We start from the raw sequence: 144,179 nt of genomic DNA, 5'->3' as shown, positions 1-144,179 counted from the left end.
TCTGAGACAGATACTGCGCCATTTCCTTTCCCCAGCAACCAATTTCTTTAGAGAGTTTCACAACTGATATGATCAAAGTACTCTGTTGCAAACCTTTGGGACGAAACCCGCCTCGACACAGAGCTGACTTTCTACTAATAAGCAACGAAGACTTTGATGTCTACAATACCAGGCACAGAAGTTACACCCCTTTTGAAGAACTTTTTTTAGGTAGATATACGACCGATTTTTTTTTTACGCTGGCAGAGAGGGGCCGGAGTCAATTATTTCGAGGCAAAGACGCGCGACAGAGGAGTTTAAGGTGTCCTGTGTCAATGCACTGTTTTATCATGTTCTCAAATCCGCAACAACTATCCCTACTCCCACGGCTTTCAAGTACATTTTAAGGTTGTTGGATGGGAAAAAACTTGTTTACTAATGTTTACTTCTCTCTGTTTTGTCCCTGAAAACAAATTCTGATATGTAACGAACCCTTCCTGTCCAAAGACAGTAACGCCGCAGCGGCGGCTCAGTGGATATATGGCCCTCGGCTCCTGACCCGAAAGACGCGGCTTCGATCCCGCCGCGGCGGTCGAAGTTCGATGGAGGCAAAATTCTAGAGTCCCGTGTACTGTGCGATATCTGTGCACGTTAAAAAACCCCAGGTGGTCGAAATTTCCGGAGCCCTTCACTACGGCGTCCCTCAATGCGTGAGCCGCTTTGGGACGTTAAACCCCCATAAACCAAACCAAATACAGTAACGAAATTCAGAATACCGCACTCCTTTGTTCTATGCGCACTTATTAAGGGCGGGTGTCGTCGGCAGCTTAGTATTATGTCATGAACCCTCCCCTCCCCCTTTCACCGACACCGGAAGAAGTTGACTTGGAGAGAGACAAGACAATGAAATAACTTTTTATTTTGGTTACTGCTTAAAAATATTTATTTCGTTTTTATTTATTGTTTCTCGATTAGTGCATATCTACTCTCTCGAAGCAGCTGCGTATTTTTAGATGTTCTCAAAGCATGCTCAGATCACACAACTGACAGAAAAATCTTAGTAAACGAGGGTTGCGAAGTTGTGAATCGTGGAAAGCCGACATTATTTGTCATGTTTTACACAAATATTTAGCGTATTCAGGCTGCAGTGCTCCTGTATCTTATGCATTTAAATATGCATACATATATGTAAAGGGTTGGTCACAAGTTCCCAGGCCACAGGGCCTGATTTCCAGCGGCATATCCTGCCACTTATGATATAGCAAGTTTTTCAGAGGTGATAATGATACTTCTATCCTATAAAGAGATTTTGGGCTTCGGGGGTGTCGCAACTCCCCGACTACAGTGCTCGAAAACAGACCCTGTGGCCTAGGAACTTTTGACCGACCCTGTACATTAAATAAACAATTATGTACTTGCACAGAACTTTAAAAAAAAAACATACAAATATTTTCAAGAACGGTTGAGTGGGAAGGCTTACGCTTCGCGCAATGCACTTCTGCGCATTCATTCATGAGCACGTACAAGGGGAGATGTGCAAGACTTCTCAGCGTTAGCTGATGGCTCAAAAAGGCTTTTATTTGCGACAAGGTATTGAAAGAGCGCTTCCACGAATACAACACATAGCAAGCGAGACGGGATGTGCCTGTCCCGTCTCGCTTGCTATGTGTTCTTTTTCGGCGCTACAACCCTCTTCTGGAAACATGCACCAACTAGCGCCCCCAACAAGTATTACTCAGTTCCACGAAGCTGTTGACGCGCACGGGGGTACTGAGAATATAAAGTACCGGACCACTTATTCCAGCATTTCCCACACCTTGAACCCGGATGCCTGGGTTCGCGTTTCGATGGAGGCGATACGCAAAAGGTGCCCGTATGCTGTGCGGTGTCAGTGCATAGTGATCTCCAGGTGTTCAAAATTATTCCGGTGTCATCCACTACGGCAAGTCTTTCTCCCTTTCCCCCTTTCTCTCAGTCCCATCTTGCTCTCAGGCTTCCCTCACGGCGTGGTTGAGTTTCATTTCCTGACAACCAGTCTTTTTTTGACACTTTTCTCACTTTCGCGGCAGATTTTGCAAGATGATTTCGGGGTCGGCATCGACATGCTGTATGGCAAGAGCACAAGCCGTGCTGAGCACCTAGTCAGATGCAAATGTGGAGCGAGCGCGCTTAGAAGCTCGTTTAATTCATTTCCCGAGGGTTTCATAAAAATGCGGTCCTGCGGTCTGAAATCGCTTTTGGATCTCACCGGTAAAACAATTAAAAACGCAAAATAACAAGATTTTTTACGGTGTTTTTTCAGTCAAGCACGATAACTCCAGGGAATGCGCTGATATCGGACTGATCGCAAAGTATGTTCACGATATCGAGGGCGAGGAAAGAGGCCGCGACTCCTTAGCTAACTTAAGACCTGCAGAACGGAGAAAAAGGTGTGTGAAGGGGGGAGGGGGATCCTATTTGCGGAATGCACTTGTTAATTTGTCTCTGCCGGAAAAAGTGTGTGTGTGTGTGTGTGTGTGTGTGTCTGTGCGTGTGTGTGTGTGTGTGTGTGTGTGTGTGTGTGTGTGTGTGTGTGCGTGCGTGTGTGTGTGTGTGTGTGTGTGTGTGTGTGTGTGTGTGTGTGTGTGTGTGTGTTTGTGTGTGTGTGTGTGTGTGTGTGGAGAGAGAGAGAGAGAGATCGGCCACCCCTCCTCGCCCCTCCCCTCCCTGGAGTGTTTTTCCATCAACTAATTTGTCATAATTTCATAATTTTTTCAGAGAAATCATCCAATGGAAAAAAAACGAAAAGCAAACGCGTTTCATGTATGAGTTATAGTCAGTGTGGTTCCCCTTATGAGTGATAAAGCCTAAACGTGTTGAAATAAAAGCAAGCGTTGCTGTGGTGAAAGAAGAGATATTTATGAAATACATATGTTTAATGCTAGAGAAGTTTATTAACGAAGGAATGCTTTTGCAAAAGTGCAGGGAGAGAGAAAAAAACTAACTATAAATTAAGGTTGGGGAGAGGATCCTAGGGGGTGCAGTTTTTTGTTCAGGGCCCCATTTTCAGTAACTATGTCGGGCTGGCCCTTGACATCAGGTAACGTTGGTCGTTCTGGATCATGATAGGCAATGCGGCTTTTGCGCTGGGACGGGAAAGGTAGGGTAATGGGAGATACTGATGAAGGATTAACGCATTTCAATGTAAAATGTCTCAGGGGGAGATGGGCATCACAAAAAGGGATATTTTGCGGGGTAACTTGTGGGATGAAATGTGTACCTAGGCGCAAGGTAAGGAGTGGTCAGACTACGTTAGAAAATATTCGCACACAGCCTGTTTCAGGTATCTAATCCTGCTCGCGATGCGAGGTCTACCTTCAACCTTTTATTTTGTTTGTTCGGATGCAATTGCGCTAGATTATTAAGAGAACGTTTAAAACAGGCGAAGACGTCAATTATCACCATAAGCAGCAGAAGCAGCCTATACTATGGTCACTGCAGGACAAAGGCCTTTGCCAGCTGATAACGTCTTATCCCCGCAAATTTATCTAATCTCATCTGTCCACCTGAATTTCTCACATCCTATCCTATGCTTGCCCTCTCGTATAACCTACTCCGTTACCCTGAGGTGTCATCGGTTAATTTCCCTTCGCATTACATGATTACCCATGCTCATTACTATTTGATTTCAAATAGGATGTCATTAACTCGAGTTTGTTCCCTGAGCCAAGGTTGTAATCCCACGCTTTCGCGACCACTGGCCATTTTTGGCAATCTTTGCGCGTTGAAGGTGGCCCACTCGCTTAAGAAACACAAGTTTAAACACCGTACAAAAAGAAATGTATTCACTTTTCAGTGACAGGCGTTGCTAATAGCAATTATTTTCGATGCTAATCGAGTGAGAAAAAACTTTCAGCATAAAACTATAGCTTAGTTCGGCTTTTCAGCTTGGATGAAGTGTTTGTTTATCTACTGCAGCAAAAAGTGGGCTGCGTCTGAGGCGTTGAAATGAAATGTTCCGGTAAATAACGAGCGCTTTTTGGCTACAGCGAATAGTTATTTAGAATTAACGCTCTGAAGAAGTCCTAAAGGTACAAAAATAACGCATGCTACAGGCTCAATAGGTTCCGGTCTAACTGCCGATACGTAAGCTTATTTGGCACAGTTCTGGTCAGGCATATTTCTATAAGTGCGCAAAGAGTCTTTGAGCTGCACTTGGTATAGTTCTTTAGTTTTCGTTGTTAAAAATTACGCATCGTGACGAAAACGCGACCCACAGAGGCATGGGTCTAGGTGGTCAGGGCACCCAGAGCCAAAGACTCTGTGGGTCAGGTTTACGTGATGACGGGCAAGTTTTGCACTGTAAACTAAACTTCGAACTGCAACTGAAAATAAAAACAAATCGATGTAATCAAGATCCACAAATGTGCCGAACACGCTTGCGTTTGTCGGTTAAAATGAATTCTAATGAGCCTCTGATATGCGTAGTCTTAACGCGAGAGCGTTATTATTCCCATGTCGGAAAAAGTTGTCCGGCGTCAGCGACCGTTCGAAGCCTCGCAGCCGGAGCGGCCGGAGCACGCAGATGAAATTTGGCGCCGGCCATATAGGTCACGTGACCTTGTTTTAAAAAGGTGGCCTTGTTAAAAGGTCACGTGGCAGTTAAATGAATTATTGGTCGTAACCTGGGTCACACAAGCCCTACCTGTGGCTGCGCTTGAAACAGCCACCTGCCGGGGCAGTGGCGCATCCCCTAACAGCAGCACCACTGCGCCAAGAGCGGTATGACGTCTCCCCTATGAATGCAAAGTAGAGCATGACCAATTGCACATATGTGGGCATTAACTCATGACGCCATCGCGTCATACCCTTTATACAGAGCTTGAGTGTCCCCTCCAGTTTTTTTTTTTTTTGAGCGAAAGCTTCATTTCTCGCGTACAAACCTTCAAGGCCAAGTTACGGCACAAATATGACCTTGAAGCGGCCTCAGTTAATAAAAAAACGAAGAAAATTGCGAACCCGGGCCTCCGGCATGCGAGGCTGAACGCTACCACTCCGCTACTACTTTATTCTTTATTTATTGCATGGGAATCAAACCAGAGCTAAGCTACCAGACGCTTCACATACACGCATACTATTCCGCAATGCAGACACTTTCTCATGCCTTCGTACACTGCACTCCACCTAAACATCAAAATTACGGGAGACATACACATGCGTCAAGAATCGGCAACCATTAAGGCGGCCTGTCCTGCGCAGCATAAACCCCTTGCACCAAGGCGCACTGTTCACTGCACATAGACTTAGATGAACGAGGTGGCTCTGCGTGCCGATTCATCATGCGGCTCTTCCACAGGTTAAAAATTCCAATCAGAATAAACATATCGTACTTAATTACCCCGGAGTCTTTCAGGACAGGCAAGAACCTTACACTATGAGGCGAGATCTCAATGTTCTTTTTGATCGCTCGCTGTAGTATGTCCCAGAAAAATACTGCATCACGTCACCATGCAAAGCAATGATTGATCGTCTCTGGTTGGCCGCACAGGCGACAGTTCACCGACCACTCCACAAAAGTTTCCTTGACGCAAAGCCAGATCTTGACGGGTAAAGTTGAAGTGTGGAGTTTAAAAAAGTAGGATTTTGCAGCAGGTTGAATATACAGTCGCTGAAACCGCTTCAATACACCGAAGTCCATAAAAGCAATGTAAGGCTGCCTTTACAGGGGCGCAGGGAATAGAGATTTTATTACTTATTTTGTCATCTGCCTCCTTGACAGGCCAAATAAATATTGCAACGAGAAGCGAACAGTCAGGAAATCAAAGGTATCAGCAACCTCCTTCAGGAACCCCCCAAAGTCGTGGCAATTCCGCCAAGACTACTCGACTCTTGGAAATGAATGAAGGCGCGTTTTTTGAATTCGCAGGTGTCTTAGATACGTATGGTCCAGATATGAACTGAAGCGTGCATGAATAATTCATTTATGAGCATGTAAATTAGAGATATCCCAATTAAGCGAGTAGCGAAGTACGTTTCCGGCGAATTTCTTTCGTGTGTGGCGTGCACTTGTAGCGCTATCATGCGGCACCCACTGAAACTCTAACACGCAATGTACGGCGATGGTCCGGCAGATGGCGCGCGTCAAGTGAATGGGAAAATTGCAATAGAACAGAGGGCAGCAGAAAAGGGTGGAATTGGGGCATTCATTCATAAAAGTAAGAATTTTCAAAGGGTTGAACTGGGATGCAAGGAACATTTATGGCTAAAAAGAACAGTGGCAGGGGAGCAAACGCTCTTTGGCTTTTTATACGTGTGGACAGGAGCTAATGCCAAAGAGGAGAACAGGAAAATCTTAGAATGTATTGCAAACGACATTGATGACCTAGGAGGACAGGGAGAGATAATTATATTAGGCGACATGAACGCACATATAGAAGACCTGGATGGGTACATAGATTCGGCAGGAAGCATGCTGCAGGACATGTGTGACAGGCATGATTTAGTTTTATGCAACAGTACGGAGAAGTGTGAAGGGCTCATAACATGGGAGGCAGGGAGTCTGCACTCGGCGATAGATTATGCACTAATGTCACCGAAAATGTATAATAGATTAGGGGTAATGAGCATAGATGAACATGGTTCCAGAAGCCGAGGTAGTGACCGCAAGCGTAACAAGTTAAGTTTCAGAAGAGAAACCAATGCAGGACTGAAGCGAGATGAACAATGAGAGGGGAATTTTTACTCAGAAAAGCGAATGGAACCAGTAGCCAAATTGGGAAAGTAATTTTCGAGGACAGTGAAACAGAATGGACTTATACCAAAATTACTCGATTGCTGGAGCTAGAGCTAGCTAAGGTGCTTGTGAAGCTAAAAGGGAAAAGACGCAAACCCGAGATTTGGTGGGATGAGGAGGTCAAGAGGGCGCTAGAGAAACGTCAGGAACCATCCAGGGAACAGATATTCCAAGAAGAGAGAGGAACCAGAAGTTGAAGTAGACAGGAAATGAGATACTTTCATAAAGTGTAAAAGAGAAGCATCCAATTTGAATAATGAGAAAATTAGAAGAAAGGGTGCCCAATGGATGTAAAAAGTAAATAAAAAGGATATAAAAGGAACTCAAAAATTCTGGAAGCATCTAAATGCAATGAATAATGAGACTAGGCTAGAACAAAGGTTTATTGTTACAGATCAAGGTATTAGACTAGAAGGGGATGAAGCGATAAAACACATAGGAACAAGGATGACAGAAAAATTTAAAGAAAGAAATGTTGCACATAATTTATCTAAGGAGGATAGACCGGGTACTGCTATAGCTTCACTTGAGCAAAGCGAGTGGGAAAGGGCAGAGAAGGAGGTTCCTAGTGGTACGTCAACAGGACCAGATGGTATTCCGATTATGTTAATAAAGAAGCTAGGACCAAAATCCAAGCAAACAATAATGCAGGTAGTGAATAAAATGATAGTGGATGGGAAAGTTCCAGATGAATGACGATTAAGTAGAATGAACATGATATATAAGGGAAAGGACAAAGCTGACGTAAGTAACTACCGTCCCATAACAGTGACATCTGTGGTGTACAGGGTGGTGATGCAGACTATAAAGGACAGAATGCAGGCTTGGGTGGAGAACGAGGGGGTGCTAGGGGAGCTACAAAATGGGTTCCAGAAACCAAGGAGGCTGGAGGACAATATGTTTTCATTGACGCAGTATATAGAGATTGCTGAAAAGGAACACAGGCCCCTATGGCTAGCATTTCTGGATATTAAGGGAGCCTACGACAACGTTATTCAAGAGTATCTGTGGGACATACTGGGCATATTGGATGTAGAAGATGGAGTAATAATATTTTAAAAGACATATTTAAAGTTACCAGAGGGCTTATAAAATGGAAAAAAATGTATCAGAGCCTGTAGAGATACAGCGGGGGCTTAGGCAAGGATGTCCTCTTTCTCCTTTGTTGTTCATGTTCTACCTGCAAGGGTTGGAGACCAAGCTAGAGAGGAGCGGACTAGGCTTCAACCTTTCTTTTTCCAAGGAAGTTGAATGGATTAAACAGTCATTACCGGGGCTAATATACCCCGATGATATAGTGCTAATGGCTGACAACAAGGAAGATTTACAGAAGTTGATAGACATATGTGGTGCCGAGGGAGATAGATTAGGTTTCAAGTTTAGTAAGGAAAAATCTGCAGTCATATTTAATGATGAGGTCGGCGAGCATAGAGAACAGGAGTTCACACTAGAAGTAGTGGATGAGTCCGAGTATCTTGGGGTGTGGATAAATAACGGTGGTGAGTATCTGACAGAGCATGAAAATTAGGTAATGAATAAAGCTAGTAGGAATGCAGCTGTCATGAAAAATAGGGCACTGTGGAATTACACTAGGTATGAAGTGGTAAGAGGAATCTGGAAAGGGGTGATGGTTCCTAGCCTGACTTTCGGTAATGCGGTCCTGTGCATGAGACCAGATTTTCAAACAAGGTTAGAAATTAAACAACGTGGCATAAGGAGGCTAGCTTTCGGAGCACATGGCAATACACCAAATCAGGCGGTACAACGTGATATGGGATGGGCGTCGTTCGAGAGCAGAGAAGCTAGCAGTAAGATAGCATTTGAGGAGCGATTGAGAAAAATGGGGGAAAAGCAGTGGGCTAGGAAAGTTTTCAGATACCTGTATATAAGGAATGTTGATACGAAATGGAGAAAGCGAACTAGAAAATTGACAAGCAAATATTTGGACAGCAGTAGGGGGGCAAATCAGCAATTATCGGTTACGAAAACGGTTAAAGAAACAAAGAGGGCTCTGTGGAAGACAGGAATGCTGACGAAATCAGCCCTGGGAACATACAGGATTTTTAAGCAGGAAATATTCACTGAAAATATCTATGATAATTGTAGGGGAAGCTCTGTTGTTTGACGCCAGGAGAGGAGTTTTGTGCACTAAGACATATAGAGTCATGTACCACGATATAGATACGTGCGTTGCGTGCGGAGAGGACGAGGAAACGGCTGAACACTTGATAGTTTTCTGTAAAGGGCTTCACTCTACAGTGGAAAGCAGTGGGGCTGATTTATCTAAGGCATTGGGGTTTTAGGACAGTGAAGGGAAAGTAAATTTTCAGCGGGTAGAAGTAACCAATTGAAGGTTATCTGATTGGTGGCTAAAATCAAGAGAAGAGTAAAATTTCATAAGGCATGGCTAGGGGGCTTGAGCCACCGCCCGATTTAAAGGGTTCAGCTGCATCCAACGATCCATCCACCCATGCACCCATCCATCCATCCATCCACCCAAACCCACCCACCCACCAATCCATCCATCCATCCACCCGCCCACCCACCCACCCACCCATTTATCCATCCATCCATCCATCCATCCATCCATCCATCCATCCATCCATCCATCCATCCATCCATCCATCCATCCATCCATCCATCCATCCATCCATCCATCCATCCATCCATCCATCCATCCATCCACTAGGGTGCCTGGGTGGCCACTCGCCTCTGCTTTCAGGGTGGGGAACCTTTTGTACTGCGCCGCGTTGCCGTTTGCCCTCGCAGCGGCATGTTGGCACCAAAGCGTCAGTTGCGTGCAGTGCCCTAGGCGTCTGGCACGGTTTCTGTGCGGTCACGTGGCGACTGTAATAATTCAACTGATCTGGAAATAGACAGTACACACTTGTTTCACTCGTGGCAGTAGTGTTTTGGCAGTTTTAGCTTATTTTATTCATGATGCACTCGCTCCGACTACACCATAATCTAAATGTTATGACGGACTGTTTTTTTCCCAGTCAACGGCTGCACTTTAAAGGGGCAGCAGTTATTTGGTGTCCCTTGATAATGACAATATCGGCTATTTTAGGGTCGCCGAATTCAATAGAATTATGCTGCTTTTGTTGTTTTGAACATAAAGACTGTTCACAAGGCCCCAAGTTTGTCTTGTATACCAGCAGCGCGGAGCATGCATGACCTGCCAAATATAATATATTTGCGTAGTCAAAATCCACATTTCCAACATTCTCTGAAGTGTCTTTGTCTTTTTGCTGCACCGCATGTGAAAAATTCCACGTAATAACGTCAGATTTTTCTCCAAATTAATCTGTCGCCTCACTGCTCTGGAGCGAAAAACTGAGGACACGTCTGAAACCAAAGACTATGTTTTCTGAATTGCGTCCCTTAAATAGTAGCTTGTACCCCGACAAAATAATTCAGATGGCTGCGTTTCCTTTTGAATGGTGTTTACTGCACGTAGACTGATAATGCGATGCGACGACGTCTTTCTAATTCGTTACGACAAATTCGATTTATCCTAGGACAAATTGAACTTGCAATTTCTTTTTCCTTTCAAAACTGGACGAAAAATCATCAAAAGCGACTGAAACACAAAGAGACCTCAAAAAATCAACCCCCGATAACTGCTTATTTTCAATCCCATTGTCCCTGCCAGGGTAAAATAAGAAAGAGGATCCGGAGCAACACAGGAAAAAGTTTAAATTGGTTTTGAGGAAAGGAAATGGCGCAGTAATTGTCTTACATATCTCGGTGGACACCCGAACCGCACCATAAGTGAAGGGAGGAAGGTGGGAGTAAAAAAAAGGAAGGAAAGAGGTGCCGTAGTGAAGGGCTCCGGAATCATTTAATATTAATAATAATTGGTTTCTTCGGGAAAGGAAATGGCGCAGTAAACGCTAAGGCATCCGTGTGCTGTGCGATGTCAGTGCACGTTAAAGATCCCCAGGTGGTCGAAATTATTCCGGAGCCCTACACTACGGTACCTCTTTCTTTCTTTCTTCTCTCACTCCCTCCTTTATCCTTTCCCTTACGGCGCGGTTCAGGTGTCCAACGATATGAGACAGATACTGGGCCATTTCCTTTCCACAAAAGCCAATTAATAATTAATAGTCTGTCTCTTATATCGTTGCACACCTGAACCGCGCCGTAAGGGAATGGATAAAGAAGGGAGTGAAAGAATAATGGAAGAAAGAGGTGCCGTAGTGGACGACTCCGGAATAAGTTCGACCACCTGGGAATCTTTAACGTGCACTGACATGACACAGCACACGGGCGCCTTAGCGTTTTTCCTCCATAAAAACGCCGCCGCCAAGGTCGAGTTCGAACCCGGGAACTCCGGATCAGTAGCCGAGCGCCGTAACCACTTAGCCACCGCGGCGGGTAGGAATAATTTCGGCTGGGATGCATTCTAGGGTGTCTGGATGGGCCAGCACCGCTTTCAGGGTGAAGGCACCGCTCTCTCGGAGGGGTCATGTTGGGTCCCACTCTCCCGTTCTGTAGTGTTCCTGTATATGATCCTGCAGAGAGCAAAATTTTTTTCTTGTCGTCTGTTTTTCCTTGCCGCTCCGAACGCCATTCGCCGAGAGGCGATCACATGATTTTCGTGGCGTCAAGTGTTCAACTTTCCGCGGGGAAGTTGACTTCACAGGCATAGTGTTGCTGTATATGCTCCCACAGGAACACTACACAGGGGGACAGCCCCTCCTATCTTGAGCACAATATGCTTTGCTGTACGGGGGGGGGGGGGGGGGGGGGGATTGTGAAGGCCCCACTGCCACGGATCACCCCGGAGAACACTCGGACCGAAAGAATGAACTAGGCGACAGGTGTACCCACGCAAACGCACATTTAATACACCCTACGTGACACACACACTAGAACACAAAACTAACACAAAACACAGACTATAAATACACACGACCCTGCAACACTGCTACTAGCGTCTGTTACTAGCGTTCTACTGGTAGCGGTCGGCGTTCGTGCTCACTGTTGGTTGGGTGCAGCTGCGGCGTTGTACGGATCCAGTAGCCGACATCGAGGCGGCGTTCGACGTATTTGGGCTGGCGTCGCTGGCAGCGTCGCTGGCTGCGTCTTATAAGCTCCCGGTCCAAGGGCCCGTGGATATGATGCCGGTGTTGTTGTCGTTGGGGGACCACCCAGATGGGTGGCAACAGCGCTGGAGACACCCCTGGCCGTAGCAGGTTGTAGCGTCCTCCGTTGACTCCACGGAACGGGCTGAGGCATGGCAGGAAGTCCACGATGCGAAGCCGTAGAACGCGAGCTCACCGGAGCAGTAGTCAGCGTCACTCTCTTCCAGCCGATATGTCCCTGACCCGCCGGAGCCTCCGCTTCTCTGCTGTCCCCCCCCCCATGCCTCGTTTTCACTCGCCCTTTTATAGCCTTGGTGTCTTCTCTTCTCCGCCAATCATCTCTCTACACCTCACCGAATGCTTCTCCACCAATCAACTTTCTCCACCTCACCGAACGCTTCTTCTTCATCTTCTTTATTCATCGGTTAATCCACGTCGTCTTATTCACACCTCTCTCGTTTTAAATTTAATTTAGGCTCCTTAATATACGTGACAAGCGCCCCTCTCTGAAGAGTTTTTCCATGAAAAATCTCATGTCATACTCATCTTCAAGCCATCCATCAAACCGAATATCTTCTGTGGCGATTCTGGACCCAGCACACAGCACACCGCAGATGTCCAGCACACACCAAGAGCACACCACTCACATATAGCACACCCAACGGCGTTTTCAGAACACTAACACATCACTGCCGTTGTCCGTACAAAGTCATTAATAAAGATGTTGTTGTCCGCAACACACTCCCTTGTATAATCATATAACATTAACAACAGCAACCAGAACAAGATAAATCCCAGAGATATATTAACACAGCAACAGTGCCAAGATACATGTCAGAGATATCTAGAGCTGTTCAGTTGGCTCTACTCATGAAGTCCGCTCGAACGTTATCTCAGCCTTTAGTATATTCTACCCTAAATGAGTATTCCTGCATGGCCAAACTCCATCTCATGACTTTACTATTCTTCATTTTGGCCTTGGTTAAGTATTCAAGAGGCTGACGATCTGTTTGAATCCTGAAATGTCTCCCATAAAGATAAATGTGGAATTTCTTTACCGCCCACACCACCGCCAAACATTCCTTTTCAACAGTGGAGTAGTTGAGTTCTCTAGCCGATAATCTCTTGCTTGCAAAAAAATACCGGATGTAGCACGCGATTCTCTTGCAAGAGCACGGCTCCTAAAGCTCGGTGTGATGCATCAGTGCGAAGCACAAACTCTCTATCCAGATTTGGAGCAACCAGGACGGGCGGTTTTGCCGCATGCCCTTTTAACATCACGAATGCATTTTCGTGTTCAGAAGTCTAATTCAGGTTATTGCTTGCCCCCTTCTTAGTGAGTTCTATAAGCGTGTCGGGTATGTGGGCATAACCGGGAATAAAGTCCCTGTGGTATTCCGTTAACCCCAGGAACGACTGTACCTCTTTCTTGGTCGTCGGTGTCTGGGCCCCTGTATTTTGTCCAAGATGTCGTCTTTCGTCGCGATGCGGCCCATCCCCAGCTTGTGTCCGAGAAAAGAAATGGCTTCAAAGCCCACCTCACATTTTGCCGGTTTCATGGTCAACCTGGCTTGCTGAATTCTATCAAATAGTTTTTACAGCGTAATTACTTGCTCTTCCCACGTATCTGTTGCCACAAGGATGTCATCAATATAGTGTTCTACATTTTGGAGAACATCCAAAACCTTCCTTATCAACTTCGTGGATATTGCAGATGCTGTCTTCAAATCAAAAGGCATGAATTTAAATCTTCCTTTCGAAACTGCGCGCTGGCACACGTCACACGAGCGAACAAAACGCATAACGTCAACTTTAGAAAAAGCTTTTGTGAGCCATTTGAGCGAACACCACGTCCGCTCTTGGTATGGGTTGTGCATCGGGTACTATGATGTCATTTAGCCAACGAAAATCTATACACAGTCGGTTAGTATCATCGAGTTTTATGACTAGAGGCGCATTCTATGCTGACCACGACCTCTCAATGACACCAAGCTCCACCAAATCCCGCAACTCATTTTCAATTGATTCTTGAACTGCTAAAGGTAGTGGGTGTTGCTTTACACGCTGATTGGTCTATCTATAGATAGGTGTAGTCTGCAACATATGACATCCGTTTTGCCCGGCACTTCCGAAAACACATCTCCTTTGCTTAGGAGTAGGGCCTTTATCTGTGATCTTCGGTCTTCATTCAAATTGGGGTTTATTCGCACCTTTTCCCATCCTACAGTTTTCTTTTCAATACACGTGGGCACCTCGACATCATTGGCCTCCTCGGCTACTACCGAGCCTGCTACCTTGGGGGCGCACTGTACGGGAGCTCTTTCTTCGTACGTTTTAACATGTTTGCATGGAAAACCTTCTTGGTGTTATTTATCAGTAACTCATAACCCATGTCATTTTTCTTCTGCGTCACAAGGTAAGGGCCCTTCCACTGCATCAGTAACTTATTATGATCCGGGGGTAGCAAGATGAGAACCTTGTCTCCCGGATTCCGATTCGTGTGAGTGGCTTTCTTGTCATAGGAGCCCTCATAGCGTTGGCGCGCCCGTTCCAGGCCTTGATGTGCAAGCCTGCATGTTTCTACCAACTTGTCCCGCAACTCAAGAACGTATGTCTTTGTTGTCTTGAGATCTGATGCAATCTCCTTATTAGCCCACAGCTCCTTGAGTATTGTAAGTGGACCTCTAAAGGTTCTCCCATACAACATCTTGAAGGGCGAGAAACCAATACTCGTTTGCGGTACTTCGCGGTAAGCGAAGAAAAGAGCTGGGAGATATCTATCCCAATCAGTAGGTCTCTCCTAGCACATTTTCTTGATCACATTTTTGAGGGTGCCGTTGAACCGCTCTACAAGCCCATTACACTTGGGATGGTAAGGCGTCGTCAGTAACTGCCTTACTGCCAAAAGGCGGTTAACCTCCTTCATTAGTTCCGATGTGAAGTTAGAGCCCCGGTCACTCAGAACTTCCCTCGGGAACACATAACGCGAAAACATTTCCACGAGACCCTCCGCCACTTGAATACTGTCAATAGTTATCAGTGGAATACCGTCAGGATGACGAGTGGCCACGTCAACCAGAGTAGGCACATATCTATTGCCTTTGGCGGATACTGGGGAGATTGGCTCCACAATGTCAATAGCCACTTGCTGAAACGGTAGGTCGTTGGCTGGCATCTAGCCCAGAGGTACGGGACCAACTCTTCCTTTCGAAACTGTGCGCTGGCACACGTCACACGAGCGAACAAAACGCTTAACGTCACTCTGAACACCCGGCCAAAAGAACTCCTCGGTGATCCTAGATACCCTTTTTTGAACACCCTGGTGTCCGGCCATAATGGCGTCATGTCCTAAGCGTAGCACGGTCTGTCGCATATCTACCGGTAACATCAGCTGTGTGACCCGCCTTCCTGAACTAAATATGCATTCCCTGTGCAGCAGACCATTTACAAATTTATATTCGAATGACGTACGCCTCTTCTTTCTTTTCCCTTTTTCCCCGACTCTTTCAAAGCAGGCCTTCAAGCTCGGGTATTCTTTTTGGCTAATTGCAATTTCGCCCGGTGTTACGCTCAGGCACATCGTAACAGGAGTAGAGAGTGGACGCTGCGTTGCTCGGGCAGTCGCTTGAGCTCTATTCTCCACTGCCGACGAGAAACTGCCTGTACCCGTCTGAGCTGTCGCGGGCCTTTCCTCCTTTGGATGTTCTTCAACGTCGAGCATCCTCCACTCGGGATCGGGGTCTTCGACACTTCTCTCAACCGTAATGTTTCCCATGATGAGATCGTAGATGGGTTTGTCTACGCATTTTGCCACTATCTTCCCAGTATAATATGGCGTGGACAATAGGATCCTGGCTTCAGGAAGGTACCATACTGTGCTCTCTACAAGAGTGACGACCGACGATTCCCCTGTAAGATCCTCGTCCTTCGCCAGGCTTCTCCGAACCAAAACTGTACTGGCTCCGCCATCTCTAAGCACCAATATAGGACAGTCCCCTATTTGCCCAACCACCACCGGCATTGCTGCTTTCGACTTGGATGTTCCACACACTGCCCAATTTTCCAGCGTCGTTTGCTCTCCTTTCCACTGTAGAACTTCAGGTGGCGTGACAAGTTCTACGCTAGAGTTGACAACGCATGCAGCTCGGTCCTGCGTTCTGTATCGGCACTCATCCAGAGTAGGACCCCTCCTCTTACACCCTTGACACACAACCTGTGTTTTTTCGGCAGCGCTACTAGTCCGACAGTCAGCTGCACGGTGTCCCACCTTGCCCCAGAGAAAACACCATACTAGTGCCTTAGATGCACCGCCATATGCTCTTGGGTTTGCCGCATCTGTCTCTATGATCTTTTTGGGTCCCTCCTTTGCCTTACTCAAATTTCTAAGCCCTTGATCCTCAAGGAATTGGTCTGCAGTGTCGTCGAACTCTTCGAATGAACACAACTTTCTTTCAGGAATAGCGCTAGCTTTGAGCTGCAGCACGATAAAAATTGCTCTGTGACCAGCTTGTCACGCACCCCTTCAAAACTATTTTCTGTGTTTGACATATCAAGCCACCTATGAAGATAGTTGGTCAGCCTGCAGGAAAACTGCTTAGTGGTTTCCGAATAATCAGGTTTCTCGATGCGAAATCTTTCACGAAAACCCTCTGCCGTAAGCCTGAATCTTTGGAGCAGCGCGTTTTTGACTTTCTCTAGTCCATGGAATCCGCAGCAGCCATCCTTCTAAACACATTCAGCGCCTCTCCGACTAAACACATGCTCAATGCCGTGGCCCATTCACTGCGCTCCCAGCCTTGCCCCAAAGCTATCCGCTCGAATCGTTGCACATATGCGTCCAGATTATCTCTTTTGACATCAAAGGGAGCCATCGGCATCCTCGGACAAATTCTGGCCGGTCTAGGACAATCTCTACCCGCTAAGGAACGCTGATCACTGTCCGTGATCTCCTCATTTACTCCCGCGACATGCGCCTGTTTCCACAAAAGAAACTCCTTCTTACTTTCTATCCTTATAGCCTCTCACTCTTCTGCCTCGCGAGCGTCAGCGCGTGCTTGCGCCCCTTCCTCTCTCTGCCTATCTGCCTCCTCTTTCTGGCTCTTTCCCTCCTCGTCGTAGAGACGCATCGCCTCTTCCTTGCTTAAACCTAGCTTGAGCTCCAGTTCTAACGTTTTTGCCAAATCCGTACTTTCTGCCGTCGGGAGATCGGAAAGATCCCAGACAAAGCGAAAAAGAAAAAGGAAATGTATCCTGGCACAGGCTCGCCACTTATCATTGCCACGGATCTTCCCGTAGAACACTCGGACCGAAAGAATTGACTAGGCGACAGGTGTACCCGCACAAACGCACATTTAATACACCCTACGTGACACACACATTAGAACACAAAACTATCAAAACTAACACAAAACACAGAGACTATAAATACACACGACCCTGTAACGATGCTACTAGCGTCTACTACTAGCGTTCTACTGGTAGCGGTCGGCGTTCGTGCTCACGGTTGGTTCGGTGCGGCTGCGGCGTTGTATGGATCCAGTAGCCGGCGTCGAGGCGGTGTTCGACGTACTTAGGCTGGCGTCGCTGGTGGCGTCGCTGGCTTTGTCTTTTAAGCTCCCGGTCCAAGGGTTCGTGGATGTGACGCCGGTGTCTTTGGCATTGGGGGCACCACTCGGATGGGTGGCAACAGCGCTGGAGACACCCCTGGCCGTAGCAGGTGGTAGCGTCCTCCGTTGACTCACCGGAATGGGCTGAGGCACGGCAGGAAGTACACGACGCGAGCTCACCGGAGCAGTAGCCGGCGTCGCTCTCTTCCAGCCGATGTGTCCCTGACCCGCCGGAGCCTCCGCTTCTCTGCTGTTCCCCTCCGTGCCTCGCTCTCACTCGCCCTTTTATAGCCTTGGCGTTAGTCCACGTAAGCCTTGCCGTCGTCTTCTTCTCTTCTCTACCAATCATCTCTCTCCACCTCACCAAATGCTTCTCCACCATCTTTCTCCCCCTTAGCGAACGCTTCTTCTTCATCTTCTTTATTCTTCGGCTAATCCACGTCGTCTTCTTCACATCTTTCATTTAAAGTTTACTTTAGGCTCCTTAATATATGTGACACCCACCTTGACGACGATGGACAGGAGCTCCCCATCTTGAGTGCTGTCTGCTTTGTTATCTGACAGTGGGGGTATTGTGAAGCCCCCACAGGGACGAGGAGGGGTGCCTCTAAACAGCCTTCTCGTGAGGCTCCTGCTACACGAGAAGCAGCGTTCCCGCAGAGCTTGGAACAAAATGGCGCACCTCTGCTCTCTGCGGGAACATATACAGGAACGGCGCACATACAAGAATACTACCGTTCGGCTGCATTGAGCGCAATGCGGCGGAGCGCTGTTCCGAAGAGAAAACTGCGACTGCCGCGTGGAATTCAGGAAATTTTTGTTCTACCGAGACAGAGTGGTACCAGAAATTGCTTGAACAGTGAATCAGAGGTAGTTAGTCTAAAGTATACTATCTTTCGCAGCTAATCTGCCGACAAAGTCGGCGCCTTATGAACAGTAGGTGCCCTTATACGTGTTTGTTCTCTTCTTTAGAGTTCATTTTACGCTGTGTTATTTCATAATAGCATTTATACAACTTGCATAGCATATTCCAGTGCAATCTCTTGACCCGGATACTCTACATTTCAATTTATTTTCTAACAATCAGGATTACTTATTTCGAGCTGCAGTTGCTTATTTGCCGAAGACTGCGATTCTGGCAGCTTCTTGCTCGCAATGAAATCAATGAGAGAAGGTGCGTTTCATGCCTGCTAATTTAAATAATTGTGAGAATGCAAAGCTAATTTGTGCATTATTCCTGCATCTCCAGCAGAAATTGACCTGGAAAACAAGTGTTTTGCATGCCTTACCTCTCATACTTTGGGGTTAACTGTTGGTCTGGCCGCCTGGTTTGACCTAACACTCTTCTAACGAAGAATGTGCTTGCGCAAAGAACAAAGGACACAACAAAGTAACACAAACGACAAGTACTGAGCGCAACTTCCAACTAGTTTATTAAGAGCAGGCAACTTGAATATATACCAGTGTTGGGAAACAGAAATATTAAAAACCAAAAGATATGCCACGCGCGCAGTTCATACCAGCATACCGCCGCCAAGGGTACAACCAGATATCATTATGTCCAACTGATATGATACTCCAAGCATAACAAGCAAAACATAATACCAAAAAAGAAACTGAATATTCATGAGGTGAACAATGTAAGCGGGGGATATGACATATCTTAGCAAAGCAGTGTCAGAAATGCCATAACAAAAGCAGAGTCAAACATGATAGTGATACCTGTCAATGGGTAAACTGTCCTTGTTGCAAAAGCAGTGTCAATAAAGCGAGTGTGAAACGCTAAAGCACTAAGCCACAGAAATAACAGCACCGAGTTTTACCGACGTAAAGCAACCTAGAGGACATCGAATTTACACATGTCCATCTACGAATGTTATCTCTTTCTCGAGCACAACAACTGAAGCAGCTCTAACGCATTCGTCACCGGTGCTAGCAATATGAAAAGCCTCAATTATTCCTCTCCGAAGTTTATTCTTAGCATGGGCCAGAATCGTGTTATTGGTAAAGATGGGCTTGCATCCATGATCCACAGTATGCTCAGGTAGGCGGCGTCTTTCATTGTTTTTTATTGTCCTCTCGTGCTCCCGCAGTCTCTCATTGGCGCACTTTCCCGTTTGTCCCATATGTACGCAACCAGAGGTTAACGGAATTCAATACACGACGTTGGTGGCGCATTGGACGTAATGATCGTCGTGGTTCTTTTCACATGTCTCTCGCTTCGTGGATAGGACAGTGCATATACTAGAAAGCTTACTAGGGGCGGAAAAAAGAACCTTTACGTCATATCTATGGCCTATATTCTTCAAGTTGTGGGAAATTCTATGGATATATAGAATGACCTTCATGCTCTGTCTAGAGATTGGGGGCTCGAAGTCCTCTTGTTGCCTTCTTTTACCTTCTGTAGAAGACTGACTGTGACACTGCTGATAACGTCAGTGGGGTATCCTGCTTTCTCGAGAGGGCAATTTGGCTTCCAAAACTGTCTTCCATGAAGTGCGGGCAGCTTCTGTTGAGCGCTGCTTGAAGAAGTGTTCCTACAATCCCACGTTTTATCAATTTAGAATGGGCGCTTTCATAAGGAAGCAGACTTTTTCTCGTTCGTGGGTTGTACTTGTAACACAGATTGCAATCAGGTTGCACAAATTTGAAATGCAGATCTGAAAACTGGATACAGTTGCATTGAGAGAATTCCCAGGTGAACTTCAAGCCTCTAGACTCAGTAGTGAACAGCTTAACAATCTCTGGCACCATACCTTCAATACTGCCTTCTGACGGAGCGTTCGGTATGACCAGGTAATCGTCCACATATCTCATAATTTTGAGTACGGCCGTCCCTGTCATGCTTTTCTTGATACGGTTGTCCACGGCAGATAGGTATATGTCACAGAGCACCGGTGCGAATGCAGAGCCTACGCAAATGCCATCTTTCTGCACATCAAATTTATCTTCGGAGGATGTGGCTGTCGATTGCAGTAGAATTCCAGCAAGGTGATGAAGTTACCCGTACTGATTCCAGTGGAATTTTGAAAACTTATCTCATCTGTGCTGTAAACCTTCTCCCCAACCGTTTCTAGAAGGTTTTCATGTGTAACCGAGTAATATAGATCCTCGACGTCTATGGAAAACGCTGAGCTGGCAGAGTGAAGGTCTTGAAAAGCCATGAAATTTTTACTAGAAAAGGACCCTCGAGGGTAAGGCCCTTGAGTTGTTGCTGTAGATACTTGCTGACTGTAGCCTGCCAGGTCTCTCTTTCAGAAACAATGGTCCTTAGGGTGCAATCAGATTTATGGGTTGTACCCGGAAAAAATACTTCCAGGAAGTTTTTCTTTGAGTTTTCTACTTCTCTTTTCATCCTGTCGAGGGAGAGTGCCAGTAGCCTCTGCACCGCAGTGGATTTCTATTTTTTCGATTGAAACATTAGTTGCTTAAACTTCTTACTTAATGCTGCTTGCGCTTTGCCTTTGAAAAGCGATTCAGGCATCACGACAAATCCCCCTTCCTTGTCAGCCTGGAGTACGGTGGCACCGCTACGCTGAATCGCCTTTGCCGTCTTCAAAATGGGAGGCCTTCGTCTTGGACCAGCATCAGCATTCCGCACGAGGAAGTCGACGCTATCACCAATCACTCTCACTTTGTTGGTTACAGATGCCCCGGTGGCTACGTTCCTCACAAGTTCTAGAAGTTGTGGTCGGTTTGTATGCGGTCCATAGCTGAATTTGGGGCCTTTTTGCAGAGTTCTTACGCTGTCGGGTTGTGGCACGTCCCCCAGAAAGATGACTGTGCCTGCCGCTTCTCGCTGACTTTTTTCCCTACGAGGCAGGTTGAATACTATATGGCGCCACTGGAAATCTGTAGATTTAGCGGCTAACTTCTTGTACTCGGCGAGGCGACGAGCTTGCCCTGATGGTTCAGTGCTCTCCTTCACAAGTACCTTGAGACAATCTTCCAGCAACCTAGCCCGATTCCAGTATTCCGATTTCATAATCTTGCAGATGTGTCTCACATGACCCCATGACGGCTCCGTCAGTCCAAATCCGCGTCGCACCTCCGGGGGCGCCTGTTTCTTCTGGATGCAAAAGGTTAGATACTTTGCTTGGCAGATGGTGCTGGCGATTAAATTGACGCATGTGATTTCTGGCTCAAGAATCTTCGGAGCTGACAGAAAAGAGCCCAATGTAGGAGAAATATGTTGAATTAACACTCTTGTCTGGGCGAGTTGGTTCATTTCTAACGAAGAATGGGTTTGCGCAAAGAACACAGGACACAACAAAGTACCAAAGAGAATTTATTTGTACACCAGACAATATTTAGACACGAACAGTACATTAGGTAATCACGAAACCACAGGAGCACAAAAAATTGGTCAAAACAGTCACCAATTCGGACAGAAAAAAACAGGTACCGTACAGGCCAAAAATCTATGTACAGTAAATACCATGGCACGGCCCCTTTACAAATCCAAAATACATCTCAGTACGCGGTGGTCACAAAGAGAACATATTAGTACACCAGGTAATAATTAGACACGAATAGTACATAAGGTAATCTTGAAACAACCGGTGCAAAAAAAAAATGGGCGGAGCAGTCACCAATTTGAACAGAAAGAAATGGTACCGAACAGGCCAAAAATCTGTGTACAGTAAATACCATGGTACAGACTCTTCCGAAATCCAGCGTACATCTCATTACGCGGTGGTTAGGGAAAGGAGAAGGGTGGAGTGAGGGCCAAGGGCGTGGGAAAGTTACCATCTGCGTACTACACTTATTCCCATATATAGGCATAAATAGGTAAGGGGATGGTGTCCGTTACCACGACTAACTCAGGGCATACGCATCGAATATTATCTAGTACTGCATGGGTGGGAGCACGACTCTGTTCCCATGTACGGAAATAAACTGGGCTGACTAGCGCCGCAAGAACAGCGCTTCGCCGCCTACTGTCAGCTCTTCTAGGAATTCCCACACAGTGAGACGCATGCTCCTCAAGAGCGGAAACATGGCGCGTTGCCGTCTTCCGCGCACTTCGGCCAAGTTACGTCTCTTCCAAAGCACGCACATCACTACTGTGATCACAAGGCGCTCAAAGCTTGAGCGCCTTCGCGAGTTGCGCTGGCACGGGCGCACCCTAAACATCCTGTAGATCAGGAGCCACAAAGTACGTTCTACGACGCAGTCTTCTAGGGCGTGCCGCTCTGTCTCAAAGCGCCGCAATTGGCGCAGCGCGCATATGGTACGACGCCCCATCTTGCGAGACGCTCCCTCGTCGGCAGTATTTGCCAACGGCGACGCCATTCGAAGTCTTGTACTTCTTTTGGCAACGGGCTCGAAATGAAAGACTACCATTTTATAGATGTTTTTTCTACCTGGTCAGCACTGAGCTCTAAAACAGCAACCGCCGCACTAACACGTGCCACTGGTGTTTCGCATATATCCGCATCCGGAAACAGGCGGAGCCGGAAATGGAAAAAGTCAGTTGCCACTTTGTAAAAGGGCATAGGTTGCTCTGCCAGAGGTCCCGTGTGTCGCTGCGTTAGGAAGAGCCGACTCTCGGTACCCAACCAATACAGGACTAGTGATCGACCCCTGTACGCCTGGGCCGCCAGCAGGTCAAGAACTGCATTGGTGGCGAAAGCTCGCGCTGTTGCCTGCCAGAATGGTAGGTTCAAACCTCCTTTGTCTCGTTCCGCGGACAAAACTTGCCGTGATACTGGGTCCGGGTTTCCGTTCCACATTACTTGGTATGCGAGCGAGTTCAGCTTCCCTGCCACGTGACGCGGCATCGGAGCAATACGCGCAAAGAAACAAGCGTACGCAGCTGCGCAGGTTCGAAAGAACAGTGCTTTGGCACTCAAAGAAAGTTCGAGGTGTGCAATATCGAGTCTATGGCCCGTCGCGCTCGAGTGATGGCATGGTTTCACGATTTTGGCGACACACCTGCTGACTCAAAAACAATTCCTAGCACTCGCAAGCCATCGACGAACTGGACTCCCCCAGGCAACAATTCCTGAAACGTGCCAAAGCTTGGCTTTTCGCGATGTTCAACTGAGCCCCTGAAAGGGCCGCATATTCGTTGAAAACCTTCAAGAAGGCAAGGAAACTGTCCGCATCTCGCAAGAACAGCGAGATATCCGCGTAAGTGGACACAGAAACTCTTCCCTGCCCCGGAAGGGGGAAGCCTCGGATAGCTGGGTGGTCCTCAACTACACGGAGCAGGGGGTCCAGTGAGATCGCGAAGAGAGCGGGCGAGAGGAGACAACTTTGTCTAACTCCTCGCGTCACGCAAATCTTCCCGCTCAACGCCCCATTCAAAACCAGCTGACTCGACAGCCCCGAATATAGGGCACCTACTATGTTAGTAAATTTGTCCGGAAGGCCGAGACATGACAAGACTGTCAAAGGGTAGTCATCTTCCAACACATTCCTCTAACGAAGAATGTGCTTGCGCAATGAACAAAGGACACAAAGTAACACATATACGACAAGTACAGAGTGCAACGTCCAACTAGTTTATTAAGAGCAGGCAACTTTAACATATACCAGTGTTGGCCAACAGAAAGATATGCCACGTGCGCAGTTCATACCAGCATACCGCCGCCAAGGGTACAACCAGATATCATTCTGTCCAACTGATATGATACTCCAAACATACCAAGCAAAACATAATACCAAAAAAGAAACTGAAGATTCATGAGGTGAACAATGTAAGTGGGGGATATGACATATCTTAGCAAATCAGTGTCAGAAATGCCATAACAAAAGCAGAGTCAAACATGATAGTGATACCTGTCAACGGGTAAACCATCCCCGTTGCAAAAACAGTGTCAATAAAGCGAGTGTGAAACTCTAAAACACTAAGCCACAGAAATAACAGCACCGAGTTTTACCGACGTAAAGCAACCTAGAGGACATCGAATATACACATGCCCATCTAAGAATGTTATCTCTTTGTCGAGAAAAACAACTGAAGCAGTACTAACGCATTCGTCACCGGTGTTAGCAATATGAAAAGCCTCAATTATTTCTCTCCGAAGTTTAGTCTTAGCGTGGGCCCGAATCGTGGTATTGATAAAGATGGGCTTGCATCCATGATCCACAGTATACTCTGGTAGGCGGCGTCTTTCATTGTTTTACCTGCGATTTGCAATTCTTTCGGCGCGCGCTGTTACGAGCAAAGCCAAATAGCCTGTGCACTTTAAAACTGTGGGCAGAAAACACGGGAACACAACACTCCCTCATAACTTGGTTTCTGACTGCTGCATCACATACACTACGAGCTCACTTCAAGCAAAGAGGCGTGGCCCGTTTTCGCCTCGGTTTGGCAAGTTTTATGCGTTTTCCGCCACCTCGCGCTCGCCACAAACAAAACATGATCGGCGTCGAGCGCGAATGCGCATAAAAAGTGTATTTTTCATTTTGTGCGGGCTGAGGAGGACCTTCAGCGCCAGCCCGCATTGTGAACAATGAGCGCTCTTATCGACCCGACAACTTAAGCTAGGCTCTCTGCTAGCTTAAGTGACACTTTCCGCATTTCGACATGGCCGAGTCCTACCGCAGTTTTTCCGACTTCGTCAACTTCTGTGCTCGCGCCGCCGAAATCGCCGAGGACAGAGCGTACAGGTACCTACGCGCGCGCTCCGCAGCCAGTGCTCAGGGATCGGCAAAACCCCATGGACATATACAACGATGCCGAATTCTTGAGCAGGTACCGCTTCTCGAAGCAAGCGGTGCTGGAGCTGCTTGGGAGGCTTCCGTTGCGCGCCAACACCGACGAACGCGGTCTCCCGGTGCCGCCGCTGCTTCAGCTGCTCGTGGCCTTGCGGTTCTACGGCGCGGGGACCTTCCAGATCGTCACCGGTGATCTTGTGAACGTGTCTCAACCGACAGTGTCGCGGATCATCGCGCGCATATCGCACATGATAGCCGAGACATTGTTCGCGGAGCTCGTGAAGTTCCCGAGCGCCGCCGAAGCCCCGGGAGTTATCGAGGAATTTTACGCAGTGGCGAAGTTCCCTGGCGTGACCGGCTGCATCGACTGCACCCACATCCCCATAAAGAGTCCGGGAGGAAATGATGCAGAAGTCTTCCGCAACAGGAAAGGATACTTCTCCATCAATGTTCAGGTAAGTTCTGCGACAAAAAAAAATTATGTTCGGCGAACTGAGAAAAAAATAATGTTCAGTATTCGGCGGGAGGCACCATTTAATGCTTCGGAATGCCCTTCGCACTATAATCGGTTCCAAGGTATTGAAGTATTGAGCTAATGACTGCATGTCAGCCACCCTTCGATACCATACTTGGAGAAGCCAGCATTTCAGTTGCCCTGGCGCAAACAGGGGTCGAGGCTGCCTTACTACCGTAATTGTATTTTTAATTTTCTCTTCTCCTCGCGTTATATTAGTATTGATAACATAAATTCGTAATTTCACCATCGTTACGTTGTTGCTGCTGATAATCACAACAATAACAGCATAACAAAAGAATATGTTGCTACTAACAAACAGTTCTGTGAAAAATGTTTAAATCGGCGATTTTTCCTGGATTTGCAGCTGAGTACAGGCCGTAGGAATATTGTGTTGTATGCAAACTTAATTCTTATTTTTGAGTAGAGTAAGCTTTGACAATAATTACCTGGTCCTATTTCATCACAAATAAGCCTTCGTTTTAACTGTTTTCAATGCAGAGGTAACCTATTACAGTAGTGAGTTGTTTTGCATATGTAGCACATGCCTTCAGTAATGACAGGCATGAAAATAACATAACAGTACGAGACAAGTGTGCATTGTTGCTGCAACTTTTTTATGCAGTGTCCACGAATATAAATTGCTCAAAACAAGCAGTGTTGATGTTATATGCAAGTGGTTTACACAAGCACACATTTTTATTCAGCTGCCCTACACTATTTCCTTCCATATTCCAGAATAACATTCTCGCCGCAGTGCAGGTCAAGTCGATCTTACTCGTGCTAATTTATTTATTTTGCAGGCAATCACAGGTCCCAAACTTCAGTTTCTGGACCTCGTTGCCAGCTGGCCCGGTTCGGCTCATGACAGCCGCATTTTTGATAACAGTCGGGCCAGGGTGCAGTACGAACAGGGCGACATTCCCGGCATCCTTCTTGGTGACATGGGCTATGCATGCAGGCCATACCTGATGACTCCTTTGAGAGATGATGTTCTACCAGGAAGTCGACAGTACAAGTAAGTTCAAGCTGTAGTTTTAACAAAGGTAAAGGCAGCTCTCAATAAAGAAAACGTTTATTTTCTACAGGTATAACAAGTCACAAATAAGAACGCGATGCAGCATCGAGCGAACCTTCGGGGTGTGGAAGAGAAGGTTTCCATGCCTCGACATGACACTACAAATCAAGACGGCCACGGTGCCTATCGTGATTACGGCATGTGCGGCGCTGCACAACTTGGGCCAGCTGCTCAAGGACCCCGTCCCACCCGCTCTACTGTACGATGCCACTCGTGATTGTACTGCGCCTGTTCCTGTCTCTAGAGCAGCCCAGCCGCCAGCCACAGTGCCACTAGTGGATTCGGCAAGTGGTTTTAGAACTAGAGACAGGATCATTGCCCAGTACTTTCACTGAGGGGCATCATCATGCTGGACATACAACTTGCAGAAGTAATGTGTGAAGGACAACTATCTTTTTCCTTGCCTTGTTTCTACATAAAAATCTACATCTTAGCCTTCCCTTCAAGAGTTCACTATTACCCATGAAATATTGTTTCTTGTTGCATTGCACATGTTTCAAATATTTCTTAAAATTGGTATAAAAATTTTAAATTGTGGTGTTTAATGCCCTGATATGACATGAGTTATAAAAGAGGCTCTAATGGAAGGCTTGGGAATAATTTAGGACAACTGGAGTCGTTTAACATGCGCCGACATGGAATAGCACGACATACGCATTGTGCACTTCTCTGGTTCTTGCATTTTCGCCCTTATTACCTGCTAAAAAACTGTTTCTCTTGCACCTGTGTATTTCTGCTTTCACAATATTAGTAGTGTTGTACTGAGACTGTACTGTATCATTTTCTGTATCATAATGTATCATATTGTACTGTATCATATTTCACTGTTTTTTTCATGCACTGTTGCACTACACCAGTTTTTATTTCCTTATTTGTTGTTGTGTCCGCCAGGTAGTTACGTGCAGTGACCGAATGCTCAGCGAGTGCTACCTTGGCCGACTAACAGCTGGGCGCCCCCTGCAGCTGTAGTGAACATTGTGCTGTGCGCGTTTTTATTGCTTCACTATGAACTAATCACGTGCGCAACCTGTACATATTTATTATTGTGTAAATAGTTTTTGTGTACATTACCCCTCCCCCCCTATCCTCTCTTCCTGTCCCCTCACCTCTTTCATTTCATTTCTCCATTCTGCCTGCTATCGTTCATTTCTGCTGGCCCAACTCAGGTGCTTCAGTATCGATGGTAGGCTAGCAAAAATATTTTCCTGTCTTTTTTTTATTATTATTTTATTAAACCACTTAATTACTTACTTGCTTGTTGTACATTTGTAAATGATCCACCGAGCGTCTGGTTCAAGCCTTCAGACTTTTACAGCCTCGGCGGCATATGATTACGTATGCACCATAATTCTTCCCGCTTCTAATAAATGCTAATTTCATCCAAATTGCTTAGCGAAACCCTCTAAGGACATATAGATTTCAAGCAAGGCAGGAATCGCTGATTAGCATGCACCTACACCCTTCCACACAGCTACAAAAAATTATGGTCAGTGACTACATTCCTTCACTTCGATTGCAATACCTGACCACAGAAAGCTTTGTTGAACTCTTGAGTATGTAAATTGTTGAACAAAGCCCGGATAAGTTATGACGAAGATATAGCGAATCATGCAACTCACTGTGCACACAGCTGCCTCCAAGAAACCTTCAAGTTTCAATGTCACTTGGAAGAACGGGCAGCTGGAGCCTAGATTTTGTTGTTTAAAAACGCCTGTGCCAGCACTTAGAAAAACCTACTCACTGGGCACATCCATGAGTGGTGCCGGAAAATTAGGAGGTTAGACACAAGCGGTTTTTGCAAGCCACTAGCTCAAGCCCCTAATTTCAAGTGACCTCCCGGACATACAGCTTCTATGTTATGGATATGAGAAAATGCCAGTGCAAAGCTTTGTATCACACAAAATTGCATTCGTTGCGGCCAAAGGTACCAAAGTGTGAAAAGGACATTGTTCTATCTTTCTAACAGCCAACTGAAACATAAATTCATCCCGGTACAAGGACCAAGCCTATGACTACTGCCCGTTGGGGCAGTTGCTCTAGAAACCAAGCTAATCAGGATGGCTAGCAGATGCCAGTGCAAGACTGAACTGGTCAACTTGGAAATAAGAATGGGGAAATGACGCGATTGTCCTCGGTGAAGGCTGGCAATATGGGTCCAGTAATGTTGGCAATGGTAATCAAAGAACCTCTCAAGTGGCATATCAGTGAAGAAACAGCCCAGCAATGGTCTGTTTTCACTGATTCAAAAGCAGCCCTCCAAGCGCTACAATCTGCTCGTCATGGGTTCCATGAACAACTTGTTGCCGAAATCCGAGAGCTCCACCACACAGCCACCAACAAAGGGCACGATATTGTTTACCATTGGCTGCAAGGACACAGCGGCATCACAGGCAACCACCATGCGGACGAGACCGCGCGAACTGCTCACCACGAGGGTGATTGTGTGTCCATCCCCATCACGAGACCCGACGCAGCACTGTTGCGGGACATCACGCTTGCCGCGTGGAATTCAGGCTAATTCTCGCATTTGCCTTTAAAAACCTTAGACCCAGATCTAAAGATTTGGCATCCATCTGGCCTACCGCGATGTGAAGCAACTTTGTTGCGTCGCCTGTGGCTTGGTGTAGCTTTCACCAAGCACTACTCCTTCTTAATAGGTATGTGTGACAGCCCTGCTGTGCCATCTGCGGGTGTGATGAGGCTATAGCCCACATTCTTTGTGAATGCCCTGCCTACAGCGCCGAAAGACAGTCTCGCTGCCGTGCACTGGAGAATCTAGACCTGCACCCACTGACGGGTGCAGGTCTAGATTCTCCTCACTACTTTCCCCCCGTGCAGGGTAGCAAACCGATTATTCACTGGTTAACCTCCCTGCCTTTCCTCCTAATCCTCCTGAGAAAACCATCCCACCCATTTCTCTCATGTGTAGTTTGAGAGTTTATAGGTTCTCTTAAAATTTGTTCAGCATATGCCATGGTTTGGTGAACAGTGTTTTCCACAACTCAAGGAAGTTTTGTAAATTGCACTGTTACAAAATGAAGAAAAAACTCTGAGTGCACTTGGTGCTGCATTTTATTTGCTTATTTATGCAATGCCCACAGTGGCCAACACTGGGGCAGGAACATCACACACAAGCAAAAAACTTGACAGTGTTCCCCAGCAAAAGTGCCCATAAAGTGAGTTGGCCGTAATAATGAATTGTGAAGAAAAAGAAGCAAATATTCTTTAAATAAAGCTTTATGGCTGCAGCCTGCTATAGTGGCACATGGAAATTGGGAAACACGGGAGCGTTATTGTAATCGCGAGGAGCTTTAAAACAATCAATATCAATATACAAGGGGTACAACATCTGGTAGAGGCACTTGGGATTTGGTTGTCATCGCTGTCTATAATAACAAGACAAAAATACATATGTCCCAATAGGCTATATGCATTTTCACCCTGTCCATTGTCTCGACATAGACATTGGATTTGAATGAGGCATAAATACAATCCGAAAGTTTGGTCCCAGAAAACCTGCCCCTTTCAATAGGGGTAAAATTAACATGGCATGACTGTACATTAGATTCAGCAGATGATCATACATGGTACAAAGCTGTAAAGAAACCTATGCACTATGCAAAAGACATAATTAGAAAAAAACATTGCTGGAAAACAACTGTACCAAACAAAGGAAGAAAAGTAGATTTCAAAACAGCATTCACTTACATATGCAGGAAACCTGGGAATTAGCAAAAAATAGCACTACGTACACTTCAAAACATCAAACAGGAAATGTAGCAGAGGCGCTTTTTAAACCAGCTTTTAGTCTACTGCCGTGGTTCCGGGAAAGAAGTGGCTGGGCCACAAGAATGTCTAAAAAGTGCAGTCAACCAACCCCGTAGAAAGTGCCAAGTCGGCCTCAAAGTGGCAGTTACGTCCTCATGAAATAACTCACGGCAGGAGTGCCGCACTCTTTACCTCTACTGATTATAAAGAACGACAAAACATTTGGTTCAAACAGAACACATTACTAAAACCATACTGCACAACCATGTGTCAATGCGTCAACGACCGTATGAGGCAGCACCGCACTTCGCTGCAGCCAGGCAACACAGCAAATCTTCCAAGACATTGCAACCACTGCAAAGACTGCACCCCTCTGTTCCATAATGTCAACATCATCGGCCGCGGCAAAACACAGATAGAACGAGAAATCTTAGAAGCTTTTAAAATCAAGCAGTTAGGAACTGAATGCGTCAGCGACAGCTCTGTCAGGTTCACGGCAAAAGAATACACTTTCATGAATGGGACATAGGTTGCCACATGTTTCTTCGCTCGCTTAATCAGTTTGTGTTTGCTGTTTTGATAGCGTTTGTGGCGCTCACGCGCATGTGCGCCCTGTTCTGATGTTGGCGAAGTAAAGAATTTTCAGTTGTGTTTCCAGCGTTGTCCTGTGTACTTCTCCTTGTGATTGCGTCCTTTTTGCTGGTTTTCCTCATACCATGCACCAACTGGCCCAACAAGCTACGCTTCTTCAACGCCCGACAAGGGTGTTCGCCGGTTAAATTTCGCGGTTTTTCTCACCACGAATCGTGCGCATTTTTGTGTACATAATGCACCATCTCTTGAGGGTGAAGTAAGCTTTGTTTCTTGAAGTTTACTTTTTTTTGCACTAGGGCGCAGCACAATGTTCTCAATACTAGAGCCGCCAGAGCGTTCTCACTTGAGCACAGAACGCACGTTGGCGCGGTTCGTTGACAAGCATGGCAACGTTTTCACCGCGTGCGTTTTTCGGTGGTGCATTTAGCGAAAGCGAAGACGACTTCAGTGAGGAAGAGAATTACGTGCCTCCATCGGACAGTGATGACAGTTCTTCCACTGAAGCGAGTGACGATGACGATGGCGGCGGTGGAGACAGCACCTCTGTTGACACACAAAACAGTGCGCGACCACGTGCTGCGGACTGGAAGGTGTACGTGGATAATATGCCCGATTTCACACAATTTCCCTTCACTGTCACGAACCCAGGATCACAAGTAAGCACTTGTAATCTCAACTCTGAGCTGGAATATTTTCAGCTGTTTTTTACAGACGACCTGATGGACAATATTGTGCGCGAAACAAACCACTATGCGCGTGATAAGATTTCGAGTGCCGGTGAGCTTCCAAAGGACTCAATTTGGAAGGACTGGGAAGACGTGACCTTGACAGAATTCAAGGCTTTTCTTGGTGTAATCATAGACATGGCCTTGAATCCAAAACCAGAACTGAAGGAGTATTTTAGCCAAGATATTGTCAACAAGATGCCTTTCTTCCCGCACATTTTCTGCCGGAAAAGATTTCTGCAAATGTTTTGGATATTGCACGTTGCCCCGTGCCATGATGCCTCGTCAGGTCGGCCGGCAACACGTGGAAGCAAGATCAGGGACGTCGTGCATTACATCGACGCGAAATGCAGAGAGCATTTCAGAGCCGGCCCCAAAATTTGCATCGATGAGAGCACTGTTGGCTTCAAAGGCCGTGTCTCGTTCTAATGCTACAATCCACAGAAGCCAACCAAATGGGTCATGCGTGTTTACGCACTTGCTGACTGCCAAACGGGGTACATTTCGGCAATCGAGCCCTACTACGGCAGCACAACAACTGACAGTCTCGGCCGTCCCGAGCTGCCCTTCACCTGCAGGATTGTTCTTCACTTGCTCCAGAAAGTGCAGCAAGCTACGCCGGGGAGTGGCTACCACCTCTACACAGACAGATTTTACACTTCTCCAATGCTTGCCGAGGAGTTACTTCTACAGAGAGTACAATTGACTGGTACCGTGATGCCAAATCGCAAGCAAATGCCACAGCAGGTCAAGAAAAAACTGAAAAAGGGCGAAGTGGCAGCTTTCAGAAAAGGACGCTCCTACATGGTGCTTTAGTGGCGAGACAAGCGTCCAGTGACGATGCTCAGTTCTGCCCACAATGTATCTCTCAAAGAAATGACAAGGACACAAGCAGGTGGAAAGAAAGTGACGTTGAAGAAACCAGTGGTCATATGTGACTACACAGAACACATGGGTGCAGTTGACCGTGCGGACCATTACTGCGCCAGCTATGCATTTTGTCGAAAGACAATGAAATGGTGGCGAAAGCTTTTTTTTTGGCTTTTGGAAGTTTCCACCGTAAATAGCTTTATTTTGAGGCGCACACAGCTGCAGAATCGTGGTGAGAAAGAACAGCGACACCTGCAGTACCGCCGCAACCTCATCCAACAGCTGGTGGGTGACGTGAGGGCTAGAGCCAAAAAGCGCGGCCCGTCTGCGCGGAAGGAGTGCGAGGAAAGGCTAGATGGGAAGAGCCATTTCATATGCAAGCTGCCAGGCCGAAGCAGCAGGGACTGTGCAGTTTGTAGCGATAGAAAAACAAGCGGAGGCCGGAGGGAAACTGTGTGTTTTTCTGTAAAACCTGCAGTAACAACCCTGGCCTGCACCCAGGAGAATGTTTCGAGCGCTATCACACGCTTCCGAAATATCGGTAGAGAAGTTGCCAGCAAAATGCAATAGAAAATATAAATATCCTTTGAGTTTTTCTTCCACAGTTTGTGTTTTTCTTCGCGGCGCCACAAACTGGCAAAATAGTTTCAGACCAGGACAGCCGGAAAGTGGGTAAAAGATTCGGAAAGTGGGCAAAAGTTTCGGAGTGAGTTGGCCGTAATAATGAATTGTGAAGAAAAAGAAGCAAATATTCTTTAAATAAAGCTTTATGGCTGCAGCCTGCTATAGTGGCACGTGGAAATTGGGAAACACGGGAGCGTTATTGTAATCGCGAGGAGCTTTAAAACAATCAATATCAATATACAAGGGGTACAACATCTGGTAGAGGCACTTGGGATTTGGTTGTCATCGCTGTCCATAATAACAAGACAAAAATACATATGTCCCAATAGGCTATATGCATTTTCACCCTGTCCATTGTCTCGACATAGACATTGGATTTTAATGAGGCATAAATACAATCCGAAAGTTTGGTCCCAGAAAACCTGCCCCTTTCAATAGGGGTAAAATTAACATGGCATGACTGTACATTAGATTCAGCAGATGATCATACATGGTACAAAGCTGTAAAGAAACCTATGCGCTATGCAAAAGACATAATGAGAAAAAAAACATTGCTGGAAAACGACTGTACCAAACAAAGGAAGAAAAGTAGATTTCAAAACAGCATTCACTTACATATGCAGGAAACCTGGGAATTAGCAAAAAATAGCACTACGTACACTTCAAAACATCAAACAGGAAATATAGCAGAGGCGCTTTTTAAACCAGCTTTTAGACTACTGCCGTGGTTCCGGGAAAGAAGTGGCTGGACCACAAGAATGTCTAAAAAGTGCAGTCAACCAACCCCGTAGAAAGTGCCAAGTCGGCCTCAAAGTGGCAGTTACGTCCTCATGAAATAACTCACGGCAGGAGTGCCGCACTCTTTTCCTCTACTGATTAATAAGAACGACAAAACATTTGGTTCAAACAGAACACATTACTAAAACCATACTGCACAACCATGTGTCAATGCGTCAACGACCGTATGAGGCAGCACCGCACTTCGCTGCAGCCAGGCAACACAGCAAATCTTCCAAGACATTGCAACCACAGCAAAGACTGCACCCCTCTGTTCCATAATGTCAACATCATCGGCTGCGGCAAAACACAGATAGAACGAGAAATCTTAGAAGCTTTTAAAATCAAGCAGTTAGGAACTGAATGCGTCAGCGACAGCTCTGTCAGGTTCACGGCAAAAGAATACACTTTCATGAATGGGACATAGGTGTCCACATGTTTCTTCGCTCGCTTAATCAGTTTGTGTTTGCTGTTTTGATAGCGTTTGTAGTGCTCACGCGCATGTGCGCCCTGTTCTGATGTTGGCGAAGTAAAGAATTTTCAGTTGTGTTTCCAGCGTTGTCCTGTGTACTTCTCCTTGTGATTGCGTCCTTTTCGCTGGTTTTCCTCATACCATGCACCAACTGGCCCAACAAGCTACGCTTCTTCAACGCCCGACAAGGGTGTTCGCCGGTTAAATTTCGCGGTTTTTCTCACCACGAATAGTGCGCATTTTTGTGTACATAATGCACCATCTCTTGAGGGTGAAGTAAGCTTTGTTTCTTGAAGTTTACTTTTTTTTGCACTAGGGCGCAGCACAATGTTCTCAATACTAGAGCCGCCAGAGCGTTCTCACTTGAGCACAGAACGCACGTTGGCGCGGTTCGTTGACAAGCATGGCAACGTTTTCACCGCGTGCGTTTTTCGGTGGTGCATGTAGCGAAAGCGAAGACGACTTCAGTGAGGAAGAGAATTACGTGCCTCCATCGGACAGTGATGACAGTTCTTCCACTGAAGCGAGTGACGATGACGACGGCGGCGGTGGAGACAGCACCTCTGTTGACACACAAAACAGTGCGCGACCACGTGCTGCGGACTGGAAGGTGTACGCGGATAATATGCCCGATTTCACACAATTTCCCTTCACTGTCACGAACCCAGGATCTCAAGTAAGCACTTGTAATCTCATCTCTGAGCTGGAATATTTTCAGCTGTTTTTTACAGACGACCTGATGGACAATATTGTGCGCGAAACAAACCGCTATGCGCGTGAAAAGATTTCGAGTGCCGGTGAGCTTCCAAAGGACTCAATTTGGAAGGACTGGGAAGACGTGACCTTGACAGAATTCAAGGCTTTTCTTGGTGTAATCATAGACATGGCCTTGAATCCAAAACCAGAACTGAAGGAGTATTTTAGCCAAGATATTGTCAGCAAGATGCCTTTCTTCCCGCACGTTTTCTGCCGGAAAAGATTTCTGCAAATGTTTTGGATATTGCACGTTGCCCCGTGCCATGATGCCTCTTCAGGTCGGCCGGCAACACGTGGAAGCAAGATCAGGGACGTCGTGCATTACATCGACGCGAAATGCAGAGAGCATTTCAGAGCCGGCCCCAAAATTTGCATCGATGAGAGCACTGTTGGCTTCAAAGGCCGTGTCTCGTTCAAATGCTACAATCCACAGAAGCCAACCAAATGGGGCATGCGTGTTTACGCACTTGCTGACTGCCAAACGGGGTACATTTCGGCAATCGAGCCCTACTACGGCAGCACAACAACTGACAGTCTCGGCCGTCCCGAGCTGCCCTTCACCTGCAGGATTGTTCTTCACTTGCTCCAGAAAGGGCAGCAAGCTACGCCGGGGAGTGGCTACCACCTCTACACAGACAGATTTTACACTTCTCCAATGCTTGCCGAGGAGTTACTTCTACAGAGAGTACAATTGACTGGTACCGTGATGCCAAATCGCAAGCAAATGCCACAGCAGGTCAAGAAAAAACTGAAAAAGGGCGAAGTGGCAGCTTTCAGAAAAGGACGCTCTTACATGGTGCTTTAGTGGCGAGACAAGCGTCAAGTGACGATGCTCAGTTCTGCCCACAATGTATCTCTCAAAGAAATGACAAGGACACAAGCAGGTGGAAAGAAAGTGACGTTGAAGAAACCAGTGGTCATATGTGACTACACAGAACACATGGGTGCAGTTGACCGTGCAGACCATTACTGCGCCAGCTATGCATTTTGTCGAAAGACAATGAAATGGTGGCGAAAGCTTTTTTTTTGGCTTTTGGAAGTTTCCACTGTAAATAGCTTTATTTTGAGGCGCACACAGCTGCAGAATCGTGGTGAGAAAGAACAGCGACACCTGCAGTACCGCCGCAACCTCATCCAACAGCTGGTGGGTGACGTGAGGGCTAGAGCCAAAAAGCGCGGCCCGTCTGCGCGGAAGGAGTGCGAGGAAAGGCTAGATGGGAAGAGCCATTTCATATACAAGCTGCCAGGCCGAAGCAGCAGGGACTGTGCAGTTTGTAGCGATAGAAAAACAAGCGGAGGTCGGAGGGAAACTGTGTGTTTTTCTGTAAAACCTGCAGTAACAACCCTGGCCTGCACCCAGGAGAATGTTTCGAGCGCTATCACACGCTTCCGAAATATCGGTAGAGAAGTTGCCAGCAAAATGCAATAGAAAATATAAATATCCTTTGAGTTTTTCTTCCACAGTTTGTGTTTTTCTTCGCGGCGCCACAAACTGGCAAAATAGTTTCGGACCAGGACAGCCGGAAAGTGGGTAAAAGATTCGGAAAGTGGGTAAAAGTTTCGGTGTGAGTTGGCCGTAATAATGAATTGTGAAGAAAAAGAAGCAAATATTCTTTAAATAAAGCTTTATGGCTGCAGCCTGCTATAGTGGCACGTGGAAATGGGGAAACACGGGAGCGTTATTGTAATCGCGAGGAGCTTTAAAACAATCAATATCAATATACAAGGGGTACAACATCTGGTAGAGGCACTTGGGATTTGGTTGTCATCGCTGTCCATAATAACAAGACAAAAATACATATGTCCCAATAGGCTATATGCATTTTCACCCTGCCCATTGTCTCGACATAGACATTGGATTTGAATGAGGCATAAATACAATCCAAAAGCTTGGTCCCAGAAAAACTGCCCCTTTCAATAGGGGTAAAATTAACATGGCATGACTGTACATTAGATTCAACAGATGATCATACATGGTACAAAGCTGTTAAAAAACCTATGCGCTATGCAAAAGAAATAATGAGAAAAAAAAACATTGCTGGAAAACGACTGTACTAAACAAAGGAAGAAAAGTAGATTTCAAAACAGCATTCACTTACATATGCAGGAAACCTGGGAATTAGAAAAAAATAGCAATACGTACACTTCAAAACATCAAACAGGAAATGTAGCAGAGGCGCTTTTTAAACCAGCTTTTAGTCTACTGCCGTGGTTCCGGGAAAGAAGTGGCTGGGCCACAAGAATGTCTAAAAAGTGCAGTCAACCAACCCCGTAGAAAGTGCCAAGTCGGCCTCAAAGTGGCAGTTACGTCCACATGAAATAACTCATGGCAGGAGGTCCGCGCTCTTTTTCTCTACTGATTAATAAGAACGACAAAACATTTGGTTCAAACAGAACACATTACTAAAACCATACTGCACAACCATGTGGCAGCTAAAAACAGAATCTGCATGCTTTTACCCTGCACAAAACCATACTACAAACTGGATATAGCAACTGGCTATCTTTAAGGGGGTTTAATGTCCCAAACTGAGTCGGGTTATGAGGAATGCAGTAGTGAATGGCTCCGTAAATATAAACTCCTTGGGGTTCGTTAACGTGCACTGACATCACACGGTACACAAACCTCTAGAATTTCGCCTCCACCAAAATTCAACCGCAGCAGCTGGGATCGAACCTACGGCTTTTGCGTCAGCAGCCGAGCGCCATAACCACTGAGGCAATGCGGCAGCTTGACTATCCTAAACACTACAGACATTCTGTAGTAAAAAGCAACTAAGAGAAGCTGGATGAGGTTGAAATTCAAGCAAGACTTAAAGGCGCTGTGAAACACCTTCCGAGGAGAGCACATCAACTCTCTCAATCACTGCATTTGCTTGTCATGAACATCCGAGCCAAATAATACACCTCTACACCTGCAGAGAACCCACAATCACGCGCCAAAGTTGGCCAGCACTTCCCAGAGACTTACATGCTCGCGCCCTTCTCCATCGCTCACAAATGCGTATATAAGTTGAGAGATGGCTACTGGTTGCATTCTTTCAGACGTCGGGCAGCTACTATGGCCACGGCCAGTAAGCCGCGTAGCTCTGGTGGGTCAGGAAGCTTTGCACCCCGGAGGTGGGGCCGGGAGAGGAGCGCCGACCTTCCAGCGTGCAAAGTGTGATGAGAGGAGAGAATTCAAATTTTGACTGCAGAGAGCTCAGCCGCTACAAAGCGCATTAAAAAAATTCTTGCTACACAATATTCGTGAACTGGCATGCTTTAACGTCCCAGGCATATTGTAACTTTACTAGAGCCCCTTTCAGAGCTCCTATAAGAGGTTACAAATTTTTCACCTGCTGCGATGGCTCAGGGGCTATGGTACTAGCCTCTTGGCTGTGGCAGCTGCATTCGTTAGGGGGCAAATTGCAGACTCCTGTGTTCTATGCGATGTCAGTGCACATTAAAGAACACCGTCTGGCATTATATCGACTTCATCTGGCTCCTTATTTGTATACCCCCCACTTCATCCCTTCTCTCAGGCGACTTGGCCATAGTTGCAGTGCTTTCATTTTTCAGATTATGTCCCCCTGCCCCACCTCCAACATCACCCTCCTCACAGTTCCCCCTTTACTGCTTTTATCTGCAGCTCCAAAAAGATCTTTTTCGACCGTTTCAAGTCATTCTTAAGCATAAGATTTTCCATCTCGAGCTGATGGACTGCCGCTCGCTTTGCGAGCTTGTCGCGGTGGTCTGCTCGTAAGAGTCTCATCCGCAGCCGGTGCTCTTTACACTTTTGTGCCCTCTCGGTAGAAATATCGTTAAGGCGAGCTGCTAGCTCTTGCTCGACCAGCGACTGCCTATGCATGCCCGCAGTGCGGCTGGTACCTGCTGCGCTTTCTGCAGAGGCAGCAGGAAGCACTGAGGGTGAGGGTGCTGCGGCTGCCGGTGTTGCCGGAACAAAAAAACCGCTTGGCGCAGGTGGCACAGCAGGCGACTGCCTCTGTGAGCTCATGCGGCTGGTACCTGCTGCCCTTGCTGTAGAGGCAGCAGGAAGCACCGAGGGTGTTGCGGTTGCCGTTGTGGCTGATGTTAAGGAGGCTGCCATGGCCACTGGCTCCTCTTCCATTTGCTCATCTTGCTGCGGGCTACCCTCTTCATAGTGCCAGGACCACAGCGGGTCCTCTGCATCACCTAATGCGGAGGAAGTGCTTGCTATTAGACCTTGAAATGATGGCAAATCCAATGCAATGTCGCTTTAGATCAAGAAACACTTCAATCTTTGCTAGTACTGTAGGCTACCTTAGCCTTTGAATGGTTTACAATGAAGTGGGTACTTTAAACGCATTCTGCGCTATTTTGTACGCTTGTATTCGTTGCCTTCAATGTCCTTCAGGTGACATTTTACCATTTTTGGTCGTGCAGTAACTCAATCAATGCTTCCGTTAGAGTTCGTTTATGTAACAAAACAGAAGGCATAAAACATGCACTTAGCCTGCTTCGAAGGGAAACATTTCCGGAATACATTCGTCACATACACTGCCAATCATGCTCCTTGGATGACCACTTTGGAAAATATGTTCGGCCAGTGCATTCGCACCTCTTAGCTGTAGCTTTGATAACACTGGTCACACAGGCCAATATTTTTATGACAGGTCAAGACAACACAGATGCCACAGAAAATTGGACATGGCTACAGCTGTTATGCACACTTTTAATGACAGAAGAGCTCAAATGCTCAGAAAAAAAAACAAAATAATAAGCACAGAAGCAGCCTACAACAGCAAAAATGGTCAGACACAAGCGCCAGGCAGGGATGCTGCAATTCATTTTGCTGGAGTGTTTCATCTAATCCTCTAGGCATAAAAACAGAAAAGCAGTACATACACAGAATATGTATTCCAAGAAAAATAATCTCATATATATTTTTTGGAGCTTGCAGTACAATATATATATATATATATATATATATATATATATATATATATATATATATATATATATATACATATAAAATAAGTCATACCACTGGCTCCTGGAATAGAACCATCTTGAGTGCGCGAAAGCAGGGCGGCCACCGATGGTGTGGGTTGGGACTCGCCGCCAGGGTCTGCTTGGTGGCGATCACTGTCGAAGGGGTTCGCCAAGCGAACCCCCATGTGGGATGCGACACTGCCAACTCTTTGCAGGTCTTCAGTGAGCTGGCTGGGGGCCGCTGAGCCGCCGCCTAGGTATTCACAGAAAGCGCTGTTACAACCACTGGAAAAATCCCTTGATGAATATTCACAAACACTAAGCACATTCGACGTGAACGCCAAAGTATCTTTCAGAATTTAAGCGCTACGAAGCAACGAAAACATGCATGTTTATTCGCGCAAGCAGGAGCCTTTTTTTCTGACAGAAGCACGATATTTGCATTTATTTAGTAATACTCTCCGGGTGAAACAACCTTAAACATGCTGACTCCAAACTGCGGGTGAGTGAAAGCTAGATACTAACTGTGGCGGTGAAAACGCACAGCAAGAAAATTGGCAGCACAAGTTCCAGCACCTCACAGTTCACAATTGGTAGCGAGGTGCTGGAAGTGGCAGAGGAACAGGTCACTTAGGGCAACTAGTGACAGCTGATCCGAATCATCAACGGAAATAATAGAAGGATAAGAATGGAATGGAGTGCATATGGCAGGTTTTCTTAGATCATGAATGTCAGTGTACCACTGTTCCTCAAGAGAAAAGTGGAGGCTAACGAAAAGGGTTCAGCTTAAGTTAAGGACAACACAGCGAGCGACGGAAAGCAAAATGGTAGGTGTAACGTCAAAAGACCAGAAGCAGGCAGAGTGGCCAAATTCTTTTCAATTTTAGGGCATTATTAATGTAGAGCACAGTGGAGCTGGGCTCACTGGCTTCATAGACAGTCTTTAAAATGCTTAATTTAAGTAACCAAAATCCATCATGTCCCAACAGAAACTGTTAACTGAGCTTTGTTCATGACCATGATTACTAGCATTGAAATGGTATGGATAAACTTTTTTTTAATGCAGTCGATCACTCCTTATGTGCTGAGGTCAAATTATGAAAAAGGAAATTCGATCAATACCAACGAACGGGAATCGAACCCGCGGCTGCGCAAACAGATCTTTAACGGCTGTTGGGCGAGACGACTACGCTACCGTCGGAGCGAACGCACCTCTTGTTACACTGCTACACATTCTCGCGCCGTGAATTAGCGTCGTCTTCGACTTTTATTTGCTCCGTCCCGCGGCACTGCCTGCTCACCGTCGTCTTCTACGTAGCACGAATTCATGCTTTCGCTCAGATTCGAATGTCGTAAACATTCTCTGTATTTTTTTTTTTTAGGGGCGGAGGGGGAATCTAGTCATAAAATGCGGGCAGCAAGCTATCGGAACAGTTCTGTAATCTGGGAGAGAACCTCTGAATTCGTCAGCAAAAAAGAATCAAAGATGAAAGAAAACAGGACTTACCGGTCTTAAATATCTCCCGGTTGTCGTCCGCTTTCGCCTTTCGCCACTTATTTTTTCAGTTCTCCCAGCATTTCTTCAGCTGGAGCCATGTCCGTGGGCTCACGTTGTGACTGGAGTTGAACTGGGTTTCTATAAGCTCCCACTGTTTCCTGTTCCGTGCAACTGACACTGCATCAGTTCTCTTGTTCTCTAGTACGGCCTTGTGCTTGTCGACGAGGTGGAGGAGAAGAGCTCGCTCTACTCTGGAGCAGTTAATTTTGCCCTTCTCCGTTTTCTCCATCACGCGCGCGTCGCAACACAGCACCAAAGAATAACGCAGTACAGAAAACAAAACACACTACAAATGACTACACACTATCAGTAAATATAAGACCAAAATATATACGATACAAGCAGTGAATTTACAATTAAAATGCGCGATAACAATATAAAGCAGAGACAAAGAGCTGGCGATGATGCAACCGATGGACGCGCGCGAGCGGAAAGACTACGACGTCGACAGGAGCAGTACTACGCGCGCTACTATAGTGACGTCTTTGTTTGTGGCCAGACAAGTAATATTAGTTCTCCAAAGCTTGCCGAAAAAAACTTTTTGTTGTTGTTAAAACGTTAGTTGAGACTTGTACTATGTATTATCAGCGCTGTTTTGGCGCTTCTGTTCTTTATTTGTTCATGAATTTATTAGATATACAGAAATGTTTGCTTAGCCTCGTTCCCATGGCGCCTACTTACATCTAAAAGCACTACTTTCATAAGTGCTGCTTAAGGGCCGTTTTTGAAACTTCCTTCGCCACTCATACTTTACTCAGAACTTTAGTCACGAACTTAAGTCACACCTTAAGTGTCGTTCTTGAATACGGCGGACAGTGTGCAAAATGTGTGTCGGCCAGACGATGCGGTTGAATTCGCCCTGTGCAGAGTGCAACAGCAGCACCGCCGGTTTCACCCAGAACCTGCAGCTCCGTATCGTGCTGCAGTGCTACAAGAAGATTTGCCGATATTTGAGTGCTCCGAGCTTTCAGAAGAAGTGGGGGAGCCTAAATGGGGGCATGGACATCACGTTTAGGGACATTGTGGTCAAAGGGTCCCGCCTAGCCGATGACTATCGGCATGCGGAGCCCACGAGCACACCGTCGACCTCGTCGGCAGTGCCTTTCTTGGCAGCTTCGTCATCGTTTTCTTCCTCATTAGCCTCGGCAGGTGTTGCAGCATCATCAACAACGGTACCCCCTCAAGCAGCACGTGTTGTGAATCGGACTTCAGCCGTAAAGGCGGCCGCAGTGACAAAAAGTGTCAATGGTGACAGGACACGTCGCGTCGCGCTGCTCAACGGAGATGTGATGGCACTAGCGCACGACCATGCTTATGCTGCGCCGTACAAGTTGATAAAAGTACCTCCAGGTAGGTGTTTTCGTATCGAACCAGCCTGCTCGATCTGCCAGTGCTCGCAAATGCGCGTACGGAGAGCTTATGCGTTCATTCCGACGTGCAGTTTCGGAGCACGCATCGCTGTTCATTGGCAGTAACCTTGCACGCGTTCCTGTGTGCCGCCTTTGCTAACAACGCAGGGACACTTGTGCATGAACTGAGGTACAATTGTGGCCGTTAAACTGAGCTGTTGCCGCATTGTAAGTTTTGACTGGGGTTCAGCGACTCGTAGGCGTTCGCCGTTTCAAGTTGGCAGACTGACGAGCATCGCGTACCGGCGTTTCCCTGCATCTGCATGCTTCGGGAGCCACCACATTGTTTATTTTTGATCGCTTTGGAGTTCATGTACGTTTGCGCGTAGTTTGCGGTGGTGAGGGACAAATAGTTTGAATAGTACTGCCCCGCTGTTTCCAGGGCTGGCTGGTTTGAGTGCCTAAGCTTTCGCGACTTCTCGCATGGCGGCGCGGGTTACTGCCCCGGGCTACTGGCCTTGTCGACAGATGGCGATACCATCACATGCGGCGGGTTGTTTAAATCGCGCACTGTTGTTGCTGCGACATGGCTAGCACCACACTAAAGAGCGTAATCAAGTGCGATAATTTCGAATGGCGAGTACTTACGGACGCGCCTTGTTTGGATTACTGTCGTCGTGATGGTTACTTCACGTAATTAAATCAAGATGGCGTCTCCATTGACATGGCGCAAAAATGGTGCTTTGGCTTTGTTTTTTTGTGGACGTGCTGTAGTTTTTGACCAGCGCCGCATTTTTCTCATAAAACCGGCACCTCTGCCGAGGTTCGTTTCTGCGGTTACCCGACTCGGCGACGGCTTGAGTGTTGTTGGTGGCAAACAGCTCAACGACGCGGACAGAGTGGAAGAAAATACAGGACAAGCGCTGACCCACAACTGAAATTTATTTATGGAAAAAGTGGCCAACTTATCAGCTAGTACATAGACAAAACCCAAGTTTCTACGTGACATCGAGGAATGCAACCTCACTGTCATATAATGAAATAGATGGCTTACTGACACATAACCTTGTTTTTTTCTTCATGTGATATGCTTCCATAATCTCACGTGTTAATCGGGACGGGTGTTTGTAGAGGATATCACAGTAAGGCAATGAGGGAAAACAAAATTGGCAGTTTCGAACATGGTCAACTAGATGATTAGATTTGTTAGCTTCAAGATTATTTGCATGCTCTTTCAAACGTGTATTGATGCAACGCCCCGTCTGCCCGATATATATTTGTCCGCATGACATTGGGATTTTGTACACAACCTCTTCTGCGCATGGCACATACATTGTTTCGTGCTTAAGCCCACAAGTTGTTTCAGATTCTTTTCGTTGCTCAGCCTTTCTTTCCAAAACAGCACAAACCCTTTTAAGTTTCTTGGGTGCTGAAAAAACCACCCCTACGCCATACCTTTTTGCCACATTTTTAAGATTATGCGCGCGCAACTGCCAGGCACCTGGCGCCCTCAAGGCGATTTGCGCATGCGCACTGACGAAGCGCAGGCTCCCGATTATAGTGAACTACACTTCCGGTACTCCGGTAACGGTAACGCGGTACACGGTATGCTAAAGGTGTCTAATCTTCTCCAAGTCTGTTGCATGCGAGCAGTGAAGAATGGCCGGAAGTTGACCGTTAGCGCATGCATTCTGGGCTTCCCCTTCACGTCTCGTTGGTCGCTTCGAGCACGTTCCTAGCTGCGATTGCAATCGCTACGGAAGATTCTTCACCCGCTAAAAGCGAGGTGTCCGAGAACCTACGCTTTTTACTTTACTCATGTGCCTTGAATTTCTCCGGCCGTGGGGGGCCCTGATAGGCGCCTGATCGCCTTCTTGCTTGCAAAGGGCTCGTCTTTTTTATTTTTTTAATGGTTACCTATTCCTAAAGGTCATCCTCGACAAATTACCGCGTCCTACTGAAAAATAGGCGACGTTGACTGAAAACGGGTGCCTTTAGAGCTAGAAAAGGTAAAGGTGCGCTAGCACAATCAAACTTTCGTTGGCACGCTGCACTAGCTGCGTCCCACGCATAATGTGGCTTTCTATTGTCTACTGAAACCTGAACACGTGACCATGACTTGCATGACGTACATGGCCTCCTTCCCTCTTAGCGTGACGCAGGTTTCCTCCTTTCCACTGATTTCTAGCTATTGTGTAACCTTCTTTCACATTGATGCAGCTGGCGCAACACTTCGCAGCTGTTGCGGTTTTCCTCCTTTTCACTTCCCACCTGTCATGGTGGGCAGGTGGCAACCTGCCTGTTTCATTGTGTGCACCCTGCCGTCGGCAGGCTTCAAGGGCAGACAGGGCAACCTTCTAGCTTGCATGGCATCTAGAGCTAGCGCACTAACAGTGTATGGCGGCGTTGTGTTGTGTACGCTTACCAGCTGCCTCCTGCCATGGTTGGTAGAAGGAAGACCCACCTGGCACTTGCCACGGTTGGCTGGTGGCAAAGTTGAGAGAAGGAAATCTCCCTCTCCACTTGTAGGGCACAGGCCGGAAGGTGGCTGCAGCGGGAAAAACTCCCCAAAAAATGAAAAGTTCATATATTGGGAGTTCTTCCCGCTGCGGCCACCTATATTGAAGGAAGCCAACAGCCACCGCAACCAAGGTGCGTCGGGGTATGTTGCTATTATATATATATATATATATATATATATATATATATATATATATATATATATATATATATATATATATATATATATATATATATATATATATATATATATATATATATATAGATGTGGGTGGCTCACGTGTGGCTGAAAAAATTGCCGTTTTTTTTCTTCAAATGACAAGTACTCTTCAGCCAGCCTGCTCCAAGAGGCAAAGTGACAACAGATTAACAAAAAGCCATTACATCGCAATTATTGCACGCCTCATACGAACTCAGTGTCGCCCGAAGTCGTCTGTGACGTCATAGCCACCGCTCGGCTCTTGAAACCAAAACTACTTCAGAGAAGAAAACATTGAACAAAAAGTAATTTACCGGGCTTAGACGAACTCGACGGGGCGATCCATGTTTTCGGACGTGTCAATAACGCACTACGAAAATTTGGTGTCCTTACTCCTTTATTAAGTTGAGAAGCATGTGTGCGTATTTTTGAGACCTGAAGACAGTGCACTGCTGTGCAACTAATCCCCACACTTCGACCGATACCGTTTCGAGATGCTCGATAGCTGCGACAGACCTTCGTTCCCGCAACGTAGAGGTCGCACTGTTGTGTGCCACTGCGTTTTCACGTGCGCTTAGTGGATGAACCCGCTTGTGTCGGTCCGAATACGTTCCGGCAGCCGAACGCACTTTTTTTGGCCGACGCGTTGTCAGGTCGAACACGAAACCCGATCCGAGTGTCGCATAATTTCCGTAGCGCCTTTAGACAAAACTCGCTTATTCACCGACGTCTCTCATCACTTTAGGCAGTTGTGTGTGGGACTGCACTGTGTTTTCTTCGTCCTTTAGCCTCTCGCACTTTCCGTCGCCCCACTCGTTACGGCTCCTATCGTTTTGTGTTAGGTCGCTCCTGGCTGCTCGCGATGGTTGAAGGAAGCCGGCCAGTAGCTGTTCTCGACGCGCATGCCCGCCCTTCTCCCGTAGGGATGCGGAGGTTTCTAACGGCCGTTTGAAAACGCTGCAGCTACCGTGTTAGCGGTAGTCCGCTTTTTCTGCTGTTGTTCGTGCTTAAAGGGGCCCTGAAAGGGGCTCTCTGTAAAGGTGTGGTGCGCCTGCGATGTTAAAGGACATCGCTTCACGAATATCCTCCAGCGAGAATTTTGAAGCGAAAACCTTCACTACGCCGGCGTTTCGAGCCGTCAGCGGGACCGCAAGTTTGACCTTAAATGTAGCTAGAGCTCAAACAAGGAAATGACGCCTGTCTCACATATCTCGGTGGACATCCGAACCGCACCCGTTAGAAAAGGAAAATGAAATGAAAATTGGTTCTAAGGAAAGGAAATTACGCTTGTCTCATATCTCGGTGGCCACTCTAAACGCGCCGTAAGGGAATGAAGTGAAATGAAGGTTGGTTTTAAGGGAAAGGAAATTACGCCTCTCGCACATCTCTCTGTGGACACCCGAACCGCGCCGTAAGCGAAGCGAAATGAAAGGTGGTTTTAGGAAAAGGAAATGAAGCCTGTCTCACATTGCGCCATTCCCCCCTCCCCCCCGCAAAAAAAAAGAAAAACAATTTATTTTTCAATTTGGGTTTCCGAAATTATCTGCGGTGTTTGCGCGTCGTTTGGAACCTGATCTGGTTCCATATCTCCGCATACAACGAGCAGTAATACAGTTGTAAACGTCACCGAAGCTGTATTAAATATATACTGTCTTGTGCGACCTCCTTTAATGTCGTTTCGACGAAAGCAAGATGTTTAAAAATAAAACAATGCCTACTCTGTGTGTGTCAGTATGTCTATCTATGGAAACCGCCAGTCGTTCGACCACAAGCGTAGCCAGGGAGATGCCGCGGTGGCTTAGTGGTTAGGGCGCTCGGCTACTGATCCGGAGTACCCGGGTTCGAACCCGACCGCGGCGGCTGTGTTTTTATGGAGGCAAAACGCTAAGGCGCTCGTGTGCTGTGCGATCTCAGTGCCGTTAAAGATCCCCAAGTGGTCGAAATTATTCTGGAGCCCCCCACTACGGCACCTCTTTCTTCCTTTCTGCGTTCATCGCTTCCTTTATCCCTTCCCTTACGGTGCGGTTCAGGTGTCCAACGATATATTAGACAGATACTGCACTATTTCCTTTCCCCAAAAACCAATTATTATTAATATTATCAGATGCAGCTTTTCGCTTTCCACCTGCAAGGTTAACGAGAGGTAAACCACCAGCAATTTTTTTAATGCGGTTTGTAGAAGCCGAGTTATCTGTAAAATTTTGAATTTCAACGTCTCTTCGCTCCCCCTTTCTTTCCCTCTCCCTGCCCTCTCCCTGTTTCCGCTAGTCGCAGCTGAAGTGCTTCAGCTTTCGATGGCAGATGCAGCGGCTAGCAACATCTTTTCCTTCCATTGTTATATTATTAATAAATAGCCACTAACAACAACAGCGTCTCCGCGCCTTTCCCTCTCCTCTCGTCACTTTTTGCATGCTCAGTGGTCGGCGCTTCTGAGCATCCCCACCGCCAACGCGCGCGGGTGGAGCCTCCTGACCCGCCAGAGCGACGCGGCTCACTGGCCGCGGCAATGGTATCTGCGTGACGCCTCAAAGGATCTAACCACAATAGCCATCTCCGAATAGAATTACGCAGGAGCGTGCAACGGAGGAGGGCGCGAGCATGAAAAAGTTGTCGGAAAGTACTCGCCTACTTTCGCGTGCCATTGTGAGTCCTCTGCTGCGTGTAGGAGTGTAGTATGTGGCTCAGGTGTTCATGACGAGTATGTGCAGTGTTTGAGCGAGTTCATGTACTCTCCTCCTGAGGTGTTTCAGAGCCCCTTTAAGAATTCTTGTTGGCATGTTCTTGGGCGGGTTTCTTCGCCACCTTCGAAAACCATTGCAGTGCCAGTTTTGAGGCTGACTATCGTGGCTACGATTTTTTTTTCGGCTGAAGTGCAGGTTGGGTAGCACACCAACTATCTTGACGACAGAAGCGGAGCGCATCTTCCAACTGATAGCAATAGCTGTCACGGTGGTGGTGATGATGTTGATGATGATGATGTGACCTGTCTCGTGACTGGATATAGAGTTAGGCGTGAAACGGCGATACGCGAATTGACAGTCACAAAAAACTAGTGCGTAGCCAGATACGTCTCATCGTTCATGCTACAACAACAGCGGTATCACAGCGCGCCGGTCTCTATAGATCTGAGCTGTCTGCGATTGCGCTCCCGCCTGAATCTGTACCAGCTTCGTGGTTCCCATTTTTGTTTTCTCTGATATACGTCCAGTCATAGTCTTTCGCGGTGGGCAGACTGAGGACGCAGCGGTACTTACGGAGGTCCCGTTGCCTGCCTTTCGGTTGCACGACCGGTGATATCACTTTCCTGCATTGAGCGAGAATGTGCGAGAGATCTCTGGTGGTTCGCGCGAAAACAAGTCGGGCCCACTCCGCGTACTTTTGTGTCTCGGTGATTTCTGGCCGCCGAGTGGAAGGAATGCAGCTCGATTGCGGCAGCAGATCGGGAGCATCTTGCGCGTAAAGCGGTTTTCGTCGCTTCCAACGAAGGGAGCCGATACCGGGTTTACGGGGGTTAACATCCCAAAGCAACTCAGGCTATGAGGGACACCGTTGTGAAGGGTTTTGGAAATTTCGACCGCATGGTGTTATTTAACGTGCACTGACATCGCACAGCGCACGGGTCTATAGAATTTCTCCATCGAAATTCCACCACCGCGGTCGGGATCGAACCCGCGTCTTTCGGACCAGCAGTAGAGCGCCATAACCACTGAGCCACCGCGGCGGCTGGAAGCTGATGCTGGTGAAGGGCTGAGGGGAAGCTGAAAATTAAAAAAATTATAATAAATGCAATAGCACAACCAGAATCAGCAAGATCAATGTGGTCTTGAAATTCGTATTTATTATCGGGTTCCGTGTGCTGTGCGATGTCAGTGCACCTTTCACATCCCCAGGTAGTCGAAATTATTCCGGAGCCCTCCACCACGGGACCTCTTTATTCCATTCTTCTCTCACTCCCTCCTTTATCCATTTCCTTACGGCGCGGTTCAGGTGTCCAACGATAAATGAGAGATACTACGCCATTTCCTTTCCCCCCAAAACCAATTATTATTACCGGGTTCAAACCCGGGTACTCCGGATCAGGGCGCTCGGCCTCAGGGCGCTCGGATAAGGAGTACCCGGGTTCGAACCCGACCGCGCCCTGATCCGGAGCACCTGGGTTGGAACCCGACCGCGGCGGCTGCGTTCCGATGGAGGAGAAACGCTAAGGCGCCCGTTTGCTGTGCGATATCAGTGCACGTTAAAGATCCCCAGGTGGTCGAAATTATTCCTGAGCCCTCCACTGCGGCACCTCTTTGTTCCTTTCTTCTTTCACTCCCACCTTTATCTCTTCCCTAACAGCGCGGCTCTAGTGTCCGCCGATATGTGAGACAGATACTGCGCCGTTTCCTTTCCCCAAAACCAAAAATATATTATTGTGCATGAGCTGAAACAGCGTTTCGCTTCCTTTTCGCCGCTTTCAAAAGGAGCGTCCTTCATTGAGGCTTGACTTGGGGCTTATCAGCCTTTTATTCTTGCTGACATAAAATGGCACGTGAGTTATCTATTTGCAGCTGTCGGCTGAGTGCTGCCCTCATGCTGCGGCGCTTCCGTCCGCCCAGAATGGCCGTAGCCGCGCTATGCGAAAGCGAAACCACACTTCTTCCGCAAAATATGAAAGCAGCTGTATATGCTGTATAGGAACTCTACTGTACTCAAGTCATCGGCGAGTGACGCACAAAGTTCTTTACGACTCGCGTAGTGCACTGGCCGTAAGGAAGCCAGTTTTGCATCATGGGACCATACGGTGGGGCATGAGTGCGCGTGGGCCTCGGCAGACCTAAATGTGGGACGAATTCCTCTTCCCACCGTATCACACATCGGTACACGGGACACCGTGTGTAATGTCGGGACGCTACCGCTAAATCTGTCGCTTAGGCGACCGTGTTAACGACTGGCTCGTGCCAGAAATTCATGCGTTGCGATAGGCGGGCGTTCATATAGCCGAATCACCGGCCATTCACGAATTGCTCTCACTACACGAACGTCGTTGTTGCGAAACGCAGTAGCTTTTACACCTTTACCCTGTGTGATCTTCTCGGCCCCTATATAGGATAGGCTTGAGGACATGCTGCTGAAAGCGCAGGGAGGGCGTTATGCCTTCGCCTGTGTACGCGGGCGCCTCGTGACGCCCTTTAGGTCCCACTCTAATAGACAGACAGAGAGAGGATTGCCGTCGACGGTGGTATTTTTATTCCTGGGGTCCGGCGCTGGCCGCGATCGGCAGAAGCTCGTGGGCGGGCGCGGAGAAGGAGAGGTACGAGAGAGCTAAGGGATTGCATGGGATATGAGTATACTGCTAGTAGCAGCTGGTCGCTGCTGCCGGGGCCGTCGTAACCACCGCGCGCTGACTCTGTCGTCTGACCGTGAAACCGAGTGATGTCACGCGGAGCGCAGCTGGTCGCTGCTGCCGGGGCCGTCGTAACCACCGCGCGCTGACTCCGTCGTCTGACCGTGAAACCGAGTGATTTCACGCGGAGCGCAGCTGGTCGCTGCTGCCGGGGCCGTCGTAACCACCGCGCGCTGACTCTGTCGTCTGACCGTGAAACCGAGTGATGTCACGCGGAGCGCAGCTGGTCGCTGCTGCCGGGGCCGTCGTAACCACCGCGCGCTGACTCTGTCGTCTGACCGTGAAACCGAGTGATGTCACGCGGAGCGCAGCTGGTCGCTGCTGCCGGGGCCGTCGTAACCACCGCGCGCTGACTCTGTCGTCTGACCGTGAAACCGAGTGATGTCACGCGGAGCGCAGCTGGTCGCTGCTGCCGGGGCCGTCGTAACCACCGCGCGCTGACTCTGTCGTCTGACCGTGAAACCGAGTGATGTCACGCGGAGCGCAGCTGGTCGCTGCTGCCGGGGCCGTCGTCGTAAAGAAGATCCAGAAGTGGTAGCGTAGGAGTTGGCTGAAAAGCAGCGAAGATATGAAAGTGCAAGGCTAGACAAGCGGCTGAAACGCCAGAATCACGAGAGGCACGCCTTGCTAAACGCTTTTCGCTTCGAGATATCCAGGCTTAACACTTTAGCTAAGCCTCAGCCCAACTTTTTTCCGTCCGCGTCGTCCGCGCACATCCGTGACGTCGTGTCAAGTGATGCACGATTCGTCCTGAATTGAATTGGTTGTTGGGGAAAGGAAATGGCGCAGTATCTGTCTCACATATCGGCTGACACCTGAACTGCGCCGTAAGGAAGGGGATAAAAGAGGGACTAAGACAGGAAAGCAAGAAAGAGGTGCCGTAGTGGAGGTCTGCGGAATAATTTCGACCACCTGGGCATCTTTAACGTGCACTAACATCGCACAGCACACGGGCGCCTTAGCGTTTTACCACCATAAAAATGCGGCCGCCGCTGTCGGGTTCGAACCCGGGAACTCCGGATCAGTAGCCGAGCGCCCTAATCACTGAGCCACCGCGGCGGGTAAAAGCCCTGCGATTCGGTGTGTCATGTGAATCCACCTTGAGGAACGCATCGGAGGAAGAGACATATGTGCGCGATGCTTCTGCAGGCAGATTGGTCTGATGAGGAGCGAAGGCGGTTGTAGCGTCATCGGTGCTGCTGCGCTTGTTTCACAGGCCATTCGGCGTGAGGAACACCGTTGCGTCAGAACATGCGCGTCTTCGTTTTCTCCTCCGGTGCCGTCTTCAGTTTCATATTTGCTGATCCTCTGAACCGCCACGGTGGCTCAGTGGTTAGGGCGCTCGGCTACTGATCCTGAGTTGCCGGGTTCGAACCCGACCGCGGCGGCTGCGTTTTTATGGAAGCGAAACGCTAAGGCGCCCGTGTGCTGCGTGATGTCAGTACACGTTAAAGATCCCCAGGTAGTTAAAATTATTCCGGAGCCCTCCACTATACGACACCTCTTTCTTTCTCTTCCGCTCCCTCCCTTATCCTTCCCCTTGCGGCGCGGTTCAGGTGTCGGCCGATATGTGAGACAGATACTGCGCCACTTCATTTCCCCCAAAACGAATCATTATTATGCTGTGAACCGACCTGCCCGACATCATGCGTTAATTCAAGACTGCGGTACTCACTGCACGTGCACAAGCGCAGCCAGTTTTGCTTCTTTTCTCTTTAAATTGCGAGTCAACCTTGTAACGGCCGGCGTATCGCGGTATAGACAGTATACAAACCAGTAAACTTTGTTCCTGCTCGCAAAACAAAATGTCTGGTCATCGTACCGTTTTCGCAAAACTGCTTTTTTAAACTTGCTTCTCAGATTGAAATGTATAGGTGCCGGTTGTCAGAGATGTACAGAAAGCATGCTGCAGGAGCTTACACTCCATTAGGCAATGCATGCTGGCGAAGCTACGGAAGATTTCAGTGCGCGATGTTCTTTTTTAGTTCCATTCTTTATTTGTTCGTTGTTTCTTATTCCTTGCCAAGTTGGAGTAAACTTGAAACAATCAAGTAATTACTCATTAGCATCCACCCAAGCGTTGCCGTACGACCTGCGAAGGAAACCTATGCAGATTTCAGAGAAACTTCGGTTGAACCCGGGACTGAAAGTTCGTAGGAAGTTTCTCTGAAAACTGTATATATCTCTTTCGTAGCCGTTTGGCTGCACTTAGTGGGATGCAAATGAGTAATTACTCCGTTATTATGATTTGCCATGTGCTGTGTGTTTGCGTGCGCAGTTTTATCATTTTTCGTGTTCTAAGAAAACACCCTAATTTGCCCACTTCAGTAATATAATAATTGCTCCAATAATTCCGCCAAGTTCTTGCATTTTTGCACTGTCGGCGTCGGTGTAACGTCCAACGGTTGAAATTGTTCACATTCTGTCCCACATTTTGGCCTCCAGGGCATGCATTACGAGTCGGCTAACCTGTCGGCGTGCGATGCGCGCCAACAGTGGACGGGAGTCGTCGCGGCCACGTTTGTGTCGGCGCACGAAAAGGCCCTTTAAGGACACAACGAGAGGAAGCACGCACGCACACCAGTGTGCGTGCGTTAGCACGCCAGACCTTGGCTCGGGGTCTGTCTTCAGGGGCGTCTCACGGTTTTTGTCGGCTCAGCAGGTCGGCTCGACGACTCCCTCCGACGGGCATGGCGTTGAACGAGCACGCCGTGACGCTGCCGTTGCTCAAGGTGCTCCTGGCCCTCGGTCCTCGCAAGTCACCGGTCCTTTCCAGTGGTCCTGCTGCCGCGAGCCCTGCGTCAGCACGCGCTGGCCTGTGGCGCTCGAGCGGCTCTCGCTCAGTGTTGTCTTCCTCTTTTGCTTTCATTTTATTTATTTTGCCTAGTACGGGCGTCCGCGGCGCGCCAAGGTCGCCACCACACCACATAATGCGCCGGCTACTCTATCTAAGTCAGATTTCTGAAAGCTTGTGGACGGTGTTTGTTTTATTTATATATTTGTTTGTTTTGTTTTTATGTTCATATCCTTTCCCGAGAGCAGGAGGGACGCGCTCAAGCACAAGACAATCCATATTCACTTTGCCTTATGGTTGCGAATATATGTTGGACCACAAGAGGAGAAAGGATAGTGCCACATGTTGGAATGCTTCAAAATGAACAAAGTTCAAGCGCTAGCTCTAAGCCAGTGGTGGACTGCTACCACTGGCTTTGGGCAAAGAGCGCGTCCAGCCGCTGACTCTCAAGTACACGTTAAGCAACCAGCGAACAGTGGTGAAGAGATGCGACGGGGTCAAGAAAAAAAAAACTGGCAGTGGCTTACCTTGGCTAACCCTGGAATTCAGCGAAAAGCAAGGACGTCTGCTAAACGCTTGAGGCTCGTCCGTGGCAACTCCGCTACACGCTCGCGACAGCCGTTCTATACATACCCACACGACCACGTGGCTACGGCGTGGTATCACATGGTCTTACGTCGGTTGTCACCACGTGGCTTCACATCACCCCATCGGATGTTCCTAAGGTCAAAGGTCAATCCAAAGATCACCCAATGTCAAAGGTCAACTAAAGGTCATGAGTCAAGGGTGTGACACCCTAACTGTACCACATATGGTCATACACCGCTAACGTGGTTGGGCTGAAGGTCGTTCAAGGTCATTCTCCGGCCTACGCGACGACTGTTTTAACTAGCGTAGTGAAGGTTTTCGCTGCAAAAACCAATCGGTTACTAGCTGGACCCCTCTGTAAGAAAGGCTGGAGTATTAAGTGCCCGCGGGGCGCACGTCTGAGACCCCTGAATTACAAGCCAACTTGAGTTTGTAGTTACTGTCCCTTTTCGTGCGCTTATAAGGTTTGCCTGGAAGACTATTCCAGATGACGGGGGAGGGGTTTTTGCTGTATTACAGGCGCATACTCAAGGGAGTTGACAGGACATCGATAAAGTCTGAGCCGTAGGAGCAGCGATTTCGTCGTGCTTAGTACATCCAAAGATACCTTGCTTAGCAGCTATCGTACTACGAGTATCAGTCGCGGAGCATGGTTGTCATAACGCCTACACTTTGTGAGTGATGGCGTGTGATGACGTGTTGCCCGTCTGGCGGATCTTTGAGCGACGTGTGACGTTGAGTTGAGAGAAAAAATAAACAAACAGACTAGCGTGGCTTCCAGTTAAGCAAATTCCGTGTATCGCCTTCTTGCGCGCCCTTCAGCCACGTTTTCGGAAGCATAGCTCGGCTGAGTTAAGCATGCCGGAGACGTGTTAGCGGAGGCGTATGCTGATTTACCGGACGCCTCGTGCGCACGCGCAGTGAGATTATACGTCTTCGCTAATGTACGTCTCCAGCATGCTTAGAACGTGTAATGACTGGAACATCCAGAGGAACATCGCTGAATCGCCTGGCGTGATCGTTATTCCTCGCGAACATTTTAGTCGCCCCTGGCCAGTGTTCGCTGTTTGACTCGCTCCGCGTAACGAACGGGAAGTGCGAGCACTCTTTGCCGCTAAACGAAGGGCGCAGTTTTAGAAAACGTAACAAAACTTAATTACAATGCACAATGCACCTGCTCCTGTTTGCGGAGAGCGCACGTTTCAGTGCACCAGCGTTAGCCGACCGGTAGCGCCTTGTTTTGAAGGTATACGTATACTTGTGCGATGCAAACACAGGTGAACAAGGACCACATACGACGTGTGCAGTGCGCAAATTCCTAATGTTTTATTTCTCTCAGAGCAACCGCGATTTGTGTACAAGCTGGAGCGTTCGCAATACTCGAGAAGGAAAACGAAGAAAAATGTTGAAGTAAACAAAACGCACGAGCGCAAAAATGCAAGCATACAGGTGACCTATTTCTCTTACCCGAAAAACAAGACAGCAACAAAAACTTTAGGAAAATTCAGAGTAAGTGGTGTAAGCAGGTTACGGCAGAGTCTGTAAAGCAAATTAAATCCCATCGTAGCGTAAGGAGTGTCAAGAAACCAAAATAGTAACAAAAACAAATGAATTCGACACAACGGCCAGATGAGGGTGAAAGGCGTAGTAACAAAGCAGAGTCAGGAAATCAAAATCCAAGCCAGGTGAAAGCAGTGTGAAACCGTTAACAAATATAACACTTTAAAAACGTGCCAAGATAGACAGTCGGGAACAAAAGCCGCTAGACCTTTGACTTTGATGTCCCCAAGTGTGTAGTCTGCATACGGCAGCTAATAAATAGTTTACAGAGCACGCGGCTCAGACTTTTCGTCTCCGACTGTACCTGTACTTAACCTGCCTGTTATTTCTTTTCATGTTTCTTTTTTTTTAAACTATCTTCTCACGTAAACGCTAGCTTTTGAAAACAAAAATTCAGTATGAAAGGTTGCTTTGTGCACCGCCGACGCCTGAAAAGGCACCACGCGGGAAACATCATCGAATCTGTTATGTTAGTTTCAAGTGCCGGCAAGACGGGCGTAGTTATTGGTCAGCAGCTCCATCCACGAGTTTCATTTGTGGCGAAGCATCTGCGAGCAGTGTCGTCAGGCCTGCGTTATTGACTGTGCCGCGACATTTGCGCCAGCTTTGTAGCCGTCACCCCAAACGACGCGTGTCTGTTCGGGCGGTGGATTGCCGCGATTTGCCGACCCTCCTTGGTGGCATACGCGCGGGACGACAGCACATGCAGCAATGAGCCTAGAACGAATGTTTGTTGTTCGTCTAGCGAGCGCTGACACCGGCTCGGCCATCGGCACAAAGGGGCAACTTGCAAGACAGCGGGAGTGCAGCTTAAGCTTGGTGTACCGACAGCAGCGCCGCATTGTTGCCCTGGTGGGAAGGGATTGAGTTGTTGCCTCATGCCGTTGTCGGTCGTGGTTTGGACCGAGTGTAATGATTTTGGTCGCTCGGAACGTGCTTCGCGCGGCTTCCTGGTCTGCGTGAAAAGGTACCATCAATGTTATGTTGAAGAGTGCCGCAACAGTTTAGGCGACACGAAAATCCTAGAACCGCCGACGAAATTCTACCCTTTCCCAGGTGAGTGGAATGAAGACGCGCAAAGCATGCATACCTAGGGTTTCGGAGAGTCAATAAGTGCTGCTTGAACGGTCGTATCGGCCGTTCTTTCATTCGTATTGGGTAGCAGAGCTATCAGTCAGTCGTAGTCATATCTCTGAGACTACCTCAAGGGCAGGCTTGGATTTCGGGACATAATTGCGCGCAAAAATAATGGAGACCTTAGTTTACGTTTTATTGTATGCTTGCTATGGCAGTCGGCAATTTTAGCAGCCATGTTTAAACGAACGGGGTAGTATCGTTTGGCATTAAAAACCTGATATCGTTTCCGAGCTTGACTAAATACTGCTGGTGGACATCCAGCGCCGCTAGCAACAGCTGGCTGTCCATGTGGTAAGTGCCCGCGGTAAGCGAAGCGACTTCAGCCTATTTTTTGCAAAGGGGCCTTTTTGCAGGGTAGCCGTGTTTTAATACTCGCTTAGTGCTTACTCTAGAGTTGTGCGTGACAATGCTAAGTCAGGAGAGGAGGAGGGGGTTAATTACCGTTTAAATTCGCGCGTTTGCTGCAGTCCAGATCAGTATTTGCAAGTGGAAAACCACAGCATTTATTCTCATTGCCTTAAAACCCCGGGCCTGATAACAAGTGAACAGAAAGTTTGATCCATAGCGGCATTGAAATGGGCAGGATTAGAGTGATGTATGGCGTTTGCAGGAAGGTAGTTCCAGTCAGTTCCTATGCATACAAAAAAAACGTCGCCTTTCGGACATGCGGCGAATAAACGGGCATACGAGGTGGCCTCGGAACGTAATCATTCTTGCGTCAGCTACTCATCCAGTGTGTCCAGGAGCAGTATACTATCGCTTCAAAATATCACTGAAGCCATAACAGCTTTCAAGATTTTCACGAAGTGCGGCAGTCCCAAGCCTAGATGAACACTCGAATGATACGCGCTCGCAGGAATAGGATATAATCGGTGGTACTAAGCGCACTGATTGTCTTGACCTAATCTAAAACTGCCTCTGACTAATCGTTTCTGTGCTCCCTGGCATGGCCGCTAGTGCGATTTCATTGAGCGGCCGTTGTTTTACGAGCAGTCTCATACTCGAATGGTCGAAATACATCGCTCCTGACGCGTCCGACTGCATCTTTACGAGCGCTCTTCTCCGTCTCAACAAGGCCTGGACTGATGACCAGCACAGGTACCGCTGCTTCAGCACACACACGGCCACTTGGATCGCGTCCCATCCAGGAGGGCGTGGCACGCATGTCCTATAGTTCATCCCTTTCGCCGCTAGGGTAGCAGAACTGCGGGCCGCGTGGCGCTAATATACGCCTGTTGGGACAAATAGCCTCGTCCACCATTTATAAGAGGGCAGTTCCACCATATATGCACATAGTTACATTCATCGAGCTCGATTCAGCTGCGCGTATACATTTTCTGACTATTACCTAGAGGGAAAGCTGGTGGCGCTGCACTTCAGCCATAATGGACGCTCAAAGCATCATGGTGCGGTGAGCTACCTGATGCGGGACAGTCGCATTTTTTCGGGAGTGGCGTTACTGAGATGTCCCATTCCGTCTTTGGCGCGCCCCGCGCGAAGACGACTTTGGCGTGAACGTAGTGCGCAAAAGCCATAGTAGCGGAAACTCAACAGCACACAATGCCAATAAAAAGGTTTCTGTTTTCTGAAATGGCACTAAAATTTCTTGATGTGTTTAAGCAGCAACATTTTTTCTTAAAACATATTTCCTATTAAAAGCGCGCCTGTTTAACACGAAATGTTAGTTTCTGTGGTGTGCAATACTTGGCCTATAGGAGAGCAAGCCATCCCTTATTTTGGGCAAACCTTGCATTTACATGCTCTCTGCTCGTTTGTTGCAATTCATAGACAGGATATTGAACATTTGGGCATTCCTGATTGTCGATCAACGTTTCTTTTTATTACTTTTTGGCCAAAAGCTGTGGTTCTGCAGTCGGTAGCTCTCCGTCTCATGGTGCTTAGAGCGCCCATGGTGGCTCAGGTGGTCTCGAGGAAGCTCCATGCAAACTCCCATAGGCGGGGCGCCAGTTTTCCCTTGTTAGGTGTGAGGATTCTGTCCCGTAGCAGGCCACCGGTGTTGGGGGATTGCGTTTCGATTCCACCACTGCCACCAGTTGTTAGATGCGGGCCCCTGGTTCGCCTGTGCCATCGCTCGATCAGTTCGGTGTCCCCGGGTTCTGGATCGGGAGACTGCTGTTGTGGAGTGACGAAGAGATGAGAGGGTCTTCGAGGTGGAGAAGAGACTGAAAGGGTTTATTTACATTTTTACATAGTTCGAAAGAGTGAATCGGGAGCTGGCTGATCACACGCCAGATCGCTGCTTAAATAGGGTCCGCTGTCCCCAGGTCCCTAGTTAGGGAACTTAGTTCATTAAAAATGCGTCCAATCACTGTGACGTCGATCACGTGTCCAGTCTTTAGGTTTCGCCTTCCAGGACACCCCCAACAACACACTCTTGCCACTTCTGGCAAGTTATGGTCCGCGCTCTCCAGGCAGCAGTGATGAATAGGCCGAAGGGGGTCCCATGGCAGCGTCGAAGGTCAGTCACCTGCACTTCACAGCGGTAGCGTGGGAATTAATGGTTGCCACTGCAGTTTGTAGAAGGTTCCATGTATAAGGAAAAGCACTTAGTCTAAGACGAAGTTGTTTTCGAAGCACGAGGATTCCGGCCTCGTTGGCTTAGTCAAACACGGCCGCATTTTCCACGGCTCATTTGCATCCCCGCCGTCCCCTCCGGGAGAAAGATGTCCCGGGTGGGTCCGGCGTTGAGAACAAACGACAGGTTCACCAAAGCGTTCTCAGGCAGAGGACGGCCGTTTCACCTCGTAAACAGCAGGGGGGGGGGGGCAGAGGGGGGGGGGGAGAGGTCCCTTGTAGACTCCGCCACCTGCACTCGTGGCGCTCCAACCACGTCGACGGCCCTTTGAAGCCTCTGTCGATTGATGCTTCTCAGTGGCTTTAATATTCTTGGCATGTTGGCGTCTCCAAACGTAACAGCTCCTCCGCGGCCAGGACAATCTCGATCGGCCAGTGGTCACAATCACTGGTCGAGGAGAGATGGGAATTGTAGCGTGGGAGGCCCTTCTTGATCTTCTCTGAGAGCACAAAACAGAGTCGTAAACCTCGTACAACAGAGGCATTAATGAAACCAACCACTCAACATAGCGCCACTCCCCAGGCAGTGCCCAAAATTCACCCGAGAGCCGCCAGGCTGTTATGCAAAACAACTGCATTGTCGACATGAACGTAAGCACAAAATTTTGTAGCTGACAGGAATAGTCTCGGCTACTAAGGTCAGCTTCCATGTCTGCCAAATTCGCTGCCAAGGCCTGATTCGCCGTACACGACTTGAAGAGGGGTGGTAAATTTGGAAGCAAAAATAGAATAAACAAACGAATTGGCACCTCAATTGTGCCCGAATTTAGGGTCTAGAGAGCGTCCGCGTCTCATCTGATGTCGCCAAAGACACACTGCCGAGTTGTACAATACGCGGTGGCGTGTCAAAGCCTACAAATTTTCGAATAGAAGCTCTATTCCTTATCAATCAAAGCTATGATCCCCTTATACCATGGGAATACCGATAGATTGCTTAAAATGTGGCTCACGATCAAATTAATCCACTGGCTCTTTTCAAAGGAGCTTGACGCTGGAGTCTAATAACCAACTGTTCGAGTTGAACTCGTACAGATGCGACTGCGCATCGCAATTCTTACTCCTTCCCGTAGTGGCGTGAGACTTCTAAACTCAATGAGTCAGTCATGCGCCTCGTCACCATCACTTGTACAGAAAGCTGCTACAGCTGTTCTGCGCACAATTCTGTAGCGTTACTTCGTTCGCTTACTCTTTGATTACCAAAATCGGCTAGCTAGCCTAGCGCCGCTAAACACAAGTACTCAAATGGGCACAACTTTCCGTGCTTTCTTTGCCGTCGCGTGACATTAGCAACACTGCCGTTATGCAGCGAAAAGCACTTGGTATCTCTGCCAAGTTTAACATGTCTGAATGTACTAAATATATAAAAGCAAACCTGTGCGAAATTTTCAAAGGCAAAAAAAACTTGCTAGCTCTCAGCGGTTCTACCTACGCAAAGAGCTCAGCTCATCGTCTGTTCAGGAACTGTGTTCGCTGCACTCTTGTGAGTGCCTTTATCACTTTGTAGCATCTGAAATTGACACACGTCCTTTCTAACCCAATCGCACAATTACCTTTATTTAAGTTAAGAAAACAGTAACACTTCATCACATCCAAATTTTAACCTAAATCAAAGTAGCATTTCCTTCCCCGATTTTACACGCACACAAATGAAAGAGCAATAATAATAAAAAACAGCTACTTCGAATGGCTACGCGGGAGGAAACATGGTTCACCACCCCCGCGTCGAAAGGATTAGTCTCTTAGCCGCGCCTGCCGGGGTCGCGCTCTGACTGATTGTACTGCTGTCAACTCGTGACAAAGGGCAACTGAAAAAAGACATTCCTGATCGCTACTGTCATCTCCATGGCCCCTCGACGCGCTCAGAAGGCCCCGGTAGCCCATGCAGTGCCGATAACTGATTCCGGGCGACCGACAGCGACCGGAGCGAGAAGCTTCTCTCCGTTCTCGCCCCAAGCAAGCCCGCCTACCCTTTCGCCCAGCGCGCTTCCTCGAATACAGTGCGGAAAGTGCAGGACCCATCCTTCTCAATTGTGGGCGCCGAACACACCGGCATGCGTGGTCTCTGTTGCTCAACCCCTGAGCTCGCATGCACCGGGCGTCCCGCAAACTAGCGCCTTCTGATCTTTCGGGCAGATTTCCTTTCTTCCTGACCGCGTTTCTGTCAGGTCGCGGTGGTCTGCGTCGTCCCGTAAGCCAATGCCCTCTGCAAAAACTCGCTCCCGTCCTGCTTGCAAGATGCGCTTTTCTCTTTCTGTTACTGCGGACCCTTTTAGAAGCCCCTGCGCGTGCCGCCTGACCAGTAACTTTAGCTGCAAGCTTACAAGGCCCAATGCGGGAAGGCTTTTCTTCCCTTCTGCCGCACTTTTATCTGTGCTAACGTTAGCACCTGTCTGCGCCCCTGGATTTAGGGCTTGGCATTTCAACCGTGTTTTCTTGGTCCGTGCCCTCTTCCTGTTTTTGCGCCTACACCCTTCCGTTTGCCTCTCCTGATCATAACTAGCTTGATCTAGTTTTACAGGGGCACCTCGGAGACATTCATCCAATTGCAAACTGGCTGCTTTGACTTCGCAGTCAGTGTCAGCACCACACTGCTGACACACAGAACTTCCGCTGCCCCCGAGTTGGGCAGTTCGTTTCCCTTGTTAGGAGTGGGGCTTCGTCCCGTAGCAGGGAACCGGTGTTGGAGGATTGCGCTTCGATCCCACCGCTGCCACTAGTTGTTAGATGCGGGGCTTCTATCCCGTAGCAGGCCACCGGTGTTGAGGGATTGCGCTTCGATCCCACCGCTGCCAACAGTTGTTAGGAGTGGGGCTTCATCCCGTAGCAGGGAACCGGTGTTGGGGGATTGCGCTTCGATCCCACCGCTGCCACCAGTTGTTAGATGCGGGCCCCTGGTTCGCCTGTGCCGTCTCTCGCCAAGGTCGGTGTCCCCGGGTTCCGGATCGGGAGACTGCTGTTGTGGGGGTGACGAAGAGATGAGAGGGTCTTCGAGGTGAAGAAGACTGAAAGGGTTTATTCACATTTTTACATAGATTGAAAGAGTGAAGCTGGCGATCACACGCCAGATCGCTGCTTAAATAGGATCCCCTGTCCCCAGGTCCTTAGTTTGGGAATTTAGTTCATTAAAAATGCGTCCAATCACTGTGACGTCGATCACGTGTCCAGTCTTTATGGTCCGCCTTCCAGGACGGCCCCAACAACACAATCTTGTCACTTCTGGCAAGCTATGGTCCGCGCTTTCCAGGCGGCAGTGATGAATAGCCCGAAGAGGGTCCCATGGCAGCGTCGAAGGTCAGTCACCTGCACTTCACAGCGGTAGCGTGGGAACTAAAGGTTGCCACTGCAGTTTGCAGAAGGTTCCATGTATACGGAAAAGCACAGTCTAAGACGAAGTAGTTTTCGAAGCACGAGGATTCCGGCGACGTTGGCTTAGTCAAACACGGCCGCATTTGCCACGGCTCATTTGCATCCCCGCCGCTCGCCGGGTCCCCAGCCGTCCCCTCCGGGATAAAGATGTCCCGGGTGGGTCCGGCGTTTAGAATAAACGACAGGTTCACCACAGCCGTTTTCAGGCAGCGGACGGCCGTTTCACCCCGTAAACAGCAATGGTGGGGGGGGGGGGAGAGAAAGGTCCCTTGTAGACGCCACCACCTGCACTCGTGGCGCTGCAACCACGTCGACGGCCCTTTGAAGCCTCAGTCGATTGATGCTTCTCAGTGGCTTGAATATTCTTGGCATGTTGGCGTCTCCAAACGTAACACCCTGAAGGCAGTCCTCCACCGCCCGCTTATCGGCCTGAGCGCTTACCCCTGAAACGCCCTGCTCGTCTGCAATGGAGCTTTCGTCCTCTGTCCATGCGTGGCTTTCGATACTGCGTTTCAACATTACAGCTCCGCAATCTTCATGACGGTTGTGCGCTGTTTCACAATACTGTTTTACGTCGTCACGTCTGTCCAACTGGAACGATCCGGCCTGACTCGCTCTCTCTGGAGTCTTGCCTCTCGAGATCTCATCTTCCAGTTTCTTTCCTCATACGCGAGCTGTAACCTTCTGAGCTCCCGCTCCTTTTTTCTCTGCCGCTAGCCTTTGTTCCTCTATGTTTCTCCGCTAATCTTCCTTTTTCTTTCGCTCTGCTTTGAAGAGTTCCCACGTATTGCTAATTATTCTTTCCTCGGCTGTTTCCTAGAGCAATTTGCAAATGTCCGTCTTTTTGATCTTAACCCCTACATCTACAACCAACTCTTCACACAATGACAGCAAATCTGACCTTAGCAACTTCATTAGGTCCATGTTTGCTGCTCTGAGCCTTGACTTTGCTGAACAACTGTTGACGTGAGCTACACGCACTCAGACTCACTGATCAACTTCCCTCGATTCTCAGCAGTTCAATGTATTAACCAAAACTAGTGAAGCCTGGCGAATCTCAAGCAAAGTTCAAGCACTCACCCACAGAAGCAACACCACGCCGCATGGTCGATCCAACCGCTGCCAACCAGTTAGGTGTAAGGATTCTGTGCCGTAGCAGGCCACCGGTGTTGGGGGATTGCGCTTCGATCCCACCGCTTCCACCAGTTGTTAGACGCGGACCCCTGGTTCGCCTGTGCCTTCTCTCGCTCAGGTCGGTGTCCCCGGGTTCCGGATCGGAAGACTGCTGTTGTGGGGGTGACGAAGAGATGAGAGGGTCTTCGAGGTGAAGAAGAGACTGAAAGGGTTTATTAACATTTTTACATAGTTCGAAAGAGTGAATCGGGAGCTGGCTGATCACACGCCAGATCGCTGCTTAAATAGGGTCCGCTGTCCCCAGGTCCCTAGATGGGGAATTTAATTAAAAATGCGTCCAATCCCTGTGACGTCAATCACGTGTCCAGTCTTTACGGTCCACCTTCCAGGACGCCCCCAACAACACACTCTTGCCACTTCTGGCAAGTTATGGTCCGCGCTCTCCAGGCAGTAATGATGAATAGCCCGAAGGGGGTCCCATGGCAGCGTCGAAGGTCAGTAACCTGCACTTCACAGCGGTAGCGTGGGAACTAAAGGTTGCCACTGCAGTTTGCAGAAGGTTCCACGTATATTGAAAAGCACTTAGTCTCAGACGAGTTTGTTTTCGAAGCACGAGGATTCCGGCGTAGTTGGCTTAGTCAAACAGGGCCGCATTTGCCACGGCTCATTTGCAGCCCCGCCGCTCGCCGGCTCCCCCGCCGTCCCCTCCGGGAGAAAGATGTCCCGGGTGGCTCCGGCGTTGAGAACAAACGACAGGTTCACCAAAGCCGTTCTCAGGCAGCGGACTGCCGTTTCACCTCGTAAACAGCAGGGAGAGGTGGAGGGGGGAAGGTTCCTTGTAGACGCTACCACCTGCACTCGTGGCGCTGCAACCACGTCGACGGCTCTTTGAAGCCTCTGACGATTGATACTTCTCAGTTTCTTGAATATTCTTGGCATGTTGGCGTCTCCATACGTAACACCCTGTATGTAATAGTAAGTAGCTCTATGAACTGTGGTAGGGGCGGTGCCGATGTAAAAGAAAGGGGCTGAAGGAGAGTCGCACGCTTGCAATGTAATAAAAGCGCGCTCATTGCTAGCTCGTATATCTGCGACCGAATTAATTCCGCTGAATTTAAAATGACTTTTTTGTGAGGCTTTCAGAATTGCTGAAGTCGACTGTTCGATTACATCATAAAACACACTGAATGTTCAAAAGATCTTACCTAAACGACGAGCACGAGCAATCCGTTTCTTTTCTGCCGACTGCGTAAAACTAAAGCGCTAACTCAACGAAAAACTACAGCGATCTAATATCCGCGAGCATGCATGCACTTTTTCTGTTTTGGGGAGAAAAAGTTGCCGTTATGGCTGTTTTCATTATCAATTTTGAAATGATCAAAACAAGACAGGCACTGAATAGAGGATAATGACGAGAATAGCAGACGGACATGTCAATTGAGCGCCCTCAATTGTTAAGCAGCTAACGAAACCTGGCGCAGCAGACGGACGTATGGATGCATGCTTGGAGCCGTCCCTTTGAAATGAGGTGCTTGATCGCGGAGGCCAATGTCAAGGACGCGTCTGTCTGGATTGAGGCCAAAATTGACCCAACAGTTCTGGGATACACTGGTATCCCCTCGTCCCCCGCACCAGCGGCGACCGTGGCTTACACGGGAGAGAAGGCACCCCCGCGACTCTGCTCATTTCCGCCCCAGCACTGACGTGACGTCACGGCAGCGCGCTGCCTTCTGCAGAGAGGGTAGCACGCCTAAGCGTGACGGCAACGATCTGCTGCCAGTGAGGCAATGCCCGAATGGATAAAAGGGGGGAACGCGCGGCGGGAAGCGACTCTCGCGGCCGGACCTTACCTAAGTGCCCCACGGACCCCTTCCGCATCCCGCCGGCCCCCGAACACCAACGCCGGTCGACGTCAACTACTTGGTGAGCTACTGAACATCTATTTTACGGATATAACATTCTTCCGCAGTGTGCTTTACCTCGCGTTAGGATAATAAACTATTTCCTAGCGTGCCCTGCCGTTGCCTATTTCGTCCGGACCTGCCGTGGCTGCGACTCTGCGCTACGGGTTGGGGAAACGTGTTGCGTACTTGAATAATGCCTGCGTGTAGCTTGCACAGAAGCTCGCCTTCCCGGCCGGCTGGACGCAGAGGGACCCCATATCTTGGCGCCCGAACGTGGGGCGAACTAGGCAATTGAGCAGTGACCTTTGTTGGAGCGAACGACTACCGTCGCCCTAACAAAGGATGGCTGCCGACAGGAGTGACTTGCAGTCTTTGTTTATGCTGTCAGAGACAGCGGCACATAACCAGGGGTCCCTACTTGACGCGCCGTTGGAAGGGTTTGAATTTGTGAATCTTGGGCGTTCCACGCGGAATAGCCGAGTAACATCCCCTGACGCGTTGGTAGGACTTAGGCCTGGCATGGGGGGCTCCACATCGGGCGCCTCGCCGCTCCGCGGCGCGAACAATGAGGCACCTAGGCCTCATCATTCGACGCCATCAGCGGCTGCGCCCAACTCCGGGGGCGTTAGTCCGTAATCATCCGAGGTACTCTTGCAGAACGCAATGCAGGTTATGCAGAGTCTAGCGGGTATTTTGCAAAACAATTTGCAAGCCCCGGCCCAGTCACCACGTGTTAGGATAGGCTTGCCTACCTACACGGGGTACCACGACAGTACGGGAGCAAACGAGTACCTCGACCGTCTGCTGCATTATCAGCAAGTGACAGGAATCGCAGACGCCGAAATGCTCGCGCGTGTTGTGCCTGTTTCTTTGGCGGAGCAAGCGGCCCGCTGGTACCGACTAGCCGGCAACCGAGCGAGGACAATGGAGGAGTTTTGCGCAAGCTTCCGCGACGAATTCCTACCCGCAAACTATGAGTGGCGTTTGAGGAGAGAGCTGGAGCTCCGAACCCAGCACCCCGACGAGTCTCTGTTAGAGTACGTGCGAGCGATGGACGAACTTTATCGCCTCGCTGACCCTCGCGCCACGAACACGGAGAAAGTTGAGCGTGTCACGAGACAAGCGCACCCGACTTTCACGGCTTACCTGAGGGGAGTTAGGTTCAGATATTTGGATGAGCTGGCAGCTGAGGCGAAGCGCATTCAGGGAGACATCCTCTCTGCACGAGCGTATCGGCCGCCCCCACCCGCATCGCTGTCACTTGAGCCGCGCTGCGCGTGGAATGGCAGCTCAGCGCGCAGTCCATCTAGAGCTGAAGCGTCAGCACAGTTTGCTGACGAGGGTGTCCCAAGGGGTTGGGAGTTGTCCGACCGCGCTTTGGACCCATTCAGCTACGCGTTGCGAACAGCACACGCTGCCGCAGAGCGGAGCGAACCGAGGCGAGATCGCGAGGCCGACACGGGGCCCCCACCATCCGCGCCGCGAGTTCGAGATGACCGACCGGAACGGGGCGACCAGCGCCTAGCCCGCCGGGGCCCGGGCAACCGTTGCTACCGGTGCGACCAGCCGGGGCACTTCGCCCGCGAGTGTGGCCGCCCTCCCGCCCGTGACCAAACACGGTCGGGAAACGGCCAAAGCCGCCGGTGATCGACCTTCGATCCCGCGCGGCGTACACAGAAAACCCTGGTTTGCTAGCGCCTTTGGCATGTCGCGTAGGAAGTTCTGTTGACCTGTCAGCGCCGTTCATTAAGCTAACGATAGCTCGAAAGAAATTCACCGCGCTACTAGATACAGGAGCAAGCGCTTCTTTGTTCGGTGACGAGGTGTTAAACCATCTCCGCGAGAACAAAATCCGGCTGAGAGAGTGCGATACCACTTTTCGCCTCGCGAGCGGCACAGCGCAATCAAGCGGTGCAGCTAGGATAGTGGTTCGCTGGGAGAGACGCCTGCGGCGACAACGCCTCGTTCATCTTCCCTGTTTATCCGTTCCTGTAATTCTTGGACGAGACTTCCTAGCCAAGACAGGTATTGTGATAGACATCAGCAGCGGAGGCTACAGGGAGCTCACGTCAGGCGCCTTGAAGCCTTTCGCGAAAGCGCCCGCGGCGTTGCAGACCATTCAGACTCCGAACGCGGCGCGAGCGGGGGGAGACCGCGACAAATCCACCCCGCCAGCCCGAGATCCAGGAGGCGAGCGGACCATCGCCGCTGAGGGAGAGGGCAGGGAGAAGGTTGCTGCGGTAGAAAGCTGCTCTGCCGCGCAGGGAAGGTCAGCGCACCCCTTGTTGTCGGAAGTGAACAGCGTGACGGAGAGGGAGAAGGCACGTTTGTCATCGCTCCTCTACGAGTACAACGCGACATTCACTGACCGCCCGGGCCTCACTACCCTAGTCAGGCACCGAATAGACACAGGTGACGCACTGCCTTGGAAGTGCAATCCTAGAACAATTAGCTTGGCCAAGAGAAAAGCACTGGACAGCGCCTTAGACTAACTTATCGACACTGGCGTTGTTGAGAGGTCTAAAAGCCCTTGGGGCTTCCCGGTAGTATTTGTTCCAAAGAAAGACGATGCACATCGACTTTGCGTGGACTACCGGAAGCTGAATGAGGTTACGAGGAAAGACGCGTACCCTCTACCAACCATTTCTTCCCTAGTGTCCAACCTAGGTGGGGCGAAGTACTTCACGGCGCTCGATGCTAGCCGCGGATACTTTCAGGTTGAAATGAATGAGCGGGACAAGGAGAAAACTGCTTTCACTTAAGGGAAGTAACAGCGCAATGAAACACGGACACACGAAGAACGGACACACACGAGCGCTGACTCACAACTGAAATTTATTTTGAAGAAAAGATGCTTAAATAGGAGACATGCGAGGGTGCTTAACAGGGCTGCTGCAGCGATAACCGCCAATCAGTGTGGTCGCGTCACAAAATTTCAAACGATAACCGCAGAAATTTTGTGGCAATGCCCTACCTCCACACCATCGGCCATCGTCTAAAGAAAGTCGCACAGCGCGCCGGCGTGGATGTCGTCTTCACGGCTCCCAATAAGCTTTCCGCCCTCTGTTCCAAAGTGAATAACCCGCCGGAAACCCGAGGGTGTAGGGTGGCACACTCTGATCAATATGTCCCCTGTGATTTAGAAATAATTTACTCCATCCCAGTGTCATGCGGGAAGAGGTACATCGGTCAAACGTGAAGGTGCATAATATCCGCCTACAAGAACATCAAAACAACGTAAATAGTATAGCAATTTCTGGGCACCTGGCTAAGCACTGTAAGAAGTGCAAAATCACAGAAGACGACACTGAAAGAATCTGCACCCCTGACTTTAATCGCTGCACCACTATCGGCCGAGGACGAGATAGGTTGACGAGGGAAATCACAATGCGTGAGCACTGCATCCCTCTCCTTGTCGGAAAAAGAGCTAAATTTTCTGGGTGGCCTGATGAACACTTAAGTTTTCTTGTGCAACCTATAGCCTAATGATTCTGTGATCCCTTGTTGGTAGTGCCTTTATCTTGTTTTATCCTTCGCTGCGTCTTAAGATTTTAACGCTTTTATCTCCCGCTCCCCTTTTTGGGCACGCTTTTAAAGCTTGTACGTCTTTCTTTTTTATGTTTCACCTGTATTTTCACATCTGTGTCCCTCATGGTTTTAATGCTCCCCCCCCCCCCCCATTGGTCTTGTTATTGTTACTGTCACCTGACCACCTTTGCGGCCCTTACACCGTTTTTTATCACTTACTTCATTCGTTGCTGTTTTTGAAATTTTGTGACGCGACCACACTGATTGGCGGTTATCGCTGCAGCAGCCCTGTTAAGCACCCTCGCATGTCTCCTATTTAAGCATCTTTTCTTCAAAATAAATTCCAGTTGTGAGTCAGCGCTCGTGTGTGACCGTTCTTCGTGTGTCCATGTTTCATTGCGCTGTTACTTCCCTTAAATGCATTACCAACTAGCCCGGAACCTTGCTCTTCTGCTTTCACTTGTCACAGAGGCCTTTTCCAGTTCAAGAGAATGTCTTTTGGCTTGGTAGGAGCACCCGCTACTTATCAGCGCCTAATGGACCGTGTTCTGGGAGATGCGAAGTGGCAACATGCGCTCGCTTACCTAGACGACATCGTGGTGTACTCGAAAACGTTCGAGGAACACCTGCGCACTTGAGGGACGTTCTAGAGAGGCTGAGGTCCGCGCGAATCACTTTGAGCCCGAAGGCACTGATCGCCGCGACCCGAATAACACTGTTGGGGTTCACGATCGACAGAGGCCGCATTCTGCCGTGCGATGATAAGCTTAAGGCTCTGCTTAAGTTTCCGTCGCCCACAGATATAGCCGGTCTCAGGCGCTTCCTGGGAATGGCGAACTTTTATCGCCAGTTCATCCAAGATTGCGCAGCACTGCAGGCGCCTTTGACAAAGCTTTTGACGAAAGGCGAGCGCTGGAGTTGGAGTCACGAGCAAGAGGATGCACTGCGCAACCTCACCAAAGTGCTCGCTGACACGGCTGAGTTGCAGCTACCCGACCTAAACAGGGAGTTTGTGATTCAAACCGACGCAAGCGACCTGGGCTTAGGAGGAGTGTTGCTTCAGGAGCATGAAGGCGTTCTCCGTCCGGTAGCTTTCGCGAGCCGTTCGTTGACGCCGGCAGAGAAAAACTACTCGGTGACAGAGAAGGAATGTCTCGCGATAGTTTTTGCTCTCCGTAAGTTCGACTACTACGTCGATGGGGTGGCAGTTGTGATCGAGACGGATCACATGGCGCTCACCTGGCTGAGACGACTCAGTGAGCCGAGCGGCCGCCTAGCGCGTTGGTCCCTGTTGCTGCAGCGTTACGACTTCACCGTGCGCTACCGCAAAGGGAAAAACAACGCTGTGGCTGACGCACTCTCGCGAGCGCCTGTCCAGTGCGAGGAAGGTCACGCGACCGACCGCCCGACAGCCGGAGAGAGTGAGGGGCAGACCCGAGCCGTAACCCATGTAAGGAACGCGGACCAACCGTTGATCCAGGGCGAGAACGTGAACCACGTGGACTACGGGAGTTCCGTGGGGATCGTGTTCAGCAGGAAGGAGCTGCTCGAAGCTCAGCAGAAGGATCCGTTTTGTCGAAAGGTGTTCGACGGGCTCCGGGAGCCGGGCGGCAGGGCCGCCGCGCACACGGAGACAGCTGGTTTTGCTGTCGGTGCGGAGCGCTCGGAAACAGCTGGTAGTCCTGTGAGCGCGATGGAGTCGTATCTGCTGGATTCCGACGGCGTCCTGCTGAGGTATATCCCCTCCGAGAACGACACAAACGAGGCGTTCAAGGTGGTGATACCGCGAGTATTGAGAGCAGCACTGTTACGATACTTTCACGACACGTGCATCGCTGGGCATGCAAGCGGCCCCAAGACTTACACTAAGTTGTGTCGTTTTGTTACCTGGCTTGGCATGAAAAGGGACGAAATACGCTACGCCCGCTCGTGCCATGTGTGCCAAAGTGTGAAGCCCCGAGGCGGACGACCACCCGGCCTCATGCACCCGATTAACAGCCAGACTCCCTGGCAAATCGCGGCGTGTGACATCATGGGACCGTATCCTATGACACCGAGTAGGAACAAGTTCTTGCTGGTGGTCACGGATCACTTCAGCAAGTGGGTTGAACTTTTCCCCCTTAAAAAGCTGACGGCACGAGTGATCATGGAGAAGCTGATGGACGTATTCACCAGGTTCGGTTTCCCAGAGCAGCTGATAACGGACAACGCGTCCTACTTCACTGCGAAGGTGTTCGTTGATTCGTGCACTGCACTTGGCATTAAGGAAAAGAAAACGACCACCTATCATGCTCAGTCGAACCCCACGGAACGAGTCAATCGCAACGTTAAGCACTTGCTTGTCGCGTACTCTGAGAGGCACAAAAATTGGGACTCCTATCTGCCGGAGATCGCGTTTGCTTTGCGTTCGACCGTTAACCGCTCGACTGGGTATGCGCCGTCTTCTCTCAATCTGGGTAGAGAGCTGCTAAATCCGATGGACCGGATTCTATCGGACAGCAGGAAGACGCCAGTTGCTTCGTCAGCACGAGCTGAGTACGCGACGCCGCTGCGCGCTAAGATGACGGAGGCCTTACGCAAGGCTCGCCGCAACCTGAGCACAGCTAGGACGCAGCAGAAAGCTCAGTACGACCGCTCGCACCGGGATGTTCACTACAAAGTGGGTGATCTGGTGCTTCGACGCCAGCACGTTCTCAGCGACGCTAGCAAACAGTTTGCGGCCTTGTTGGCGCCGAAATGGATCGGGCCGTTCCGAGTGCGAGAGAAACTTTCCTCGCTCGTTTACAGGCTCGAGGACTTGCGGTCGAAACCGACAGGCGGACCGGTGCACGTATGCGACCTGAAACGCTACGTGCAGCGAGATGAGTGGGTAGAGGACACAGCCCGACCCGCGACGCAGTCGGATAACGAGCGCTGCGATCAGCCGGCGAACCCCGCGTCCCGCTATAACTTGCGCCCTAAGCAGAAACAGAATCTGCCTGCGCAGCCTAGAGCGAGGGCGCGAGCCGGCAGGCAGTCTCGTTAGAAGCATGAACGTACGGGCCGCTCATGCCGATCAATGGCACGCAAGAATGACTTGCGTTAACCCTCATGACTCTCGTGAGGGTCGAACAGCCACGCAGCACGCGCTGCGGGAGCTGGCTACATCTGTGTTGACCTTTTCCAGCGCAGATGGAAAAGAAGCAGGGCACACCAGAACGACACCGTTCCACTTCCAACTACCAGCCACCATCCAGCTTCGGCAACGCGCCGCGCAAAGGCCCGACGCTACGCCCCGCCCGCGACCTGCAGTCGCCACCCTGGCCACCCCGGCTACCTGCCACATCGCATCGGAGCTGCCCACCCGCGTACTGTGCGCTACCGCCTGCGGGGCCCCATTACCACCACAACTCTGGGCCCTCGCCTGCTGACCAGGTATGCCAGGGCAGCCCAACCGCGGCCTCAACCATAAAGCGCCACAGCCCTGGCCCCTGAAGCCACCTGACTCAGTAACTCAGGGGCGCAGCCATTGACCTGGCCTCCAAGCCATCGCAGCCGGCGCCAAGGAGGCGGTCGACCAAATTAACCGGAACGGCGCAGCCGCGCGCACTCGGAAGACCGTGACAGGGAACAAGATGCCAAGCGTCATCGTGCGGGAGGCCAAGCCCTCGGAGCGAAGCAGCTAATCCGCGGGGGCGTGGCGCGGCCGTCAACCGATGCACCTGCGGGAGCTGAAGAACTTCGATCCCAGGATGGCGGAGAAGATCAAGTAATGTTGCCCCTGTTTCTGTGTTCGGGAGGCTTCTTAAGGAGGGGAGGATGTGGGATACACTGGTATCCCCTCCTCGTCCCCCGCGCCAGCGGCGACCGTGACTTACACGGGCGCGCTGGTCACCAGGAATGTGGAGAGAAGGCACCCCCGCGACTGCTCATTTCCGCCCCAGCACTGACGTGACGTCACGGCAGCGCGCTGCCTTCTGCGGAGAGGGTAGCACGCCTAAGCTTGACGGCAACGAATTGCTGCCAGTGAGGCAATGCCCGAATGGATAAAAGGGGGGAACGCGCGGCGGGAAGCGACTCTCGCTGCCGGACCTTACCTAAGTGCTCCACGGACCCCTTCCGCTGCCCGCCGGCCCCCGAACACCAACGCCGGTCGACGTCAACGACTTGGTGAGCTACTGAACATCTATTTTACGGATAGAACATTCTTCCGCAGTGTGCTTTACCTCGCGTTAGGATAATAAACTATTTCCTAGCGTGCCCTGCCGTTGCCTATTTTGTCCGGACCTGCCGTGGCTGCGACTCTGCGCCACGGGTTGGGGAAACATGTTGCGTACTTGAATAATGCCTGCGTGTAGCTTGAACAGAAGCTCGCCTTCTCGGCCGGCTGGACGCAGAGGGACCCCATACAGTCACCACGTGACCACACTGTACCACATAGCAACAGTGGGCGCCTCAGTTGATACCTATGCTTTGTTGTTGCGAATGCAGGAAGAATCAAGAGTAAAGTGCACGCGCCTGCCCTCTAACTCAAGCGGAGCCACAATCGCTGCCACGTGCGAACAGTAGGAGAGGTATAAAATGAGAGAATAGATTCAAAGGCAAGGAGCGCGTCGAAAATACTGAGTCATACGATAAGACGTCGGTTTGGCAGCAGGTACACCCGGTGATGAATCCTCGCAATACTCGAGGAACCTATATCCCAGTCCGTTGGGTCACGAAGCAATCGATACCAAGAATGTGACATTAGACAGCTTTAGTTGACCGGAGCGATAGTCCCGCTCCGCTCACGGTAGCACGGTAAGCGGTAGCGGAGCGCAGACACCGAGTTCTTTTTTGGTTTCGCGTGAAACGAATTTCCCTCAGCGGAGGAGACTCTCGTAGCGCCCTCGGTGCAGTTAAACTGGAAACACTACATTTGATAAACTATATAGGGTCATTATTTCTTTGTATACTGTAAAACATACTTTTTATTGTACCATTTTATTTTATATGCACTTGAAGTTATTTAGGCAGCAGAAATGTTTTTAACATATGTTGATGTACTTCGACAGCTCGGGTCTTCCCGATATCCAAAGCAAGCCAACAGCAGCCCTAGCCAAGGTTGTACTTGTTTTTCCTGATGTTGATTTCACGAGCCATCGTACATATGTACTACGTATAACAACATTTGCTACATCTACACATGCGACGCCAAAGCCGAATTAGCAGCGCTGGCGGTAGAAGTCGACGACGAACTCTGCGTGCTTGCCTCGCTGGGGACAGCCATCTTGCTCCGCTGCCGTGGACCGGCTCGCTCCGCTAGGGTCGTCAGCGAGCGGAACGGGAGGTGAGCTCCGGTCATTGACTTTCTTACTATTAACTAGAGCGAAAGCTGGCGCTCCGCCTATGGGAGTTTGCATGGAGCTTCCTCGAGACCACCTGTACCACCATGGGCGCTCTAAGCATCATGGGGCGGAGACCTACCGGCTGCAGAACTACGCCTTTTGGCCAAAAATAATGAAAAAAACGTTGTTAGATAATTTAGAATGTCCTATCATTCAATATCCTGTCTATCAATCGTAACAAACGAGCTGAAAAGTATGGAAAAGCAAATCTTGCTCAAAATAAGCAATGGCTTGATCTGATATTGGCCAAGCATTGCAGACCACAAAAGCCAATATTTCGTGCTTAACAGGCGCACTTTTTAAAAACAAAATATGGTTTTGAAAAAAATGTTGTCGCCTCAACATTTTAAAACGTTCTTCCACACCACTTCGGAAAACAAAAACCTTTTATTGGCGTCGTGTGCTGCAGCGTTTTCGGTTTATTAAAGGATACATAAGTATTCACAATGGATGTACAAAAGTGGTGATTCTAGGCATCAGTGGCATGGCAATATCAGTGACAGCCACTCCAAGCAATCAGTATCGGAAAATGCCAGTATGCTGTAAAAAGGTACGGTACTATCAAAAAAGTATGGTATAAATAACCAAATGCTACATCAATCAATATATGTGCATACACAATAACTTTGTACAGACTCAGGTAAATGGCAATGAAGTAAAACATTTCACATGTATTGAAATATATCAATGTGTGGCAATGAGTATACGCGTACAAAATGAGCCAGTCAAATGTTTCACCTTTTAACTTGTGCAGAAGAATTCACAGTGCATAAGTAGTCCTTGATCAATGTGTGGCAATGAGTATACACATACAAAGCGAGCCAGCCAAAAATTTCAACCCTTAACATGTGCAGAAGAATTCACAGTGCATAAGTAGACCAAGGGCAACATAATATGCTGCAGTGCTACATACAGCTTCATGGACAGACACCAAGAAAAGTTCACCTTCGAACTCTGCTAACAATGGGCATGTTTACCTCTCGGCTAACGAGTTCCAGGCTTGCACGGTTTAGGGCATGGCTCGGTTACTTGTTTAATGTAGACGCAAAGGGAAGGAAAATGTAACAAAGGCAGGTCGAGAAACGAATTTTTAAAAATTCGCAGAACAGTTGTAGCCGTGGCTGGCGCACAACAATAATCGGAGGTCATTAATTCATGTTGCAGTGATGACACACTGGAGGGTAAGGCAAGATATGCATGCGTATAAATAGCTCATAGAGAAATAACAAATATAATTTGCAATGCGTAAAACAAGCCACTAATTCTCTGTGCGGCATTATATTGCATCTGCCGTAATGTCGGGTGGTTTACAAAATGGTAAATTGCAAGTGGTCCTTGTACTGTGCAGTGTCCGCACATGTTAAGGGATCCAATATAACATGCCGGCCACTAGTACTATGTCCCTCCTAGTGCATTTGTTTGCTTGGGGACGTAAAACCCTCAATGTTACAGCTTGCAGAAAAAATTCCTAAAACAGCCAGTATAAGTAGCACTTTATCATAGTTTGAGAATGCCTGTTTTCGACGCTAGCATACGTGTCAACCAAGTCGCATCTCATGTGTATACCCTCTTAATTGTTACAGAGCCGAACACATGAGCCAGCCTGTTTTTGCTGGTGCTAGATTCCAGATACTGCTAACTTCCCCCAACAGCAAAATAGAGTGCAACAGTCCTGACTAGGGGATGGCAAATTATATGCCACAAAACATTTTGGTTCTGCAGAGTACTTTTTGGATTTTTTGAGCTGCTGAAGCCATGCTTGCCTCAACATTAAGTTTCATTACTTGATTTTTTCACTAACCACGCTACAATTGCTTATAGAGACTGATTTCAGCATACAACTAATTATTATTAATTGAATTCTGGCATTTTTTTGAGTGGCTGTATGGCTATGTGCTTGTTGAACAGGAGGAGAAAGAAGCCATATAACACGGGGTTCCCGAGTACCTTTTGTAAGCTGTTAGTATTCGTCAGTAATAAGTAAATTCAAACCCCTGGTCACAGGATAGGATAGGATAAACTTTATTGCTCTAACAAGGGCTTTCGGTCAGACAGAGGTCTTCATCTTCAAGCAGATGTCTCCCTCCGTCTTGCAGAGGTCGGCGCCCCTATTCCAGGGTACCACTGAGTTTGGCCGCTCGCTGGGCATGGATGACTAATCATCTTTGAAGGGGTTAACAGCGTTCACACTAACATGGCACACAACAGTTCCAGAAAGCAATCTTGCATTTCATACAGCAAGAGGAAAAGCAATTACAGTATATGCGCAACCAGAGCAGAATTATAAACTATCATAGCAGCCACGTCACCAACTGCAGTGAACTGTGTTTGTGAAACACACTTAGCAGAAGGGTGTAGTGGCTCAGCCGAAGAGCCACAACCCCCTTACATAACAAATGCAAAACACTTATGAACATGACAAATAAATAGTTCGACAAAGAGACAGCACATAAGCAGTAGGCAGAAATAAAATACTAAATATTTTATTCATTTAGTAACACAATGCGTCATGAATAAAACAGCATATTTACGCTTCTTTCTGTTAGGAGAATCTGCTTTGACTTTGTATCTGTGCTTCTGTTGAAGAATGAGGTGTACCCATGTAGCCTTGTGTGGCATATTAAATTAAGAAGCTTCAGACTTCAGCCTACTGAACAGAGCATGCCCTGTCGGCTTGGCATCCTTTCAACCAGATTCTTACAAACATTCGATATGTGGGCACTGGGCACACAATGTGATTTCTTATCCGAAGGCGGAATCTAATTCCTTTAATAATATTGACATTCTTCAGAGGTTGCGGCAGAAAATGTGAAAACTCGGTCAGGATCACCAGTCTCCTTGAGTAGTATAAAAAGTTGATGTCGCTCATGGACAGAGCCACCGCCTGCGGCAAGCAGTGTTCTCTCACATGTACACTCAGTAGTTCTCAGATCAAAAAAGCTTTTCACAAGAGTGACAGCGATAAGGTAAACATTTCCATATACTATGCGAGGGGCATGTTGTGAAGACCCCTGCACATCAGATGAATTGGAGCCTTGCGGCCTGCTGTGGCTTGTGGTTTGTATGCTGCTTAATGACAACAATACGGAAACACCCTCCAGGTTGATTAGGAATGCATTTGTTGTCACTTCAGAGTCTCCTTGAGAAATCGTGAAAACTTTGCCAATCCAGCTATGTTTCAGAGTGGCAACGAATTGGTGCAGATTGTGTGTCTCAGTAGGGCCTTTTTTATGAATAATTGAAAAAAGGTTTGGAAAGGGTCTAGCAGAAATCAACGAGTGAAAAGATAAGTAAATTGGAAATCTTATTTTAGATAGTCCACAGCAGGAGCAAGAATTTGATTGTAATCTGCCAACCTTTGATGTAGCGTGGTTACTCGTCCCGAGGGGAACCAAAATGTCATTGGGTAATCCTATTTATGGGTGACTCAAAGAAGACATGGTGTTCCGAACCCTGACACATGCGTACCACAACTCGTCATCCTACGTTTTCAGGCTTGAATTGAACAGGCTGTCAAAAAGCTGATCCGCCTTTTCTGCGAGCTCTGCTGTAAATTTGGCATCAACAGGAAGCCCCTGAATGGTGGTTAAAGTGCGAAGTGCCACAGACACAGATTTGCTGAACACTTTTCAAACTCTCGTGTCAGCGAAGGCATCCTGCAAATGTGTTGTTCTTTAGTTTCTTCACTAATCTGCTTTTGAGATGTCCAGTTGCTGTGTTCAAATATGACTTATGGCTGGGATGGATGAGGATTATTGACAGGCTGGCATCGTTCCGACTCATGAGCACAGATGACTGCTTTCACCTAATGACGTTTTGTTTCAAGCCACTGGATTAAGTCTAATAGCAGCTTGTATATTGCAAGGGCTGATGATGCTTTGTGGGCTCCGCAAAGGCTACTGGCTGAATCCAAGTTCTTGATATGCCAGGCACTGCCATAACAAGAGCTTTGTTTTCCACATGAGATGTCCTTGTATTCCCATCATCTACGAAGCCAATTACGGCATCCCTCATAGCGTGAGTCGCTTTGGGACATTAAACCCCCATAGAACATAAACAATATCTTGCGAGTGATCATGCATCACAATTCTTTTCAAGTCTATTTCATTGAATAAAAGGCAAAATGCTTTGTCTTGATGTGGTCAATCTATTGTTACTGATTCCATTGCATTCAATGCACCTGGAATGATATTAAGTGTCATTGGGATGTGTGCCAGCCAGCGCCTCAGCATCCTCACCTGCAGCAAAGGAAGCATTTCACTAAAGAAACAAGATTTTTTGAGTTAATGAACAAATTGAGAGCGAATTGTTTGTTTTTACCAGTGCTTTTTGGATTTTGGAAAAGAGCAGAGCCTGATCTGAAAAAATCTCTTGTAGCAAATGCGGCTTATGCTTTTTTAGAGCCTCTTGATGTGTTACTTGCCTTCTCTGATGCCTTTTTCTTATCCGGCCCAGTACTTTCCCGTATCTGTCACTTTAAGAATGCAGTTTCTCAATCTGCTTGAGAATTTGAGCGGTGTACACAGATGTGCGTCTCCTCTGTCTTCTTTTTGGTGCTTCCGGTGCAGATGTCACCGTTGCCTGTCCGACGCTGGCCTGTATGGCACCACTGAGGTCACTGGGCCAGCTTCACCTGAAAAAAATATTAAAGAAAACAAAGAGACGTATTTTTGTAAACTTCACAGAGCAGCCTAGATACCGTACAAATTACTGTTAGGGTGCAATCACAGGGCAACTAATTGCCCACTGTGCAATGCCATGTCATGTTTTGTTTGAAGTCATGAATATACTCAGGCAGAAATGAGCATTCATAGGGGAAGTTTATCATGTAGTGGTCGGAAAATTTTCCTGTCTAAGGACCACAAATTCACAACTACAGAAATTAAACGGGGCATGAAAGCAGTTCATTAAAGAACTTGCAGAATTTTATGAAACATTGACAGAAAGCAACAACCCTTGCAAAGTAATGGTATTTATATTAGTTCATACTCGGCTTCATAAGCGAAGTTTACAAAACTGCGACACATTGTATGTACTCATGTATCTCGTTTCGCTGATGCGTCATCGTTTACATGCACCACATCAAGCTTGGTGGTGCCATGCCCAGTGTAGACTATGGAACGGCAAGCTGCGCCCACTTCCAACTTAGGATACTTTTGTTAGCTGCAGCTGGTATCAAGTGCAGGCGGGGGATGGGTGCGCATTTCCCACATCTGATATGCTAGAAAGTCGAGACAGGTCACATTCATGTAAACGTGGCTGCGAGACAACTGATATCTCAAGTGCTCGATATATGTTGCGTTATCTTTTTTTTAAAAATAACAGAGCTGAAAATGGGGACTTAAAGAGGAGAAAAACACAGGACTTCTCCTTTTGAAGTCCCAGTTTTCCGCACTGTTATATTTAAAAATGTATCACCAACTCGCCCACCTAGCTATTGTGTTGAATTGCATTATCAGCAATTTAAAAACTAAACTTTGTGAACAAAATGACTGAAGGTATGCCTATAACTATGTTTTGTTCCGAAAGCAATAAACAGCTTAAGTATTTGCATAGCTGTGTCTGAACAGTGTGTACATTTTCATAACATGTCTGAGTTATGGAAATGGGAGAATCAAGAAATAATCTTTTGCATTAAAGTAAAACTGATGCCTATTACAGACCCTTCGATATCCATCACGAAAATATCACGGCTACCGGTCCATAGTTCTTTATGCAAATGAAAAAACGAGCTATTTGCAAAAATGTTCATATTTTCTTTGTGCACTTACCATCATAGGGTAAGTTCCATGGTGCTGTTATTGGAACTCTGAAGAGTGTCCTTGGGCCAGCACCTGTTGAAAAAGAACAAATGCACGGTAGGAGGCTCGAAACCAGGTGTTTTAATGCTCAGGTGCAATTTTTCTTAAACTAGCTTTGCATTGCTTATGTGAAAAAAAGAGGAGGGAACGAAGATGGGTCCAGAAAAAAAGTAAAAAGAAGCGGCCCGCGCAAAAGGCGCTGCCTCGCTTATAAAGACCGTAAAGCACCCTCAGACTCATATTGCCCCAACCGGTGGAAGCGCCGCGAAACCGCGAAAAAGGCCATAAAAAACTAGGCGAAACTGTTTCTGGGAGGTTCACGAAAGCACACACGGCAGAAAGGAACAAGATAGGAATACTTTGGTGCCCTCCAGTATATGGTCGATCGTGCGCGCTTAGAGCGAGAAACGCCAGGGACAGCCGGGGTTCAGGGCTGAGGGAAATTTACAATGCTTAGAGCAGGTTGTACCATGTAAAAGCTGTGTCTGGAACGGCAGCACTACGGTACACAATAGTTTCGAGCAACGCTTCCGCGAGGCACACTGAGGAGTTCAGCACGAATACTGCCAATCAAAGCATCCTGTGCATCTAACAAAAACAACTTCGACGGCTTTTATGTATGCAGCTCACGGCGCGCTCTTGACTTTCAGCGCGCTGCCCCATCCTACTGGTGTTAGTGAGGCCTGCGCGATAATTCTGAATGTGACGCTCACATCGCGGCTGCAGAAAACACGCAAGTAATATATATGCAAGCGCTAAATTCCTTAAAACGTATACCAAACTGTAACAGCGAGACACTTAAGATTAAGCCAGACAGTGAGGCGCGAGCGCGCGTACACACAAATGTAAGCAAGCAAAACAAAGTAGCGAGCGGTCCCACGCTAAGAAAGGCAATGCCGCGTCGGGCCATCTAGAACTGCATCACGGCCCCTTATTTTCGCTTTTATGAGTCTAAACCTACTTTTAAAATGGATATCGCAAAACCAAAGCCGCTGTAGTAAACGGCACCAGGCGAAATTCGTTGTATTCCATTGGCCATTTGAAATCGCAACGGTTGACCGTTGCGATTTCAAATTGCCGATGGAATACACATAGGCACGCAGGACGCCACGGTTTTGTGAACTTGCTACGCCAAGAGGGTTATAATGTGCAGTGAATTCATAACTACCTGAGGTGGGCAGGAACACTGAAGAAGCTTTGACCACTCTTGTCGGATGTGCTGTACTACCACTCTACGCTGCTCGGCTCCAACCCTGCCACAAGAGCCACAGACCACATCAAAAGATGTGAAGAGTGGCTCTACACCGAGACCCACACATATATTTCTATGAATAAAGTTATTACTACTACTACTCCCGTGATACGTCACGTCGGTCAGGCGAAAGTTCCGTTTCTCCTACTTTCGCCCACGCTGCCCGCGCGGCGGCGCTGACGCAATGTGTCATTTCTTTGATATTTTATTTTTAATACTTGGCGCGGACGAGTAACAGCCTTGCCGGTACTGGATGCCCCTGCCAACTTGAGCGACAGCGGAACAAAAAATTGCCCGTGGTGCACAAGATGGCTTTTACCGATATGCAACTGAATTTCCGAAGGGATTGGAAGCCTGTTCCATATTGAAGCAACTTTTTGTTCCGCTATCGCGCAACAGGTCTTTTTCTTTCGATCTATTATATAGTATAGCGGCCATCGAAGTGGGACCACACTGGGACCACTATTTTGCACAAAATTTGCAGCCACCCGTTTGACGCAGAATTTTCGAAGTGGTGTCAAATGATTTGGAACGTTCCTGGGGATAAAATTGCGGAATTCGCAATGACGACCTTTCCGCCCCCAAACCGTGCATTCCGAGGACCTCCAGATTGCCATTACGGCCGAACCATTTGTAGCGGGGTGTTCCGGATGGTGTCAGATGATTCGTCGTGTTGTGATGCGTATGTCTGTAACATTTATTGACTGATATAACGAGGAAATATGTTGGGTGAAGCGAAGGCGGCTGCAAATCGCAATAGTAGTGCAAAATCCATGAGGTAGAGTGGTGCATACGCCTAGAAACGCGCCGCTTTGTCGACTCATCGTGTGGGCTGCTTCTCGCAACAAGCCCAAGGAATGCAGAGGAGGCACTTCCAGACTAGCACCCCTTGGCGAGCGAAATGGGAGGTGCCGTTCTGGGACCGCTAGGTGACGCCTGGCTTGGGCTAGCGGGTGCTTGGGTTGAGCAGGTGGCCGCGACCGTTGGCGGGAAAGGCGGCAAAGATGTTTGAACACTGTGAACACAGTTGTGCGCGGTAACCCCGTTCGCAGCAACCTTACTGGCCCATGAACGGAGAAACGCGGCTCCATGCCTGTTCGCAACGTGAAAAGTGTAACTGGCGCATGATCGGAGCTGAACACTGCTCTTTTCACCGCTCTCAGTACACTGTAAAAAAAATTCCGTACCTATAACGTAGACTATGTACGTTTTAAATACAGAACCACTTCTGCTTTCAATGAAACGTAGGGAATGACCGTATATTCAGTCCAGTATTGAAGGAAACGTCCGTGTTCCTCTGTAGTCGTTGCAGGGAAAAATACTAAACATTCAATTTAAGGGATCAAAACTTAACACGACAGGATGGTTGACCCCATCGACTATGTGTTGCACCAAATGCACTAATAACTTGCTTAAAGGCAGCAAAAACAGAAGATGCTTATGATGTAACGCCACTTTTACACGATGAACTGCTGGCCCGCAGACTATAGGCATCACATGACGTCCGATTTTTTATTTGTCTGGTTTACTCTTAGCCAACAATGTCCGCAAACTAGCATGGCGAACGACCGTGAGCATGTCTCACGTGATTAACACAATGAAGAGCCGAGGAAGGGTGATAACGCATTACGTTGCTTCAAGGTTGAGTGATTGGTACAAATTGTGAGCAACGTTAAATAACAAAGTCCTTAATTTGCTATAATGTTAAAAGCTGACTTGATGAAAATATTTTTCGCTACATTGCTAGCCACATGATAGAGTAACATTTAATAAAAATGTTACTGCAACATTTGCTTCCTGTGAGAAATGCTGCGTAATGAGGTCAACTGTTAGAAAACATTTAGACACAGACAATGGTTGGACAACTTCTCTAAAGTGAAACTGAACACCAGCTGAAAGTACATTGCAAACATGATGAAAGTGCACAATTTGAAAGCCGAATTTCCATCTGCCATTTGGTAAGGAAATAAACAACTGAGTAAACCAAAAGCATGGGCAAACAAATCTGTGAATGCAGTGCAATGTAGCAGTTACATCTTTGCTACACAACCATTAATCAAAAACACCAACTCCTTCATGGATAACAAAAGCACCGACACAACAACATATTGCTCAATGCAATGTTTAATTTAGTAGGTACCTATTGCCGCCCATTCATGCCTGCTCTTCCTGCAGATAAATGAAACGCCACCAAAAAGCAGCGAGCAGCCATAATTGCTGCAGTGACAAGGAGCATGTGCACCATCGATGCTGTTCCCCCATCCTGAGTAGGAAATAATAGCAGTTTTTTCTGGAAATACTCTGAAAGCACGAATTTTCTATCCATCGTTTACTTAGCTTGCACTGACACGACCCATTGTGTACTCGGTACCTTTGACAAACAAGGGGCCAGCCGATAGGCACACAAGACTGTAGAACCTTGCTAACTTGCAAAAAATCAATGCACAGAAAGAAAAAGCTGACAAAAAAATGAGGAATTCCTTATTTGCACTTTTTATACAATACTAAGAATGTGGCTAAGATATGGCATGAACATTGTTTTTTTCTGTTCACTTAGAAACTTTCCAGCCTGTGCTAGCATATTACTGTGATGTAAATAATGAACCATGCCAGCACTGTACAATATGCTGTAACACTTATGAAATACTCCCCTTCAAGGCTACCGCATGCCTCTTACATGCGGTACAGTTTAAATCTGCCAAACTAGCTAGTCTGCAAGGTGAGACACCAAGCCTCTGACATCTGGCGATGTGTACCTTTCATGTAGTTAGAGTGATTGGAGATGCTCCTTTTTGATGGCATTTCAGTTGCTGGGTGTGGAAGGACCAGATATGAAGGGCAACAACTAGACACCAACTTTTTAAGCAACATCACAATAAGCAATGTGCCTTAGCTTTCCTTCTGTCCAAAAAGGAGTTTCATTTTCTATGTTCTGTGTACACACAACTGCTTGCATGTGCACATTTTGGCTTGCTGGGAGGTGCTTTCCTCTGTTAAACTACAGTTTTAACTCTAGCCTCAGTCTTCTGCACCTTCTTAATTTTTTTGCTAGCATTCACCTTAAGTCGCGTACAAACTCACGCAGATCTCCACTTTTCTACGTTTCCAGCTGTCACATCTTCTCTGCCTTCGTCATGTCCACCACTGCATCCAATGCCTTCAAGTCTGCTGTGTATAATCATTTTAATTAATCTGCCTACACATGTATTTATGTTAGTCGCTCTCCTCTCTTCGATGCCAATTGGCCCTGAGAGTAAATAAGTGAAATGGTAGTCTAATCTAGGTCTGAGCAATCACGCATTATGTTGAGTTTATTTTACCACGTTGGCCAGTAGAGAGTGGAAGGAAAAAAAGCTGCTAAGTGGAGCTCGACGTGCCTCTCGACCCCTACACTGGAAAGCAGCAGACACCAAGGCATACGTAATCACTAACGACAACAGAACATGACAAGTGTGAAGTAATTCAGTAACGTTCGTCGCATTTACCACAGTGCATACTCGCTGCTCAGTAATTTATTACCTCATTAGACATTCTTCAAAGAGAGTGTACAATTATGTGTTTTGTTTGAACATGGCACCACAGTACAATGACAATCATTAACCTTGTGCCAACACAACATAAAATAAACTTCTGCCCAGTAAATGCATTGCTTACAGTGCCACCACGGCACCTGTTTAGAAAATAAGCTCAAAATATTAGTGACATTAAATTTGAGCAGACGGTAATTCCCCTACCCCCTCCCTAAAAAAATGAAAAAGGGTGCTCTTCCGACGGTACGTTTGCACGCTGTAATATTTGCGAGTCCAACTACGTGTGAAATTCAGATATAGATAATTAACGCCAAAGCATTCGGTTGAATGCGAGGCGCCAGGGCGCGGGCAAACAGTAATCGTCTTCAGGTATCCACTGGTGCCACGCCCTGAGGGCCACTGCTCGGCGAATACCATTCATGGCCACGTTCACATCCAACAAGCTTGTCACAAACATCACACAGGTGATGATGCAGCAGCAGTTCATCATTGCTGTTGGCCAGTGCTGAATTTTTTGGCGTGGTAAACGGAATCATCCACCGAAACGCGCGTCGACTGTTACTCGCCAGATTCTTGCAGTCCCACGAGGGAGAGCAGCTTTTCCGTCGGCTTCAAGTCTACTCTTTCGTGCAGGGCCACTGGCATTGTAACGCACATTCTGCATGATCGTTTTACTACGCACCGATGCCGCACGGGACAGCGAGCTGTTGTATGTACACTCCAATGCAGCGTTCCGGCCACACACATACACACACACACATACTAAAGACACGCAACGCGCAGGACGCACGCAGCGAACACGGAAGAACAAAAACCCATTCCATAGCGCCTGTTCATTCAACTCCACACTGCGCTAACTGCGCACATGTTTCCGACTGCGGGCTCGGCTAGCGCTTCGACTTCGCCATGGCTAGCCATGGCCAAGCTGCGCTGCCGCTGGTGGTAATAACGTTCATGCAACGAAAAGAAAAAACAATATATAAAACGATTCAGGTTGTCAGCTAAAAAAGCTACCGTAAAATTAAATACATCTTATATGTTTTTGCCGTTGTGCGCCTTTGCGACATCAGCGACGTGAGCTTGAGCGCGAATACGCGAATGGCGCTATGAATTTCCCGTGTTGCTCCGTAAATTGCAAATGGCGCGGCTGCGCCGCTAACTTTTAGACATGCTTGCAGAGGTAGTCGGTGCGAACAGTTGGAAGTTCAGTCGACTGGAGTTGCTCAAGGAAAGTCAGCGGCACTGCCTTTTTATTGTTTCTGTGCATTGCGAGTGACTTTGGCGGCAGCCACTCGGCAACGTCTCCGGTTTGGCGAACTTGTGAGAAGGTGAGCCTTTTGTTCTCAAATTTTGAAAGCGGTTTTTTGCTTGTATTGTAACCCTGCGTCTCGTCGCATGTTATGTTCACGATAACATCATTACAACGTGCATGCGCTTTCTGTCTCTAATTAGAGTAATATTGGTCGATCAGCGTAAACTTTTGGATTCAATTAAGCACGAACTGTCCATGTTGGTACTGCGTGTCGAATGTGTTTTGAGATGATTCTGAGCGGGAGATGGTGTTCTGATAATTTGTGTACTACCAGATATAGTCTAGACATTTGAAACCATTTATCACACTGAAACAAAGTTGGAAAACTGTTTTGTGTTCATGCATCTGCTGTCCTTAAACTTGACTTTTCGGCAATCATTCGCATGGCTCCTTTGGATCTGGAAAATTGACTACTGTTGCCAGGGGTGCCTGGTAGCAGAGCTCCTGGGGACGCCCAGTGGGTCATTTGTTTGTCCAAGTGCCCAGTACCAAAGGTACCATTCCTGACATTTTTTCCCAGTCCGTTAACCTCATATTCCTTGCAAAGATTACAGTATGTAATCAGGTAGTAAAAAAATTGGTAACTTCTGCATATTTCAGAACAGTTCAGAGAAATGCACATGCAGCATCAGTATTCTCTCGGTAGAATTTCTGAGACCTGGATTCATTTCTTCTAGGACTGTGGCAAGCAGTAGGTCAACTGTACATAAATTTATTTTCCTCTGGTGCAAAGTAAAGAGTGCAAACGTCATAAGACAAGTCTCTAGTCTGTTTCATTCTCACTGCATTTGGCCAAAGCATATATGAAATGCTGTATGTTTTATGCCCTATTTTCCTTTACATTGAGCAGTAGATATTGACAGTGAATAGCAAGGCAACTCCACTCGCTGACGGTTTTGCCTTCGGCAGCAAAACAGGGAATACCTTACCCCATGTGTTATCTCGACAGACTGAAAACTGCGATGGACAGCTGCGTCCACAGCTGCTATATCCTCCCAAGTGCATGCGCTCGTAAGACACATAATAACTCTGGATTGCCATTAACATAGCCTTGCTCATTGCAGTTGCCGATAAACACCTCATAAGTGGTACTATTATGCACTCTTCTTTGGCACTATGTATGAGCTTCTGTTTTCGCGCTTTCTAGAAATAATGCATGCAGTTTTGAACTGCGAAAAGAGAATTTACGTTTAACTAGATTGTCATGTCAGTATGTTACAGCCAAATTGTACATTGATGTCAGTGCTGGTGGTTTCTTTTCATTATTTTAGGAGAATGTTATAATTTTACCTATAGCAAATAATAGCCCTCACTAATTAGCTGATTTTGTCATGTCCAGTATTCTGATATGCTAAGCCACCAAAGCATGATTCAGAATGTTGTCAGAACTAAAGGCACTGAGTCTTTCGTGTCAGTAAAAAATGTGCTTTATACCCCTGTCACATGGCATTCCTCGAAGGCCTTTCCAGCAAAGGCACCATTTTTCACCAAAGGAGCGAAAGCTTAAAGGAGCAGCGATGCAGCTACACGGTGCAGCCCAAAGGTGAAAGTCGTTCAGGCTTAGCACCCGCTGCTATACTCGAGGTGGCTGAAGTGAGTGTTCTAAAATTAAAGTGGTGTATTCTGTTCATTCGTTGAGCTTTGACAATTTTTTATTCTGATTGCTTCCTTAAAAGTACTGCAACAGCTACTCTCATCAGCAGGAGCAGGTTTTGTACGTGTATTGCCTTGGCCTCCATGGGCGCTCGGTGTTGCCGCAACACTTTCACTGTCTTGAAATTTGAACATAAAACATAAACACCCGTACAAAAACCAAAGCCAGACACACCTTTCGTATTTGAAAAAAATGTTTTCAAACATTATTAGCTTATCTATTTTTTTTATTGCTTTTACTTTTTTACTTTGGATGGTACTGCGATCACAGCTTCTCGAATGCCGCGTCTTCGGGCTCCGAAGGTCTCGGTTGAGCGCCTTCGCCTCCAAGGCCCTTAGCGACAAAGGCGCAACATTTGTACCGGGTAGCTGCATTCCTTACGCCCTTGGATATGATTCTCAAAGGCCTTTGCGGTGCCCGTGTGACAGGGGTATTAGTGTGGTATGGCTGCTTGAACACCTGTCCCTGGTATCTCACAAACTGAATAAGGAATGGAAAAGCCTCAGGGTGCTTGCCGACGTTTCGACACGAGGACTTGTCTTTGTCTGGCAAAGTGTTCATCATTGGTGGGGTTTAAATAAGGTTTTCACTTCGAGGCGAAAGGCCTATTGTGTGGGACGAGGGTGCGATATGGGAAGGGCGTTACGATGGGGAGCATGAACCTTGACCAGGCATGATAGCTGCTAAAGAAGATTAACCGGTTGACCTGCAGAACTGTGAAAACAAAAAAGCCCAATTCAGTAGAAACGAATCTCGGGGTATGGAGTGTGGATAGTGGGCTTGAATGGCTTTATGTCCAGCCACAACAGGTGGCTTGGTATGGCTGGCTGCCTTTTCCTGAAAAACTAGGATAAAGGAATTAAGGAGCATGGCAGAATAAAATACCAGGGGGAATAGGGGGGGCAAAATAATTTGAAGTAAAAAGAGAAAATGAGGGCAGGTTCGGAGAAAAGGCAAAAAGAAGGGGGAGGGGGAGGAGTATGGCAGCCAAGGTTCCGAGAAGTGATGTCAGGAGGTGCAGGGCGTAAGGTTAAAGTATAACGATAAATTAAAGAAAGCAGGAAAGGAGGGGGAAAATGTGGGTTGGGAAACCTCTGACCATGTGCAAGGCCTTTTCAAATAATTATGCCAATTCCGGAATGTACAGAGCTGGCCACATTTAGTGCAAACATGTGAGCGCATGGCCGCACTCTTTAGAGGTCCACTGTGTGCGGCGCAGCCACTCATCGCTGCAAAATGGCGCAAGAGGAGATGCACCTGGATGTGGTGCTTCATGTCATGTTACACTTCGATGTGTGGCAATGTCAGACACAGTGGCCCAAAGAGCACAGCCATGTGCTCGTGTGTTCGCACTAAGAGTGGACAACCCTGTAATTGATTCTAAGTTTCCTCTGTATATGTTGACCCCAGACGAAAACAAGTTGTCTTGTCGAAATGGCAAGCACCCTGAGATTTTTCCTTCCCTTGTTCACTTTTTGAGTGTCAAGAAACCATCTGCCTACTCTCTCTGTACCATGCACTCCACATCTTGTACGGTTATCTTTGTATGTATACACCAGTGATAAATCATGAAGGAAATCAAGGGATTTGTATTTGTATTGCTTAACACTTACTTTAAAGCTATATCATGAGGGTATAGTTGAAAATGTGCTACGGGGGCTTGGTTGTGTGTCGTGACTGGTTTCTCTTTATCAGGGCTACTTGACAGCCACCATGAAACGCAGGCTTTTGAAAAGTCGTTCCTCATATAAAAGAGCGTTTCCACTGTTACAATGGAAATGTTATTTGCTAAAAACTTCAATCATTGCAGTTCAGGGATTGATATTTTTCAAATAACTAACCTGAAGTTCAAAACCTGCAGAAGGAACTATGTAACTTTTTTCCTGCCTTAAAAACCCAGTACTTATTTGCCAGTTTCAGCAAGCAGAGGTCTGTTTTATGGCACATACTTTCCACTACCTTGCATGAAAATTGTGCAGTACAGGCCCACCATAAAACTAGGGGCATAGTATACTGCTTGTATGCAACTACTTTGGCGTTAGACCATGCATAGCATGGTCTTAAAGTTATTCTTTTCATTTGCAACTGGTTCATAAAAGGCCTATTCTGGCAAAAGGCATTTAGCAAAATTATCTTCCTCTGAATGCTTCTAAGGATAACTTTAGTTCATTCAGGAAAATATATATTGACAATATCTCTTAAAGGCATGATTGTACATATTAGCTCTTGTTACCTCACAGTATTTAGTTTTGTGCCTCCAGCATCACTGACTTGCATCATATGTTAAATAGAGTATTAAAAAGCTCGCTGTTAGTTTAAACCACAACTCATAATGGGGCTGTGCACTTTTTGTTGTGTTACATGAAATATACTTATGTATGAAACAATTTCTTTCAGCTGCACCTCACATGATTCAAATTCCATCAGAAGAAAGGCTGCAACACAACATTGCTCACTAACTGTTGCTTTCCCAGCACATAACATGCCATAACAGCACATAGCAGGTAAGATGTGAACAAAAACAGTGCATGTATATGTTCCACACATGCATTTTGTGTACTACCAACACTATGATATGATTAACTATGTCATGTAAGAGAGAGCACACAAATCATTTTTTGTATATATTGCAGCATGGTTATTTCAAGTTTTAAACTGGCCATTGAAACGACCCATTGTATCACCGCTGGTTACCCGGTGGCACTGGGGATCGAACTCCACACCTACCGCTTGCGAGGCAGATGCTCGGACCACTAGGCCACTCCTGCGGTCCCCCCCACTGATGTTGCTTACACCAGGTGCTGTTAAAGCCCCGGTATGTATGTTAAATGCATTTTAGAAAACCATCACTTCCAAAGTACCATTTCATCTTTATAGCAAAACCACAGTTCGCCTAGCTAGACAAACCTGCTGCATACAAGCCAGCAGAAGGGTTGCACATACATGCTTCGTTAGGAAAACATAAAAATCAAGCAGAGCCTGCCCTTCATGGTGCATTATACCCTGATTTTGAGCAATGATCAAGATAGGCAGATGGTCATTTCATTGAACACTTGCATGATACATTCGTAGAATCGAAAAGACAAGTACTATTGCAAAATCTTCAAACAGTGTTTATTATCAGAGAAAACATACCATGAAAAAAGTGTTGGATTAGTTATGGTGCACCTTGTATGGGGAAAGGGGCTCCCACTTTGGGAAAGGCTTAATTTTGGAATAACGACAGCGTTTAAACTAGTTGGGTTACCATGTTTAGATAGTGGATGTGCTCAAAAAGACACTGGAAGTAAGCACACTGTGTGGAAATCTCTTTCTGTATCCTTGTCTTTTCGAGCGCTTTCACGATCTAAACTTAATTTTGCAAGAGAGCACGGAAAACAAATATTTAAATTCTGATAATTAAGGATAAAAGATCATGTTTCATTGTGTTGCTTAAAGTGTACATTGTATCACTATTGCTGTATTGCAGCACTTCTGTCGTGGCCTTGCATTGCAGCCTCTTGACTTTTGTTTATATAATAGGCAGTCCTTTTTTTTATTCGATTGCAACACTTTAGGAGTTACTACAGAGTTGCGTGGTAGCGAACTCTCAGATTAACGGTTTGCATTATTACGCCCGCATAACTTGCTTAGTGTTTCACTGCAGTCTTGTTACTAGAACAGCCTCTTGAAAGTATTCAGCCTGGTGGTCATTGAGGGTTACTGTTCACATATCAAAATGCCGGATCAGCTGTATACTCTTTACAGCTACCAGAACTATGGTACATTTCATGACATGCTGGCTGAAGAGTGCTGGAGCACCAGACTGGGGATTTGGATGAAACAATTTTCAAATGTGTGCTCGGTATCACGCTGTTTTGTTCCAGTTGTGGAGAGGTTTTCTTTTCATATTTGTTCTGTCAAACATTTAAATTTTGGGCAATATGTTGTTGCCTTTATCTTGTGTTCTCTTTGTTGTTGAGGTTTAGTATTTTTGGCACAAGCACTCCACTCTATTACTTTTCAGTATAATTTAAAATTTGTAGGGCACGTCATGAAGAATAATACTTCTACTTGAATAATCTGCATGTGTTTATGTTCTCATTGTTGATATAAAAACTTAGTTGAGACAGCTTGTATTTTTGCTCTGGCTAGAATTTTTAGGAGAGCCTCAGTAACATAATCACATGACCAACACAAACTTGGTATTATTGTTTGTGCAATGAAAGACAGTTTTAAAATAGTTATTAACAGCTGTCAGTTTAGGACTGGCCTGAAATGTTTTGTGCTTTATGTAGCTCTTCTCTGAGGCAGGATTAATTCATCTGCACCTGCAGCCTGATACCGCCAAGATACCAATTCTTGGGTGAACTTATGATTTTTTTTTCACTGAGCAAACTTGCATCATCTTGAAGCATGGAACTTGAGCTGATTCTTAACAGCTCTAGTGTAGCGAATTTCATTATCCTCATTGCTTAGTTTACATTCACCTCAGGACAATGGCCTTTTCCAGTTTAATTATCTGTGTCTTGCACCAGCTACATGCCACACTATCAGAAATCACCTAATCTTATCTAGTGAGCTTATAATCAGCTATCTCCTGCTATATTTTCCTTAGGGTGAAATTCATTTTGTTGCGATACAATGCACAAGCTGTTTCCTGGCGTGGTGCTCAGCTTATCTGGAATGAAATGCTTGGGAAATGGGTCTCTGATTTCACCTTGAGTAGACGAAATTAACTTGTGCTAAGGCACTCTTTGGCCACAGATGCCCTTGTGCCATTAAAATCCATCAAATTCATTATGTTGCCCTAAGATACCATTGGTGATTCATTCTCTGCATTGTATGCCCTGGCCAGATCCATTTTCTTCTTTTAATTTCTGCCAGAATATTAACAACTTCCTTGTTCATCCCTGTTATGGTTTCACTCGGTCAGTTGTTCTATTATTAATTATAATCACTTTATTGAAAACATATTTTGGGCTAAATGGCATCAAGTTTGCCACTCTGCATAATGATATATATGTTTGGTCTTGTATGTCTTTACTTGTGTGGTAATGTTTATTTTGTGCTCACTGTCTAAACAACCTTATTTGCCTATGATATCCTAAGCCCTTCTATACCTATTTTCCTTCCCCCTGGCTCTTTTTCTTTTCAGTCATTCCTCCTCTTTCCTTTACACCGGCCATTGGTCACAAGGCTGCTGTGGGAACGACAGTCAGCACTGGGCCCTTTTTTGTTCATGGAACCTGCACTGCTACTATTAGCACATAGTACGTTATCAGTATTTTTGTGATACTGCATTTATTGTTATTTATGAAGTAGTTGGCTAAGGCAATGGTAGCAGTGTTGGATATTGCAATATATTAAGCATATATCTCACTTGCAATATATCAGTGTGTTCACTATTACACTACCCTCTATTTCTTTCAGTTCAGTTATTTGGCTATAGATATATTGTGCTGCTTTCGTAGTTTAGTCCACTCAAACTAAAACTTTGCTCTTTGTGTCACAGGTAGAATCTACAATGATTGCTGCTCTGTGTCTTGTAAGCAGGAGGCAGTGTTCAATGGAGCCATGAACTTTCCTTGGAATTGAAAAGCCTTTGCCGTATTATGCGCTGAACCACGAGTGTGAAGAGGAAAATGTTATGCCTTGGATTTCTGCAGAGGTGAGCCATTGCGGTGAATCCACCAGCGCGAAAGACAGGGATGAGAAAGGAGACAAGATAGGTGCTGACTCGCGACTATAGTTTATTGGCGTGAACAGGGAATATATAAAAAGCCAAGCAATACCATAAACCATGTAGTTACAGATAAGCATACAGGACAACATGAGTCAAAAATCGCCCTCAACATTTCCCTGATCGAGGTAGTCCAACTCATTGTGTGTTAACACGGTAGACAAAACACACAATCTTCACGGAGTCTTAAGATGTGTCTAGCCTCGATAATCTCCCATTTAATCTCTCTGAATTTACTGCCAAAATGCGTGTTGCCAAAAGGAAAGGGTAGCAGACTTCACATCCCGTGCAGTGTACAGCAGAGTTACCCCAACCACCTAGCCAAGCCCCTACCCTCTTGTGTTCCTGTAGTCTTACATTCATACACCTTCCAGTTGCACCTACGTAAACCAGACTACAAGATAATAATATTTGATACCACATTCATTTTACAAGGTACATATACATTTCACTCTACACGTGTACTTTTCTCGAGTCACATTCACAGAATTATTCTTAAAATTTTACATGCTTTAGACAACGTATTAGGGGCCGAGAAAGCCACTTTTACATCATACCTTCTGGCCACATTTTTCAAATTGTGCGACAATTTATGTACATACGGTAACACAACTGGTCTTTTGGATATCTGGCTGGCCCCAGCCAGATTGTGCCGGTCGCCGCAAAACTGTCTCAGCTTCTTTAACAATTTATCATATGCTCTTGCAGTAACAAGGTTTGGAAATCCTGCGTTTGTTAACCTTAAAATCTGCTCTTGGAAACTAGTCGTCATGCTGTGAAAGCATAATTTCATCAATTCTGAGCCCGCGCTAGAAAGTGCAATGCTATCTTTCACTAGCTTGGAATGGTCGACATGTAGCCAGGTAGCAGCTTAACACTCGCCAGCACACATGAAGTGTGCTGAACATCAAGGTAAGGTCCAGAAACCACAGCTCTTTTTCTTGGGACATTTGCTCCAAGGTAAACCTGAGATAAAGGCCTTGCTCCTTAAACAACTTGAGAAGATGTACAGGTCCCGAACTATCACACCCTTTATAAAAGACCAGAAAATCATCGACATAGCAGAAGATTTTTCCCCCAGCCCATGCACATTCTAGACAATTATTCTATCCACCCTACTCAAGAAAATATTGCTTAGCACAAGGTCAACCTTTGAACCACTACATATTCGAGACATTAGAACACATACCGCACTGCACTACTCTACAAACATGCTCTTCAAATAAATGCTATTCAATAACATGCTCTTCAGATAAATTTCAGAAAAGGATTCATGCAAAATTATCTCTGGTTATTTGCAAAAGCATCTGTCTACTTCGCATCTTAAAGATCCATTTCTTGTACTCAATTCGCAGTGTGGTTGAGTATCTTAAGAATCACAATCCAGCGGATTGTCTTGTGATTAGTGTCGATGTAGAACTATTTTATTCTATCCCGTATGAAGATCTTGTGAAAAGCTTATGAATGTGTATATCGGAGCACAACGATGAGCTCGTGTTTAGGAATGGGTGTGTAACATAAGTTTTTTTTGGCACTTGCCTCCTTGTTTTTGAAGTGAAGAGCATGTTTGTGGAGTATGGCAGTGCGGCATATGTTCAAAAGTCTGCTAAATGTATCGATTCGAAGGTTGCCCCTGTGCTAAGCAATATTCTCTTAAGCAGGGTGGAAGGAATGATTGCCAAGAAATTGCATGGGCTGGGGGAAATCTTTTGCTACGTCTATGATTTTCTGGTCTTTTACAAAGGTTGTGATAGTGTGGGATCTGTACATATTGTGAACTTGTTTAAGGAGCAAGGCCTTTGTCTTAAGTTTACCTTGGAGAAAATGTCCCAACAAAAAGAGCTGCGGTTTCTGAACCTTACCTTGATGTTCTGCACACGCCATGTGTGCTAGCGATATTCACCCAGGAGTGTTAAGCAGCTACTTGACTGTTGGTCGAACGATTCTAAGCTAGTGAAAGATAGCATTGCGTCGTCAAGTCTAGGCTCGGTATGTGTGAAGCCATGCTTTTACAGCGTGACAACTGGTTTCCAAGAGAAGATTTTAAGGCTAATGAAAGCATGATTTCCCAACCACGCTATTGCAGAAGCGTGCGATAAATTGTTAAAGCTGAGCATATAAGATTGGGCAAGTTGGTCTGACATGCTAAAGATAAGAATGGCGCAGCATCAAGTAACGAGGACAACAGGAGAGCACACCCACGCACAAGTGCCATCCTTGGAGCGGATGCAGAATCTAAGAGCGTGTACTTGACATTCAGCGTTGGCAGCCAAGGATCGGGCTCGTTCAATCTTTAGCGTTCAAATCCGTGTTTCCTCGTTTCCTTGACTGTAAACGCTGAATGTCAAGCACGCACTCTTGGATTTTGTATCTGCTCCAGGGTTGGCACTTGTGTGTGGGTGTGCTGTCCTGCTTTCCTCGTTACTTGATGCTGTGCCATTCTTCCCTTTAGCATGTTAAAAGCTGAAACCCCTTCGCAGGGACTGGCATGATCAGGCTGGGGCCAGCCAGTGAGATGCAAAAAGACTGACTGTGTTGTTGCAAAATTTGAAAACTGTGGCCAGAAGGTATGACATAAAAATGGTGTGTTCGGCCCCTAATAAGTTGTCTACAATCTGTAAAATTGTTAATAACTTTGTGAATTTCGTTAGGGAAAAGCACATGTGTCGAGTGAAACGTGGCAACATATATGTGCCTTGCAACCATTGCATGCATTGCATACCATTATCATGTGGTTGGGTTTATGTTGGTGAAACTGGAATGTGTATCAATGTAAGACTACAGGAGCATGAGAGGTATTTGGATATTGGTAGGGGTTGTAACTTATCTGCATATTACAAGGGATGTGAAGGCTGCTAGCCATTCCTTTCGGCAACACGCATTTTGGCACTACGTTCACAGCAGATTAACCAGAAAATTATCGAGGCTAGACACATCTTATGACTCGGTGACGAATGTGTGAGTGTGCTGCCCATAGCGTTAACATGCAGAGGGTTGGACTGCCTAGATGAGAGGAATGTTAAGGGCAATCTTTTACTTACGTTGTGATGTAGCTTATGTGTAATTGTGTAGTTTGTGGTGTGTGGCTTTTCTGTATACTCTCTGTTCACTTCAATAAACTTCAGTTGCGAGTCAGTGCCTGTTTTGTTTCTTTTTCGTCCCTGTCTCGTGCTGATAGATTCAAGTACTTGTAGAGTAGATTCACTGAATTGTGTACTTGCAGAGGCTTGTGAAAAAACGAGAGGAATTTTCTTTCTTTTATGCGGAATGGAAGGTTGAAATTTTTTTACTTAAATGTTTGCAGCATTAAATTCTATTCGGAAAGGTAAAACCCACTTTATTGTACATTTTGTGTGCAATGGTGCCGGTGGCTGCATGCAACTGAAAACATTCGTCCAGGTTATCTAGCTAGCGTCCTTCTTCCTTGTGCCACATTTTCTGAAATAATATTTTGTCAGATTTATTTCAATCAGAATTTCTAAGAACATATTGGTGATCACATAATTTGGTGATCACATATGACATAATTCAAAGCGTGATCATTGGTATTTTTTAGTCTGGGGCAGTACAATGAGAAGTACATAGTATATAGTAAAATAAATATGACAAGTCTAACATAAACAAAACTTTTTTTTAAAGGAAAATTTTGCTCTCGAAGTGCTGGAGTGACATGGCATTATGAAGACGTGGACAGTGTGCTGTATTCATGATGGCACGAGAACTTGCGTACTGTGCTTCAGGTAACTGGTGAGTACCTTGGTGCTGTGCTTCTGCTAATGTAGCCAAATTATGTTTTTAATCTAAGAGTGTATCTGAAAACTTAAGCAAAAATTGAGTAGTATTTAGATATTCTTGCACCAGATACCACTGTGAGAATTAGTTATTAATGATGTGTCTCACATGTACCCTTGTCTGCTGAATATAGTAAGCATGGCTTTCGAGCTGAGTGCCTCTGACGTATGAAAAAAAAAATGGCCACTGGGCTGCTCCACAACGCGTGGAGCAGCCCAGTGTAGCACATTCAGGCTTCATGGAGTGGAGAATGAAGGCAGTAAATAATTTAAGAGTAGAAAACACAGCACAAACCACAGGACCAGGAAACTGACAGGACACACCGACCCTGATGACACTCTTTGCATGAAGGGTGTTATAAAGTTGCCTGTCATGTAGAGCAAGGTGGAGGTCGCACAGGACTGGTGTTAAATATGAGTTGATGCAGACACCTGTAATTACGTAGTACTCACTGTAGAACTCACATGTACCCTTGTCTGCTGAATATAGTAAGCATGGCTTTCGAGCTGAGTGCCTCCGACGTATGAAAAAAAAATGGCCACTGGGCTGCTCCACAACGCGTGGAGCAGCCCAGTGTAGCACATTCAGGCTTCATGGAGTGGAGAATGAAGGCAGTAAATAATTTAAGAGTAGAAAACACAGCACAAACCACAGGACCAGGAAACTGACAGGACACACCGACCCTGATGACACTCTTTGCATGAAGGGTGTTATAAAGTTGCCTGTCATGTAGAGCAAGATGGAGGTCGCACAGGACGGGTGTTAAATATGAGTTGATGCAGACACCTGTCATTACGTAGTACTCACTGTAGAACTCGAGCAAGAAGCAAAGGTAACAGCTGAGCATGGCCACTTTTGTGCTTTCCTCCGCAAGCAATCTAGAATTGCACTTAGAAATCTTTTATGCTTTCTCTTGACATATACATCATTGCTGCATGTGGCGAGGAAAAGTACATACCCTTGATGTCAAGTGACAGTGAACTCACAGGGCTGGTAACAGCTCACTGAGGTGTTGTGGTATATCTACAGGGCACCTCATGAGAACAAAGAGCCCTTGAAGGAATTCTCTCAAAGTTTGTTGCCACATGGACCTCTTCGTAATCAATGACTCTAAAAGGCAAGCCTTCCTTTAGTGTCACAAAAAAAGGCCTAGGACATGGGTCTTTTTGCTTCTCCATTAGTGCCAAAATGTGTGCTAGCGAGATCTTTCGCAGATATATAATTATTTCACAAAATGTGAAGAAGGAGACTGAAGCTGCACCAAGCAGTACCAGTAAAAAACTTATCACAGCTGTTCAAAAAGCAGAAAGACTCATGCCTTCATCCTTATTTTACATCAGACACATGAGGACACTTCGTCTTTCTGGGTCATCATTTTAAAAAGGTTCACATGGCAACGGCCTTTGGTTAAATTTCTGCCAAGAGCCCTTTTTTGAAACTTGAGCATCCGTTCCTTGTGAGGCACACTGCAGAGATATTGGAATGCCATAATAAAAAGCGTCATAATCTGCCGCAACAAGCATGCCCGGGGACTTTGACTTCGTCTTGTCTTGCCTATAACAAATTGGATGGACGATAAATTCGGCAAGCGTCTCCCACCTTTTTCAGATGTTACCAATGTTCCTTGCTCGCTAAGTTGTGGATTTAGTACTATGTACAGAAAGGCACCTGCATTGAATTGCATCTGGCCCCCATCCTGAGCTACTTTCTATTTGCACAAAATGATAAGCAACTGTAAAGACTTTCATGCGCACAGTGCCGCCCTGGAAAGCGCATTTTGTCTGCTTCTTTCTGGACCTGTGGTTTTTACTGTTTACTGTTATGAGAAATGAATTTTGGGCAATAAATTATAACGGGTTGGTTCTCGGTGAATGGCTTTTGAAAGCTTCTACGAAAGCCGATTGTTCAATAGCGGATGGTTGAAATGTATTTGTGAAATTTATATTTGGTGTTGTGTGACCACTAAATGAGGATTTTTTTTATGCTTTTCAGATGGATCCGACAGCAATGTGCAGATGTACAATGTGTGTAGTTTGCCATGAAAATAAAACGTATGTACTTGTACTCACCCAAACACTTACCACTCTTTCATTCTAAGCTGCATTCTTTGTACGTATGCACTACATAATATGCGTAAAGGAAAGCCTTGTACATAATACTTATTTCTTCGGCACCTGGACGGCTATATCTGCAGTGAACATTGCGGGCAGAAGCTATACGAAGACGCATGTTCATGTACTACAGAAAGTACATAATTACAATACAGATAATTTCCGCTCTAGATGAAATGACTTCCGAGTAAACGGAGGACGTATGCATACACATTGCGGAAACTTCAATAAGAACAAAACATAAGCATTCGTTGTGAAAAAACGATTTCGGTCTCGTGCATAGCATGGCGTAACTTTCCGTTACCAAGAATGTGACAGTCGTCATACGGAGTCTCGGTTTCTGACATTTAGTCCGTACCTCATGTTGCGGAAAACCCTCCGGCAACGCATTACCAGCGGGTTTCTCTCTACTGCGGAGCATTTTTTTTTACAGTGTACGTAGCGGCAATCTGCGCTTTCATTTTTTTTTCTTTCATCGGAGGACGTTCGGCGCGAATCGGGTCTTCTCCATTCCACATTTCCAGACCCTGCGTGAAGCTTCTGGATCGTTGAGCCTTGCGCGATTGTTGAACAAACGTCCTGATGCTGCGCTGAACTTAGAACACGATGTATTTTCACGGGTAAACTCTTGGTCGCCGGTACGTGTAATTCCGTTCTCTCGTTGTGGAACTTTGGATGGAAACGCGGCGATTGCGCGAGAGCTCTCTTCGCGAGACTCGTCTCACTTCTCGACTCGCCGTGCTGGCTCACTGACTGCGGCGCTCGGTTCAAAGGCAGAGTATTTTATCCAGACAACACAATGCAGTTGCCTAGGTGGCAAACCAAAACGCGAATAAATTACTTGTCTGCAACGCAACTGTTTTGATCCCAGCCCCGCCGGCCGCTCATTGGCGAGGTGAAAGGAGAAAAAAGGATAAGAAACGCTCTTCGCTTGAAATTTCATTGCACGTTAAAGAATCCCGGAATCCGCTACGAACGTGCACTGACATCGCACAGCACACGGGCGCCTTACCGTTTCTTCATGGAGGAAAAACGGTAAGGCGCCCGTGTGCTGTGCGATGTCAGTGCATTTAAAGCTCCCCAGATGGTCGAAATTATTCCGGAGCCCTTCACTACGGCACCTCTTTCTTCCTTTTTTCTTTCACTCCCTCCTTTATCCTATGCCTTACGGCGCGGTTCAGGTGTCCAACGATATATTAAAACAGATACTGCGCCATTTCCTTTCCCAAAAACCAACTATTGTTATATGCCTCGATGCCCGGTGTAATCTCGATTCTCCTCCGCAGGCAGTATCGTTGGCGCTTTTTGTCGGCGGCGTGATCGCTCCATGGTGTCAGCGCACGGACACAATTCGTCTGCGCATGCGCGTTCTAAGGCGTAATGCGAGTACACCGCCGTTCGCACTTCAGTTCGGGCTTTTCGCTCCCGCGCATTCGTTAAAATTTGCAGCTGCAGCGGAAAAAGATGAGCCCGGCACTCTTGTTATCGGCGTGTTCGTAATCGCAGTGCCAAGTGTTCTGCAGTTCCGGTGGTACATCATTTGTACAGTCGTCCACAGACCTGTCTAGAGTGCTCGAACTCCGTGCCGTCTGTGCTGGATGGACGGACGGACGGACGGATCCTTTAAATCAGGCGGTGGTTCAAGCCACCTAGCCATGACTTGTGAAATTTTGTCTTGATTTTAGCCACCGATCAGACAACCTTCGCTTGGTTACTTCTACCCTCTTAAAATCTACTTTCCTTCGCTGTCTTTAAACCCGAATGCTTTGGATAAATCAGCCCCGCTGCTTTTCACTGTGAAGCCCTTTACAGAAAAGTACCAAGTGTTCAGCCGTTTCCTCCTCCTACGCGCTCAGCGCACAACGTGTCTATCTCATAGTTGCTGTTTACAAACAATGCGGCAGCAGCGGGCCACGGCGTACCATTTGAGGTGCGGCGTAGGCCCACTTTCCTTAACTGCTCGAGTTTCTGTTTTTGGTCGTGCTCACAGGCTGACGTTTACGACGTTCACCGATATCTCAAGGTGGAATTCAGTGCGAAACTCTTGTTGCGTGCAAGGATCTGAGCGCGCTCGGCGACAACGATAGCACGGGTATTTCGTATACTGCGACACTGCTCGGAGCCGTCGGTCAAGAGACCGCCGCTGTTCACTGTGGGGCATTCGCGCTGTTCGTCCACCAGTATTTCAGTCTTGCGCTACGGAGTGCGCGTCGGCGTATTGTGGCAATGTTTCGATTCTTAATTGTGCGTGCAGTGTGCGTGTGCCATTCGCGCTCCCGTTTCCATTGGCAGTGAAACCTCTTTGCTACTTATGCGTGTTCTTGCAACGCTCAGCGATTGTAACTGGTGTTGATTATAATATAACTGTCATTTTATTGCTTTATCGGCGATTGCGCTTGTATCAGCGGCGGGGGTCATGACATATGGGCTGAGAGCGATATAGTAAAGGAAACAGCTGCGCTCGATTTGTTCTTAGTACATAGAAACTCTGTTGAATGCCCGTTTGAAGAGTTTAAAGCCCCAGCTCGATGGGCACATCCTAGACGTACGGGCAGAGCGCCTACGCGCACGGGCGTACGCTGGAGCTATCCGCATGCGCGAGGTGCGACGCGCGAGCAGGCGCGAGCGGTGGCACAGATATCTGGCATGTCAGATATCCGCACCTGCGCACGGGCGCTCGCGCGCGCGTCAGAAGCGGGATCTGGTTTACAACAATCGGATGACTGTGGGGCTCTCGGGGGCTTTTTTTTCATGGCTTGGCGCTCTTTCCACTCTTCTTCGCTGTTTAAGTTGTCCTTTGAGAGCCCCCCCCCCTCCCCCTAAACCCCCTTTCTTCACGCCTTGAAATTTCTTCCGTGGGCCCGAGAGGAGGAATGAGCCAGCGCCAGGAGCATGGAGGTACATGCACCTTTTCGACGTTCGTCGCGGCGCTGGGAGCGCAGGCGCTCCTCACATGCGCGAGGAAGCGTTCATGGAGTTGCCGCTCAACGTTTGTGACGTAAGTGTATAGCGAGTGTACTTGCCTCGGGGACGTGCCGGGCTCAATTTAATTTGTTCTTATCGAAGTCAAGTCTGTATTTTTAGATTCGTTTCCTGTAGTAGGTTGGCTATTGCTTTTCTGGCTGAGGTCATGGTCAAGAAGTGTGAAAAAGGTGAATCATTTTCGCGCTTTGCGACAGTGAAAATGTTTAAACTGTCGATATGATTTCTAGATTTCGTTTGCCACCTTTCGTGTATTGTATGAACATTATTGCTCTAAGCTCTCTTAGTGTAATGAAGCTCTAACTGAATTTTGAGGCCTTTTCTCACACGTGATTATTGTGCCGATGTCCTGTGATAGTGTTATTTGAGGTATAAAGTACTTATTGGAATAAGAATGCACATATGCATCGAGTTGCAATGACGGCTGTGGTTATGTTGAAGAAATATAATGTGATGCGTTCATTACGTACGTAAATTGACTCTCATTGTCTGTATTGTGGATCGCAATTAAAGTGTACTGGACGGATGGACGGAAGGATGGACTAATGAATGGATGAGGCTGAACCCTTTAAATCCGGTGATGGCTCAAGCCACCTAGCCATGACTCGTGAAATTTCAATCTTGATTTTAGCCACCAATCAGATAACCTTTGCTTGTACTTCTGTCCAGTTAAAATCTACTTTTCCTTCACTGTCCTTAAACCCCAATGCTTTGAATAAATCAACCCTGTTGCTTTCCACTGTAGGGTGAAGCCCTTTACAGAAAAGTATCATGTGTTCAGCCGCTTCCTCCTCCTCTCCACACGCACCGCATAACGCGTATCTTGTGGTACCTGACTCTAGTCCAGAGAACTCCCGTCTTGGCCTCGAACAAAAGAGCTTCCGCTACAATTCTCGTAGATATTTTCTTTGGCAATTTCCTGCTTCAAGATTGTGTATTTTCCCAGTGCCAATTTCGTCAGCATGGATAAGCATGTAGGGCTGGGCTAGTTGGTTCTGGGTATAATTATGGGACATCATTCCAGCGTGCAGCAACACACGGACAGAGAGAGTAGACACCATAGACGCCTTGCATAAACAATGCTTTAGGCATCACGACAAAGCCCCCCTCTTTTTTTGCAACCATCAGGGCTAAAACTTTGTTCTTCAGGTAATAAAAAGTGGATCTAGCATTGACCGCTTGGAGGCTAGCGGTGGCAAAGGGTGGCTTTGTCGTGATGCCAAGAGCATTGTTCAGGCCCGGCGTCTGTAGTGTCTGCTCTCTTTGTCCATGTGTTTATGTACACTGGAATGATGTCTGATAATTATTCATCAGCATCTCTGTTTTCCACAGTGCTCTCTGTTTCTTTAACCTTTTTCTTAACCAACAATTGCTGATTTGCCCCACTAACTGCTGTCCAGATATTTGCTTGTCAATTTTCTAGTTCGCTTTCACCATTTTGTATCCACATTCCTCATGTACAGCTAACTGAAAACTTTCCTAGCTCACTGCTTTCCCGCTTTTCTCTCAAGCACTCCTCAAATGCTATCTTTTTATTAGCTTTTCTGCTCTCGAACGACGTGCATCCCATGTCACCCTGTGCCCTCTGATTTGATATGTAGCCATGTGCTCCCAAAGCTAGCCTCCCTACGCCAGGTTGGTTAATTTCTAACCTTGCTTGAACATCTGGTATCATGCACAGAACCGCAGTGCTGAAAGTCAGACTAGGAACCATCACTCCTTTCGAGATCCTTCTTAGCACTTCGTACGTATTGTAATTCCACAATGCCCAATTTTTCATGAAAGCTGCATTCCTACTAGCTTTAGTCATTGCATATTTTTCATGCTCTGTCAGATATTCAGCACCGTTATTTATCTACACCCGAAAATACTTGTACTTATCCACTACTTTTAGCATGAACTCCTGTATTCTATGCTCGCCGCCCTCATCATTAAATGTCATGACGGCAGACTCTTCTTCTCTCAACTTGAAACCTAATCTATCTCCTTCTGTACTGCAGATGTCTATCAACTTCTACAAATCTTCCTTGTTGTCAGCCATAAGCACTGTATCATACCCATACATTACTCCCGGTAGTGAGTGTTTAATCCTTTCGCCTTGCTTGAAAAAAGAAAGATTGAAGCCTAATCCGCTCCTCTTTAGTTTGATCTCTAACACTTTTTGGTACAACGTGAACAATAAACTAGACTGAGGGCATCCTTGCCTAAGCCCCCCTGTACCGCTAAAGGCCCTGATACATTTTTTCTCCCATTTTATAAGCACTCCGCTATCTGTACAGATTTCTCTTAAAAGATTAATTACTCCATCTTCCACATTCAATGTGCCCAGTATGTCCCACAAATCCTCTTGAATAACGTTGTCATAGGTTCCCCTGATATCCAGAAACGTTAGCCATAAGGGCCTGTATTCCTTTTCAGCAATCTCCATACACTGCGTCAATTAAAAGAGATTGTCTCCCGACCTCCTTTGTTTCCAGAACCCCTTTTTTAGCTCCCCTAGCACACTCTCGTTCTCCACCCAAGCCTGCAGTCTGTCCTTGATAATCTGTATCACCACCCTGTAAACCACAGACATCACTGTTATGGGGCTAGTTGTTTATGACAGCTTTGTCCCTCTTTCCCTGCTTAATGGCCAACCATCAACGGCTTTGCCATCCACTATAATTTTTCTCACTACTTCTCTTCATGTTTGCTTGGATTTTGGACCTAGCTTCTTTATTAACACAGTCACAATACCATCTGGTCCTCTCGACGTGCTACTAGGAACCTTCTTCTCTGCTCTTTCCCACTTTCTTTGTCCAAGTGAAACAATTGCAGTAACCGGACTAGCCTCCTTCGATAAATTATGTGCAACATTTCCTTGTTTTTAAAATTTTGCTGTCATCCTTGTTCCTATATGTTCTATTGCTTCGTCCCTTTCTAGCCGAATGCCCTGGTCTGTAACTATAAACCTTTGCTCTAGCTTTGTCTTATTACTCATGGAGTTGAGAAGTTTCCGAAATTTATGAGCTGTTTTTCTATCTTTTTTATATACTTTTGACATCCACTGGGCACCGTTTCTTCTAATTTTTCTCGTTGATCAAATAGGATGCTTTCCTTCTACACTTTATGAAGGTATCCCGTTTCCTGTCTACTTCAGCTTTGCCTTCTCCCCTCTTCTTGGAATATCTGCGTTCCTTGGACGCTTCTTGACGTTTTACTATAGCCTTCTTGAGCTCCTCACCCCACCAACTCTTGGGTTTGCGTCTTTTTTTCCCTTTTGGCCTCACTCGCACCTTAGCTAGCTCTAGCTCAAGTAATCGAATTAATATGGTATAAGTCCATTGTGTTTCCTTATCCTGAAATATTTTTTTCTCAATTTGCTTGGCTGCTGCTTCAAATTGCTTTTCTGAGTAAAATTTTCCGTCTGATTGTACATCTCCCTTCAGTTCTACATTTGTTTCTCTTCTGGAACACGGCTTGATACGTTTGTGTGTCATTGCCTAGACTTCTGGAGCCATGGTAATGTATGCTTATTACCCCTAACCTATTATACATCCTATGTGACATAAGTGCATAACCTATCGTCGAGTGCAGACTCCCTGCCTCCCAAGTCACGAGCCCTTTACATTTCTCGGTACTGTTGCATGCAAAGAAATCATGCCTGTCGCACATATCCAGCAGTATGCTTTCTGTCGAATCTGTGTACCCATCCAGGTCTCCTATGTGTGCATTCATGTCGCCTAATATAATTATCTCGCCCTGTCCTCCTAGCTCATCAACGTCGCTTGCGATACAATCTACCATTTTTCTGTCTTCCTCGTTGGCCGTGAGCGAAAAATCCCTCCTCTCTCTCCTCCTCCTCCTCCTTGCAATGTACGCCACTGCCCCAACAGATAGCGCGCGACAGCAGCGCCTCCCGCTCGTCTCGTTCGGGCGCAGTGGGGCCGTGCGGGCACGCAGGAATCACGCGGTGAGCGGCGAACGACGCAGCACACATCCAAAGCGCGCTCACCACGAAGCTTGCGGCTTGCTGCCCATTCGTTCGGCGCGGAAGCTATGCTGGCGTTCGTGGCATCGGGTTTGTCAAGAACGATGTGCCGACGAACTACGACTGCAACTTGAGTACTGCGCGTTTCGGCAAGGCGCCTGGCAGCGATTTTAAGTCATTTGCCACTCCGCGCGTCCGTTTCACGGTACGCAGCAGAGCCAGTTGTCTAACAGGCAAGGCGTCGCGCCGAACGGGCGATGGCGTTCTGTGGGCTCCCTGGCAGTGCTACAACATGCTGTCGCGTTCCACTCTTAAAGGCGAAGCTTAAGCGTCCTCCAATTTTTATGTATGAACGTCCTAATTCCATCTCCTTTCTGCTGCCCTCTGTTCTATTGCAATATTCCCATGCATAGTCTGGCTCGGCTGCTGGCCCGAAAGACGCGTGTTCGATCCCAGGTAGTCGAAATTTCCGGAGCCCTTCACTACGGCGTCTCTCATAGCCTGAGTCGCATTGGGACGTGAAACATCCATAAACCAAACCAAACCATGCATAGTCTGGATTACAAGGTTGTTGCTCCATGTCCCTAAGACGTGTTTCGACTGAACCATGTACCATTAATTCCTCCTGCCTTAACTGTTCTTCTAGTTCTTCCCATTTCAGCCTATTCCTGCCACCATGCATGTTAATTTACCCTATATCTGAATTAACTTAGCACTGGTGCTTGCGTCTATTTCTTCTCCTATGGTTCCATCGTCCCTTTGATCTTGGTTCATCCTTGTCTACACTCGTGCCCTCAGGGCTCTTGGTCCCCCCAGAAACGCTGTAGCCTGGCGACCTATCCTACCCCCACCCTCTTTGCCAGTGGCACCACTGTAGCGAATGCCATCCTGTGCAAAAGGGTGGAAGCCGGCCTTGTACTCATTCCTGTTAACTTCCTTTACCTCGTATCCTAGTCGTTGACTCATTAATCTAATTAGAGTATTAGCCTCAACTACCCTACTTTTCATCCCGCTAGACTGCCTCTGGACCTCTGAAATTGTGCATATGGTCACATGCACCCTCTCAGAGGCCTCTCTAAGGCTACACATCCCCGCTTCTGTTTCTCGAGATTCTGGCTCCTCCCCTTAAGCACATCATTGAGACCAGCATGGATAACTACAAGGTGTTCGTTATCCATGTTGTCCCCTACCACCTCCTGAGCTTTGGTCATTGCATCTACCATGCACTTCCCTGACTGGGCCTCCACCTGCACCCACCTGTCCGCCTTCACTCTCATTAAAATGCATTCCTCAACCCTCGCTATGTTTGAGTCACCCACTACTACCAGAACCCTTCTGTGCTGTAACCGTTCGCTTCCTGCCTGCGACTGTTGCCCTCCGAATCGCGCTAGCCGGCTCTCCTGCTGTCGTACACTTCTGTTGCATGTCATCATGTCCGTTGTTACCTTTCCGTCTTCCCCATTCAAAGCCTGCTGCGCTGCCGCGCGGTAGGGTCGATGATCCTCCTTGTTACAGCTACCTTCTGCGTGAGGAACAACTGTCTTTAGAGGTACCACACTCTCCTCGTCCATCACCTGACGCTGCCCCGAACCGCAGTGACCTGCCTGCCGTAACATGAGCTCTTCCACCTGCTCTTCTAGCTGGGCCTGGTTTTCCCGCTCGTCTTTCAGCTTGCTTACAATTCGCTCCATCAGGACGGCCTTAGTCCCCTCCCTCTTAAGCGACTTGGCGACCTGAGTTTCTAGCTTAATCTGTTCCTCTCGCTCCACCTTCAGGTCCCCATTGAGTTCCTTAATCCTCGCTGCCCATTCCACTTCCAACGTCCGAACGGCCTCCTCATAATGCTTACACAGCTTGAACGCGAAGCTAGCCTCTTGGACTGCCTTGGCTAAGCTCCCAAAATCAATCTCATCCAAATAATACCAACGCTTTCACTCCTCGCACTGCACTAGCTCCCCATCCACCCTGGCTTTCCTAGCTTGCGAACCCATCGTCTGGCTAACTACTTAATGTAAAAGCCCGCCAAAATTCCCAAACAAAGCCCTACGGCACACGCACATCCGCTAGCCATCCTGCCCCTAACACGGCTTAAAACCACCACCCCTACAGCATGTACAAAAACAAATATCAAAAGCACTTAGCTTCGAACAAGGTCGCTGTAGCTCCACAAAAAGCATCCTCCCTTGATGGCGTCACAAGCAGAAGCCTATGCAGTGACATTACAAGCTAGTATTTCACCAAGTAAAGAAACTTGGTGCATATAGCTGCAGCTCTGCACGTTAAATATGAAACACAGCATTGAAATAATGCACAACACTGTGGAACATTTACTGCAGCCAGTGGGTACTCCTAAACTTCTAGAAGCAGTCTGAAAAGTTACTGTCATGTATATTATACACCAAATTAGATCTGTGGATGTGAACCATGCTATATTGCAGTGGTACAAGTTAGTATTTATGGATCATTCTTAAGGGGGGCGGTCCCATTTTAAACATTTATTTCTTGGACTTTTTTCTTAGAGAGAAAGGGGTTCTGTATGGTTTTCCTGTGTAAAATATCAGGTTTTGGGAAGGAGGCGACAGCCCCTCCCCCATAAATCCTCCCCTGCCGTGTTACTATAGGCACTTTTGGCCATTTAAGTTTCTTTCACCTGTATGAGTGGCTCCTGGAGTTGTGAATCAAAAGTCATTGTTGACATGGCCTTCATTATGAACACGTTATGATACTAAATTTTGCATTCAGGGTCAAGTACTTAAACTTTTTAGTATATTTGCCAAACCTGACTGCTGTATAAGACAGCATTCCTGGCATGGCCAGCCACGCAAAAACCTGCAATGAAGATAAATACATTATTCAAGACTGAAAAAAAATACTGAAGGATTTTTCTTGTCCTCACTGCTGCAAAAGAAGGCACTGTTGACACGGCCAGCTACCGAAACATATGCAATGGAGGCAGATTGCAATATTCAACATCAAGAGCAGCATTAAAAGGCAGGTTAAACACTAAGCTAGGACTTGACCATGCATGACAGCATTCTTCACGAATCGGCAGAAAGCAAGCATGTGCACATTCATTCGGCCTAAATCTGAGAGGGTTGTGCTATTCACCAGAAAGCGTGAATAAAGTGTGGCCAGTATCTAGGCCACTTTTGCGCGAGCATAGCAAGCAAAGAACCCGACTTCGAAAACCTTGCTCAGGGATCTCATGCATAAAATTCTAAATTCATTCTAGCAAAGAAATATTTATTTACAACCTCATGAGCACATTTGACAGTTGTCCACTCAAAAATCATTACGCTATCAAATACAAAGTGCTGCAGAGGGCCATTTAAATATACGCCTCGTGCCAGTAAGCTGGACGGAGAAAGCTTCCAGGTTAACCATGCACTACAACTTTTTAGGAAGCTTAAGTTTAAAAGCAGTACTTTACACTGCATTAAGGCGGAATAGTTGGTTCGGAAGCATCATGAAACACACAGCGTGATTCAAGACACACAGTATAAAAAAAGGAATTATAGATAATGCACGGCAGAGAGTAATAAGTTCAGTTTCAGTGGCACCATGTATAACTTTTTTACAGATAAAGAGAGAACTCAAACAAGCATGCGCTTCAAAGTGTATGCTAGATTTAGTTTTCTCCTTCTGTATTTTGGCAAAAGCTGTGTATTTATACACAATTTCACTGAACTAAAATTTTGTGCCCTTCACCTCGCCTGATGAAGTTAACCTTAATATGTAGTGGCTGGCTTGTTGGTTCATCATACTGAGGAATACAGACAGTAGCAACACGGACAAGAAAGACGGACGCAAACACAGGCGCTGGCAAGGTTGTTAGCCAGCATCTGTGTTTGTGTCCGACTTTCTTGTCCGTGTTGCTACTGCGCTGTAGTTCTCAGTAAGTTAACCTTTTAGTCCTGCAATTAACACGAGACTACAATGGACACGACATAAATATACCAGCATATTTTGTCAAGTGCAGCCTACAAGGACTAGAGGAACGCATACCTCCACCGTCACAAAACGAAGCAGGCAAAAGCAGTGGAAGACATTGGGTACCATGGTAGGCTATCGCTATAAGTGAAAGTTTCTTCCCGTGCTTACCACAGTTGCGATAAGCGCCTTCGCCGAATGCTACTTGATTATGACCAAGGCCGGATTGTTTCGTTCGAATAAGAGATCGGGGATGACACGGAGACAACGCGGCCCAGAGCAATAATTGGAAGCAGCCGAAAGTCTCGCACGGATATTTCCGAGGTCTCTGTTCTCTGTAAGGCTTTTAAGAATGAAAAGGCAAATAATGGTTCACATCTACATCATCTAGCCAGCATTAGAAGCATAGTGTGGGCTCACTTTCATCTCTTTGGAATGTGCTCGAGAGCTTCGAGGATGCCGGTGCATCGTGTCAATTTGGTGTGCTGTTGCAGCTGAGAGGAAGACAGGATCGGCTATTCATACATTTTCTGGCTCCTTCTACTCGCCAGAACTTCATTTGTATACCACATAGACTGTCAGCTTCTTTAGCTTGTTCGTATCTAGAACTGCAGGCGGCAAGTGCGCAGTGGTAGAGCGTTCAAATCTGTGATGCGCTGCCGAGTTTGTGGCGGAAAGCATGCTTTCAACTACGGTTCTTCCACTTCATCTAACTGCTGTCTGTGCCGCAGTTATTTTACCCATACGGCGATGTCATCAGCGTGTTTAACAGATCCTTTAGAACAGATGCCTGTGCATTGTTGGAATTAAAACAAAATCATTATTATATGCTGGCCTTCTTAATTCTGCACCTGATGTGGAGGCAGCTTTGACTACATCAGCTATTGAAAAGGCACCCACTGGTGTGGTGGAAGATACGCTTAATTCGTTCAGCGAGGCGTTATCATAAGGTCACCTTCAGGCTGTGCGGAAGAGACTACATCTCTGCTACTTAGTGTTCTTCCTAATTCCCAACAGTCCTTACCGTTGTGACGCATTGCGTGTGTTGCCAGTCATAAACATCACCGACACTGAATTGGCTCACACAGCGAAGTTAGCCACGTAGATCTAGAAATGGTGTCCTATTCGGAAACGGCGAGCTTTTCATAAAAGTCCTAGTAATATAACTCGTCACCCGGACATGCTGGAAGAGAGAGTTGCATCTTTTCCCACTGGTACAGTAATTATTTCCCCTCATATTTCCTGATTTGCTGCATGCTTATTCAAAACACAACACCTGCTTATAGCAGTCTTGCAAAAAAAACAGCTTTGAGTGTACTTTAGGATGTTTGGCGCAGATCGTATTACAGTAGAGTCCAGATATTTCAAATATTGGCTCTATCGAACACACAGATTATCCCCTGGAATATGCCATGTAAAAGTATGTATGAAAGTTGCGCTGTGCATCGAACTGCGCACCGGCCGTGCAAGTGGTGCTTCTCCTAACTGCACTCTTCGGTCACTTTCCGGGACTGATTAGCTGCTCGGCCTTTGGCAGCTGCTTGCAGCGGCATCAGCACTGTGAATCCGCTTGACGAGGTGAATGAGGGTTTGCTTGAGGGTGGCCTTCGGTCTCTTGTACTCATTTTCCACGCCACATCGCTGTCATGCTGCCAAGCCAGCCAATATAACTAAAGGTTGACGGCGGCCCTGACAAGGCATTGTGGAAACCTAGTGTACCTTGATTTTAATGACCGATAATTCTATTTATAATGTTGCGGTGGCACGGTTATGTACCCTATAAGGTAGCGGCTAGTTCCAATGCACCATCCATAGCAGCTTCGATGCAAAGCAGGTTACACGTAGCAGTGCCTTGAGAGCTATGCGCTGCCAGAACGCCGGCGGGCAGCATGTAGCTGCAAGTATAACGCTGCACTAGCGCAATGTATTCTTGCTTGTAGGTTACAGACAAGTTTATCTATTGCTATTTTTATATATCGAATCATCGATATATTGAGCTATTTCGCGTTCCCTTCCATTTCAAGATATTCGGGTTTGACTGTACTTGAGTCTGGGGAAGGGCGAGCGCTAGATAAATAAAATTTTATTGGTCTTGATAAGCTTTTTCGGACAGAGCGTACTAAAATTTTGCGCATTTTATTCTCCGTTTGTCCGAACTATACAAGCTCAAATGTTTACTTCTGCGGGGAGGTTTGAGTTTTCATAAATTCTTTCTACGAGACCGTGCTGTGGAATGTTGTGTTCAATCTGGGTTTATGTGGGTAAGTCAGTAAGAGCAAGTGTTAAATTCTATTAAGACTGCATTTTCCTGCCATTGTATTTAATGGATTTTTGAATACTCAGTGAATTTTCTGTGTCATATTATTCTCCCTCTCAGTGTAGCGAAAATGCTGCGGTGGGCATATATTCTCAGGCCTTTTCTTGGAGCTACCATATACCGTAGTGTAAGAGCCACCCAGCCCGAATTAGCAGCAAACACCAATTGCGTTTATCGTGTAATTTTCCTCGCGCGCAATGTTGTGCGCAGAGCTACCGGATGGCAACAGGTGCCTGTGACACGCACTATGCGACCGTATAGTGCGTTCTGTTAATTCTGGCTCTGCGTGGAACTGCTACAGTGAGGAGGCTTCGCCATTATGCCACTATGTTGCGCATCCTACGCCTTGGCACCAGAAAGAACAAAAGCCTTACCGTCACGCTCGTTTGCTGAGCAAAAGAAAGAATTAAATATTTAGCATAGTGCGATACGCTATCGCGAACCGGTTCTTCAAGGCGCAGCTGGGCCGCCGCGAAAACGGATCACGGTAGCGGATCGCGGATCGGGCTATGGTAAAATTAAATCTCTCTGTGCGAGCGGTCCGCTTTTTTGCAGCCACGCGGCGCGCACGCCTAAGCGCCGGCGCGCGAGAAGAGATGTCCGCATCTGTGCCGTCCGCGGAAGCAGCTGCTAAATAGGCGAAAGAATTGAAACAACGGCAAACGGTCGTAAGTATGCCAGTTGTTCTGGGCCAGTGGCCAACTGACGTCCGACGCGCGCGTGTATGTGCAGTGCTGGAGCTGAGCAGCAAAGGTTCGGACTCATCAGAGTACAGCGGCACCACTTCGACGGCGGCGCTGCCCACGGCTGCGGTGCTGCACTACCCGCAGCCACCGGTGTCGGCGTCGGGGCGCCGGGGCTGCCTGTGCGGCGCGGCGAGCATCAACCCTGGCAATCTGACGTGCTTGGGCCAGCGGTGCCCGTGCTACGTGGCCGGCTCGAGCTGCGCGAAGTGCCGCTGCAAAGGGTGCCGAAATCCCATCGACAAGATCACCCAGATCTGGGGCGAGGCCCTTCAGGTGGGCGCCCACGAGTCGGCCAAGTCTGGCGCCGACGGCAAGCCGCCCAAGGGACGGACACACGTGGTGCATATCCTGCATTTGGACCACAAGTGACCAGTGCCGTGGATCTCTCCTTTTTTTCCGAGTCTCAGTTATACTTTCATTATTGCTTTCCCTGTTTTCTGCATCCAATGACATCTGAAGAGCTATTGGAAAAGGAGAAAGAAAGCAGTGTGGTGAACGGTGATGCTGCAGGAAACTCCAGCAAAAGTCAAACTTGGTATGCTACATTTTTTCTTTGTTTTCGATCATCCAGTCTTCGTTATGACGGAAAGTCCACCCTGGAAACTTGCAATGCTTCCCAGGGCCATTTGCCTTGAGTTTCATATCTTGTGGTTAGTCTCGGGGTAAATCATCAAGCTTTAACCATGCATGCCTTATTTAATAAGAATTTTTGAAGCACTAGTATGACATTGTGTGGTGAATTGTCACTGGTTCAGTTTCAGAACTCTGCAGCATCTGACCACTGCGCGGAATTCTGTCATGTTAGCAATATTTACCATCAGCTATCCTTTCTTTTCTATAACATTTGAGTCAATAGCACTGTAATAAAAAATAGCAAAACGGAAATGGGGCAAAACATCAGCTGGAAGATATGCTGCTTTTATGAAAAATTACTGCATGGTTTACGCCGGCATTCTTTATGCCTCGCCTTTTGTGCTTCTTGTCACGTGACTTGAGCTATCACATATTGAAGAATGGCGCCTTTAGGAGCTTTGTACTGAACCTGGATTAAGCTCAGACGTTTCGATTATGTTTTTTGCAGTTATATGCCTATCTGTGGTCAATGTTCAGCCCATATGCCTATTGAGCAAAGCAATAATTGCATTCTTCAGGCCACCCTCGAAAGCAAGTTATCTTTGTGATCAGTAACTCCGAAACCGGAACCCAGTAACTCCAATTGGTTCCATATAATACCAGTTGGAATTTCAATTGGAGCCAATGGACTTTTCAGCAGGGATCAGTGCACACTAAACCTCAGATGGTCAAAGTTATTTCGGAACCCTACACTACAGGCACTCTTCCTCTTTTTCACTCCCTCATACATTCCTTTCCTCACGGCATATTGGAATTGCTTGGTTCCGTAAATCCAACACAGTTTGTACGTTAACACAGTTTTCATTCAGACACCACTGCGCTCAAGTTACATATTGGCCTTTCTTTTTCCACCGAGGAATTTGTCTGGTAGCACTTCCTGCCGAATATTTAACACAAACGACTAACTGCTTTCTTCAGACAAGCAGCTTTTTTACTGATGAAACTCACTCCGTCCGATAGCGGGGCCATTTCTCCAGACTACGGGCCGGCCGGCAATGTGAGAGTTCCTCTGCTTTTCTTTGTAAATGACCAATTGCTTTCCTCTCCGCAGGTGGTCACGAGATTTGTGTTTTTCAGTTTTCTGTCGTTTATTTTTTTCATTACACTCTCTTTCGGGGACCTGCTAGTTAAAAACATTGTTGTGCTTTGAAGGGGCGAATACACTGCCTCATCTGATATTTAAATGGCTCATGTAGTAATTTTTGTAGGACTTCATTTTCTCCCTTCTGCTTTTAATTTAATGGTCTGTCGATACAGCACATATTTTAGTTTTCATGTTTGATGTCAAACCGACCACGCAGTCCGAGCGAGGCTGCGCAGTGGTTATCAGTGATTGTCTGAACATCTCTGTTAAAACGAAAATAAAAATTTAATGAATTGAGTGTGTGTGTTCTGCTTGCATCCTGATTGCTTAACGAGGTACTGAGACATTCTGTTCAGGTCCAACCTGTCGGGCCTTTCTCGGCCAAGCAACGCGACAAGACTTTATTTCTTCGTTCATGCAACAAGAATGAAAATCGCGTGCATTTTGGTCAGGAAATGAAGAGGTAAATTTTTTTTAATCCTTTAATGATTGTGCCTTGTGATGCCTGCAGCATTTTACGCTCAAATTCTACAAGTGAAATTGTTTTCGGTGTGTAGTCTTTTCCCCCAGACCTTGTGTTTGTTTTTACATAGAAGGAAAAAGAATGCACCGGAGGAATAGCTCCCAGCTGGCATCTTTTTTTTCTTCTTTGCTCGAGCTGGAGGAGAAGTTGGGTGATACTTAATGTCAACCAGCTTGCTTGCTTCGTGTTTTTTGTGTCTCAAAAGCCATTGTTAAAGTATAATAATAGGTAGGTGGGTAACAACTTTATTTCGGAGAGATTTTAGGGAAAGGTTGCATATCAGACGGCCCCAAGGTTATGAGCCGCGGCGGCCTCCGCAGCCCTCCTACCTCACTTGAGTCGTGGCTCCGAGCTGCGGAACAGAGCCTCCCACTGTTTGGTTGTAATGACTGTTGGGTGTGTGAAGGGTAGGTCTGGACATTCCCAAAGGAACTGATTGTGAGCACAATTTGCATGTTGGTGTGTATCTCTCTGGGTGTATTCTGGAGTGTAGAGCCGGTGTGGGTAGGAAGATCGTCTGTAGCCGTCGCCATGCGCTCGCTTGATTTTTGGTGAGCGTCTTGTCCGCGGGTTGATAGGGAGTCCGCTACAGTCACTATGCTGAATATCTTGGTAAGTTTGGGGGCTGTCCCTGGACCCGGATGCCCATTTCTCGTTCAGTAATTTCTCTCGCCCGGTTTACTGGGAACATCTTATCCTTCCGCTTCTGGAGAGCAGGCTTTACAGGTTTTGTAATTCCGCAGAAAAGACTTCTTTCCGAGCCAGTAATCTGAGGTCTCATTCGTGCTAGGTCTATGACCTAGTTAAAGAGACTGAGGACTGCTCCATGAATTTTTTTTGTTTGTTAGCAAAGTGCGATAGCTCGGCTTTTGTCTTTGTTGGCACTTGTCCAGCAGCGAAAGATGGATTTATTGCTAAGAGGTTTGGATTCGAAGTTGAAACTTTTTCCCGCCGCTCCGATTCAAACCCTGGACTATCTGATCCGAAATAGGAAAAAGTGGCATGAAACATGACGTAAAGCTCGTACTCCGTGATTGCTGGAAACAAGCAGTGCGGTAGTGCTGTCTAGCAGCAGTCGAAATAAAAGCTACCGCCGGCCAGACGTTAAAGGCATGTATCAGCCGTCGCTACCGTTGCTTCGTTTACGTTTACACCAGCGTCTTGCCAGCGTTACGATTGATCCCGTAGCCGATAATGACAGTGAAGTTCTTGCAAAGAACTCCAGCCAGCACTTCAGCGGCCTCATCCTAATGTAGCATGTGATATGCTTTTGAGCGCTGGCTTCAGTGGCCGGATATCAAGCATGTCCGAGCGCCGAGAAGCCGGCGTCGGCAGCAATTAGGCCACGCTGACGGTTCGGGAGCTGTCATCGGAGCCACAGTCACGACTGATGAGTAGAGACTGTTACGTGCGGACTTATGTAAATTCTGTAATAGTTCTCATAGATTGTAGTGCTGCCCAGCGTCTTGGTACCTTCACTGAGCGAACACGCCGAGCTGTGCGTTTGCTAATATCGAGGTACTGCAAAATGGCATTCTTCTGGGCTAGTTGGTATGATTCCATCTATGCAGTGCTGTGTTCCGTGTTTCAATGTCTCTCTCTACGTCCCGGCGTCCCAAAATTCACGCTGGCCCACAGATGGACTAATCTCGAAGCTCATGCAACAACGCCCCAGGAGTGCGACGATTACAACTGCTGCTCCGCGCTGAGGTTGTTTACATGGCTGTGCGCAAACAGTACTACTCGTTTGCGTGGCATAAAATGCCAGGTGGGTTATCCTTATCTTAAATATTACGTGCTCTTGCTCACAAATTTTACTTTTACTAATTTACTTACCATGATAACACTGCAATAATCGCTGATGATGCTACATCGCCTGCCTATAGGGAACGCTTCGCGTAGTATACCGGCGATTTCCGCTAATTGTATCTGCTTTCTCTTAAGTCACAAAAATTTAATTTTAAATCGGCTTAGCTAAATAAACGTTCGCTCATTACTTGAATTAATGACAACAACCAGATTTGTTGTCCACAGTCGACGCCGCCGGCTGCTGCAAGCTGCCTTCTGCACATGCTAGGTAGACCGGGTCACATATATCGGCACTTCCCCCATATTGTACTCGCGTCCTGCGGTGTAAACAGCCATCGCTTTGAGGGCACTGTAGCCAAAATTACGCTCGATAGCTATTCGCAGGCGCTAAAACGTGCGAATTCGTTCTCCGCAATCGGCGAAATCGCACACACGAATCCTGCGTACTCGCAAGGCCTCGTCACGAAAGGTGCCGGCGGTTCACCGTCAACCGAATTTTCAAGAATATGGCAAAAGTTCCTCACTAATTAGTAAAAAAGTGTGAAGATATGATATGTAGTTGCTTGTTTCGCTTTTTTGAATACGGATAAGGTACACAAGCGCAGTTTTTTCCGGCCGTTGCCTCACCGGGCGTGAAGCTTTCGCTCGGCCGCACAAGCCCAGGCGACGGCGGCGAGCGGCACCATCGTGTGGCGTTTTCTGCCCGTGTCGCTTGCCTCGCCTATCGGTTCTATGCGCAGGCACCCAATGAAAGAACATCTTCGCTGGTGCACGCACATCGCGTATATCGCCGTGGTTAGCATACGGTACAATAAGTTTTAAAATTCTTAAGTTTATAGAATGTCATACCAACTATAGTCCCCTACCACTTTCTTCTGGTTCCCACTAAGTTGACTCTAACTACAGTACGCGATCGTTGATGGTGCTGGCGTCGTCGTCGGTCTAGCGTGACAGACCACTGCGTCAGCGACGGCATTTGCGTACCGATCAGCCCACCGACCGACGTTCGCCGTCGCATCGGCCTATAGCGTGACCGGACCCTACCTATACCGAAGAAAAACTGCGTTACTGTTATTATCGCTTTTGCGGTACCAGTAATTCATATATGGGGGACGACTTCTACTTCGATCGCCCGCGAAAGAGCAGGGGGGAATGAGACTTCGCTGCGCATATTGCAGCAACGAGAGAAGACGACGTTGCTCCGTGCACGTGCTAGTGACCACACGAGAGCTTTCAATATGGCGGTCGCTGCCGGTGGGTGGAGTCTCCCGGTCTCAATTTCGATCGTATTTGGGCAGCCAAATTTCGGAAATTGAATCATAAGCTCTTGCATTAGATCACTACGATTACTTTTTTTCCCGCATGCGCACGCATCATTGCGACAGTGCGCAAAGGCTTCGCAAGAGCCAACAATGCAGCGCATGAATGCATCACCTGTGCGCACAAGTTGGTTCAACTTCAACTTTTTTCCGCATGAGCGGATGGTCGCATCACGCTATTGGCTGCTGTCCCGTGACGTAGCAGCGGACCGGTGCCAGGCCGCGCCTCCTCAGCAAGATGGCCGCCCGCGAAGCGGTGTGAAAAACCAGGCAGTGCCTCCTCTATACTTAACCAGGCCTAGTAGGTGGTAGCTGTGCCGAGAAATACATTTACGAGTGTTGACAGCGACTTCGAGCTTCACTGTGTGCAACTGCGGCAAGCGGCAGTTTCCCCCAAGTTGTTTTGTCGTCGTCTGCACTGAGGTGACCGAGCGGCTACGCTAGACGTAACAGTGCCGGTGTCGCGATGTGTTTATTTGGAGCCGTTTGTGATGGCTTCAAGTGTTTTTTATTCGCGCTACGATCTTGACGAACAGCAGAGAGAAGCAGCTCCCCAGGGTGAATTTCCTGTGCATACAGCAAGCTTCACAGCGCAGTGACAAACGTCAGTGTAGTGAAAATGATTGCAGTCGGAACGAGTGCTTTCGCGTCAGTCAGTGATCTCGCCTGCAAGTATAATTACGTTTGAAAAGCTTACTACGCACGCCTTGTTTTCCGAGTGCTGAAATTTACAGAGCTGTACAGCAGATCCTGGTTCGGGTGCACGCGTGTGTACTGGGTTTGAGAACTGCCGTGAGTGCGACGTGACGAAATTAACTTCGAGCTCTGCAGCGAGTCGCAATCGTTGCAGTGGTTGCAGTGATCGCGAGCACAAGTCGTAGTGCTGCGCCGTAGCCATCACCGATATCGATCGTAGTTCTGGTGTACTACTGTGTTAGACAACCGCCGTGAGTGCGACGAGACCATTCTGCAAGTTGTGTTTTGCGTATGCGAAACGACCTCGGCTGCACGGCCATTGGGCTGTTTTCTGCCGGGACTACAGAAGCGTCACCAGCATTCTGCGGCATTGTGCTCCATAAAGTGCAATTTGCGACTATGAGTGGCCGGATTACGATGGTATGCCGGCGGCACTGTGAATTCTGTGTGAAAACATCGGTGTGCATGGCAGCTCTCACACCTGGAGAGTTTTTTTTATTTCCTGCCGGCTGCGGGGGCCCATATCTGCAATAAATATTTGCGTAACAAATGGAATGAATACAGCTTCCCCTGCATGTGATCATGGTCAGAGCCAAAGCAGTAGTGTTAAGTTTGGGTTGTAACATATCACCAGATCCGGAACGCTTATGTACGAACAAAAACCATTGTCGCAACTCATTCACCGGTGTTTCACAATTCAGAAGTATCCAATATGGGCCCACTAGTGCAGCTCTTATTCATGGGCATTTCATTTTATTGCCAACAAAGAAAAAAAGACCACAGCAGATGCTTACGCTTCTCAAAGCAAGGAACCCATAAACAATTATGCCTTATTAATATGAACACTTTGGTTCTGGATCAGAACTGTACATGCAGAGTTTTCCATAATAGTGAATCGTGATTAAAAATCAAAAGCACTTTCAGTAAACTGCTGTGATTATAATTTATTTTTGCTTAGCAGCGTGCAGTGAAGCTGGATTTTAGACAAATGCTTGCAATATAAGTACATTATCGTGGTTGCCATGGCTATTGGTAAAATGCAGCTATATCGAAGTGCTCCGTGAGCCACGACAATCGGGATAGAAACTGTACTCCTTGCATCAGCGTCTGATCCCATATTTATTGTTGCTTTCACTACACTGCTGTCGCCGAGGTGCTCAACAACCTGGCTTTATTGGTGTCGAACAGTTTTTAACTAGCGCTTCTTAAGTAAGCTGTACCAGCTTGTGTGAGACATTCTCGAAGCCCTTAGACGCATATGTCATCAATGCACATGAACACGTGTATCTGCTGTGCTTATTTACCTGTGACTGCCTGCAGTGAACATTATATTCCTGCTGGTTGAAGGCGATGGTTGACCTATGAGAATGTATTTGCCATAAATGTAGAATGCTTCCTAGATTTCCTTCACCTTCTTTGCATTTGCTGCATTTCTAAATTTGTTTGCTTGAATGTAGATGCTTGTTTGCACCTTCCACAATGCTCAGCCATAGGTTTCTGTGGACGCACATCTGTTCACATTTGTCGTATGGTCGCGACAGGGCCATATGTGTGCGTATTGCCAAAACCACGTTAACAAGATTTAATCTGATTTTGCAAAATGTGCTATGCGCTATTGCACGGTGGTTGGCCCTCCAATGCTGACATTGAGCCGTTTCTGCACATCCTATAGTGCCGGTGCAGCCATCGACCTGTCGAGGTTCAGATCACATTTAAGTTCAACCCATTTCCTCACTGCTTGGATTGTATTTGAAGATTCCCTGCTTTGCACCTGTGCTGAGTTCTCCTCGTGCCCGCCGTGCTTTAACTCGAGCAGTTTTTTTTTCCTGCTTCCTGTGTGCTCTGTTAAAAAGAAAACATTAAATTAGTGTTGCAAGTAAACATCTGTGAGATTATGACAAAAAGGTTATACAGTCAGCCAGCGGCTTAATTAAATAATTCGTACAGTGAACAAAGTGTGCCAGGAAATGAGTCGCCGAGCCTTTCAGTGCCAATGATTTTGACACCAGAACGAGAAGTACTTTGTCAGTCAGAAAGTGCAAGCGGAGAGAGTCGGCGTGCCTGGCAGTTCAATGTTTATCAAAAACTGCACGCTATGCTGCAAGGGGTATGAGGCCAATTCCAGGGTGCAACAGTCATATGATTCAGTCTGTATTTGTCGCCAACCACTTCTAACAGTCCTTGCACTATGTTATAGTAGCTGGTTACCAGAGTCCAGATGTTCGCATTGCAGTCCATATTACACGACAAAAATATGCGGGTGCCAATGGGCTTCGTGCATTTAAACGCTGGCATTTTTTCAAACAGCAAGTTTCTATGTTTAGGCATGCATGCTTTGATAAAGTTTCATCCCCAGAAAAACTGTCCATAATGCGAGCCGTCGTATCACAGGGTGGATATTAATGAGGCATGGCTGCATAGAACAGAATGTGGTAAATTTTTTTAGTTCTGATAATATCACAAGCACCGAATCATTGCACCATTTCTATGACTAGCATGGATTCCTAATCGTGAAAAACACTATATACTCTCACACTGCTAAATTTTTGTGGCCCAATAAATTGTTCCTTCCAGATCGGTACGCTTTTTGAAAAGCATTCATGTGATAGCCAACTTTTCGTTCTTCGTGGCATACACTTGCACCTTAGTCTCTTTGAGAAAGCATGCGATAAAATCCTTTATAAAGTAATGTCTTGCATCATAACTGTACTGAGCGGGATGTAAGCGATCCTAGCCAGTTAACAGCAGTTGGCCCATGCTAACTCTTGGCCCCATCCTGCCTTTCTTTTTTTGAAAATTCGGGCAACCTCAAAGGTATTGTACTTGGCCCTTCCCAATTTCTTACATTCATTAATGACCTTCCTTTCACTTGATGAGAATAACGTGCTACGCACGGAGGAAAACCGACCACTGAAACGACGGACACAGGACCAGCCCCCCATTGTGCAAATCACAAATGTTCACCTTACTTTGAAGAGACTACAATTTTAGCTCGTGCAAGGGACAAGAAATACAGAAAAAAAAGAAGCCTTTGAGATACGGGAGGCCATTGTAGATGAGTGCGTAAGCACAACCTCAGTGTTGTTATCAAGTGAAGAGTTAGATCTAATCAAGAAACGAAGGAGCGTGCGACACAGCCGGTGGCAATGAACTGATTGTTTTGAGCATGTGAATGAAATGTATTGATGTGCCCTCGTACCAGAATGGATTTTAGTTGTTAGTCCATACCTGTCCTGTGTCCTTCGTTTCAGTTGTCGGTTCTTGTCCGTGTGTAGCGCGTTATTCCCATCAAATGTGCAACCAACTAGCCCACATTGCTGCCTTGCTTCCTTTCACTGTTTCATTTAACTAGTCCTCATTGATTGCTATATGGTCTGCCATCCCGCTATCAATATCAACATTCCAACCCTCAAGGACAACCATCTGCGTGCTCGGGAATGGCCTATTTGCCAATGTTAATAGGACTGCAATAATAGTTTTTGCTGTCAGCAATACCCCTCTCTATTGCGAGCTGATATAAGTCAGTATTTCCTTTGTGCTTCTATCCTACCCTGTTTCAAGCGAAGCAACACGGAGACTTCAATTATGTGATGTGGTTAAAATGCTAGGTGCGTGTGTTTACGCATGTGACTTTTATGTGCGTGTGTCATTTGATCCTTATCCTCATCGGAAATGGCCAGTCAGGTATGTTATGGGGCCAGCATTTACAGCGTTTATAAAAGGGCGCTTCCTTCTCTGTAATAAAGCTAAGTTTCACATACAGTTCGGTTGTCATGAATGGAGTGAGATTACATCTGCTGCGAATTTGCGTGTGAATGTGATTTTCTTACATTGACTGCATTCAAACGCACGGATAGGCACAAACCTGTGCTCAATATAATTCATTCATAGAGTTGCTATTTTCCTTACACTAGTAACACGAGATTTCATATAAGGCCCTAAGGAGGGTTATCATTTTTGTGCATTATTTTGAAAAAAAAGGCCACAAAACAAGACTTTTGTTTGCCTAATACATGCAGTCCTTCTAGGACTGTTTAAATTCACATACACTCCATGTATGAAGCCGAGAAGCAGGCATAGCCTAGGCAAAAATCTTCAAGCAGTTAGGTTTGCGGCTAAGCCATTTTCACATAAGGTATCCCTAAAGAGAACTTTGCCAGTTTGAAAACCAAACTGGCAATAAAACAAGCTTTGCTTTGCAGTTGTTGCTAATAGCAACAGCTAGCACGTTCTAAAATTTTATACATGACACGTTGTGCAGAAAATGCCCACTTTTATCTGCTGTTTTGTTAGCCACAATCACTGTTACGATACCCCATTTTTTTCTGCTCAGAAAAGAGTCTTAAACATTACTGTACAGCTACAGAGAGGATATACGCGTGTATGCCCTACACACACTTATACGCTTATTTTTTATTTCATTGTGTCTTACAACAACACAGCTTTCACCTTATAAATATATCGTTACAAATTCTGCTTGAGAGGACCACTATGCGTAGTCAGTGAATCCTGTTTTTCTGAATATATGAAGTACTCTTTCCCAACCTCAACCAGGAGCCTTCCAGATATAAGCCAGTTTACCAACTCCTACATCATGTTATGTTTACACTGAAGGTAAAAGGCATGTATGGCCTTTTACTAAGTACTAAGCAACCACTTTGTTTTCATTCAAATGGGCACTTTCAGAATTTTTTGGAGTTGTACAGAAAACATGCCAGGTTGTTTCTGCATGTATCACCATTGATTGGCTCTGAGCACAACTCTCCAGGCTTGTTTGCACTGCTGCATTTCAGCTTGTCAATTGTCATTGCAATATGACCTAAAGAATGACTGCTAAAATAAAACTGGTCGCCCGCTGTCGCTGTGCAAAAAACAAAGTGGTGCATTTCAGCGCAGTGATAGTTGGCTTAGCCCCTTTAATTGTCACCACACTGTGCTATTTCAATTTTGGCTTTTCTAACGGACCGAATAACATTACAGGGAGAAAGCAGTACTGTGGCACGGTCTCTTCTATGAAATGCACAACTGCTACAGTTACAACTGATTTTACATATTCCATATTACTGGGAATGTCATAATTTTCTTGCGTATTTGGGTTCGTATTCGACAGCAGAGTGCTAAAATATGGAATTTTTAATACATGCACAATTCATACACACTACATATATCGACGAATAGATAAGTGTCTATTGCAATAACAGTTAAGTAGGGAGACAGCAAGGAGGCCTGTTTACTTTACAGTAACAAACGTTTATAGATGACAACTAAAGTGTGCATGAATTAATGAAAAAGCTAAAAATAAAAGCAATTAAAATACATGTAAAAAGACTGCTGTGTGCTAGATTTAAAAACTCATGATTTGAACTGTGCCGGTGCTCAGCTATGTGAATTTCCCTGTTATAATTACAAATGATCGAATATTTACTACTAACCTATAGCTTGTTCTAGTCCCGCATCATTGACCTGAAGAATTCGCTATACTAATCGCGTCGTCGTTCTGAAAATGTCATTGCATGTTAGGGCATACGGTAACTTTCAATGGGGCACTCATCAAATATTAGGAGGCAAAAATCTTATATCGTAGTTAGAACAGTTGCATATATGGGCGGTCTTCAGCGGAGTCTAGCCCGCCCGCTAACGGTCGAACGAGTCGTGTCAAGATCGCGGTGTGATGCCTTTTTTTCACTTTCCGAAGTGGAAATAGCGCAAACGTTAATCGTTTCCCGCGACGCTGTTTTAGAACCTTTCCTGTGGTTTTGCAAAGTTTGTTGCTACTTCGTTCGCGGACATCAGAATCGGCCGCGCCGAGATCCATGGCTATCACAGCCGATCGCGGTTTTACCTGCTACGAACAATCTCACAGCTAAACATGTCTCGGATGAGCCACAATACCAATGTGTGTATATTCGTACGGCAAGATATCTTCGTGTTTCGCTACTGAAGATGCCTGTGCTGCCGCACGGGCGGCATTGACGAGCGCACCAATCGTAACGCCGAAATCGTCTGCTCGATCGCATGCTGCAAACTTTACCGCACAGCACCTCATCCGCAACGCGCCCTCAAGCGCCCGTGCGCATGGTCGCAATGACGCGTGCGCATGCGGAAAAAAGTGATCGTACAGCGCCCTTTACAGTACCGTACAAAGAACGACCCTTCACTTAACACACAAACTCACCAACTGCGATGCGGTCAGCAGCGCACGGGCGGCCCTTCCTGACGCTCCCATTACAGACATCACCAGTGGGTGTCATCACTCATGAACAATGTCTCCGCACACAATCTAACCCTTGACACCACAGCAGATACGCCCACCCTCGGCACTCACCCAGCCCACCTATGGGAGGTCCACCATAGCATCCTAGAACGCTGGAAAGGGCAGAATCTCAATCGAACCCTTAAAAAGCGGCTGCCGCACTGCAAACACAAATTAATGAGCACTCTGAGGAGCTCTTCCGATCCAACTGGGGGACAGATTTGCGATAGTCTAACACACACTGTAAAAGCAGCCTAACACACTGTAAAAGATTTCACACCTTTAAAGGGAGCATAATTCCATGCGCACCCTTACACCATAAAAATAGGAGTTTCTATTACGCATGCTCCCATCCTGCACCCATGAATTTTAGAAGTTTGCATGAACGGGTGCGTGTGACCCTAATACTCCTGGTAGTGCCGTCGAGGTGCAAGGATGTTCCTTTCAAAAATGTAAAGCGTGCTTCACCTCAGTGCTGCATGTACGACTAAATGAGAAAGAGAAAGTGAAAAAAAAAACATAAAATAGAGCCCTAGGTTATGTTTATGGAACAAAATATGCTAGCGCAGTTCCTGTGACAACATACAAGCACATCTGAAGCAGTAACATGGATGGTCGGCATTTTATCCACGTTTTACTAATGCACCGACGCGACTGCAACATTCCACGTGGCTATAAAACTTAATTATGAAAGCAGTAAAAAGGCGCTAATGGTGCCGATAGTATATGCGCTCGTTAGGATTTCACTTTGAGGCATGGTTTAAATCTTTCGCAGTCGAGAACGTACATGCAGCGGCAAGAAAAATTCGGTTCACTTGAAGCCTAAAAAAATGTGGGTGATTGATTTGTTACAAATGCGAATAAAATTATTGAAATAATACCTATGCCGTGAATGTGGTGGCTCCTATGGATGCATATCTGTCTCGTATGAATTTATGTGTCTAGTAAGTGGCCAGAAGAGATGATATGTGCCCAATATGCGTCTCATTGAGACAACATGTGTCTCTTATGGGCTGATATATGTCCCTGATACCCCTCGTGGGGCAATATGTGTCCTTCGTATCTCTCGTATAGGCAATATGTGTCCCTCGTATCACTCGCTTCGGCTGATACGAATCTCTCGTATCAGTTGTTTGAGCTGAAATATGGCTCTCGTATCACTCGAATGGGCCGATATGCGTCTTTTGTATCACTCATTTGAGCCAATATGCAGCTCTCGTATCACTCATTTGTGTGCCTTTTATATGACTCATATGAAAATAAAGGGATTACATTTCATCTTTTCTTTCACGCGGTGCACTCGAGCTCATAATTAAAAAACACAGGTGATCAAAATAAGTCCCTCTAACGTGGTGGGATGTTAAATCCCAAGTATAGTACCATTCTAGGTTGTATGAGCTTAGGAAAACATATATGAACTAGCATAAGGCATTTCAATACTGTGCTGTTTCAAAGCTACATCTCAGCTGAAGCACACATATTCGCAAAAAAGGTTTAGAAAACCATCGGGAAATGAAGTATAATTAACCGAAGGACACTATCTAAAATATAATAGATAATGAGGCCACAAAACATTGGTCCATGAGATAAAAGACTCAAGAAGCCTCCAATAATAAAGGAAGTGACTATTCAGATCCAAAAATTCCCTATACATATACCCTAAGCTCGAGAGGTGTGTTCAATAATTTGCCTCCTTGTCTATAACGTGCTAATTACTGAAAGTGAAAGATATTATTGTAAAAATAAAGCTTCAGATCTTTTTTCAGAGGTTTAATTCATTTTTTGATACAGTGCCCCACTTACACTGATGCCCTTGCGTCATCGATGCATATTGTCTACATGCCCTAAGAGAAGAATGAGGCTGGTGGCCCCAACTGGGCACTAAAGGTCTTGAAATGTTTCTACAGCTACGGAATAGCCAGCAGCTACAAGGCACTAGGTCAGAACTGTGGATGGGTGAGGCAGAACATCCCGAAACTGCAGCTTATTCAACACGGCGGTTTTGCCACCTAACTTGTTGTCATGCCAAGCACTGTCACGTTAAATTATGGATTTTTTGGGACAAACTTTAAGCAATAGTGCACGGTCCTTCAGCATCCTGAAGTTCAAGAATGCCCACAATAACCGTCTCCTTATTGTTGCAATCATCACGAATAAATTCATCCACATGTGCCACGAGCTCAGGTGTGAGATGCAGACAGCAGCATCCACTGCGCTCCTCGTCTTTAACACTCAACACAACTATATCTTGCATGTACGTACAGTTTGTACCGACCTTCTGACTGGAAACATAACATGCACATCACCACAAATAGGATTCATTCGACGGTGGATATTGATAAGGAGAACACCTTCTGCTAATCCAAAATTTGGTTTCGAAAAGCTGTTCTAACTGTGCACTGTTGAATACTAACATTTTGCTTGCGACTACTTCAATATCAATGGTGCCATGTGCAAATTGAAAACATTGTGAAAAGTGGGAACATCAACCTTTCTTTTCCATGTAACATCTTTCCCTTTCATGAGTTAATAAACGTGTTACAGACCAGGAGGTAAAAAATATACTGAACACCGCTCGTACAATTAGAATCCATCAATACCATCTGTTCAATGAAAGCCTACATAATACACAAAACACTACATAATATATCATGGCACAAGAGTAAGTTTTGTACACACACCACACGGACAACACAGCAGCAAGTGACATACAATATCGGTTACAATTCTCCATATTAACTATACTCGAATACAACTTAAGAATGAAGTGGCAGATGCCTCTCAAAGGACCAGGCGTAATGAGCATGGAGGAGGACACAACCAGGAGTGTTCATGCGAGTTTTGATGATGACGATTAGATGTGAGCCCGTTAACAGGCCAGTGTGACCCAATAAATGTCTGCGTATACAATCCGAGCACTTCGAGCACTGCCACAATGAGATTATCAAAAATCAGAATGACATTGTCTCTGATCAGCTATTGCAGACGCCATGGTGGAGGGCTCCAAGTTAATTTCAATCGCATATGCGCTGACAGAGCACAGCAAGGAGGCGTGTTTTCCACTTCACCTCTATTAACATGTGGCTGCCCTCACCTGGATTTGACTCAGCTTCCTTGGGCATAGGCCACAATGGAGTGAATAAATGTACTTCCAAACAACTGTGGCGTGACAACATAAGAACTGAATATTTACAGGTAATGACAAAAAGAAAAGTAGTCCATATATGCCCTCTTTACTATGCGAACATGTCCACCCATCTAAAAACAAAACAAAAATAAAAATAAAAACGACATCAAGTGTCACCTGCTGAAGAAATAAACAGCCTAAACACTAGTACATCTTCATTTACAAGAATGGAGCTGCCTGTCACAAGGCAATGATTGTGGCAGGCACGCAGCAACCCAATTATATAGTGTGCGCCATCCTGATTGGCTCAGGTTGTCGTACCTTCCATGCAAACAACTTGCGAGATGAATATAGAGGAGTATTTACCACTTCATTCTTGAGTTGTATTCAACTATAGTTTACACAACACACAAAAGAAAATACGTACTACTTCTCAAAGGGACACTAAGGACATGTCCATGCAATTCCTCTTCTCAGTAAAAATATGTTGTACGGCCCTTTCTAGCAATTCTGTTACTTCTTCAGCAGCAAAATATATATTTATTGTTGCGAAAACTGGATTTAAAAATGAGTTTGTTTTGCTCGCTACTTCATTCAAATTCATATCTAGACTGAGAAATACTCTGTCATCCCTGCTACAAAGTGAATGGCGGGAAACCAGTCTTGACACCACCACAATTTCCTTGAGAAAAGGGCTGGTGGTGGTGATATCTGTATTCAATTTTTTAACTTTACCAGCTTAAAAAGTTTTTCAATTAAAGTAACCACTTCGTCATTGGAATGCAGGAATGTGTTGACACGTAGCAAATAGAATTTATCTTCAGTGTCCATTTAAAATGTTACCTAACGCTCCACCTTTGGTGTTCGCAGACTGACATAAAAAAGTTAGTGATGAGCTGTCATGAACTGAACTGGTTGGTCATGTAAAACAGAGAATGCAAAGACAGTTTACACCAAAAATGCCTTGGCTAAGGATGAGAACAGTTTTAAGATACCTTTTAATGCAACACATATACAATTTATCCCAGGTTTGTGAGGGTTGTTTACAGGCATTTCAGTCAGCTGTGGGTTACAACAAATACATTGACCTGTGTACATTTAAGGTTTATATATTACAGTCCCATCAAAATGATATCAGTACGGCAGAATTATAGCCGGAACACTGCAGCACAAATTGTGGAGAAGAAAGGAAGGGGCCTGTGCGCACGTTACATATTGGCATGTTTTTAACTTTATGCTAACATAACGATCATAGTTCAACATATTTCAACATCAATCATGATAACATGGAGAGCTAGATGAGTTGTTTCATTCTAAAAAGGAACAGCAAGAAACAATGATGAACTTGCTTTTAAAGCCAAGTGCTATATTTCTGTAGAGGGCATTTTTCTTTGCTATAAAAAGAGGGCCTTGCAAACTGCGTTGGAATGCTTTTATAACTATGTCAGCGACTACCTGTTTCTTTAGGACATAAACAATGGGCAACATGGGCTGCAACAAGTTCAAAAAGCGGTGGAGAGTACGCTGACAACTCTCCTGGGAATTAGTAATCCGTACAGAGTGTGCCACGACAAGCTCACCCTGAATGTTGGCATTGCTAATGACCACAAAAGGGCAGCCATAACTACCACAACTACTCAGTGCCACCAGAAGGCAGGGAACCACGAGCAGATGCTAAAACAAATTCCCGCCATCTCCTGTCTCTCATTTATTTCTTCAGGTTTGCACAGTACCCCGGTAGTATCTCTGATTGAATGTTTCAGGGTGGATGTTAGCATCTGCCAGCCTGTTTCATATCGGAGTGGCTTAGCCGTTACCATGCTATGAGCTACATGCTCTAAGTAACTTGTTGTGATATGCAGTAAAAGTAGCTCAAAACGTAGCTTAGGCACACAATGCTACCAGCATGAGTGTTACTCTACAAGTGGAAGCATCAGATTTGTGTGGTCAATTATTCGCTGAAGAGAAGCACAAAAGCTGGACCTGCGACATGCACTGTGCTGGAGTATGGATGCCCTGAGGAGCACGAAGCATCACATGCTCATCGCACAGCACCGGTGTTAAGTTAAGAATATCATAGTGCTCAACCTTGCAGGCAGTTCGCAATGAACAGAGGGTTCTATCCCTGGACACAGTGGGAAGGGATGCCCCCTTTCGTCCGCCGCTCCCTGCTTGGTCACATCAGCAGGGTCATGAGAATCGGCCGACGCCACTGGCTGGAAGGAGGTCCTTTGACGGGTAAAAGTGCAGTGTTCTTAAGTTGTACCCGAGTATAGCTGTTGTCGATAAATGCGTGAATGTTCGCGGTCTGTCCCTCTGCATAAGGGTGAATATGCTGGCATGTCAAAATCACTTCACCTTTGTCCATACTTTGCGCTCCTGTACCTTTCCTAAATATGCGCCAATAAGCCTAGCTACAAGTACTCCTTAGAAAACGTGTTATGTTAAGTGCGCTTCTTGAAGGAGCAACAAAGCGGTGTTCAGCAGAAAATTATTTTTCCCTGCGAAGGCAAATCTGTCCCCTGAGGTTCATTATCACAAAAAACAGCCTCTTTTCTTAAAAATGCACACTTCTGGTTGTGTTTTGCACACTTTGCAAGCTAGCTTCCGTCTTTGCTGGCTTGGAGGGGAGACATGCACACTTCGCAGTAAAAATGACTTTGAAAGAAGCTTGCACATTTCGGCGCTCACAACTTTTTAAAGAGGTAATCTGAGTGCGGCAGGCCTGACCAATACCCGGACAAGGCATCAAGCACTGCCCTAATCAGCCCGTTAGCGACAACGAAGGCCATTATCAGAACAACTTCCTCAGCCAATGTCGTCGACGAGCCAGGCAGTGTTTTTGGCGTCATAAGTCCAGTACGCATTGATGAAGAAGCACTGCAGCGTTAAACTGTGGCACAGCACCACCGTGCGGTCCAGCGGCACCGTCATCTTGGCCGTCGTCCAGGGTCACCGCACTCATCACTGCTGCTGCTGCAGTCACCCTCGCTTGTGGCATCTATCTGCGGTTTCACGTATTCCGTGTGCGACAGAAACCATCGTGGGCCCCTCTGGTATCGTCGTCTCTGCTGTCGTACAAGTGAAAGCATTCATCGCTGCTGCCAGTTTCGCCTGTGGCGTCCGCCAACGGCACAGCTCCAAAGTGGGATTCACTGCTAGGCTCAGCGGCACTAGAGCTACATGAAACGCGAGCGGAGAAAGAGACAAGTTGGGTTCCGGTTACCAGACGACGAAAGCGGCGTTTCAGCAGCCTCGCTCGACGTGAGTGACCACTGCGCTGCTTTCGTTAGCCAAGTACACCTTGCGACGCTTTGGAATCGTAGGTTGGCTGTTCTAGCTCATGGCGACGTAATGTAAAGGGCTTTTAGGCCACTGCTGACCCATTCATTGTAGAAGACACGCCATACACGCTTTTCAAAGCAGGATCAGCAGGATTGGCTGGATCCATGGCTGGATGGATGGATAAATGCATGGATGGATGAAAAAAGCCGAAGCCTTGAAATCGGACGGCGGCTCACGCCACCCCCCAGCCCGCGTCCACCGCAAGGCAGCGCTTTCAGATGAACCGCTAGCAGACGACACACAATGTTTATGTGACTGCCATTGTAACAAAAAGTAGCCCTCGCTGAGAGTTCTTTTTGAGTTTATTTCCTTCATTTGTTTCGTGAAAGCCTGTTATCAGTGACGCATCGAGGATCGTACTTGTAACGATACAAAAATGCACAGCTGCAACGTTCCAAATGTTTACTTCAAGTCAGAGGAACAAGAAACCGCGGTCGTTATCACATTCAGGTTATCCCTGTCGGCTATAGGGAAGCTATAGGGAAAATGGTTCAAGGTTTTTCCCGACAACACACCTACTATAAACGCCTTGCATGCGTCCGTGAAGTTCGTGGCACCATGTTCCAAAACCGGAAGCACAATCAGAAGCCTCTTGATGCATATTGCTTGCTGCACGTGAATACCATTCCCGCTTACTTGTTCAGACCTGTGAAAACAAGGATAGAGGCGATTGGAAATCACTCCTGCTGTTAATTTGCTGAATTTTTTGAAAGAACATTAAACAAGCCACGTCGAAAGAAATGAATGCAGACGTGAATTCAATATATACAAGAAACGCAGCTTTCCGTGAAAATTCGTGGAGCTGCAGTGAGAGACGATTTCCGCAGGCTGCATCGAATTTGCGCATGCCGTTTTTCCTCGAAACTGTACACGTACGAGTCTGTTCCTTCTAGTCCCAGCATTATATTAGCATGTCGCGCGTACCTCTCGTTCTCATGGTTGCTGCGCACGTCCAACGATCGTACTTCGCAATTTCTTAATTACCTTAATTACTTGTCTGTTTCGACTTAGAGGAGACTTTCATGAACCTCGTTCACTGTGTGTGTTTTTTTTTGCAGAAATGAAGGCTTTATTGGAGATATGTCCATAAAAGAAGTCCTTAAAGTTCCTAGTTCGACGAAAGCTATACATTCGGAAAAAACAATCCAATACACTGCGAACTGCCTTCAAAGATCTTTCCCGACCGAATGCTTCGTCGGATCGAACATCTCTCGGAACACCTTGGACGTTTTAAACTTGTATACCAATAGACATCGGCTTTGCGACGAATATCAGGTAAACAATATGCGAGATACCCACTCCAGCGGGCCGATCACGTATCTATAGGGCCGCCTACCTGAGTTCAGGTAGGCTATACTCAGGAACCCCGGAACAAGGGTGCGGGCATAGCGGACGGTCGCCCTCCCCCCCCTCCCCCCCACATTTTTCCGGAGGGGGCAGCGCTCCCCCCAGTCTCCAATTGCTTGTACTTGGATCAGACTTCTTAAAATTGAAACGGATTAGTTCTAGGACTCTTTTAATTCAAAGCACAGTGGGGCTTAGCTGCTTGGCTTAGTAGCCAGTTGTAAAGCATTTCGTATATGAGTAACCTAAAGCAGTCATGTCCCTATAGAATTCGATCGACTGTCGACCTGACCGTGTACATGAACATGATTAACAGAATTTAAACAAACTATGCACATACTTTTTAATGGGATTGATCACTCCTCGTGCGTACAGCTTCCCACCTATTAATTAAGCTCCTCATTTCAATTAATTTTATATTGCCATGAATCTTTGCACCGTTTGTTCGTTTGCACTCACAACCGCTGGCACGCGGATTTATCATTTTGTTTTGTAATGCGAGATGCGACCAGACATATCCATTGATCATGGCCACGTGCAAATGAATCCACATTTTTTCCAGATTCTTGCTGTCTTTGGTTCTTTATCTCGAAGGTTCTTTGCTAGCTTTAAATTCTGCATGACATTCAGTTCGATGACCGCCGAGCACGCTTAATTAAGCCTATCGCCGCCGCCGAGTAATTCAGTTCTTAGTGGGTGTGAATCAGACCCTTAAACAGTTAATTTTGGAAGCCTTTTCGTTCTCTTCCCGACAGCTGGAGTGTCGTCACCGTGACACTTTGCATGAAGTTTTGAACAGTGAAAATTTTATATATATATATATATATATATATATATATATATATATATATATATATAATTTATTATGTAAATGAGCAATAAATAAATAACAAAATAAGCTCGAAGTCCTGCCCTCCCTCTAAAAAAAAGTTCCGGAGTCCCTGGCTATACTAATTGTCTCCAGCGTAGCCCATACCTTCACCCGCTGCCATTATGACCCGGACACGACAGCGGTGTGCCGTGCCAGAGAGCACTGCGAAACTATACATATAGAACTCAAAGAAGCACCTCGACCGAGGGCGCGGTTGTGCGACCCAGTTCCGTGTTCTAGCGCACGCTACAGTTTATTTTTAGAGCCTCTTCCTCCTCGTAACTTGCACTATTCTGTTTTCTTAACATATATTCTTTCAGTGCATCAGCTTACCTATTCAGCAATCTATATTTCTCTCTCTGCTGGTCCAAAGTCGCTGATTTCAGGTCGGTGGCATTATAATACTTATGATATATACCACGCACCATGCCCGAAAATGCTTATTTTGCAGCAATTACAGACTTTTCAGGCACTTGCTGCATTTATGGGCGTTCTAAAGGAAGTGTGTGTTTTATCGTAGATAACACAGCAGTTGCTGTTTACAGCGCAGAGAAGAGGGAAGGGCCCAGCGTAATGATCAAGAGCCGCGCAACAGGAGCTTTTATATTTCGAAAACGAAACTGAAAATATTCTAGCGTCGTCTAACGGCTAGGCTCAGACTTTATAGGTGCGTCCTGTTTGTCGTAAACCACACAAAAGTTTCTGCTTAAAGCACTAAGTAAAAAGCGCAAAGCACCATCAGGCACTGCGCACCACTAGCTTCCAGCTTTGAAGCCGAAACCGAAGGCGATTTGTCACATAGCGACTACTTTTTTTTAATGCAGCGGCGATCAAAAATCGCAGAACACTTCAGACATCTAGGTTACAGCGGTACCATAAAGCTCATACATGATAGAGCCCATAGCGTTACACTAAGCCACTTTATTCACACTCCATGGACTGTCACAGGTGCAAGAGGGACTTGACGGGCTAGTTCGTTCTGCAGTTGGTTCTGCTTGTGTTGGACCAACCCTCTGTGTAACGGCTTGGCACGGCGCCCATAACTATTTCCCCTTCAAAGTAGTATTTGTAACTTTTCAAATATTATAAGTATTTCATGCCGTGTAGAGCTCCGCGTCGTCTGCTACTACGTGCGGTCAACCAGCAGTCAACTGGATGACCGGGTGCGCTGCACGAAGAGGCTGCGACATGGAGCGGGATACAAATCACGGTCGGAGACGCAAGTTCGGCCGCAGGAAATAAACAGACGAAACTGAAAGAATGAAACGTATTTATTATTCTGGTTTGCAACGAAGAGGTCATCATCATCGTATGCAGCGCCCTGTGCGGTCCGCGTCGCCAAGCCAATCCAAGTCTGCGGTCGTTTGCGTCCAACGTTTGCGTCATCACTCAGCACTGTGCCGGTGTGTGTGGTTGTTACAGTTATTAGATTGTGTGTTTTGCAGCCACATGTGACACTTCCACTATGAGTTCGTCAGCTGCGGCGAGCTATGCGTACGTGAAATACTTCGACCGATGGTGCAAAAGCTATCGTACACGTCTCTATGTCGTCCTTGTTTCCATTGCGCTACACCTATCTATGATGCCTCACCGACCGGCGTTAGCGAACTGGCGAAAAAAAGGACGCCTACTGGCGCGGCGGAAAAGATGAGAAGGCATTCTATTCCGGCCAAGTAATGGAGCTTGGAGGTGAGTTTTGCAGTTACTTCGCTACGTGGTCAGATTACAGAAGTGTGCCAAACTAGTGATGCCTGTACAGTCTAGCATAACGCTTTTACCGAAGCTTGGTGGCGTTTCACATAAAGTCGATGCACGTACTTTTTTGACTGTTCAGAGCACTAGCAGAACGCTTACTATACCACTTCCTCTATGCTTGCGATCCGTGCGCACAGTAGCCCAGCGCACGCTTTCCAAAGAAAGAAAAAACTGCGTGGTCGCGTTGTAGCAGGTCTCGATGCAAGCGTCACTCTGAGCGAGAGAATATTTCGTGATTTTTTTCATGAATTCAAGTAATTGCATAAGGCAGGGAGAAACCGCTATTTTCAGATCTGTTAATTTTTCGCATCATATGGGTTTTGGAAATCAATGACCGCGACACACTAACAGATCCGTTTTCGTAGCTTGCCCTGTGTTTGATGTCGCTTTCATTATTTTATCTCTAATTTTTTGTGTTCCAGTAACAAGAGCCGAGCGCATCCAGAGGATGTCGAAGAGAAAAATCACTGCGATGGACTTTGAAAAGTCTGAGCCAGCAACAACAGTTGCACAGATACATGTATGTACTGAGCCTCTGGTAGTGCCACTCGCACGCTTACCAGTCGCAATAAGTACATTACATAGCATCATACTTCAGACCCAGACAGGTGTATCTCTCTGTGTGTGTCTAAAATATTTATGGTTGCGGGAAGAAGAAGCCAGGCTCCCTTCAGCAACAGAGGGAGCCTTGGAGCGGATCTTTGAATTGTAGTACAGACATATTGCTTAAATGCTGCCATTGTGAAAAATTGCGTAGGACACTAGAGAACAGCATGTGGAATGAAAGCATCGTGCTGTTTTTTGTTCTCTCGTGTATTGTGTGCTTGATGTCAGGTCAAAGTTTTATTTTTCGTATTGCCTCCTCGCATTGTCGTCTAAAATATTTATTGTTTGGAGGAGCAGCCAGGCTGCCTTCAGCAACAGAGAGCTTTGTAGCGAGTCCACCGATACGGCGTTGCGGGGCAGCGCACTTCTCTCATTGCAGCACGTTGTCTTAGCTTCAGCTCGCAACTCCGTGGCCTGTTTTCTCAGTGCCACGATGCTGGTTAAATATATGTATTGCTGGAAATTTATAAGCCCTGCTATTCTTTGGTTATGCGGCTTGGCAAAGCGAATCGGGCCACGTGAGACGCGGATAGGGTCTCTGATAATTATTATTCACGAGGGGTCTTTAACGTGCACACACATTGCACAGCCCTTAGGCATACTTGCATTTCATCATCGATATAATGCTGTACCCACGCGCCGATCCGCAACCTCAGCTTCGTTGACTGCTGGTTTCGCTCTTTTATATTATCGGGGATCCCAGCGTGGTAGGCTATTACAACGCACTACGAATAGGGTCCTGTGAGTGGTCGCTTGAGCTTCCAAATGCATTGTCGCACAGTCTGCTTAATGCTGGAATCAATGACATCCATAAAAAAAATTTCCTGATAAGTTAAACGTATTCTGATTTCTTTCAAACTCATTACAACGGTTGATGATGTTTATCCGTCCTGTAGTAAAATTCAATGTAGAGCGGTGCAGTCTGCGAACACTTTCGCGCGAGGCTTATTATAAGAGAACTGTTGCCAAAAAGAATGACATTGATTTCATCGATCTGCCCCGTGATTAGCAGCTGCTGCAAAGTATCTCATCCGCCTCACACAGCACGCAACTAAAATGAAGTTCTCCGCTATCCACGTCACTTGCATAAAGCTCTGAGGAAGCCTTGCCGCGCTGGCTCAATGCAGACCGCCCGACTGCAGTTTCGGGGCACCCGAGATCGATCTTAGCTGCGGAGACCCCGTTCGGGTGGGTCAAACGCGAAGCAGCTGTTTAATGCGCGTTGTCAGTGCAAGTTACCCACCTCCCCATGGTCGTCATCGTTCGGGGCCGTATCGGCGTCCCAAGAAGACCGATTAGCTTTAGTAAGCTGCATAACCGAACAAAAGCAGGGCTTATAAATTTGCAGCAATACATATATTCAACCGGCATCGTGGCACTGAGAATACAGGCCACTGAGTTGCAAGCAGAAGCAAAGACAACACACTGCAATGAGAGAAGTGCGCTTTCCCGAAACACGGTATCGGTGGGCTCGGACGCTATCGGCACACAGTCTGGTGCGCTTCACTGCAATGCAAACACAGTGCCTGTGCGCTTCTGCACTGTAGCAGACGACACGAAGCACCGCCTCCGGGCCCATCTGTACCTGCGCCGCTTAATTAGTTTCGATGCGCGCCAGCGCGGGATGCGCTCCGCAGAGCGCGGCCACGCTGAGCAGTGTTCGCACTTATTCTAAACGACCCTATACACTGCTTCGTGTTCATTCATCTCGCATTTACTGCGTTTTTACTGTTTCTCTTAGCGCTGTTGACAGTCACGCACTCAAAAACGCAGAAAAGACAAACACGCAGAAGACATGCACATATGTGTAGGGTTGCTTTCCAAGAAATGCTGGAGGGTTTTTGGGGTCCCTGCCTCGGATATCCATTGAGGTCAGACAGTAGGCAATAGGGCCAGTTATGGGTCGGGTAGCAGCATCGCACCGCTGCCACTACTTGTTACGATGCAAGGTAGCGTTGTTGGGCCGGAGAGGTGATGAGGAACGATGGAAGCCTGACATTTGGGAGAAACAGAAAGAAGTGGGTTTACTGGCACTTTTAAGAAACTTATTTACGTAATTTAGAAAAGAGCAAACAGTCAAAAATTAAATGTTCATAACGTTGAGCCAATTGGATGAGCCTTGTCCCCAGCGCACAGAACGTTTGTTCTCACTCAGGACGCTTGTGAAATACCCTAAGGTTCCGCCCCTTCGCAAGGCGGGGGCCAACACAATACGTGGCACATTCCTTCACGATGAGAAAAGTTGCACACAGCATTTAGCAAGCGGAGGCACTCGTGGGAATGGGTGAGGAGGATTCACAGGTCCGCTGCTCTATTGCACCGTGGTGCAACCATATTGCAAGCGGCACGTGCCTATCGAAAACACCGGTGCCGCGTTGTGGGCTACAACTGCGGTGGGCTCTCTCCGGTCGGGGCGGCTCTTGTCAGACACGATTAATTACTGGAAGGCACCGTTCCCCTTTTCCCGTCGTCTGTCCATCGTCGGTCGCTTCTTGCAGGAAAACAGTCAAAGGGGGAAGGTCATTTGCATCGAGCCGAGCGTGGGAAGAATCCCACAGGCTCCTTCCCAGCCAGTCATCCTTTTTTTTTGTGCAGTCGCCGGCCACCTGACGTGTCGAAATTGCCACTGCAGTTGCTGCGCCACCGTGGGCATCCCTGTCGATGGGATCTGCACCTTAATCGTCTTCGGCTGGTGTGCATTCCGTTCATAACAGGCGCAACGCGGACGCCAGCGAAAGCTCCCCACTTGACTTTCAAACAAAAGGGGTGCTGTCTACTCTTGTAAACGGAAGTGCAGGTACACAGAACAAGCAGGGATGGAGGACTAAAGCTAGTAGACCAAGCAGAAGGGAGAAAAACCTCTGAGAGGGAATGGAAGGAGAGGAGCATGGTGAAGTAGCTTGTTTGCATATATGTAACTCCAATATAATGGGGTTTTTTATTAAAGAATTGTTTGCGGTTGTGTGTTCCGGGGGTGGTGTCTCACAACAACCTTGGTAGAGGACATTTTCAGCCAGAGGGTGGTCGGGGCCCTTTAAGTAGTGGCAGCCGGCTGGCGTGCATGTGTGCTCTGCCAAATTTGTTCAAAATTTCTACGGGGGTCATTTTCATTGGACAGATGAAGAAGCTTAACCTTGTGTGTGCCGATTCGGTCGTTGCCATAAAGCTTTATGCTCGGGTCTTCTGCCACAAGTGCTTAAAATACCTGAGAAATACCGTATGCATACTTCACCTTGCATTTGACTCATTAAAAAGAAAAATTTCCCAGTGTGGATCATCATGCCTTCACACACAGCTCGGTGCCGACATGCAACGCCAGATTGTAATGCCTTTCATTCGAGTGCTAGCTTTGCTGTAAAGCGATAGATAGCATACAGACACGACGTGCAGCTAAATTTGTACAGTACACGCACTTCAGAAAAATGTTCAACCAGCTGATATACACGCTTGTCAAAATTATGCGTTCATTACTTGCTGGCAGCAGTATTAACAGCTGCTGGGTGGCAGAGTACAGTTGAGCGGAACATATCCTGATTGTTTTCTGCTTTTATCCCTTCCCTTACGGCGCGGTTCAGGTGTCCAAAGATATATGAGACAGATACTGCGCCATTTCCTTTCCCCCAAAACCAATTATTATTATTATTATTATTATTATTATTATTATTATTATTATTATTTCTGCTTACAGCCCACAGGAGTTAGTTCACAAACAGAAATTGCAATTACCACAGGAGAGTCAGTGCAGGCAGGGTCGATCATTGGCACCCAAGTAAATATTGTGTAGTCAACAAATATGCAATAACCGGAGACTACAGCATGTTGTTTGAGCAATGCATGCGCAGGTATTTCCTCCTCCTCATCATCATCAGCCTCACTGCGCTCACTGCAGGGTAAAAGCCTCTCCCATGTCTCTCCAATTAACCCTGTACATTTAACCCTCCGATGTGGTGTCAAATGCAAGTGTTTAGAGTGCGACTGCCCGTCACATATGCTTTTGAGGATATCTCGATGCTTACATGCAGACTTCACGGCAGCAGACAACACACTGAAGGACATAAACTTGTGTTGTCGCCGCCGATCTATGAGTCTGAGCGCAAGAGTCCGCGGCTGCCCTCAATAACTAACGTCTTTTTTTTCACTTTCAAGGATCAGATTTCTACCGTACGCATGCGAGCAATGAGACGCAACAGCACGCGAAGCAGCAGAGGGAACTCGCCTTCCGTGAACCATGGACGGCCTTGGCGCCATGATTGCCAGCGGGCTGGTTCTGGCGGCTACCAGTTCATGTGAGCATGATACACCTTCCTGTCAGGAGTGAATTTTCTGGCAGCGAACACGCTCTCCGAGCGCGGCAATTAGAAGCCCAATGATAATTTATAGATTCATAGACATCTAATTTTGGTGGCACGTTTCCTTCTATACAATGATGCAGAAGACACTACTATGAATGAATCATCCTGTGGTGTTTTCCTGCGACCTATAAATAATTTATAATCAAATTTTTCTGTTATGCTGTCTCGGTTTCAACAGCCGAGCAGACTGTGACATCAGTCAGGTTATATGTAACGTGAAGCATGGAAAAAATTTTGATATAATTGCTGCTTGATCGTTTTAATTCAATACAGTGCTGAAGCCAGTCTTCCTCAATAGTCGGAATGACAAAAGTAGCAGCACCGATTATACTGCAGTTTTTCATGCCTCGTGTGACCTATAAGCTCACTTTGACGTCATTGTCCCCGTTCAGCTCTTGAAACTAAATGAGCGCGAGAATGAAATTCGATTATAAATTATTTAGCAGTCATAGAATAATCATCATCATCATCAGCCTGATTACACCCAGTGCAGGGCGAATGCCTCTCCCATGTCTCTCCAAATAACCATGTCTTTTGCCAGCTGCGCCCACCTTATGGCTGCAACTTCTTAATTTCGTACGCCCACCTAACCTGCCACCCGCTGCTATGCTTTCCTTCTCTGGGAATCCACTCCGTTACCCTTGAAGACCAGCAGTTATCTTACCTTCGCATTACATGCCCTGCTGAAGCCAATTTCTTCCTCTTGAGTTTGACTAGGATGTCATTAACCCACGCTTGTTCCCTCAACCACTCTTCCTGCTTCTGCTCTCTTAAAGGAGTGTAGACACCTAATTTTGGTGGAACGTTTTCTTTTCTTCAATGATGCAGAAGACGCTACTATGCACGAATCACCATGTGATGTTTGCATACGACTGCTACATAATTTAAAATTGTTGTTTCCTGTCATGCTGATTCAGTTTCGGTTTCAACAGCCGACCGATGGCTGTGATGTCAAAGAGGGCCTTTCCTTCACGTGAGCCACGGAAAAATGTCCATATAATCACTGCTTCATTGCTCTATTTCACCGCAATGCTGAAATCAGGCTTTCTCAATTGCCGAAATGACAACGAATGTGCAAGCAGCAATTATATTGCAGTTTTTCATATCTCATGTGTCATGTAAGCACACGTTGACGTCACTGTCCTCGTTCACGTGTTAAGCCGAAACTGGACGAAAAAGAAATGCGATTATAAATTATTTAGCGGTCGTAAGAGAATTCTAGCTGGAACTTCATGTAAAATAATGCCTTACGCATCATTGCAAACAAGAAAACACGCACCCAAAAGGTAGGTGGTATACTCCGTTAACAATACGCCTATCATTTTTCTTTCCATGGCTCACTGCGTTGTCCTCAACTTAAGCTGAACCCTTTTCGTTAGCCTCTACGTTTCTGCCCCATAGGTGGGTACTGGTAAGATACAGCTGTTGTACACTTTTCTCTTCAGGGATATTGGTAAACTGCCATTCATGACCTGAGAGACCCTGCCATACGTGATCCATCGCATTTTGATCCTTCTAATTATTCCCTCATGATCCGGATCAGTTGTCACTGTAGGTACCTGCCTTAAAGAGAGGTATTCCTTAACCACTTCCCTTACCTCGCTTCCAATTGTCAACTGCTGTTCCCTTGCTAGACTGTTGAGAATAGGAGAATGCCACAAAGTGATCCATGTAAAATAATGCCTGATGCCTCATTAGAAAGCAAAAAACACACGCCCAAAAGTTAGGTGTTTATACTCCTTAAAGCTAGTTGGTGCATTACAGAATGTGACAGTAACCAGTGTTACCAATCAAATCCTTTAACATCATATTTTGATCTAGTGATTGAAATCGTCTTTTGGTGTTCTAGTTAATGGTGTTTCATTATTTCTTTGCTCCTTATTTTGAAAAATCATTTCTTGGGTCTCTGACCAGGTTCAAGACGTGTGATGTGATAGTAAACTCAAACTGTTTGAAAATCCTCTGAATTTGCTCTTTAATTTACCTTGTACATTAGTCTTTTGTAGCAAATGCGAACACTTCTCATACTTTGCAGTCTTCCACAAGCATGGATCCTGCTGCACCACAGAACCCGGATATCTTGCTGAAGTCATCAGCCAGGTATGATGGT

General features: G+C 46.9%; 2 protein-coding genes, 1 long non-coding RNA gene and 1 pseudogene across 4 annotated transcripts; 2 read left to right on the top strand and 2 right to left on the bottom strand.

Annotated features, from left to right (window-relative positions):
• Positions 1–35,017: 35,017 nt before the first annotated feature.
• LOC144127134 (uncharacterized) lies at positions 35,018–40,489 on the bottom strand. The gene is made up of 3 exons (XM_077660464.1): positions 40,302–40,489; positions 39,302–39,469; positions 35,018–35,100 (listed from the first exon to the last, which is right to left on the bottom strand). Exons 1-3 carry the CDS (start codon positions 40,432–40,434, stop codon positions 35,018–35,020), a joined length of 384 nt encoding a protein of 127 aa, XP_077516590.1. The 5' UTR covers positions 40,435–40,489.
• Positions 40,490–41,843: 1,354 nt separating this feature from the next.
• Positions 41,844–116,309, top strand: LOC144127118 (uncharacterized). The gene is made up of 3 exons (XM_077660463.1): positions 41,844–41,862; positions 42,624–43,157; positions 114,339–116,309. Exons 1-3 carry the CDS (start codon positions 41,844–41,846, stop codon positions 114,719–114,721), a joined length of 936 nt encoding a protein of 311 aa, XP_077516589.1. The 3' UTR covers positions 114,722–116,309.
• On the top strand, positions 87,075–94,421 carry LOC144116070 (uncharacterized). Of its 2 annotated transcripts, XR_013311723.1 has the most exons (6): positions 87,075–87,144; positions 87,552–87,622; positions 91,180–91,286; positions 91,416–91,597; positions 93,920–94,034; positions 94,277–94,421. It is a non-coding gene; the product is annotated as an uncharacterized LOC144116070 (long non-coding RNA). The 2 variants fall into 2 exon arrangements; XR_013311721.1 differs by lacking the exons at positions 87,075–87,144; positions 91,416–91,597 and having other exon boundaries at positions 87,155–87,622.
• Positions 108,140–111,418, bottom strand: LOC144093427 (uncharacterized; annotated as a pseudogene).
• Positions 116,310–144,179: the final 27,870 nt, after the last annotated feature.

Source organism: Amblyomma americanum, chromosome 1, assembly GCF_052857255.1.
Source record: "Amblyomma americanum isolate KBUSLIRL-KWMA chromosome 1, ASM5285725v1, whole genome shotgun sequence".
NCBI classification, from domain to species: Eukaryota; Metazoa; Arthropoda; class Arachnida; order Ixodida; family Ixodidae; genus Amblyomma; species Amblyomma americanum.
Note: the sequence above shows the minus strand (reverse complement) of the source record. Positions and strands in the feature narration are given on the sequence as shown.

Excerpts from the sequence above, each read along its gene's own strand:
- LOC144127118 (XM_077660463.1), top strand. Across the intron at positions 43,158-114,338 it reads GTTGATAAAAGTACCTCCAG|TGCTGGAGCTGAGCAGCAAA; the intron begins GTAGGTGTTTTC and ends GTGTATGTGCAG.
- LOC144127134 (XM_077660464.1), bottom strand. The coding sequence starts at position 40,434 with ATGGGGGTTCGCTTGGCGAACCCCTTCGACAGTGATCGCCACCAAGCA. Across the intron at positions 39,470-40,301 it reads TTCTATTCCAGGAGCCAGTG|GTGATGCAGAGGACCCGCTG; the intron begins GTATGACTTATT and ends CCTCCGCATTAG. Across the intron at positions 35,101-39,301 it reads CTCTACAGCAAGGGCAGCAG|AGGTGCTGTCTCCACCGCCG; the intron begins GTACCAGCCGCA and ends GTGTGTCAACAG.